The sequence below is a fragment of the Eubalaena glacialis genome, chromosome 1 (genome assembly GCF_028564815.1).
Source record: "Eubalaena glacialis isolate mEubGla1 chromosome 1, mEubGla1.1.hap2.+ XY, whole genome shotgun sequence".
Classification (NCBI taxonomy): domain Eukaryota; kingdom Metazoa; phylum Chordata; class Mammalia; order Artiodactyla; family Balaenidae; genus Eubalaena; species Eubalaena glacialis.
The window spans coordinates 8970001-9091808 of record NC_083716.1 but is presented as its reverse complement, the minus strand read 5'-3'; the positions used below and the strand labels follow the sequence as shown (position 1 = coordinate 9091808).

At 42.0% G+C, this 121808-nt stretch overlaps 4 protein-coding genes and 1 long non-coding RNA gene across 6 annotated transcripts in view; 3 read left to right on the top strand and 2 right to left on the bottom strand.

Annotated features, from left to right (window-relative positions):
• LOC133092746 (ATPase PAAT-like) overlaps positions 1-11175 on the bottom strand; it is a 15867-nt gene extending 4692 nt beyond the window's left edge. Inside the window, exons 1-5 of the mRNA XM_061192513.1 lie at positions 10887-11175; positions 9907-10110; positions 9014-9086; positions 6704-6910; positions 1-178 (exon numbers count right to left, since the gene is read on the bottom strand). The exon at positions 1-178 is cut by the window's left edge and continues 277 nt beyond it. Of these exons, the coding sequence (XP_061048496.1) occupies positions 1-178; positions 6704-6910; positions 9014-9086; positions 9907-10110; positions 10887-11050 (826 nt within the window). The 5' untranslated portion in view covers positions 11051-11175. The remainder of the gene's footprint in view (positions 179-6703; positions 6911-9013; positions 9087-9906; positions 10111-10886) is intronic.
• A 294-nt stretch (positions 11176-11469) lies between these two features.
• Positions 11470-16257, top strand: LOC133092749 (uncharacterized). Its single transcript, XR_009701129.1, has 3 exons — positions 11470-11659; positions 12222-12326; positions 15624-16257. It is a non-coding gene; the product is annotated as an uncharacterized LOC133092749 (long non-coding RNA).
• Positions 16258-23521: 7264 nt separating this feature from the next.
• Positions 23522-35033, top strand: PSTK (phosphoseryl-tRNA kinase). Its single transcript, XM_061186153.1, has 6 exons — positions 23522-23788; positions 26176-26467; positions 26714-26912; positions 30556-30631; positions 31170-31263; positions 34414-35033. The coding sequence occupies exons 1-6, from the start codon at positions 23591-23593 to the stop codon at positions 34611-34613; spliced, it is 1059 nt and encodes a 352-aa protein (XP_061042136.1). The 5' UTR covers positions 23522-23590; the 3' UTR covers positions 34614-35033.
• Positions 35034-37883: 2850 nt separating this feature from the next.
• Positions 37884-50265, bottom strand: IKZF5 (IKAROS family zinc finger 5). Of its 2 annotated transcripts, none has more exons than XM_061192489.1 (5): positions 50144-50265; positions 48480-48628; positions 41971-42150; positions 39782-39964; positions 37884-39181 (listed from the first exon to the last, which is right to left on the bottom strand). In XM_061192489.1, the coding sequence occupies exons 3-5, from the start codon at positions 42101-42103 to the stop codon at positions 38238-38240; spliced, it is 1260 nt and encodes a 419-aa protein (XP_061048472.1). In that variant the 5' UTR covers positions 42104-42150; positions 48480-48628; positions 50144-50265; the 3' UTR covers positions 37884-38237. The 2 variants fall into 2 exon arrangements, with proteins under 2 accessions (XP_061048472.1, XP_061048482.1); XM_061192499.1 differs by lacking the exon at positions 50144-50265 and adding an exon at positions 49820-49937.
• Positions 50266-50427: 162 nt separating this feature from the next.
• ACADSB (acyl-CoA dehydrogenase short/branched chain) lies at positions 50428-89741 on the top strand. The gene is made up of 11 exons (XM_061186039.1): positions 50428-50523; positions 73380-73539; positions 73754-73854; positions 76330-76536; positions 77077-77247; positions 78635-78760; positions 79958-80050; positions 83201-83290; positions 84209-84346; positions 86397-86496; positions 87226-89741. Exons 1-11 carry the CDS (start codon positions 50482-50484, stop codon positions 87294-87296), a joined length of 1299 nt encoding a protein of 432 aa, XP_061042022.1. The 5' UTR covers positions 50428-50481; the 3' UTR covers positions 87297-89741.
• The last annotated feature ends 32067 nt before the right edge of the window (positions 89742-121808 follow it).

The following is a 121808-nucleotide window of genomic DNA, read 5'->3' as shown; positions in this document are numbered from 1 at the left end:
TGTAAGCTTTTAAGTCTTCAGTCATGTTTCCAGATGTCAATCCAGTTCTGGAAGGGAAAGGTGTGGAGGATGACTTGTCGAAGGCTCCTGAAGCAGATGATGATTGCAGTCTGGTCATGTGCTTGTATCCAGTGCTCCCCAAAACTGACTGAAGCTGCTCTCCAATGGGAATACAATTCTAAGCAAGGTAAATAAGAAAATGTTATTATTAACATGAATGATAATGACAGGTAACCTCTGGAGTAACTCAGAGTCAGGCAATGTGCCTTCTTTCATCTGATCCTCAAAGCTTTCACATGGAGTAGGCTATAGCTGCTATCCCAATATTAAGTTAGGAGACCAAGACTAAAGTTAACTTGGCCAAGGTAACACAACTGGTCAGTGGCAGAAGCAGGACAGGAACCCAGGCCACCGAACTCCAGAGTCAGGACTTCTCATCATTTCACTCGTTTTGCTAAGGAAAATATTCAAATAAACACAAGCATACTTAGTAAAATTGTACGGGCATATTTTAATGTTTCCACTACAAAGGCCTCCTTAATATATGGTAATAAAATGTAGTATTCTCAGCTGAGTCACAGTAATTGATAACTTTCATAGAATTAAAAATCATCTGCCCATCGTCACATATGGTAAGCTAACCTAAGGATATGCAACTTATTTTCATTGGAAGATAGACCAGATAGTTACATACTTAAAGTATGATGTTATATGAGTACTTCTGTGACATTTTCAATGACTAAAACGAGCTACCTTTTGGCTAAGTCTGCCTTAATAATTTGGAGGGTAATGATTATGTTTTGTGGCCTCAACTCAACTGGCTATGCTATATTATTTCCTGAGAAGACTCAGGCTCACCTTTGAGAGCAGGTTACACTGTCTCCTATCCTTGGCCATGTTCTTGCTATGCTCTTCAATTTTTCCACAAGAGAAAAGCAAAACTACCTCTAGCCTATCTAACTGTTAAGTTATACACCTCCATCCTAAATTCTAAACACAGAACTCTACCAGGGATTCTTACAGGGAATATCATCTCATACTTAGTATCAGTATCTAGTGAGAGAGACTGAGAAAAATATTACACAAGATTAGGTGAAGACACTCAGTCCGTTCATTTTCTGGATATTCTAAAAAATGATTCTTGGATTAAGCCAGCCCCAAACTCATTCATTCAACAAATATTTACCAGAAATCTGTTCTATGTTAGGTACTGTCTCAGGCACCGGTAATAAGCCAGTGAACAAAACAAATGAAAATCGCCGATCTGTGGACACTACAATCTAGGGAGCAGGGAGAGACAAACAACAAAGAAAAAAAGAAAGAAAGACAATACATCCTGTGAATAGAGACGGTGATAAATACCTTAGGGAAAATATAGCAGGAAAGGGGAATGACGGGAGCAGGGACGTTGGTAGGGTGGGAACAACAAAGTCCCCACGGAACTTCTACTGAACTGCCTGTTGGAGAAACTCTCTTTATAAAGAAATCTTACCTTCTTCTATTGAATGCAAGTTTTGAAAAAATCTTAAATTATTGCTAAAAATGAGGATTATATACAATTGTATTTACAAAATTTAAAAATTAGACAACTCTCCTTAGGTGAAAAGGAGCTTTACTCAGTCATAAAGGAAAAACTCAATTATTTTTGGTAGTGGCAAAATTTTGGTACTGCAAAAAAACTTCATGATAGAAAATTGAAAATTCTACAAAATAGCAATCACATAAATAGTGGAATCAATGTCAAAATTGTACATGACAATTAATTTGGCAGAAATTTTAATTAGAAAAATCCAAATGCAATTAAGACATTTGCTATATGAGTTTTTCTATTTTGATATACAGTAATATTTTGATTATTATAAGAAATTCACTGATTATAAAAATTAGTCATATTTTTCTCAGATAAAAGCTCTTAAGGTGATTATTTTTCACTTTGAATTAAATGTTAAGAAATTCACAGGTTAATCTATATGGCAGTGCAGTAAATGACCCAACCTTAGTTGCTGATGACTATTCTTCTACTTCCTTTATTTGACTTTATTCAATTCTTAATTTTCTTGAGCTGTCATATGTTGCCTTGCAAGGCACCTCAAACCCTTTTAAAAGTAGGCAGAAGAATATGTATAAAATAATTCATATGTACTTACTGTTTAGGGTCCATGTCATATTTTATGTGAAAAAAAAAGAAATTACAGAGCAGCCTAAAAAAACATGAAAGCATTTATGTAGAATTGTGTCCACATACTTGTACATGTGTATACTTAATTTCATATATGTACACATATACCCCCAGATTTTTGAAAAATTGTTTATCTCTGAACATCTTGTAGGATTTCTGAAGAGACTGTCTTTAACTTTTTTAATTATAAAGAATTTGAACAAGTATCACCTTGAAAATGCAAGAAAAAAGATCTTTGTATTTTTTTAAGATGAAAAAGGTAAACAGTGAAAACCCTGAATAACTGGATATATTTTCTTTGAGAAAATGGGGCACAGCTTTCCCTTAGATAACATTAAATGACAACTATATGCCAGACACTTTGATTCAGAATTCCTACTCAATTATTCTAAATTGCTAAAGCAAAAACAAATCAAAGTCAGCACATGTGAATTTCAAATACAAGGAAATAAGAAATCACTTTAAGAAACTTTCCAGAAAACAAGGAACCACAAGGCAAAGGTGCAGCAGGGAGTCTAGAAAGCTGTTCCCCAGGTCCTTTCTTTCCTCATCAGGACAGGCCCTGCCCCAATTAACATATGAAGGTTCCAAACAGTGTGTGTTTACACCCCTTCCATAGAAGGAGAGGCTCTGATCATGACACATTCCTACTTTATATATATATATATTTTTAAAAATTATTTATTTATTTTATTTTTGGCTGTGTTGGATCTTCGTTTCTGTGCGAGGGCTCTCCCTAGTTGCGGCGAGCAGGGGCCACTCTTCATCACGGTGCGCGGGCCTCTCACTATTGCGGCCTCTCTTGTTGCGGAGCACAGGCTCCAGACGCGCAGGCTCAGTAGTTGTGGCACCCGGGCTCAGTTGCTCCGCGGCATGTGGGATCCTCCCAGACCAGGGCTCGAACCCGTGTCCCCTGCATTGGCAGGCAGATTCTCAACCACTGCACCACCAGGGAAGCCCCCCTACTTTATTCTTAACAGATAGTAACAGAGCTTATATGACACTTTCCAGGAAGACATTCCATGGATTCCTTGTTTGTGGACAAAAGCAATCCTAGAGAACCAGTATATCCTGTGAGAATCATTCATAAATATAGCCTCCCCACGAGAAAGAAGACTTTTATTAGCATGTTTAAAAGACGATTTAACAGGATCACCTTCTTTCTTCCCCAGGGGGTTTCCCAAATGTCCCCATAGATAATGATTTAGCACGTGTGTTGGGGGGTTGCAACACACATGCTGTTGGTTGGAGGACTTGTGTTTCTACATGACGGAAAATGCGACAAGGACACACACCAAGCTTGGGAACAGGATAAGAGTTGGGAGAGCACGCTTACAATACACCTTATGCACTTGTGAATGGACGGAAATTACACAGCAAAGAAAATGTATTGTTTGGGGAATTAAACAAAAAACCCTAAAAACATGGGCAAAAAACCCCACAAACTACTATTCATGTCATTTCTTTTCCAAAGTCAAGGTTTTAAAACATAAAAATCAGTCCATGAACTGATTTTACTTAATTCATTAACCCTCTCTAATGTTTCCAAAATTTTCCACACACAAAAAATTTCTTCTGTTTTTAAATGTTTAATCTCTATGGCCACTGGATCCTTCCCCTCAAACATCTGTTCTTAAAATATGCTATGCATAAGACTCATCTGGCATTGCCTGTATAAAACAGGTGAGTCCTGGATCACATCCTCAGTGTTTCAGGTCACTGGTGAGGGCCAGCATTCTGCACTTCATAAACATTCCAAGGGATTCTGATACTGGCAGGTTCCTTATCTCTATCATTCTTGAAACAACCCACTTTACCCTGGCTACCTCCACATTCTAACTACCCATTTACTATCTAATCCCTCAAAATCTGGTTTCCATCTCATCACTATTCAAACTGACCCCCTGAAGATCTCCAAGGAGTACTTAGTTGATAATCCAAAGGGCATATATATTATATAAAATTTACTCAGAGCCATGAACTAGACAGACAGGTCCTCTTTGCACAAAGCTTATATTTTAATGAGATATACAGAACAACACATAAACAAAAACAGGCAAGAAAGCGCTGATGAAAATATACAGATTTGGAGGAAAAGGCTAATATTTTAATCAGGGTGGTTAGGGAAGGTGTCATTCAAGATGGAACGTTTAAGATGAGGTTGAAATAACAAGAAAAAGGCAGACTTGCTAAGATCAGGAAGAGAGGATTCTGGCCAAAGAGAACAGTTAAGAGGGCAAAGGTCCTGAGGTGGGAGCACGTCTGGATATTTGTGGAATACCCACATCAGAATGTCTAGAGCAAGGCATCTAAGGAGATGCAGCAGGAGATGAGGTTGAGGAGGGCCCAGATCTTAGACGAGAGCATAAGGAATCTGGATTAGTTCTGAGTGTCAAGGGAAGCAGTCAGGGGGCTTTACACAGGGGAAGTCGAGTCTGCTTTACCCTTTGAGATCATTCTGGCTGCACTGTGGAGAGGGAGCACTGGAGCAGGAGGGCCAGTTAGGAACCTCCTGAGGTATGGAGGTGAGATAATAGTGCCAGCGGAAGAAGAGTATGGACCCTGTACACTTTAAAGCTCTCCTTTCCATGCTTTCCAAGATCATCATCAACTCTCCTGTTCTCCTATGTCTGCCTGCTGATCCAACGATACTCGTCCTAAATTAATATTGGCAAATCTCAAAAAAGTTATATACGTTTTTAAATTCATATTATTGGTTTTAAACTTTCATCCTGTGATCTTACCAGTATTATCGTTTAGATTGTAAACACGAAGAAATTTATCCTCAAAAAGAGGAAGCAATGCCAAATAACACAGAACTAATAGCTTTGAATTCAGGTCTCGTGACATCAGAGCTCCTGCAACTCTAAGCACTGCTGTGTCCTGCTCTTGTGGTTCCTTTTTCCTCTCCCCGTATTCTTAGCAAACGCACCTACTCTCCCAGGGTCTTCCTTCCTGGCTCCGGTCTCTCCCCTCACCCCCTTCCCCATCATCTACTAGGCATGCTCCTCCCAAACCTCCCTCCACTCCCCCAGCCCCACCTGTGCTTCCGAAGCCTCACATCATCACCCCAGGGCATGTGTTATTCACATCTAAAACTCAACACTCCCAAATTAAACTCCTTTCCCCCAAGTCGCTTCCCTCCTTGGGTTCCATGTATATTATGGTATCACCATTTTCAAAACTTTAGTTTCACGTTTGATTCTGTTTTTCTCCCACAGAACCCATATTAAGTTAGTTGTCAAGTCCCAATGGCCCCACTGTTGTAGCCTCTCACAATCCAGCATCAGGTTACTCCTTCCAAGTTTAGACTCTCATTAACTCTCCTCTGGATGAGGGAAATAACAGAGCTGCTTTCCTTCTTGTAGCCTCACTTTCTGCCGACACATCTTTCCTACTGACTCATCTTACACATAATAGCGGATTACATTTATTAAAACAGAGCTAAAAAACACCCACAAACTTTATAACATCATTCAAAATCCTCTAAGATCCAGCCCCAGTCTACCGGAAACTTCTCTTGTCACTTCTTCACTCCAGAGAAAGGAACTTCTATTCATTTCCTAGCTACATCCTATTCCTTCTAGCACTGAAGATTTAATCCATATTGTTCTCTACCTCTCAAATTGCATCCCTCCAAATTTACTTGCCTAATCCCACCCTTCCTCTTTAAAGGCCTAGATAAAACGCTACTTCGTTTAATAAGCCTTTCTTAGCATTCCTCATCATTCCCCACTTAGATACCCTGACTCCCCTAATAAGACTATAAATAAAGATCCTTAAAGACAGGCTGATCTTTGAATCTTCGAAAGTAACCAAAACAGTGTCTTATTCTTCGAGAAGGAGCTTAATAAATGCTTGCTGAATGAATGAGCAAGAGAATTCATAGAAAACTGTGAAGTCTGTACCAAAAACATTTTTTTTGCAAGATGCTATTTTTACGTAAGTCACTAAAGGTAACAGTCAAATCAGTAATAAAAGTTGAGGGACTTCCCTAGTGGTGCAGTGGTTAAGAATCCGCCTGCCAATGCCGGGGACACAGGTTCGAGCCCTGGTCCGGGAAGATCCCACATGCCACGGAGCAACTAAGCCCGTGCGCCACAACTACTGAGCCTACGCTCTACAGCCCACAAACCACAACTACTGAGCCCGCATGCCACAACTACTGAAGCCCCCATGCCTAGAGCCCACACTCCACAACAAGAGAGGCCACCACAATGAGAGGCCGAGCACCGCCATGAAGAGCAGCCCCCGCTCACCGCAACTAGAGAAAGACCACACACAGCAACGAAGACCCAACACAGCCAAAAATAAATAAATAAATAAATTAATTAAATAACTTATTAAAAAATAATAAAAAATTGAAAAACTAAAAAAAAAAAAAAGAATTCCGAACCAAAATAAATTGTTAAAAAAAAATAATAAAAGTTGAAAGGAAAAAATTTATGTCACCACATGTCTTTGTACGAATCCATTATTTAAAGAATTTTAATGGTATTTGGAAAGAAATCCATTTCTACTCACCTGCTGCTGGAATCTAACCATATTCATCAGTTGCTGAGCTCCAGGTGATAACTTTGACCCCAAGGACTCCATGATGGTTTGGACCCTTTCCAGGTCTATCCTTGATCCTAGAGCAGGACAGCCTGCTGAAGAATTTGCTGAAACTGGCCTCACATGTACCACAACTTTACTGATGAACACACACTGCTTTTCACCAAAGGAGAGCAGCTATTATAAAACAAAAGTTCAGCAAAATTAATAATGATAATAAAAACAATCATTATTTAAGGTCACTTCTTGTTAATACTGAAGTAAGACTGAAGCATTCAAGAATCTGAAAATTAACTTCAAGTACATTTTTAAGTTTTCTCTAGTCATAGTCAGAAAAAGGCTAAAAAGTACTACATGAATTTAAAAAGTTTTACTGCAACTAAAAAATTAAGTGTAAATAATGTTTTACTTAATAGTTTAAGGAATTAAGGATAAACTATACCAATCTGAAACCTTAACATACTGAAACTTGCTATAATATTATTTAATACAAAATAAGACTCTCTAGAAACCCATGCAAAATGTTAGCTGAAATACTAAATATAAGTCAGTATTTTAGAATTTAGAATGAATTCTAAAGGAATTCTAAGAGAATGTCCAGATGACTTAAGAGAGCGCAATAGTTTACATATAGAAAAGATGAGTTCACGATGATTTTCTAACTTGTGAAAAGAGTAAATATAGGTCAAGCTTTGACCCTAGCTCTTCTGGCTTCTACCCCGGAAGCTTTTCCAATGCTTTATGCTTCTTCATGTTGTCCATGCTTCTAAACCAAAAGACATTTCATGTGTGGTGTAGGACAACAAAGTAGCAAAGTGGAACGAAAACAGCATTTAGAATCAGAGAGACCTGAGTTCAGTGATGGCTCTGCCTGGGTGACCATGGGCAAATGCCAAACTTGAGTCAGGAGTAAAATGAGTTCACATGGTTGTTATGAGGATTATGTGTTAAAATTTCCAGTGTATATCATTGAGTAAGTGCTCAGTAACTATTACTTTTAACTTACATATACTATTGGCCCAGAAGAAGCCTTCATACAAACCCAAGGATTTCCCTAAATGAAACACTCTTTCACTCCCTGGTACTTCCACAGCACAGTTTCAAACACCAATCACCTTCACAGACACAACAAACCCATATATCACACAAAGACACAGGCGAATACAGACCCATGATCTAAAAACTCAGTGTGGCACCAAAGATGTGACTGTCATCAACAAGTAAGTAAATACCTCATGAAATGTAAACACCTACATTCCAACCTCCATATTATCCCTGTTCTGCTTTTTAACCCCCAAGCCCTTCTCACTAGCAAATGTAGTACCTATTTTACACACTGAGTCAACCTATTATATGTCTTGCCCACTATAATATTAGCAATGTGAGGGCTCCATTCCAATTTATTTCATAACTGGCAATTCCTAAATGCCAAGTACAGTATCTGGCATCAATAGGCACTCCAACATTTGTTGGATGAATGAATCACCTTATTTAAATGACTTTAGAAGCTATTAGTATATACACCTAAAACAACATCTTGGGATAATCAGTTCTGTGCTCTTCTGTAAGTAATAATCAGCATAGAATTTTAGAGATAAAAATAATTAATCCAAGATCTATTTTCCTTAGTCCCCTGATATTACCCATGAAGTAGGTCCAAACGGGTGAAGAAACTTGCCCAAGGTTATTCTGCTAGTCAGCAAGAGAGCTCACTTAATAGTCAGGGCTTACGATTTCCAGCTCCGTACCCTTTCCCTAGATCTGATGACATCAGTAAAGTTCACCTTAACAATATTTTTCATGCTGAAGACAGCAGTCCAAATCCCTTTAACTTTGTGGTGCCCTTGTCCGAAACTTCTCATTATATTCTATCTTTCTCCATATTTTGGGACCAAAACGGCTTGTGCTTTTTTTTGGCACCTAAGTTTTATATAAAGATAAAAAATCTTTTAAACTTACGTATTATTGTAAATAAACTATACCTCAATTTAAAAAAACTTTTTTCATCACAGTTTTTCAAGGCTTAGAAGTAAAATACCACTGTATTATCAATAGTACATGTAATGACATTGCTATAAATAATAAATGTTCAAATTTTAAAAGAAAGAGGTTGACAATTTTTTAGAAAAGAATTTCTTTTTATATGTTTACTAAGTATTTCTGAACTAAAACCAGGGACCAAGTTGGACTAACTACATTACCAAACCTACAGATAATAAGTACATATAGTAGAAAAACAACTGTAGTTTTCAAATTAGTTAAAATTTAGCAATGACTTACCTTTATTTTACAAGTATGTGTGGAAGACTCCAATTTTAGATATTTTTTGTACAAAATAATCTTTTCATGTTCACTAAGAATAAAAAAGATTTAATTTATAAAAAATTTCACACATTATCACTTTTAACAGTTACATTTAAAATTAAAAGTTTCCAGGACAATATTTAAATCCTTGGATTCAGTTTTCCTGGTGAGGCATAAACAGCTGGGACTTCCTACTGAAGTGCACTGGTTACAAAGAAGTGCACTGCCACTTACTAGCTGTATAAGAAAATGAAATTAGATATCAAATGTATACTCATGCAGCACAGAGCACACTGTAAAGCCCAATAACATACCCATTATATCCAACATGCACGGTATATAAAACACTTCGTATTATGATTCATATTAAGGAGAGATTAGGTCAGAATCTTTGTAAGAAATCAGAAAAAAAAATCAAGAAGTATAAAAATGGGTTAAGTATGCTGGTATGGCACAGTGTTGGGCTCACACACTATGTGTAAAGAGTTTCTTACAGGAAAATGTTCAAAGTTCCAGACTGATAGACAACTTAATTTTTGGAAAATAGATCGTTGTGAGTTAAAGAAAACAGACAAGAAACACCTACCAGAACGTCATCTGATCATAGTCTTTCACTAACTAGCTATGATCTTTTACCAACTTCTCTCTCTTCCACTAGCTCTCAATTTCCACGTTTATAAAAACAACTAGGCGGATCTAGACTGTCTTTAAGATCCCTAAAGGTCTAAACTTCTATGTCTGCTGGTATGTTTTTATCTTCTCTCCCCTAGTATCTGGCACCAATGTCAGAGAATCAATAAATATCGCAAAAGCTCAAGAAAATAAAACACTACTTCAGAAGAACACTTCCACACGCATACGTCACAAACCTGTTATCCAGAACATTACAAACATTCTTGCCCCTACTGGTTCCACAGTACTCCTCTCCTGAGTATACTTCCATATTTCTTGCTGAACTTAAAATGCCAATAGAAACGATTTCTTCACCTCCAGGAGGGTCACATCTCAGGTAAAGGAAGCAGGGGTTTTCATCTTGGCTGTTCACGTTCCTTTGCAAAATCACCAGATCCTGGCTGAAAAGAAAATGAAGAATATTATACAGTTCTCTGAACACTGTCACTAACCCACTTAATGGGCCACAGGGTTTGACATGTTATCCTATTCATTTACATTTGCATTTGGAGTCCAAGCGCCTTGCAAAGCACTGACGAAATGCTCAATACAGAATTCATAAGGAAATGATGCTTTAGACGTGAGGGCTCTCCACTCTCTTTTCCCTTGACTTCTGTAATACATTTTAAGCGACTTCCTATAATTGCCTGTCCAGTTAATGAACTATATGTACTGGGCAGCTAGTGTAAATTAAAAAACAGTTCAGAAGTGGGGATGGGGCGGGGTGCAGAATGGAATAAAGGACCAAAGTGTGCTATTTTCAAAACTAAGCTGATGAAGATTTTCGACATCTGGATTTTGTTTTTAATGCCTATTTTGGCCGACAGGAGGTTGTTTCGGGATAGAAAGGCGGTTCTGATCCCGACAGGGGGCCTCAGGAGCCGACGTGACGGACACAAGGGGGAAGGGGGTGAAATGCCGAGTCTTCAGGTCACCTGCCCCCCGTCCCCTGCGCCCGACGCTCACGCCGGAGTCGCCTCCTCTTTCCCGCGGGCCCGCCCCCACCCTCCCGCCACCCGGGACCTGCCCCCTCGCCCTCGCCGCCCGCACAGACCCGTCACCGGCTCGGCTCCGGGCCCAGACCCTCTCCCCTCACGGCCCCCGCCTCCCCCCCCCGGCTCCCCCAGGGGCGTGGCTGGCACCGAGCACAACCCCAGTCCCCGCCGGCCCGGCGCACCCGGTGGCAGGCGGCGCCAGCAGCTCCTCCCAGTCGGCGTCCCGGGCGCCGAGACCAGACCGGGTGAGATGGAGACTCTGGGCCAGGGCTCCGCACGCGGCATCCCAGGAAGAGGCCAGCGTCGGGCGGCGGGTCAGTGGCGGCTGTACGGTCTCGGTCTCCATCTGGCCACCTACACACCAGGCCAGCTCCGGAACCTCTCTTACAGCTCTTTAATTTCCGCCAGACTGAGGGACTGTAAAGGAACAGAGCAACTTCCACCTCCTCCGGCTGCAAACCCCAGAGCCGCCGCTCCTCGCCGGTGTCGGAAGAGACCAGCTACTGTAAACACGCATGCGCGCGCCGGCCGGTTTGGGAGGAGGGTTCAAAATCTGCGCGGGGGCCGAGGGAGAGCTGGAGTCCGGCGCATGCGCACTGACAGCCTGGTCCAGCTGCTGGGCTGTGCGCAGGCGCGGCGCGGTGGGGTGCGCACTGGAACCACGTGGTGGTTTGACGTTGGCCCCAGAGATGTCGTGTGGAAGCCGGTGGCTGGACTGACCCGCAGGATTGGTCCGATGAGGAGAGTACGTCGTGAGGTAGGTGTGGTGTCGTGGCTCTCGAGACCTGAAGGACCTCGTCCCGACCCTCGCTGTCTGTGGCGCGGACGCCGAGCCTTTCCGTGGACTGCGGTGGGGTGCGGCGGGCTGGGGTCGCGGCGGCCGGGCGGTGGAGTCGGCTTTTCAGCAAGTCCTCAGCCCGCTCCGCACACGCTCTCTTTCCTCCGAGGGTGTCAGGTGGGTGCCGGTCGTTCGGCTTTAGCTGAGGAGGAGGTTGGGACGGTGTCGCCCTTGGTGTGGGGCCGGGGCGGGTGGCGTGTGAGGAAGGTCTGTGGCCGTGGGGCTTCGCCCTGTCAGGTGGCGCGGGCCGCCCTCGTGTCCCCCGGGCCGGGTGGAAGGTGGAGAAAGGCCTGGGCCCGAAGGGGGTGGGGTGTGCCCTCCCGGCCCCGGGAAGAGCGAGCAGGACGGCGGCCTCGGGTCTGCGGTGGAGCAGAATGCGAGCTGGACCTGAAGGACCCTGAAGCTTTGGGTCCGGAGAAGTGGGAGCGGGTGGCTCTTTCCCGATGCCCCCGGCATAGGAAGGTAGATGGTCCCTCCCCACCACCGCTCTCTGTCCCCTTCCTGAAGAGGCCTGTGCAGATGAGTTTTCCACCTTTTGAAAGAAAAAAGGGAGCTAGAATATAGAAAAGTGGGATGTCAGAGTTCCAAAGGCCTTGAGTGTAAAGGGCCTAATTTGCAAAGGTGTTTTAATACTCCAGACGCATTCTCGGTTGTCTACATCAGTATTTTTGTCTTATAGTTCCTGCTTCCTGTATATTAACCTTAATTCACAGTACCAGCTTTGGACAGCCCAAAGAAAATAGGCTCTTCTTCAGAAACACCCATCTCTACTTTAAGGAGCCAGGTCAGTACTGTCAAGTGGACTTTGACTTTCTTGAATAAGGCTGAATGACCAAGAGTCAGGAAATTAGACTCCTATGGTCTCCCCTTTTTTTTTCGCACAGCCAGTAAATCACCAAATCTTGGTTTTCTTAGAGGAAACCTATTCTATCTTTCTTCATCTCTGCTTCTTCTGTTTTCAAGCACTAGCTTTCATTTGAACAGTTCTAGGAGCTTCTTTACTGTCATTAGCCTTCGTTCTCAACCACTTCCACTCCATCCTCTGCACTGCCCTCTGGTGTTTGTTGCTCTTGACCGAGTACAGCCTTTGTACTTTGACTCCCGCCTGCCTCCCTGCCCTCCCATCTCCCCCACCTTTGCGCAGGCTTTTCCCTCTGGAATGCCTGTTCTTTTGGAACAGGGAAAATCCTGTTCATCGTTCAAAATGAAGCAGATCTCCACTCTGCTATAGAATTAAACTCATTCCTCTGTACGACTCGTATACTTTTAATTTATGTCAAAGAAAAACCCAAACTGGACAGTAAAAGCAGATTTTATTCAGAACTATATAGTAGGGGAAAAGACCTCAGTGTAGGACCAGGCTCAATTCTGAATACAGCATGGACAAGTGAGAATTTAAAGCCAAGGAGCAGGGTAGGGGGGTCAGTGGATAGAAAATTATTAATGAGAAACCTCAAGGGTCTAGATGATTGTGCCTGAACCTACCTAACAGAATTCTTGCTGGTGAGAGGCCAGGGTTATTAGACATCACCCAGGGGATGATGGAAGATGAGGAACCTGATTAGCTATCAAGGGTGGTCAGATATGGAGGATGGGGGATCTTGCTAAATTGACTTAGCAGTGTTCTGCTAAAACTAGATTTTACAAGGAAATGCCCAGATGAGCCTAGGAGAAGGTTCAGGAGCCTGAATAAAGTTTGGCCAAGCAAGAATCTTTGTCAGGTACTATGATTCTCTTATGGTTTCAGACTTTATCAGTTTACATATTTGTGTTCCCTACTATGTAGGCTTGCTGAGATTAGTAATTATTTTGTGCCTGGTAAAGGTGTTGAGTACAGGTTTGTTGTATGGAATTGATAGATTGGTGAGAGTTGGCTGTCAGCCTTATCACAAAATAAGAGATGCAGAAAAAGGCAAAAATAGTAAATTCAAGCTTATGCTTTTTTCTTCAAAGCAGGGTGGTGGTTGTTCAGAACTGACCTCACTCTTAATATGATAAATTACTCTCGTCATGAATTGCAACTGATTTTTTTGCCCTATTTTTCCCGTTGAAATAAATCATAAAATATATGTTGGAAACTTACCACCAATATCACTAGGATGTACTATGCAATTCTTTCACTCACTTATTTTAAAGTTTATTACAGCTTAATGTGTAAGAACTCAATATGCTCTTTAGAGCCATATTTCCAGTCTGTTTTCAGAATATGAACCAATGCATATTTGAAAGGTACATTTTAGAAAGAAGTGACTTGTGGTATTAATTTTCTTGGGCCCATTCATTTAGTAATATGACAATTGAGGTGTTGACCATCTTAATTTTAAGTAGAATGAGTTCTTACTGTATTTGCCCTGCCTTTTACCCAGGAGTATACTTCCCAGCGAGGTGGTTATAGGAACTTAACTTTCCTCCCAGCTGGTACCACTTGAGTTGTGCCTCTTCTCCTCCCTTCCCGTTCTTTCTGGTCCCTGCAGGCCCCATGGTTGCCTGGAGTTCCTTCTTCTCACCCTGGCTCAGTGCTGGACTTGCAATTAAGTTAGAAGCGGGAAAGAAAGAGTAACCTTCCTACCCCTTTTTCCCCAACTTCATTTATAGCTGCTCGCCACCGCCACGTCATTTATAACCTCTGTTCTGGTTAGTCCAACATTACTGGACTGTATACAGTTTTCAATACAGCCTGGCTTCAGCCTTTCTGAAGACATGTAGAAATTATGGGGAAGCTCTTGATGTGTAGCTGAATCTGCCTACATCCATGATTATCACCTGTGTGACCCCTTCTTATCCTAAAGCTGTTTTTGCAGTAAAGGGTTAACTTGTTAAGCGTGGGATGTTCAAAACTTGCCCACATTCCAAAGAAAGACCTGGTTCCTGACCAACTCCTGTCTTATCCTCTAAGCTGCTGGAATATCTGCTTAATAAAATTGTCTTTTTAACTGTGGGCCTCAGCCCCACCAGCTAGGTTACGCTAACAGTGTGATGTGTGGTGAGGGCTATACTCTTTTTTTTTTTTTTAATATAAATTTATTTACTTATTTTTGGCTGCTTTGGGTCTTTGTTGCTGGGCACGGGCTTTCTTTAGTTGCGGCGAGTGGGGGCTACTCTTCGTTGTGGCATGTGGGCTTCTCATTGCAGTGGCTTCTCTTGTTGCGGAGCACGGGCTCTAGGGCACATGGGCTTCAGTAGTTGTGGCACGTGGGCTCAGTAGTTGTGGCTCGCAGACCCTAGAGTGCAGGCTCAGTAGTTGTGGCGCATGGGCTTAGTTGCTCCGCAGCATGTGGCAACTTCCCAGACCTGGGCTCGAACCCGTGTCCCCTGCATGGGCAGGTGGATTCTTAGCCACTGTGCCACCAGGGAAGCCCCCAGGGCTATACTCTTTTAGTTTGGCCTCTGAAGAGGCTGAAGACTAAGAAACTAATGTCAGCACGTTGGTGCTCCATGCCTACCTGATTGACCCCCAATAAAAACCTTGAACACCAAGACTCAGGTGAGCTTCCTTGGTTGGCAATACTCTGCACATGCTGTCACACATCATTGCTGGATGCTTGCACCTGGTTTCTCTTGGACTCTGCTCCATGTGCCTTTGCTTTGCTAATTTTAGTCTGTATCCTTTCCTGTTTAAGAATCTGTTATAAGGCACAAACAGCAACAAGACTTGAAGAATTGTGCATTCTTCCATTAGTAACAGCAGTTAATTCTAAGTGGGGGAAGTAGTAGAGTTTTATTAGGAGATAGTGTGTGCAGCTTTAAAAAAGAACCCTGCACTACTGTTACATGCTTTTCTTGCTTCCCTGTCTCTGCCCACTGTCACTACCCTAGAGTCTTAGTAAAGAGAAGAATTAAAATTGGGGAAAAGATTTCTTTAAAGATACAAATATAGGTATTGGGGGTAAGGTAGGTAGTAATCACATAACCATGTTTTACTGCTAACTGTACATGCCTTATAACAGATTCTTAAACACTCTGGGTTTCAGAACCTCTTTATACCCTTAAACTGTTGAAAACTGCAAAGAGCTTTTGTTTATGTGGGTTTTATCTTCTACATTAAAAAAACTTAACAACCTTATTCTGCTTGGATCTACAGTAATATACACTAATGTGAACGAATCCAGTAAAAAGAGTGGCTTGAAAAGTAACCAGCATGAATAACATGGTATCATCTACGGAAAAATCCACTCCAGCTTCAGAATACCTGGCTTAAAAAGAACTTTCATAATGGACCCATTTCATGGGATTGTTTTATCCTGCATTCTTGGGGTCTTAGACTGCTTACCTAGAGTTTTAAGATCTATGTGAACTAACTTTTCTTTTGGTAAGTTAATAATGAAACAAAATAGTATCCAAGCTAAGTCAACTATTGGATGTGTTTTATTATTTTTTGTTATGTTTTTGTGACACTTGTACATGGTGAAGAAGTAACTGAGCAAAAATTCTACATAGTATGTTCACAACTCATTTTGAATATTGTGTGTTTTTTATAAAAATTACCTGTCTTTATGTATAATTGTAGAATTTTGAGGTATGTTTATTAAAGTCCTTCCAGGGATATGTTGTGCTATTAGATTGCAGGTTAAGGGGAAGCTATAGAATCCTTTTTACCAGTTTTACCTTTGACAGTTGTGCTTTTATATACAACATAATGTGAACAGCCAATGTAAATTTTTAAAATTTGTAGTTATATTTATCTCTGTGCTGTGCACATTTTATTTTTCTCACTTTCTCTCCTCAAATAAATTATGAGCGTTTTTTAACACCAGACGATGTCTTTATTTATGTGTGAATCCCCAGCATTTAAGGCAGTATTTGGTACACAAATATCAAGTGAACATTGAATGGTTAACTTTCGCAGTGTTAAAATACGAGGCTCATTTATTAGGCTTTCGAGGGGGTTGATTGTTTTAAACATCTTTATAATAATTTTAAACATATGACACCATGATGGAAGTAAGGAAACAGTGAAAATCTCTGTTGGAAATCTCTAGGAATTGCTTTCTTCTGAGAAAATTGTTTTGGAAGCTTAAGAAACCAAGGAATTGACATCTGTTTCATCTGTGAGCCAGAGGTTGGTAGCATTCAGATTCTTCTTAGCAGAACTGCTTCTTGTACCTTTGATCTTTCCTCAGACACTTTGGTGGTTCTTAGGGTTAGTGAGATTGATGATTATTCTGGGTCTAAGTACCCACTTTCAGCATATTAGGTCATTTACTTTGCTTTCATCCTAACAATACCAGGAGCAAAGTGGTCTTTGGGAAATCAGAAAAACACTAGATACTGTAAAATTAGTTCAAGATTTGGTAACATTTGAGTATCTGGCTCACACTTTAGGCTATCTTTATTAGGTTTTTTTAAAGAAGCTAAGAAGGAAGTTAAGACTGGTGACATGATTCAGCTGGAAATGACATTGATGGTGATTATAGAAAAGGAGCGAATAAGCTTATAATTTTTACTTTGGCATAAAAACTTTAGAGGAGGAGTTGTTGAAATGGGTATGAGCAATACCTCATTGGAGAGTAAAGTAAGGAAGTTCATTTTCACGGACCTATAAGTGGGTGGCAGCCAAGGAGACCAGCATTTACTAAGTGTCTACTAGGCCACAAAGTAAACATGTATTAGTTAATCTTCTCAGCAACTACAAGTGAGATTTTGGAGAGGTTGTGAACAATGCCATGCTATCAGAGTCATTTTGAGGTTAAGGTAAAGCAGTTCAGGGTCTTTTTAAAAGTAAAAATCTGTTTGTGACTAGAAAGGGGTTCCAGAAGGCTTAGCTCTAGGGATCAGTAAAGAAAAGAGAAGATGGACAAAAGTGGTGAAGGATGAGGTCTTATGGCTCTTGCTATGTTTAAATAAACCTGGGCTTTGGCAGTTAGACTGTTAGCAATTTCTGTTAGTGATTAAAGAACTTGAGTGCTGAGTTGGTAGAAAACAGTGTTAAAAGTAACCAGAGGAGAAAATCTGCTTCTGAAGATACTGGGGATGTCAGAAGGTGGAATCTCAGATTTTCTAAGTCCCCTTAAGAGGACTTCATTCATTATACAGATTGGAAACTTAAACCCAGAGTTGTCACACATTGCTTTTTCTGCTCACTTGCTCTCAGATGAATACAATTCCCCTTAAGGTCAACTAACATGTTTGGAACAGGCAGCTGGATCACAGTGAATTGAAAGCTCTCATGAGAAGAACAGAATGAACACCCCCAACATGGGAGGATTTAGCTAAAGCTAAAATTAGAACTGGGTGCTGGGTACCTCCTACAGCCCATGTGGTAGTCTAGGTGAGGCAAGAGTCCCATGCAATGCCTGTGGCTGTGAGTGGCAGAACTGATAGAACACAACCAGCAAAGTAAGGTCAGTCAGCAGTCTCACCCCAAGTTCAAAGCAGAGTGACTGCTCCAGCATGAAGGATTACTGACCAACCTCCATTCTCTTCTGAGTGTCAGAAGGAACAGAATGATGACAACTAACGCTGCCCATGTGACGTAACCAATCTAATAGTGATTTAAATCAAGTTTAACAATAAATCCTAAACAGGAGTGATCTTTGTGCCTTCAGGTTATGTGTTAATATGTGAGGGAAAATGGGTCACAAATGTCTCTTGAGGATGGCTCACTTGACTATATAAATTCTGGCGGAAAGGCAGAAACTCTGAGTTAGATATATGTGAGTTATCACTTGCTTTCTCTGATAAGGAGATACTACATTCTTAAGATCATTCTCAAGAAGAGAATGATTTTGTGGCACACCTGTACACTCTCAGAGGTGTGTAGTATTTCCTCCACTGAAGTACAGCCAAGAGTAGCTCCCTTCCCTAGGGTGAAGTGGTCAGCCCTGGGGCTGAGGGAAGAAGGGAGTGTGTGGAGCAGGACATAGTTCACATACCCAAGTGGTCTGGGCCCCATTATTTGACCCAAAAATTCACCCACCTGGACTCTCAAATATTCTGTCTCTGGTACTAAATGCAATGTTACCATGTTGGCACCCTGCTAATTTAAGAGACCACATATTCAGTAAGTATCTCATCACATTATTGTCCTTTTCTAGGTCTCAGGTGAGAGTGAGGTCTGTGAAGAAAGCTTTACAAATTCAGGGTTGTACTCTAATTATGGCTGTATGCCAACATCACATGCTTATTTTTGAACCTGTCCTTGAAGAGCATGTCTTTTTAGATAGTGGACACCTAAACTTGAAGTCATAATAGTTCGTTTTGATGTTCTGAAATATAAAACAATTTTTATAAAAATTTTAAAAAATCATTTTGTTCCAAACAGGTTGTTAAAAAAGATAACTGGTCCAAAATAACTGGTGAATTCTACCAAACATTCAAAGAGGAAATTATATCGGTTCTTTTCAATCTCTTTGAGAAGATAGAAACAGAGGGAATACTTCCTAACTCATTCTATGAGACCAGCATTACCCTAATACCAAAACCAGACATTACAAGATATTACAAGAAAAGAACACCAAAGACCAGTATCTCTCATGAATACATATGCAAAAATCCTCAACCAAATATTAGCAAATTAAATCCAGTGATGTATAGAAAGGATTAGACACCATGACCAAGTGGGGTTTATTCTAGGCATGCAAAGCTGGCTCAACATTTGAAAATTGAGTAATGTAATATATCAACAGGTTAAAGAAGAAAAGTCATAATCATATCAATAGATGCAGAAAAAGCATTTGACAAAATCCAACATTTTCATCATGATAAAAAAAAAACTCTCAGCAAACTAGGAATAGAGGGGAGCTACAACTTGATAAAGAACATCTACAGGGACTTCCCTGGTGGAGCAGTGGTTAAGAATCCACCTGCCAATGCAGGGGACATGGGTTCGAGCCCTGGTCCAGGAAGATCCCACATTCCACAGAGCAACTAAGCCCGTGGGCCACAACTACTGAGCCCGCGTGCCACAACTACTGAAGCCCGTGTGCCTAGAGCCTGTGCTCTGTAACAAGAGAAGCCACCACAGTGAGAAGCCCGTGCACCGCAACGAGGAGTAGCCCCCGCTCGCTGCAACTAAAGAAAGCCCATGTGCAGCAATGAAGACCCAACACAGCCAAAAATAAATAAATAAATTTTTAAAAAAAGAACATCTACAAAAAAACCTACAGCTAACATCATACTTAATGGTGAGAAACTAGATGCTTTCCCACAAAGATCAGGAACAAAGCAAGAATGTCTCACCACTCCTATTCAACATCATACTGGAAGCTCTAGCTAATGTAATAAGAAAAAGGAAATGAAAAGTATACAGATTGAGAAGGAAGAAAGAAAACTGTCTTTGATGACCTGTCTATGTAGAAAATCCCAAAGAATCAACCAAAAACTCCTGGAACTAATAAGTGATTATGGAAAGGTTGCAGGACACAAGATTAACATACAAAAGTCAACTGCTTTCTTAACACTAGCAACGAACAAGTGGAATTTCAAATTTAAAACAATATGATTTACATTACACCCTAAAAATGAAATACTTGGTATGAACCTAACAACATTTGTGCAAGGTCTATGTGAGGAAAACTACAAAACTCTGATGACAGAAATCAAAGAAGGATTAAACGAAAGGAGATATTCCATGTTCATGGATAGAAAGCCTTAATGTTGTCAAGATGTCAGTTCTTCCCAATTTGATCTATAGATTCAACACAATCTCAATCAAAAGTCCAGTAAGTTCTTTTGTGGATATCAACAAAATTATTTTAAAGTTTATATGGAGAGGCAAACTTAGAATAGCCAACACAGTATTGAAGGAGAAGAACAAAGTCAGAGGACTGACAGTACCCGACTTAACTGTACTGCTATAGTAATCAAGACAGTGTGGTATTGGCAAAAAGAATAGACAGATCAGTGGGCAGAATACAGAGCCCAGAAATAGACTCACACAAGTATAGTCAATTGATCTTTGACAAAGAAGCAAAGACAATGCAATGGAGGAAAAAAAGTCTTCAACGAAATGGAGGTGGAACAAACAGATAACCACATGTAAAAAAAAAAAAAAATGTGATACAGGATTTTTATCTTTCACAAAAATTAATTCAAATGTAATCATAGACCTAAATGCTAAATGCAAAACTATAAAACTTATAGAAGATAACATAGGAAAAAGATCTAGATGACTTTGGGTTTGGTGATGACATTTTAGATACAACTTTAAAGACACGATCCATGAAAGAAGTAATTGGTAAGCTGGAATTCATTAAAATGAAAAACTTCCACTCTGCCAAAGATAGTGTCAAGAGAACAAGAAGACAAGCCACAGACTGGGAGAAAATATTTGCAAAAGACATATAAAGGACTGTTATCCGAAAGATACAAACAGCACTTACAACTCAACAGTAAGAAAATGAACAACCCAGTTTAAAAATGGGTAAAAGATCTGAACAAAAACCTCACCAGAGAAGATAGTCATCCCTCAGTATCCGCTGGAGATTGATTCCAGGACCCCCATGCATATGTGCTTGTTAGCAGCATAGAGTTAACTTCTTCCACCTGGTGGGGATTTCAGTATCTGCAAAAGAGCTCAAAGGACTTGGCTCAGAATATTATCTATAACCCTTGAGGAGGAACTAAAGGTCCTTGACTTTGTTTAATGACTAAACTATTATTATTTTGTCTTGCTTGACTGTTTTCCTTTCTTTCTGCATTTTCTCACTTCTCTGATTAAATTTACTGTTTGGAACCTGGGGAAGGCCTAAGAGGCTAAAGTTTTTCTACAGACAAGAGGCAGGTGGAGGACATGGTGGGGGGGGAGGGGTCTGTTCTGGGAAGGCCCCATAGGGTCCTGTTTGGTTACACTACCCACCTATTAGAATATTTTAAACCCTGACAACACCAAGTGCTGACAAAGATATGAAGCAACAAGAACTCTCATTCATTGTGGTGGGAATGCAAAATGATACAGCCACTTTGGAAGACAGTCCGTCACTTTCTTACAAAACTAACATACTCTTACCACAAGATCCAGTAATCACGCTCCTTGGTATTTACCCAAATACCATAAGTTGAAAATTTACGTCCATTTATGTCCATAAACACACAGATGTTTATAGTAGCTTTATTCACAATTGCCAAAACTTGAAAGCAACCAAGATAACCTTTGTAGGTGAATGGATAAACTGTGATTCATCTGGACGGTAGAATATCATTCAGTGCTTAAAAAGATACAAGCAATCAAGCCATGAAAGACGTGAAAGAAGCAAATATGAAAAGGCTGTATGATTCCAACTATATAACCTTCTGGAAAAGGCAAAACTATGGAGGCAGCAAAAAGATAAGCAGCTGCTAGGGTAGGGAGAGATGAATAGGTAGAGCACAGAGGATTTTTAGGGCAGTGAACCTATTCTGTATGACACTATAATAATGGATACATATTATCATACATTTGCCAAAACTCAATGGAATGTATAACACCAAGAGTAAACCCTGTGTAAACTGTGGACTTTGGGCGATAGTGATGTGTAGGTTCATCGATTGTAACAAATGTACCACACTGGATGTTGATAGCCAGAGAGACTGGGGGTGGGGGGAGGTATATGTGAACTCTCTGTACTTTCTGCTCAATTTTGCTATGAACCTAAAACTGCTCTTTAAAAAGTCTATCTTAAAATAAGTAAACAAACAATAACCATGTTTAAATGAGAAAAAAAAAAGGCTGCCTAGGAAAAGGGGAGGAAATGAGTGTGAGTGTGGATAAGTGATGAAAAATAATAAATTAAGGAGAGGGATCTTGCACTGGGCCTATGACAATAATGTCATGAAATGAAAGGTATGTTTAATTCAATGCTCACCTTCAATCCAAGAGAAAGAAAATGAGATAATGTATGTGTACATGCTCTGTAATCACAAATATATCAGATTTAGCACTGGGTTATTGATTATATTTTGTCCCAGTATACACTGATTTTCACTCACTTGTTCACATTTTAAACATAACTTCATATGACTAAGAAGTAATCTCCTAAAATAAGGTGAAAGCTAGAAAATGAATTCAATTTTTCTACACCACATCCCCACAGAGGGAATTTGTTTTATACTTCTTCACAGCTTAGCTTTTTTTTTTTTAAGGAATTCCTTTTATTTTTATTATTTATTATTTATTCATTTATTTTTGGCTGTGTTGGGTCTTCGTTTCTATGCAAGGGCTTTCTCTAGTTGCGGCAAGCAGGGGCCACTCTTCATCGCGGTGCGCGGGTTTCTCACTATCGCAGCCTCTCCTTGCGGAGCACAAGCTCCAGACGCGCAGGCTCAGTAGTTGTGGCTCACGGGCCCAGTTGCTCCGCGGCATGTAGGGATCTTCCCAGACCAGGGCGCGAACCCGTGTCCCCTGCATTGGCAGGCAGATTCTCAACCACTGCGCCACAAGGGAAACCCTACCATTTCTTTTTTAACACTAAAATACCTAGTGTGCCCTGCATGAATGCACTGGACTTGAAGTCTGGGGATGTTCCTTTCCTGCCTTTATTTCCTCACACTTGCTGCCGACTGGCGGCGTTAGGGTGCAATGACTACTATTTACTCTGCCCTTGCACCTATCACATCTGTGAGGGGCAGCGGAGCACAGTCGTCGGACTCAGATTCGACTCCTATTTTTTGATTTCCAGTAATTGACCTTCCAAAGACTGCTGAAGGAAAAGACTCGAAGTCTCTTCTGCGATTTTCCTGGGCAAGGGACTTCATCGTAAAAACCAACAAACAAAAACCCGAGGCGCAGATCCTAATGGTTTGCAAGTTTCCGGAAGGAAGGATGATTCTAAGTGAAGATTGTCTAACTTTCTGACCCTTTAGGAAACGTCCAGGTTTTACGAAACGCATCCCCGTGGACTTCCCAGACTAGAGGACTCGCCTCACAGAAAGCTCAGTACCAGGGGTTCAGGGGACCAAGGGGACGACCTCGGATACAACCGCGACCACGCATGGTGTTTGGAGCCGAAGGCTCGCCCATTCCTCCATTGCGCCAATAGGCGGCGCAATAGGGCGGTGGGAGACTGTGCATGCGCAGTTGGCGGACATTTCCGCAAACAACGCTGGCAGCCACCTCGGGTCTCTCGCGACAGCATGAAGGCAGGTGAGGACGCCAGAGGAGCGCGCAGCGAGAAGCCGAAGAAGCTAGGTCTCTGCGTCCTCTGTGGACTGCCCGCAGCAGGAAAGTCGACCTTCGCGCGTGCCCTCAGCCACAGTCTACGGCAGGAGAGGAGCTGGGCCGTGGGCGTCGTCGCCTATGATGACGTCATGCCAGACGCGTTCCTAGAGGAGGTGAGCGCTCGCCCATTGGTCAGTACGGAGGGGGCGGGGCCTAGACTGCTGTCGCGGAGGGAAATCTACAAACTCCACGATTCTTGTACTGGGTAATACCTGGTGTGGGAGGTGGGTCCCTGATAGAAGAGAGACTGGAGTTCGAGGAAAGGGGAGCTGGTTTAACACAATGAGTTGAGTAGAAATAGAAAACGATGCAAACAGCCACCAGCATAAGGTTAGGGTCTGAAGTCAGCGTGCAAGGTGGAAGTCCCCCATAATCAAGTATCCTCCTGAAAATCCTTTGGGAAGGTTGTTCTGAAAAGGACAGAATCTCTCAAAAATTCCAACAGCCAATTTAACATTCAGCCAGGCGAATCCAGGTATTGTGGGGCTTTAGGTTATGCGGTTTGGGGAAACCCTCTTAAAGAAAAAGGATACGAAATTATAAGTGACAGGGTACTTATTAGGGCCCCTCCTGTGACAATAGATTCTGTACAAATGAAGGACTTGGCCTCTGAAGCTGGATCGTCATTCAACTGAGGGTAAACCTGCTTCTGCCAGAATAGGAAAAGATGGCTGTTTCTTAGTTGACCACCAGATGAAGTAATAGGCTTGTATTTAGGGGTCAACTTGGGTTCCCAGTACATACTTCTCTTTAAGCCCTCAGATCACCCTCAGCGCTGTGAGATGCATCCCCTTGAGAAGCATGTGAAAACTGAGACTTCCGCGGGGAGGAGTAGAGTCACGTCACCCATCTCATGCTCACTCTAGAGAAAATACTTTTTGATTAACATATTCTGAAATTTTTAAAGTTATTTTTGTCATTTAGTGCCGAATGTGGATGAATTCACATAAATAAAATGCAAATATGGTGTGATTCCACTCTGTAAGTATATATGCAAAAATACAGTACATTTGGCACATGGAAGAATTTTGAACTTCTCCACCAAAGCTATATACTTCCCCATTCTTGGTTAACTGTGAGGTAAATACAGTATTAGGCCCCTGGTAGCACCGGATTTACTTAAGTAATAGTATTTTTACCACTATGGAGAAAGCTGGAAGTTGTTGATAGGGATTGTGGTATCTGCTGGGGTTTTGCCTCACTTTTCTTATTATATTTTTTCCACTCTCCCCCTACAGACCAAGGCCATGGGGCTCATCCAGTCACCACGAGTAGGATATCTCACCTTTTAGGAAGTGATCGTGTTTCTGTTTCCTTTTGAGTGGGTGTTGCTGATGTATTTGTTTTATGTGCCATAATCTCAGTGACGTGGTAGAGCATGGACAGACAGGAGAGGGATCCTGATCTCCTGTCCTTGTGTTTTCCCTCCAGCCTTGACCTCATAACTATGTCAGTGTTCACCAGAGCCTTTGAGCAGCGCAAGACTGCTTATATTTTCAAGCTATTTATTCTCTTCTCCTCAATCTGCTTCCTCTATCTTTCCCTATTCCATTCCAATCCTGTTGTTAGCCTGAGGTCTTTTCATCTGGACCCAGGGACCTTTCAGCTGATCCTCTTTCTATCTACAACTTTTCTTATTTCAAGGGCAAATGAGCATTGCTATATCTTAGCCAAACTATTTTATTTTGGCAGGATATTGTTTTTCTTTTATTTTTGGCTGCGTTGGGTCTTCGTTGCTGCACGCGGGCTTTCTCTAGTTGCCGCGAGCGGGGGCTACTCTTCGTTGCGGTGCGGGAGCTTCTTATTGCGGTGGCTTCTCTTGTTGCGGAGCACAGACTCTAGGCACGTGGGCTTCAGTAGTTGTGGCTCACGGGCCCTAGAGCGCAGGCTCTGTAGTTATGGCACACGGGCTTAGTTGCTCCGCAACATGTGGGATCTTCCTGGACTAGGGATCGAACACGTGTCCCTTGCATTGGCGGGCAGATTCTTAACCACTGTGCCACCAGGGAAGTCCCAGGGTATTGATTTTGGTTCCTCCTTTCTCCTGGATGGTAACAGCTTTTCATTCTTTCATTTATTCACTTATTCAGTCATTTCATATACATTTCTGGAGCATCTATTAGGTGTCTGACCCTCTGCTGAAGCCTGGGTATACAGTAGACTATTGATCTAGCAGGGACATAGAGATACCTAAACAATGTAAACCCTGTTAGAGTGGAGACCCAATATACACAGAACAGGGCGTCATGATAGGCAAGGGACGATCTGAGCTGCCTTCCGCATGGTTGAGTCTGAGACGAGTTCACAGAGAACTAACATCACTGAGTAGTTTTTCAGGCAGAGGAACAGCGTATATGAAGACATGAGGATGAGAAAGCAAGTTGTGTCTAGAGAACTCCAGATGGTTCAGAAATTATCATATGGAGCAGGGGGTTGTTGAGGCATGACCACCCTACTGGCCAAAGCCTAATATAAATTGCAATTCTATGGTATTTTGCAGCCATCCCAGTGGAAATCGCTTCGCCAGGAACTGTTGAAGTACCTTGAATACTTCTTTCTGGCTGTCATTAACGGGTGTCAGATGTCTGCCCCACCCAGCAGGACTGAAGCCATGTGGGAGGATTTTCTAACCTGCTTGAAGGATCAAGATCTGATATCTTCTTCAGCACTTGAGGCCCAGTCTCACTATCTCTTAACGAAGACTGCTGTTTCCAGACCTCTGCTTTTGATTTTAGATGACAACTTTTATTATCAAAGTATGAGATATCAAGTCTATCAGCTGGCTCGGAAATGTAATTAACACATTTTTTTTCTTACACTCAGAGACATTTATTCGCATATCAAAATCACTACTGTCTTTAGTGAGAGCTTGATTGGATTAGGAGGTTTATATGGATTTACTTAATTTTCAAAGCTACATGTTCACTATTGCAAATGGTCTTTCCTGCTGCAGGTGGGATAACGTGTCTAAGTACGTATATTTCACATTTTGGAAAAATAGTACCCTAGTAATTTTGTGGTTTTTGAATGGTTTTCAGATTCATTAGGCTTTTGCCAGCTCTTTTTAGAGTGTTCTCTCGAGACCTGTCTACAGAGGAATGGCCAGAGACCACTTCCAGTGCCTGCCGAGACCATCCACCTGATGGGAAGCAAGATAGAAAAGCCCAACCCTGAGAAAAATGCTTGGGAACACAACAGCCTCACGATTCAGAGCCCAGCATGTGCTTCAGAGGCCAGGTAGCCTGCTCAAAGGTGTCCTTCACTAGCTGCTTTGCTGAGCCAGGCCCTGTGCTGAATGCTTTCCCTGTATCCACCTGGTTGCTCTTCACAGAAGCCTTGGAGAGGGACATTATTTCCCCTTTCTTTAGAAGAGGAAACTGAGTGAGGAAGTTTAGTTTGCCCAGAGTCACTGAGATTGTTACAGCTGAGACGTGAACCGAGGTGTGTTTGCAAATGTGTACTCTTGTTAAAATTATACTGTTTCCCAGAGGTCAGGGCAGGGAGTTCAGAGTAGGGCACACCTCTGATACTCTTGCTGAAGTAGCGTGGTCTAAACAGATTGCCCAGTGGTTTTCTTATAGAGAGAAAAGGAGTGGAACTGGTACTAAATCCTAATTTGCCTTAACCCTCACTCCAGTTACTCTGCTTGTGTAGATGTGATGCCTGTGGCTATGGTGGCTAATGCATTTCATTCCTAAAATAGGTCTTGAGAATTCTAGAGTTCTGGAGAGTTCTAGTTCAGCACATTTCTGATGGAAGTTTCACTGATGATAGAAATGTTCTCTATCTGCCCTGCCCAGTATGTATGGTAGCTGCTAGCCACATGCGACTGACCATTGAACACTTGAAGTATAGCCAGTGCAACTTACTACCTGAATTTTAAATGTTATTTTAATCACTTTAAACTTAACTGCATGTGGCCCGCGGCTGCTGCATGGGACAGCGCAGTTCGAGAGATATATTGCCCACAGTTCCTTAGTTCCTGCCTGACTGTTGTCCAGAGGGGATCAGCAGTTTTTAAAAGGCTAATTTTTTAAACTCATTCCTCAAAATGTTTTGTTCCCAGGATACAGTTTCCATGGATTTTGTAATACTCTAACATTCTAAGAAAAAAAGAAAAAATTCGATTTAAGTAACTGTTGTTTATAGGGTTAATGAAATAAGCTATGGCTGAGATTTCTAATTTTAACTTCTCATAATATCTTGAAACTTTGAGAAGGTGAGCATGTAGCCAATTGATGGCTACTCTTTCTGGAATACTGAAAATGTTTTCCTTCGCAAGTAAATGGCTGGTTGAGGCATTAAGATACCCCATTTTACCCCATGAGAGCAGCCTAAGGTTAGCATCACTGCTCTGGGGGCCAGTTCTTGCTAGAAGCAAGGAGGAGTGTGAGCTTTGCCAGTGTCAGTACCAACCCTGAACATAATCTGCAGTTTTGTCTTGGGTCTTAAGTATATGGTCCAAAATAGTCATAGCATGGCTATGACTGAAGTCTGAAGTCTGGTGGCCCTGTATTGGAAGTTGAAAGATGATGTGACAAATATACCTTTCCCAGGCTTCTGTGAAATACTACTACTGCTGCTGCTACTACTACTACTATTACTACTACTACTACACTACTATCACCACTACTATTACTGTTACCACTACCACTACTATTACCGCTACTAATGCTACTACTAGTACTACTATTAGCAGCAACAGCTAATGAGCAGATACTATGTCCTGGGCAAGTTCTGAACACTTTATATGTGTAATCTGACTCAGTCCTCACAACAGCCCTTTGAGGGCAGATACAATGATCCCCCTTTCATGATGGGACAACTGAGGCCCAGGTAAGTAAAGTAACATATCCAGATAGTAAATAGCAGAGCCAAGATTTGGACCCATTGCAGTCTCACTCATTCCAGAACCCGGGCTCTTTTCTTTGTGAGAAGGATCACGTTGAGGTGAAGGTTTAATTCAGTGACTTCACTGGCTTACGTTTTTTCAGTGCTACTCCTTGTATCTGAGTAAAATTTAAACTCCTTACCATAACTTGCACACTCTAACCCTGATTTTTTTTTTTTTAACGTTCTATTCTCTTTTTTTTTTTTTTTTGGCTGTGTTGGGTATTCGTTTCTGTGAGAGGGCTTTCTCTAGTTGCGGCGAGCGGGGGCCACTCTTCATCGCGGTGCGCAGGCCTCTCACTGTCGCGGCCTCTCTTGTTGCGGAGCACAAGCTCCAGACGCGCAGGCTCAGTAGTTGTGGCTCACGGGCCCAGTTGCTCCGCGGCATGTGGGATCTTCCCAGACCAGGGCTCGAACCCGTGTCCCCTGCGTTGGCAGGCAGATTCTCAACCACTGCGCCACCAGGGAAGCCCTAACGTTCTATTCTTTTACTAAAAATATGTCCATTCAAGGAAGATGTTTTGTTTTTCTAGTTTGGTGACTCATAGGGGGAAAAGTTTAGGTCAGCAAAAACAGAGAGAGTGGAACGCTGGGGGGAAAAGAATCTTGTTTTTTAAGATGAGACTATTCTGGAAAACTTAAATTAGAGCGTTACTTTGACATGTAACTCTCTCATGATTGCATTAAAAGTTTTCACTTCGTATAATTAAAAATCTCATCAGACGAAAATCTGCCTGTCGTGCACATGATGTTTGAGTGACAGACTTCATAATTTATATTCTCAGAGACGTGACAGTCAGTACTTTTCTTTTCCTTTTTTTGGAATTTTAAATCTGATCCCTAAATTTCTTTGTTTTTAATTTTTATTGGAGTATAGTTGCTTTACAATGTTGTGTTAGTTTCAGGTGACAGCAAAGTGAGTCAGTTATACCTATACCTATATCCACTCTTTTTTAGATTCTTTTCCGACATGGGCTATTACAGAGTATTGAGTAGAGTTCCCTGTGCTCTACAGTAGGTCCTTGTTAGTTACCTGTTTTATATATGGTAGTGTGTACATGTCATTTCCAACCTCCCAATTTATCCTCCCCGCCCCCCAGCTCTAATCCTGATTAACTCCCCAGCCTCATAGCCCACGACTCTCTCCTTGCTCCTTTTCAACCAAACTGGCCTTTTCTGTCCCATGAACACGAGAAGCTTGTTCTTGTCTCGGGGCCATAGTGCTTGCCGTCCCCTCTACCATTCCCACGTATGTAAGCTTCACTGGCTTCCCTGACCATCCTACCCAGCGTGAAGGATGTTAAATAGGCTAGCCAGTCACTCTCTTATGATCACTTTGTTCATTATCTTCACTCACTTATCCACTTGTCACTGTCTGAAACTATTATTTTTTGCTTATTTATTTATTCTCTGTCTCTCTCCATTATGTTATCAGGCTTAGAGAGGGTAGGGATCTTGCTACACCCCCAGCTTAGCACATAGTTTCACATACATAGTTGTACAACATTTTTCATATATGAAGATGCTCAATAAACATTTGTTAAATGAATAAATGAATTCTACTGCAACCCTCGATGACCTCTTGTCCTGTGGGGAACTTTGCAAATTCACATCCAGTAAATGAGCAGAAGCCAGAAAATAAAGACTAAGCCTCCTTCTTTAGGGAATATAAAGTTCTAGGAGCCTAAAGTTCAGCAGTTAATGAGGGAAAAGAGAGAATGTCTTTTAAAACCTTATTGATATGAGTCTTAGGAAATTAATATTTTTTACATGAGGGGATTTGGGGGGCTTATCGCTTGTTTTGAGCTTCTACATTTTAATTTTGCAAGTAGAAGGTAGCTCCCAAATCACTTTGCTTTTCCCCTTTTGTTCAGGAGTTTGGATATACCACTTTCATTCCTCTAGAATTCAGCTTAGTACCCATAAACACAAGTTCTTTAAAAACAGGTGTTTGGTATAAGGATTTATTTTATCCTACCTTGTCTTATAGACTGAAATTGACTGATTTACTGCTTACGGCTTTGGAAAATCCAATAAAATACGTGGAGGAGAATGTGGAACAAAAGGTAAGTCTTCCAGTTTAGATTTAGTATAAATGAGAAGGAACTTTTTGTAGGAAGATCTTTTTGACCCGAGTGTAAAATATGAGTAACATGTGAAAGACAGTTTGTCCCTGCCTTGGCATCTTACCAGCATTCAGCTCCTGACACCTGGATGCAGTGGTACTCTGGAGGGAGCTCGCACTGCCTGGTCAAAGACGACTGTTAAATTTTCAGAAACGTTGGAGCCTGTTGACATTATGTTGGTAGCTCGAAGTGGGCGTGGATGGGAATATTTACACCGTAGAAATAGACAAAATACTATGGATAGGTTTGTGTTTTTCTCTTTGAGAGCCCATTCTTAGACATTTACCAGCATACTGCCTACGTGGAACCCAGTTTACAACTGGATGTATTTCGTTTAGACCCTCTCCTAGGGAAGAATAACTGGAACAGAAAAGTCATGTTTCCTTTTCTTTGTCTCTTCACCTATGCATCCCCTACACTTTAGTTACTTCTTTTGTAAAACTAGATAACTGTTCCAATAACAATGTCTATTACCTAGGAAACAGACAGAATTATTTGTTCAACTAACATTCTTCATCAAGCTGATCAGACCCTCCGAAGAATTGTCTCTCAGACAATGAAGGAAGCGAAAGGTGTGTTGAGTAGTTAAGATTCTATTTAGTTGAGACTATTCTTTCCTGCTACTCTTGTTCCCTGGACGTGGGTAGTTTATTTGCTTTCATTCATAAAGTTTACATCATGTTTTCAGTTTAAATATGCAGCTTGGTTATATTAAGCTAAAACTTCTACCTCTGGAACCAGGCATTCATCCATCCAATAGGTTTTTGTTGAGTGGCTACTCTGTACTAGGCTTTATTTTGGATACTGGGGAGTTGTGAGGGAGCAGAACATCATAGTGAGGAGACAGACAAAAAATAAATAAATATATGAATATATGCCGGTGCTCTGAAGAAAAGTAAAGTAGGGTAAGGCAAGGTAGTGATGGGAGGATTTATTTTTAAAAGGGTAATCAGGGGCTTCCCTGGTGGCGCAGTGGTTGAGAGTCTGCCTGCCAATGCAGGGGACACGGGTTCGAGCCCTGGTCTGGGAAGATCCCACATGCCGCAGAGCAGCTGGGCCCATGAGCCACAGTTACTGAGCCTGCGCGTCTGGAGCCTGTGCTCCGCAACAAGTGAAGCCGCGGTGGTGAGAGGCCTGCGCACCGCGATGAAGAGTGGCCCCCACTTGCCACAACTAGAGAAAAGCCCTCACACAGAAACGAGGACCCAACACAACCATAAATAAAGAAATAAAATTAAATTAAAAGGGTAATCAGGAAGGCTTCTCAGAGGAAATGGCATTGAAGCAAAGATGTGAATGAAAGGAAACAGCAGGCCATGCTGATGCTTGCAGGATCATTTCAGGCAATGGACACATCACGTGCAAAAGTCCACAGGTAAAGTTGGTATGTTCTAGAACAGAAAAGAAGCCATTGAGTCTGGGGTGAAGTAAGGGATGGGGAGAGGTAGTCAGGGGCCAGGTGTAAAATCAGCATGGAGTTTGAACAGGCTTAGTGCATTGTCAGTCTGAACTTAGATGAAATATGTGATAATTATAGTTTTATAAAATAATTCCTTCAGGTTTTAAATATTGAACTCTTTGCTATATTTAAAATTTGATTTAAAAAATAACAGCAGCTTAACATTTCTTGAACTCCTTTTATATGCTAAGTGCCTTATAAATATTGTTTCTAGTCTTTAGAATCCTATCAGGTAAGTGTAATTTTACAAATGGGGAAATGGAAGGTCTGAGAGGATAAGTAACTTGCCCAAGGCTGAACTTAACGCCTGTTAAATATTGTACCTGCGCAACCTGATGCTGGGCTAAGTCTGATTCTAGTTTATGCTTTCTGCTATGTTCCCCCACATCACCAACATTTAGTATTGATACCTTTACAAAAACTTAGAACATTGGAAAAAGAAACAATATACTAACCATATTGTTTTTCAGACTTTTTTGAACCATGATCCGTAAGCAGGTTTTAATACTGTAACCTAGTGTGTAGCCCAGTACACAGACACACTCCTGCATAGAAACAAGTTTCACAAAACCCTCACATGTTTAATGAACTGTGTTCTATTTGATTCCATCTTAGAAAAACACTGGTTGCAACTTGCAACCCATTTATGCGTTGTAATCCAAAGTTTGAAAAAGAGAGCCGGAACAAAAATGGCATCAGATCAGAATGAAAACAAAAATAGTTGTAGGAGTTCTTTCAACTATTTGCCTGTCCATAAAATGAAGGGAAGGGGGAATAGGGTTATGCCCAAATTACTCTTGACTCTTTTCCTACCCATTAATTTTGTGTGTGTGTGAAGGAGGTGGTACTAGCTTCTAGAACTGTGCTTAAATAAAATTTAAAAATTCAGTTCTCCTTCCATCAAGGAAGTGAAGGGACAACCCACAGAATGGGAGAAAATATTTGCAAATCACATCTCATAAGGGACTTATAGCCGAAATACATAAAGGACTCTCACAACTCAACAATAAAGACAAATAACCCAATTTTTTAAATGGGCAAAGAATCTGAATAGAAATTTCTTCAGGGAGGATATACAAATGACCAGTAACCACATGAAAACATCATTAGTCATCAGGGAAATGCTAATCAAAACCACAATGAGATACCACTGCACACCCACTAGGACAGCTAGAATCCAAAAGTCCAAGTGTTTGTTAGGATGTGGAGAACTCAGAACCCACATACACCACTGGTGGGAATGTAAAGTGGTGCAGCTGCTTTGGAAAACAGCCTAGCGGTTCCTCAGACAATTGAATGTAATTACCACGGGACCTAGAAATGAAAACATATGTTCCTATAAAAATTTGTACACAAGTGCTTATAGCAGCATTATTCCTAATAGCCAAAAGGTAGAAGCAACCCAAACGTCCATCAGCTGACAAACAAAATGTGGTCTATCCATACAATGGATTATTCAGCCATAAAAAGGAATGAAGTACTACAACATGGATGAACCTTAAAAACATTATGCAAAGTGCAAGAAGCCAGTCACAAAAGGCCACACATTATGAGTCCAGTCATGTGAAATGTCCACAATGGGGAAATCTAGAGACCCCAAGTAGATTAACGGTTGCTTAGGGATTGAGGGCAGAGAGAGGGGGAATGGAGTTGAGAGGGCGATAGCTGAAGAGTACAGATGATAAAAATGTTCAAAGATTGTGGTGATAGTTGCTTATATCTGTGAATATACTAAAACCACTAAATTGTAGTTTAAGTGGGTAAACCGTATGTTATGTGACTTATATCTCTGTAAAGCTGTTCAACAAAAAAATCAGTTCTCAGTCACACTACCCACATGGCTAGTGGCTGGTGGACTGAATAGGGCAGATATAGAATATTTCCATCATTGTAGAAAATTATATTGGACAACTGTTCTAGGTATTGTCTATCATCAATCAGAGCTTCAAAGCCAAGTTGTCATTTTCTAGCTCTGCTTTTTTGCCTTACTACCTGTTAATTCAATAAGACTAAGTCAACTTATTTTGTCAACAAAAAGTCCCTTTCAGGTTTATCTTTTCTGCTCGTGCATGTCATAGCAAGTTATTTAAATGATCTGCCTGTATCACATTAAAGTGACCTTTGTCTATATATTACACCAATTCAATTATGATTTATAGAAGAATCTGAATGGTTTGTCTGAAGTAATCAAATTAATTTCCTGCTGTCATCAGTCCAGCTTGATTTAATTTACACAAATAATTTGAGAATATCTTTATTTTAGGTGAACAGGTATTTCCGTACAACTTGAAACTTCTAGCCGAAGAACTTAACAAGCTCAAAGCAGAGTTTTTGGAAGACCTAAGACAAGGAAACAAAAAATACCTGTGCTTTCAACAAACCATGGACTTATCAGATGTTATTTCTTTTTTTCATTATGAGAAAGATAACATTGTACGGAAGTATTTTTCAAAGCAGCATTAAAACTTGATTTCCAATCAAACCCATTTTGGTTACGATTCTGCAAACTAATTTAAACAATTCTGTATTACTGGATGTTTTCTAGGCCAATGATGTGAATTGCCAAAGGGGGGAAAAAAAAATCAGTCCATTCTAAAAGATCCATTTGTCATAACAGAAACTACCTCAGTCAGTCACTTGTCAGATGTGACATGGATAATTAAGCATCAGAGGAAACCTTCCTCATTTATGTGCCAGAACAGTTGGGGGGGGCAGGGGTCACACCTTAAATAAAGAGAAGAAATTAGGAAGGAGACAAGATGCTCATTATGGAACTGTTTTTGCTTTTAACTCATGCAACATCTCATGGGTAAGGCACTCTACAAATCCAAACCAAGGTAGCCATAAAATCTTCAAAAAAAAAAACAAAATTAACATTTTACACACCGGAAAATTATTTAAAAAACTAATTGGATCCTAGTTTTCAAAAAAGAAAAATCGAGATCATTAGAAAGCGTTATTTTTTATTCATATATTACAAAAGCAAAGCTTCATTCACAATATGAACTACATACTAGATAGAGTTATTTCAGCATTAAACTGCTTTCTGGAATCCCTAAACAATAGTGTGTTTTGCAACCATACTCAAGTTTTATGTTTTACATACAAAATACGTTCTTGACATCAAAGTACATATTAACAAAACCAAGTTCTAGAAACCATATACCCTCTAAGACTACTTAATGAGAAGTCCTTAGCAGGGAATTTTTTAAAAAATAATACATCCATTTGATAAATATTTTTGTAGAACTTAAATGAGGTTTATCTCTGAACATTTTTTTAGTAATATTCCCTTTGTCAAACAGTTCTGCAGATGAATGGCAAACACTTATTTCTAAAATGAAATAGCACTGGAAAATATCCAGTGAAATTTTTTCAAAGTAAAAGTCTAGCCTTTACTTGAATTTCAAGAAGTTGTAGCTACATACTATATTCATAAAATCTGAAATAAAATTACTCCCTGTTAATCTCTTCACAGTTTCTTAAAAAAATATTAGTGGAGATAAAGTATCTACCAGCTTTAAAAATCTAAACTTATGTTCACTGAACAAAAATAAATTTAGTTTCAGAACATTGCCTGTTAACAGCAAAGTATTATAAATAGTGCATGTTAAACTTTTCTGAACTCATTTCTATAAAATATTTGATTAAAAATAAAATGGGAGAAACATATTCAATACTTAATAGAAGATACTAACATCTTTCCAATACAGAATTTAACTCACAAAAAATTTAAATAAAATCCTAAATATTTTAAAAAATACAATACTAAAAAAGTGTCTAAGGTAGATTTGCTTCAAAAACTTTAGTGCATTTAGAATTAACTACAGCTTTCAAGCATCGATACCTTTGGAATACAACTGTGCTCTTTAAGTCCTAGGAATTTTAAAATTATACATTCTAGTTTGCAATTGTGAAAAAAAATCTGTTTGAACTAAAATGTACTTTCAAAACATCTCTCCTTAGTTGTCAGAAAAAAATGTATTTGTCACTATTTGGCCCAGAATATACAGTTAATAAACTGATTTTAACATGAGAGTTCTTCCTTTTTGTTTAATGAAAACTTTCATTTTCTATTTTGTGGTATTGCTTTTATATGAAGAATAAAATAGAAGAAAAAAATAACCACAAAAGCTTCCAAACGACAGCAACTTGTTTCTGACAATATATACATACGAGGGCCAAGTTACACATTTGGAAATGGCTGCACTGAAGCTGATCTGAGCAGCGAGCGCTCCAAGCAACAGAGCAGAGCAGGCTGCAGACTTTAGATTCACAAGCCTCAGACTGACAAGATTTGTTTGCAGAAACTCCCTGATGCAGCTTTTTCAACAATGCGATGGAGATTAGTTTAGATTGGATATTAAACCACAGAACTCATTTTAATGGCTTTCTAGCATTTGGAAGGGAGGGCAGAAGATGCATTAACTTGGCACTTGGGGGTTTTTGTGGACTTATACCATCAACATTACCCTTTCACTTACTATTAAGTGTAGAAGTCCTTCTTAGTTAATGCTTAATAGTTAGAACACTTGCTTAAACGGCCAATTAGTAACTTTCAAGATTTGAACCAAATTAAAAATAAAAATTTTGCAAAGTACACAGAAACCAACAGTTAGTAACAATATATTTTATTGTTTGACAAAGCTGTCCTCAGAGTCCGCTAGTTATTACACAAAAACAGCCTCCTAATCAAAATTACTTACTGTGGATTTATATAGCAAGTTTTATTTTTGTAAACAAATATCATGTTTAAATGCATTTTTTATCCATTTCCACACTTTTTTTATCCTCTTCTACTAATGATGATTCAATTCACAGTTTTATATAGTTTTCTTGCTGTACATTAAAGACTGGTAAAACTGCAAATAAGCATTACAACTTGAATTCACAGAAAATATCTTAAATGGCCAATTCTGAAGAGGAGTCCAGAATTCGTTTTGGACATATGTTCTCATTTTTGTAAATATCACTTCACCATCACATTTTCCCATGTGTTTCTATACCTACCTTTTCTTGAAAATTATGGGCAATAAATGGACAGAAGGCAGGAAAAGGAAACTTCAGATTTTGGGGGGAAGGACCGCATTTCCTAGGAATAAGATGGATGACTTCCACTGTACCTCTTTGGTCATCAAAGGAATAGAAGGAATAACAGATTCTCAGTATAGTTACCAACCTCACGTGTAACATCAGAATGAAGATTTAAATGAACAGTTCAGATTAAAAGGAAAAAAGGCATCTTCATAGATAATCCTCTGATATTTCTAGTGTTCTCATGTATTTACCTGTAGTTTTTAAAATAAATTACAAGTATAATAGAAAGAATCCAATGGAAAATTGCTGTGTGTTTAAACTACAAGTTGAATAGGCAGGTATTTTAAATATTAAACTCCATTTTCAATTTAAAGTCTTAAGTTTCATTTCTTTTCAGAACTTTTACCTCGTATTTTTATAACTTTAATTTTAAAAGAATTAAATGTTTTATATTTTCCCTTATGGAAAAAAGAAAGATTTACTACACTGAAATTGCTTTACTATTATCAGTTGAAATTAAACTACTGATTCAACTAAGCTATGTTAACTAAGTAGTTTTTATTTAAGGGCAATTTTAAACGCAATTCCTCCACTAAACATTGAAATAAGTTGTAACAGATTTTGTAAGAGAAAGTAATTTACCATTTTGAAATTATGGCAGAAATAACATCTAGCTGCAGTGTAGATGTTGAAATACCAAGGGTATCTATCAGCCTTGAAGTTTTTATGGATCATAAATGTGAGAAATTTAAATGACCACTTGCAAGATTATCATTGCACTCAAATGTCTAAATGAAAGGAAAAAACAGACACCAACGTGTCCAACTGTTCTAATACATAAATGACCCTGACAAGGTTTTTATGGGGAAAAAAAAAAAAGAAAAAAGAAATTTTGTTTCCACTGTCAAATTTATACTCTGTATGTATAGACTTTAAATTAGCAAACACCTTAATAGGGACGACACCCCCACCCCTCCCCTGCAGAAAACAACAGTAAACTACAAAACACAAAAAGGCAAACCAAGTAAAGCATAACGTGATTGTTTTCCATCAGTGTTGGTTATGTTGCCCTCTTGCAAAATGACAGGCAAAATCATACTTGTTTTTACATTTGCATCCACATATGTTACACTGAAAAGGATTTTCATACCCATGACATCCCATATGAATAGTGTAAAGGATATTGTCGGCAAAGTACATGTCACAGTGCTGGCAGTGGTGTAGAAGCTGAGGGTCCTGGACCGGCAGGGTCGGAGCTGGAGTGCTTGGCTGACTGTTCCCCATGCTGGGAGTACTCGTGTGAGCACTTGGTTCGCTGCTCGGACCTGCCACCGGACTATAGTTCCTCTGACTATGTGATGGCCGAGCTTCAGGGCTAGTGGGAGAGGAGCTCTGAGGAATACTGGCTGACACGGCAGAAACTACTGCTTGAGCAGAGGGCTGCTGCATCATGAAAGGCTTCTCATCAGGGCAGGGAACCACATCAGGGGATGCGGGGTTTTGGTTTTCAGGCGGCAAACTGGACAACTGTCCTGCTAGAGTTGACAGCTGGTTTAAAGGGTTGTCAACCATGAGTTCTTGGGGGTCCCTTGGCAGGCCACCAGCTGGTGTGGTTTTTGCCATACTTTCATAGGAGTCAGGCTGGATATTCGGGATCTCATGGGTAAAGTCATTAAGGTAGTCTGGCTTCTGAACCACCATGGAAGGTGGGCTTAAGTTGATTAGTGCTCGTCTGCTATAGCCCAGATTGCTTGTTTTCTTCTGTAAAACCCCCCACATTTTCTTGCTGCTTAAGGAAGACCTAGTACCTTTCATTGGTACCATTTTATGCTTGCGCCTTCGATGATGGGACAGGTTACTTCGATCACTGCAGCGGAAGGAACACAATTCACATTTATATGGTTTTTCTCCTGTATGGGAACGCATATGGGCTTCCAGATGACGCTCATAAGCAGATGCAAATGGACATAAGTGACATCTATGAGGTTTCTCACCTGTTTAAAAAGAAAAATGGGGGAGAAACTGCAAGAGTAGCTCATTTATGAAAAGTTTCGTATTTTGTCCATTCATTATTTAGAAATTGATCAAAAAACAAAATGCTTCTCAGAATAACACATTTGCAAAAAAATTATTAAAATTAAGAAACCTGCATATAACAACCTTTATACTATACTGACTAGTGGAATGAATCCCTTTCACAGAAGAGATGGCTAAGGTGACATCTGAGGGTTAGCAGTGTAGCCTGCAACCGTACAGAAACCTTTTCCCTGGTCTGCAAAGGAAACGTACTTAGTAAGGATAAAGATAAAAACATTTTATCACTTCATGCTGTCTTCAGCATTAACCTACCCAACCTGAGAAGCAGACAGATGCTGAGATTATTTAGATTAAGAAGGAAGATGGCTAAGGAAGGGGAAGCTGTACAAGGGGCCTCACTTCCTTGTATGCTGTATGCTATTGCTGTGTAAAAATGGAGTCACTTCTCCATTTATTCAAACCTTGCATCCACCTTCATTTTCAAACTATCACAACTATTTATATGATAGATCAACCTGCCCGTAAAGAAATGCCCTCTCCAGCCACTTCTCCGTTACCTGTGTGGATTCTAATGTGTTCAATGAGCCGTGCGGTGCCTTTGCTGGCATAGTTGCAGTACCGACACTTGAGCTTCCCATCAAAGGTCCTTTCAAACCCGTCTACTAACATTCCTGAGTTTTCATCCAGGGAAACTTCAACAGATGGGTGATCAAGTCCATTTTGATCACCATCTGTTCCAGCTATAAACAAAGTATAGCAAAAGAAATTATGCGTCTCAGAATCAACCCAATTTAGCAATTTAGTGTTGAGTGGTAGAAAATCTTTCATAAATTGACAGTTTGCTTAGCACAAAAGTTAAATTCACAAAAATCACAGTCTTTCTGAACTGAGGTTAACTTTATACAAAAGCAGTATTCTATTAGGGGGATTTCAAATTACTAACACATAAATTATATCAGTCCTCAACATACTTTTGAGGAAGGTATCAGGGTATGGTATTTATTTGACAGGTAAGGAGACAGAGGGGGGGTAAACAGTGATGGCAGTTACACATGTTTAAGAGTCTAGCCACTTCTACAAATACAATGGGCAGTCATGATGATCTCCCAAAATCCTAACCTATTTAATCTAAAACAATTAATGTTGAGTTTTGCAGTTCCACTCAGCTTACACTTATGTTCTAGATTCTGGGTTGCATTTAGGATCTTAAAATTCTAATTAAGCACATATAGGGAAATATTGTATCTGATACCTCTGAATGTTATGAACTGTAAGAATTTCAGAGTTAGAGATGTTTGGCTGTTTGCTTTTAACCTAATCAAACTACTTCTCTGTATAGATAAAGAAACTGAAGGGGCAAGTGTTCATCATCTGGAAAACCAACGGGCGGGGGACCACAACCCTGCCCTCTCGGGTCTCAGTCCAGGAACCGTCCACTGAAGCATTAAGAGGGAAATGTTGACTCCTACAGCTTCACGGGAAAAGCACTTCTGCTCCATCTGCAGGAGGCAGCAGTGCAGGTGCAGACAATTCAAGCCCTTTGCTCTACTGTTTCCTCTATCCTTCACTAGGAGAAGTGACTTTGCTGGTTGGTGCAAGTCCAACATCCAACAGGCCCACTGCATTGGAGGGACAGCAAGGCTCAGTGTCCCCCCTTCTCCCATTGCTTTCCCAAGCCAGTAACTCCCGAAACAGAATGTGTATACGAAATCACTTGGGGATCGTATTAAAATACAGCTTCTGATTCAGTAGATTTGGGGTGGCACCTGACGTTTTGCACCTCTCACAAGCTCCCAGGTGATGCCTGGTCTCTGCTGTTGCTGGTCCCTGGATTACAAGGCCCTAGACCACCTAGGTCAAGGGTTGGCAAATTTTTCCTATAAAGGTCAGACAGCAAATACTTTAGGCTTTGTGGGCCACATGGTCTCTATCCCAGCTACTCAACTCTGCTGTCGTAACTCAAAAACAGCTATAGAAAACAGGTAAACAAGCAAGCATGGTTATGTTTCAATAAGACTTTATTTATGGATGCTAAAGTTGGAATTTCATATAATTTTCACGTCATGACATTATTTTTCTTTTGTTTCCCTCCCACCCCAACCATTTAAAAATGTAGAAACCACTCTTAGCTTGCAGGTCATGTAAAAACAGCAGTCCAGATGGGGCCCACTGCCTGTGGTTTGCTACCTCCTGAGCTAAGTTCAGAAATAGACTCCAGTCTTCGTGTGGTAAGCAAACCAGACAGTCTATCTGTAGGTCAGGTAGAACAGGCTCAAGTAGGTCACTGCTTTCTCTACTCTGGTTTCTCCTCCTAGGTGGGTATACATGGTTGGCCTTCTCTTTATTTTAAGAGAAGAAACAGAAACCCCTATTTTGTCTCAGGTCTAACCCAGATTTCCTAATGGCCAAACCCCTTGTGTAATGAAGCTGGACCCCCTTTTGGTTCCTTGTGTCTGCTGTTAGCTAATAGAACCGGGAGAATGGGAAGGGAATTTAGAACCCCTAACCTTCCCACAAGACCATAATGCATCTCTGGGCCACGGTAAGCCCTGCTGGAGCTTTACTTTCCCTCAGCAAAAACTTGACATGTTTAAAGAAGGGAAAAAAAATTGCCCATATCTTTCTAGGAAAAACGGAATGATTCACATTAGTGAACAGTAGTGGGCTTCATACTACGGGTAATGACACACTAACACTAATATATTTATAAAAAGTGAATTATTTAGTAGTATTAAGATGAGTCTACCTCCCTGAAGAGCCTCTGCTTCCTTGTCCCCACTAACTGATCCAGAAATCATGTTGACATGATGGGTCTGCTGAGTCAGGTATTCCTGGAAATCTTTCACGAAGTCCAAAGGCTCTGGTTTCTTTTCACCCATCTTTGTTTTTGATTTTTTTTTTTTTTTTAGTTTACAGTTCGTTATACCTACAGGGGGAAAAAATGAAATAATTTTACATTATTTAGGGAGATACAGTACGTATTAAAACAACAACAGTGACAGAGATTATTATGTGCCAGGCACTTCAAAGCAACAGAGAACATAATCCCCGCCTTTAAATATCTTATAATCTTCCTGATGAACTACAGAAACACAAAATGGTGAACAATTAATATATTTAATATTTAAATAAACTAGGATTCAAACGTAGCTTTTAGAGGATAGAGAGAAATTACAAAGAGAGGAAAAAAGAGAAAATAAATTCAGAGGAAAGAAACAGGCATATCAGCAGGGATTATCAATGAATGAGACAGTAGAGAAACCAAGTGGCTCAATCGGGGCTGTTGCAGAGAATTTGTGGATGATGGACATGGAGCATACCTGCGTGTCCAATCCAGTCGCTACTGGCCACATGTAGCTACTGAGGGCTTAAATGTCGCTAATACAAATGACTTTAGTTTCTTATTTTATTAATTTAAAAGTGAAATAGCTACATGTGGCTAGTGACTATCATATCAGACAGCAAGGGCTCTTAAAACATAAGGTTCCCATGAATGAGTACTCTAGAAGTAGGTGATCTACAACAAGGGGTGGCAAGCTTTCTGTAAAAGACCAGACAGTAAATATTTTAGCCTTTGCAGGTCATGCGGTCTCCGCTGCAACCACTCAGCTGTCATTATAGTTAAAAGCAGCCATAGACAATATGTAAAGGAATAAGTGTGACCGTGTTCCAATAAAGCTTTACAAAAACAGGAACAGAGCCAGGTTTGGCCTATGGGCTACAGTTTCCTGACCCCTGCCCTAGAAATCCAAATCACCACCTCTACCACCACCCATCATCCTACTCATTCTAAGAAAAAAAAAAAAACTTTAAAGAAAAGAAAAAAATCCCTGATGCTGATGTACAGAGAATAAGCCTCATGTCAGATTTTGTAGTCATAAACTAAACTGGTCCTCACATAGGTTTATAGCCCAAATTCGCAAATCAAATAACCAAAAAGTTTTCTAGTAAGAACAAGATGAGGAAGTCTAGCACCTAGGAGACAACAGGTCTTTTTCTTCCAATAAAAATATATTTATGTAAATGTATATGGTCTTCTTAAACATGCCATATGCTAAAAATTTCTTTCCCTAAACCCAACTATTTAATGAGTAATTTACTATCTAAAAAAGTTCTCATCTTTAATAACCAGTAGTAGGCATTTAAAGCTAAAGATCAGTCACTTCTCTGTATATATGCTTAACTTTTTCTCAAAGCATAACATACACACAGAAAAGCACATCAATCCTAAAGGTAGAGCTCAGTGAATCATCACAAAATGAACACATCCCTAAAATCAGCACCAATGTCAAGAAACAGAAGGCTACCAGCATCCCAGGAGCCCCCCCGTGCACCCTTCCAGTACTAATCCCCCCCCCCACACCGTGCACCAGCAAGGGCTCCACAACCCTGACTTCTGAAATTGCTGGGCCACCAGGTATGCATATATTCAGTTTCAGATAATGCCACATAGTTTTTCAAAGTGACTGTACCATTTACTCTCCCACCAGTGGGGGACAAGAGTTTTGTTGCTACACGTCCTCACCAACACTCAGGTATTTTTTGCCTTTTTCATTTTAGCCACCCTGGTGGGTGTACAGTGGTATCGCACTGGTTTTAATTTGTATGGCTTGACAATTAATTAAGCTGTGTACTTCAATTACCCACTTAGATAACCTCTATTTCATACCCAGTGAAGTATCTGTTCCCGTTCATTTTTCTATCAGGTTGTCCATCTTTTTCTAAGTAATATGTAAGAGTTCGTCAAATATTCTGGATATGGGTTCTTTATTAGATATGTATATGTTAAGTACTTCTCCCACTCTGTGGTTGCCTCCTTTTCATTTTCTTAATGGTAACTTTTGATGAACAGACGTTCTTAATATAGTCCAATTTACCCATTCCCCCCCGCCCCGCCCTTTACAGTTAGTTGTTGGTGTCCTTGCCTATATTTTACATGAAGATGTTCTCCTGTATTTTCTTCTAAAAATTTTATTATTTTTTTACCTTTCATATTTTTATCTGGAATTGAGCTTTGTGTATGGTGAAGTAAGAATCAAAATATACTTTTTTCCCCAAGGAGACATCCAACTGTCCTAAAAACATGCATTTAATAGACCAGCCTTTCTCCACTAGACTCTTTTATCACCTTTCTAAATCAGGTGATTATATATGTGATTCTACTTCTGGATTCTCTATTCTGTTCCACTGGTCTATTTTTGTCTATCCTCACACTAACACCACACAGTCTTAATAATAAAAATCTTAATATCTCAGTAATTTAAGTCCACCAGTTGTTTTTCTTCTTCAAGAATATTTGGACTACTCTGGGTCCTTTTCAGCCTAAGTTTTTCAGTGGCAAGAAATGTGGGGTTGTGGAAATGAGATAAAAGCACATTTTCTAATTAACAAAAGCTTGATCAACATTTTAAGAACTAAGACTTCTATTTTAATTGACTTAACTAGAAATCTACTGGAAACAGACTACCTTGACTGTGTTGCTACTATAGATCATTGAACTGTATAACAATTAGTTCCTTATTAGGAACTAATAAGGAACACGGGACTAGTTTTGGTTTCCCTTGTTTACCAGCCCCAGACTAATATATTTTACTTTTGTATTTCTTGTCTCCTTACATTTAATTTGTTCTTTACTCTGAACACATTTAGCCAAATAAGAACCTGCAGGTGACCAAATTCTCACTTTTCTTGATGCAACATGTATGAATAGTTCCTTTCCTCCCTTCTTAGAAGATGCCTAGGGGCTTATTATTATTACTATCTCTTTTCACTGTTTTCTAGAAAGCTGAAGCTACCGAAAATCTGTCCTCTGGATCAACAGAATATTATGGTATTAGGTCAAACTTACTAGCTTAAAGACTCTGAACAGGGTCTTCTCTAGCCTTAGTTTCCTACTTTGTAAAATGAGATAATAATACCAATTTGCAGTGCTGTTTTAAGTTTCACAGATAAGTGTAAAGTATCTCGCAAGATGTGTAGTTTATGGCATGTTCTCAGACGACAGTAGCTATTTCTGCAGCCAAAAATGGTTATACCTTGGATTATGAAATTCCTCACTGTCCCAGATTCCAAGTGTCTTATGTTACCATTGTATATACCTCTTCTTTAGTTACAATGAAACAAACACGGTCCACCTTAATTTCAATTATTCATATATCCCAGTTTGCAATTTCCCAAATCAATTTACAATTTCCCAAACTCATCTCTTCTTATTTTACTCTTTTAGGCCACCTCTTTAAATCACTTGCTTTAGTCTGGCTCTGCTTTCTCAATCTTCAGGATTACTGCTGGTTTCTGAACAAGTTTGTTTCAGTTGCTTTTTTCCCATCTTACCTTGTTGACTTGAACTGCTCCTCTGTTTCCTAATCACTGATTAGTATTTGTTTTATGACTATACTTGATTCTGCTGATTATGTGTCCTTTAAAATTTGCCCTCTGGTTAGGGGGAAAAAAAGTGGGCCAGTCGGTTCCAATGAAAAAGATTATCAAGAATAAGATTAAAAAATAATCTATAATAAGATTATATCTCAATAAAACTGAAAAAGAAAACCCACACCTCAAAACATACAGGGATGGGGAGCAATGTAAAAGTATACATAAAAAGGTAAGAAATATAGCAGATAAAGATGGAGAATGAGTTTCGAAAAGACAGAGAAAATAAAGAAGAGAAATGCTTTTTAAAAAAATGATCAAGAAATTTCCAGAATTAAAGATTCCTTTCAATTCAATCTGAAAGGGTTCACAGAGTGCAAAAAGGAATAAATAACAATAAATAACACTTAGACACATTATTGTGAAATTTTAAAATCTCAAGGACGAAGAGAATAATATGAAACTTTCTAGTGAAGAAGAACAGCCCACCCACATAGGAAAAACAATCAGATATTGAGTATCAATGGCAACACTGGGCGCAAGGAAACAACACAGCAATTATTTACTCCAACTTAGAATGTTTTCACTTCCTCAAGCTGCTAAAGGCTAGCTTCCAAAAATCTACATCACAATTAATGGAGAAAATTTAGATGCATTCCCTTTAGAATCAAGGCAAGCATGCTTGCATCACTACAATTATTCTACACGGTACTACAGCAGGTAAAGACCCCACAATATAAAAAGGAAAAAAGTAATAAAAGGTGTAAGGACAGGGAGATACCTCTCCCCCCGCCCCCCCAAAAAAGAAAAGAATAAGATCTGGGAAGTTGTTTTTTAAATTGTAAAAGCTGTAAGGCCCTATAGATTGTCTGTGTTCTAATTATAAAAGCTGTAACTTAGAAAGAAATCCTGGTATTTCATTGCAACTTTGCATCACCTCTTGCCAATCAGTTCACATGAAAACTGATGTTGCCATTGGAAAATATCTGAACATACTTTGATAGGCTTCAATAAGCAAGATAAATCTTACCAAATCCTGATTAGAAGGCATAACACTGCTAAGGTACATGTGATAATGCAGAAAAAAAAGGCACAGGACTGCCATTAAGCAAGAAGAAAATGATACTTTTACACATGCATCTCAAGTTTTAAGAACTCAAATAAGCCTAATCACAGAGAACGACTGGCATATTTTGAGTCTTGGCTATTATCACATTGTCACATCATAAGTTTCACTGTGTTCCCCGCCAAAAATTGTACGCCGATTTTCAATCAAAATGCAGGATGGACTTAAAAAAACAACAACAATAAAGGATGCCAATGAAAAAAGGGAAGATAACGTTGTAAACTTGAGAGAAACTCTATTCTTAAGAATTTTAAATATACTGATACGGTTTATAGTTGTAGACATTCTGCAATGATTTAAAATTTGTCTTTCCATCCCTGAGCATTTTTGTGCCCACGTGACCTACATCTCCTCCCCGCCATGCAGCAGTACAGGCCCTTGCAGAGCTCTAGCCTGCAGAACAGATGAGTAGGCATGAAAGATGCCTAAATCCAGATGGACTCTACGGTTCAAACCCCAGCTTTCTCCATCTCAAGTCAGTATTTCTAAGCACAATAAATAGAAAAAGAATAATTCTGAAACTACAGAAGACTTCTTGATATCAAAAAAAAAAAAAAAAAAGTTTTGTATCCAAACCATCTTCCTGTCTTTAATAAAGTAATCATCAGTCTTAGGACCAAATGTTTAATCTAAGAACTCCATAAATTAACTGGTATCTAGAGATGCATCTAAGACAGTGATAAATTTTAAAACCTTTGTGACTGTAACATAAAAATCTACGTTAGGAATCAGCAAACTATAATGCTCTCATTCCCATACTTTATGATTATCATTTCTTATGATACAGCAAAATTTCTGAGTCCTCCCTGTGATCCCTCTGATTAAAGTTAAGTTGGTATGGTATTCCATGGGGTATAGATACATGTCTATAAAGAAACTGGCTAGAATGCACCTAAATTATTTTTATGCCAACAGCTCTCCCAAACTATCCATTCAAAACTCACAAATAAGGTTCTTAGAAAACAACCAGAGACTACCCATGCTAGTGAAGGAAAGAAGCATTTGAGAAATAAGCTTTGATATCCCCAAAGAACACAAAAACTTCTTTATCTTTAAGCAGGTAACTTAAGCTATTCTTGACCTTCCTTGGGTTCTGATATTCAAGTCCTCTGATCTTCAGTCTCACAAAAGGGAAGTTGTCCATCAATACACACACAACCAACCCCTCTTAACCAGGAGCAAACAATGTAAAACAGAGGCATCATGATGCAAATTAGAAGACAACCACAACTATGAAATAGAGGTGATGTAAGAACCCGAAAGGGCTCTTTAACCTACCCTCCTCCCAAACTCCAGATTTTGAGAACAACATGATTAGGCAACAGTAGGATCTAGTTTATTCATCTACCATTTCTGGTAGGGTTATTAAACATAAGGTAACTAACAACTAACTTCCTTATACAGTAACTTAATTTGGGGTTTAGGCAGGCCTATACACATTAAGTGACTGCAGTTCTATTGAATGTGTTTACTTTTATAGCTTAATAATTATGGTCACTGAAAGATTTACTCTGCCACAGAATACATATCAATGCAGAAGTCTAACAAATGAGGTTTCGTTTGTACAGAGAATAACATGGACTTCAAAAAGAATTAGAACACATTTCCTCTGATTACATAACCATCAAAAAAACAATTCTCTGAAGGCAAAAAGGGACATTATGAGGTGCTGAGAAATCAGAAAACATAATATAAAAGTAAAAACTTAAATAAATACAAGCTGGGAAAAATAAAAAAGAGGCGTTACACCATCTAACCTTTTCACCCCAAATCAGTTCCTCCTTTTTCTTGCCACTCCAACATGGATGAAATGTAGAGTAATCGAAATTTACTCTGGAGATACACCAAAGGACTCCAAAAGGCCATGGAGGGAATTTCAACTAAAATTGAAAAGCCATACAGAGGTCTGCAAAGAAAAATACATCACAAATCAAAACCTTTTGTGACAAAAAATTAGGATCTACGGGTTTAATAAGCTAATAAAATAACTTGTGCCAATTTTACCACTACCAGAAAAGAAAACTAAGCTAACAGATAAACAACAAAGCAGCAGGTTCACTTCAGCAAAAGCTCCAAATAATCACCAAAGAGTAACATGCATCAGTGCGACTATCGTTTTTTTTCCACTGGTGGATTTCATTTTTTGGCAAAAAATGTCACTGTCCTTCCAAATTAAGTTATTAACTTCATTTGTTCGTAGTACACTTCTAAAAGGCTCAGGGGCTCAGGCTGAGTACTGCTGAACAGCTACAATTGCATAAAAACAAGGTACTAGCCTAGCCCCACAGGGCAACATTTGTGATTAAAGGTTTAAAAAAGAAAACCCACCAGGCCGCCCCATAACAGCACATCTGATTCCCATCTTTATTATCCTCTCTATCGCAACTCAAAACACTTAGGGTTTTCTTGGGAAACACTTGGGACCCCTGGGGGCAAAAAACACAAAACGTCTCAATTCGCTGTAACGAACTCCCAAACTTGTATTAACCTGTAGCTGTGTTGAATGCACAACATAAATCAAAATTAAACGGGATTTGTAAAACTGTTAGTCCAGACGTTTAAAAAGTTGTTCTAAGGAAGTTGTGTTTCTTCCAAACTGAAGTTCTGTAGAGCTCACAATTTAAAACGGCTTTACTTCTTCTTCCACTTGTCACTCCTCTTCGGGCCTAAACAGCACACTAAGGGGACACTAAATGGGCCACGTGGTTAGTGGCAGCTGGAACCGGTTTAACTTCTATTTAGATTCAATTTACCGAGCACTTACTAGATGCATGGCTTGACTACTCGCACGCCGGACAGTTTATTAAAAGACTTAAATCCTGCACGAACCTGAACAGTTCTTCGCTGCAAAATCCTCCCCAAACCTCACATCTCCCCAGAATTAGAGTGCACAAGCAGTAGAAACGGATCTAGGAAGGACCGTCAGATAAAAGGAGGCTTTAGAAAGTCCTCCCAACGAGCAGCCCGGAACTGGCGTCGGGGCGGCATCCTCACCAGGATTCGGAACACCTAGGAGACCCGCACCTCGGCTGATCCCCTGGCCCCGGGACCCGGTGAACACGCAAACCTCGGGGCGGCCCCCCCCCACCACGACCACCTGTCAGAGCGAGAGGCAGCTCCCTATCCAGGAGCCGCCAAGCCCCTGCTAGACGGCGACGCCACCGCAGGGACCATTCGCTTCCTCGGGGCTCCCGCGGCCAGACACCGCACCCTCCGCGCTCGGGCCAGGAAGGTCCTGGAGCGTGACCCCCGCAGACCAACCGACCACGCCCGCCCCTTCGCTGAGGCTGAGTTCAGGGCGGAGTCAGCCCGTCGCGAACACCCTGCTCTCTCCTCGCGCCGCTCCTTCTTAACCGCTCTCCTCCTTAACCGCTCTCCTCAGCCGTGTCACCGCCGTCCGAGCCGGTAACCAGCTACTTACCTCCTGACAGCCGCACCGAGTAACCCCTACCGCCTTGTTCAACGTCGCTGCTGTCGCTGTCGCCGTCGCCTCCGCCGTCTTCGTCACCGCCGCCATGTTTGTTGTGTCTCCTGTTCCCTTCCCGCCCCACGGCCTTTCCTAACTCTCGCGTGAGCAGGGCGAAAGCGGAGAGGAAGCTGTTTGTCTGTCTCGGCCTTCCGTAAGGGCTAGGGGGCGGGACAAGGGAGTGTGTGTGGGCGGGGCTCTGGCTCCACCCGCCCTCAGTCATTGGTGTGCGGCCCGGAGGCCGGCCAGAGCCGCTTCCCGGGATCCTTGACGGCGCTTGTCCTGGGGTGCAGATGGAGGGAGCCACGGTTCGGCTGCTGCGCGGCGGCGCGCTGGTGAGTGCGCTCGCAGCGGGCGTCTTGGGGGCCCCGGATGACCTTGGCCCCGGCAGCGGGGTCTTCCCCTGATGGGACTGGGGCGCTCGTTCCACGTCCCGGGCCCGCGGTTCCCTTCCTCCGCCGGGTCTCTCTCAGACCCCTCACCGCGGGCCGGCCACGACCCCGACCTCTCTCCAGGCCTCTAGCCGAGCCGGCCTTAGTTTCTGTAAGGAGGACTGGGAGTGGCAGCTGGTGAGAAGGGGGCTAGAGGCTGGTCTAGAAGCTTCTTTGACGGAGCAATCACCTTGCATGGAGTCGGAGAGACACAGATGCAAGATATCTTTTGCAGGCCATTGGGTCCTGAAAGCTACCGAGTCTTGAATTTTTCGAGGCATTTTGTAGAGATGTCATTTCTCTGATGTCGCTTTTCCCCAATGATTACATTTCACCGCCCAACCCTTCCCCAAAAAGATTGTTGAAATATGAGCACAGTCTCATTCTGTGCAGTGTTCGCTCGTCCTCCTTTCCTCCGCCCCGCTCCGAAGTTAGGAAGGGACCTCGGACTTGGTCGGAGTTACCGGCTAGAAAGACAATTTCTTCTGCCCCTCATCTCACAGCTGGGACATTACATCTTGCATGGTTAGGCTCACCGTAGCACTGGGGAACCCTTTCCTGTCTCACTTCTTAGAACTTGAACTGAAACCTGCCTCCTGGGAATATCCAGTTGTACCTAATTCTGCTCTCCGGACCTGCAAAAACTGTTGATTCTTGCACAGCTCTTGGCGTCGGGTTCTCATTACACTGAACATTCAGCCCTTCATCTTATGGCATGCTTTCCAGAACCGTCACACATTTGAATACATTCCCCTTTATCGGTACACTTTATGGGAATTTTCCCACTGCTGGTTGTTTGCTTTTTATATTTATTTGCATTTCTCTTTGATAAGTTAAAGGCTCTTTGCTGTTTTAGTCTGATGCCCAGCGGCAAGGTTCTTTTTGTTTCATTAGAGATAATTAATTTAGAGATAATGTTGTTTGACTCTTTTACAGGCTGGGGTATTAAGGAAATTAGTAAAATCATATTAGTATATTGTTGGAACCAAATACGTTTCTATGATTACTGTTTAATACTATTTTATAACTGTTGTGTAATAGTTTAGCAAAGAACGTTCCCCGTATTTCACAATTTGAGCCCTTCTTGTTCTAGAGCCAGCATTTATTGACCACATACTGTGTGGCAGGCATGTGCTTGGTGCCCCACCTGTATCATCTCATTTAATTCTCACAACCATTCTAAAAAGTGGTTTAATCTTTCAGACGCAGAGGCTCACGCTGAAAAAGATTAAGTGACTTGCCCAAAGTCACTCAACTAGAAAGTGTTAAAGCTGGTGTTCTAACTCTGGTCTGTTTCTAAATTTCACATTCATGCACTCCTGCCTCCCCTTCCTCAGAGATATCAAAGACCTGTTGTTTGGAATTTTTGGTTTTATTGTGGCTTTCAGTCTTGCTTAGCTTTTAGAGCTTTTTTGCATAAGTTAGCAAATGTGATTGATGGCATGTTGCCTGTAGCATAGTGGTTTAGAACATGAGTTCTGCAGGCTAATTGCTCAGGTGTGAACCCAGGCTGTCACTTCCTACTAGTATAATCATGGGCAGCTTACTTAACCACTTTGGGTCTTAGTTTCTTGATCTGTAAAATGGGGAGAATAATAGTACATATACCATGGGGTCGTTGTGAGGATTAAATTAATTCATATGTAGGTATGAATTAAAATAGTGCCTAGCATAGAGTCAGCTGTCATTAAACGTTAGCTTATTATTGCCATGCATGAGGTATTGCCAGTGCTAAATAAATAGCTTGGACAGGTATGCTTACAGGAGGTGGGGCTTAAACTGAGCGTCAAAAGAAGGGATGTCTTAGGTTTAGGTAAAGCCGCAGAGGAATGAAGATTCCAGGCTAAGGGTTGTATAAGCAAAGGTGTAGAGGTAGGAGTATACTCTGCTTGTTTGAGGAATAATTATGCCAGGATAGCTGATGTGATACGTTTGCAGAGGATTGGAATGAATTCAGCTGGCAAGACCCTATCATGTTCAGGGGTTAGGTCCGTACTTGTTCTTATAACACTGCGTGTAGCCCAAACAGGGTTGCCCTCAGTCACGCATAACAGACCTTTTGTTTACTAAAACACAATCATTTATAATGTTATTACTCATCAGTACAGAAATGACAGTGTTTCTTTATAATTTGTTTACCATCCTTCTTTCTCTCTGGTGCCAGGAAGACTAACCATAAAGATCTTATCTGGCAGCTGTAAGATTCTCTCTCCTTTCTCTCAGGATCCTCGAATACTAACCCTATCTTGGGATCCATTTGTCTTGATTCCTTTTTTCCTAAGTGCTAGACCAGGGTTTCTCAATTTTGGCACTATTGACATTTGAGGCCAAATAATTCTCAGTTGTGGGAGGCTGTCCTGTGCATTGTAGGATGTTTAGCACCCCGGAGTTGTGACAACCAAAGGCAAAATTGCCCCTGATTTAGTACCGCTGGTGTAGACCTGTACTATTGTGTGCTCCAGAAGGGTGGGAAGAAGGGACCATTCTCCTTACAACCTGGTAAAAAACTCTCAACCTATTTGCTGTACGCAGTTTGTTGACTATACGAATTGATCTTCAAGATTCCAACAGGAGCGGTTGAGATTCTGAGGCGCTGTTTGCCAAAGAGTTTTACAAGCTAAATGGTCAGTAGCTTGCAGGAGGAACTCAAAAGCACAGATACCACTTAGACCCATTTCAAAAGTTCACCTGTGGTGTAATGAGGCCCTCAGCTAGGGCGATACCACTGACGGTTAGTGAGGGAGATACATTAATAAAGAAAGACTTGAGAAGAGTTGATAATTACCTTGAGATGGAGGAATTAGATGGACTCCACATTTTCTAAATGGAGTGGCTAAGTGATGGGCAAAGATTGGGATGTCTGGAGGAAACGTAGTTTAGGGGGAACAGAAGGAAAATTAATTAATTCTCTTTTAGACTTTAAAAAGTGTCAGTAACATGTACCCCTGGAGAGTTTTGGAAGCTGGGCAGGAGGAGGATCTGGAGACCACCAGAAAAATAAGAGCTAGAGAAGTAGGAGACAGGCAAAGCCACAGATGAGTGATGGGGCATCTGAGGGAATGAAAGCACAAGAGGGTACAAGTCTGAGCCTTTGGAGTACATTACAGACCATTCTGGGTAAATGTTGAAGAAAGGCAAAGCAAAAGGAGAATAAATGTAGGATATCAGAGGAGGCTTTGTGACAAACATGCTTTATTCAGAATTGGAGCAAAAGAAGGAGAGGGATATTTCAGTCCTTTCTTAAGAGCAAAAGTACAAGCAGAGTTTGTGCCATGTAAAGGAAACAACCCAAGGAAAGCAGAGACAAGTGTTTTTTGAGAAGTTCAAAGTACAGCCCCCTAACCCAGGGTCACTTTATGGAGATACGGATTGAAAACTGAGGCAGCGTGTGAACTTGGTCCGTTGAGGCGTGAAGAACAGCTTGAGGTTCTAGGGCTCCCTTGACTCAGTTTGGTATTCACCTGGGGGCACTGGAATACGCCACACCTGGTCTGGAACTCAGGTGTCCTTACTTCTATCTTAACTATTCTTTCTGCTACCAGCCTGCTTTCCCTGAAAAGGAGGGTGGGTCAAAGAAATTCCCAGTACCTGGTAAGGTATTGGACCCAAGTTAATTGCACAATTTTAAAAAAGTTCATTAATAATCCCATCTTTTAAGATTCTTTTGGAAATGAAGGGAAGTTAGTCTCTGGTTTCGTTTTTGTACACTGGTAGTTTGGGAAAGAGAACTTGCTGACTTGGCTAAGGTCACACGGAAGGCAAACAGGTCTCCTTTATGCTGGTTCCTGGCACTGTGCCCTGTCTTGGTTTATTTAGCCCACTCCTGAGGCAGTCTACTATTCTTCTAGAAGGTGGTGATATTGTTAGGAACTACTAGTGGCTGGAATGAGGAGCCTGAGACTAATGGAAGGGAAAGGTTACCTGTTTAGTAGTTTTCGAGAACACCTGAGAACAGAAGCTACTGTTTCGGGAGAAACGAAGCAGGGATTAGAGAGATTCTGGTGCCAAAGTTTTGGCTCGGGCATATGAAAACAGAAACGATCAACCTTTTTTTTGGGGGGGGGGTGTGGGCTGCGTTGGGTCTTCGTTGCTACACGCGGGCTTTCTCTAGTTGCAGCGAGCGGGGGCTACTCTTGGTTGCGGTGCACGATCTTTTTGCGGTGGCTTCTCTTGTTGCGGAGCACGGGCTCTAGGCACGCGGGCTTCAGTAGTTGTGGCTCGCGGGCTGTAGAGCACAGGCTCAGTAGTTGTGGTGCACAGGCTTAGTTGCTCCACGTCATATGGGATCTTCCTGGACCAGGGCTTGAACCCATGTCCCCTGCATTGGCAGGCGGATTCTCAACCACTGCGCCACCAGGGAAGTCCCAGGATCAACTTTTAAAATCTAAAGTCAGGTATGCAGTACTTAAGTCAGATCTTAAAATGGACATCCCAGTTTAGTCAGAATTCAGTAAAGTTTTGCTTAGTAGAAGACTGGGAGTCCCTGAACTATTAGGGCATAGAGAAATAAGCATTGTGTAATTTCCTGAACAAAAGAACATATAAACCCTGAAGGATAAAACAGCATTAATAAGTATAGGGGAGGAAAACTGTTCCCCTTTTCCCTTCTAGGTTCTTTAGCTGGTCTAATAATTAAATTGGCCTGACAGATTAACAGGAGAAAAACAAATTTTGTACTTAAAGGAGCCCATAAAAAATAGAGACTCAAAGAAGTGACCAAAACCTGCAGCTTTTATGCTCTTTAGACAAAGAAACAGTACATTTGTGAAGAATTGACAAGAAAAAGAGGTTTGGGCTTGGGGTAGCTAATTAGTGAAGAAGTAACAAGCTTTGTTTATACAGCCTTCTCTGCCCTCAATTCCCTGTCTCTGGTGATGAGGATGCCTTCTACCCTCCTGGTACAGGGAGAGTACCTTTCACAGGGGAGATTATTTCCTGTTTTCAGGGGGGACAGAGGAGGTCAGTATCCTTCTTGCACTGCTATTTCTTAAGTATCTTTAATTCAAAACGATCAGTGTGGGGACTTCCCTGGTGGCACAGTGTTTAAGAATCCGCCTGCCAATGCAGGGGACTCGGGTTCGAGCCCTGGTCCAGGAAGATCCCACGTGCCACGGAGCAACTAAGCCCGTGCGCCACAACTACTGAGCCTGCGCTCTGGAGCCCACGCGCCACAGCTACCAAAGCCTGCGTGCCTAGAGCCCGTGCTCTGCAACAAGAGAAACCACCACAATGAGAAGCCCTCACACTGCAATGAAGAGTAGCCCCCGCTCGCTGCAACTAGAGAGAAAGCCTGCTCACAGCAACGAAGACCCAACGCAGCCAAAAATAAATAATTAATTAATTTAAAAAAATGATCAGTGTGCCAAAGTGGCATATTTAGGGGTGGCATATTCTGCTCCCCCTTATAGGCAAATCCTCATCACACCTCCTCCTCCTCCTCATTCTTTGCTATAAGGGAAATTTGCCTCGGCATGACTCTGCCTACCTCAGCACCTAAGGCAGTAGGAGAAAGTGTGCCAGTGTAGTTCTGACATCTACTGATTACACAATAAGCCATAGCTGTCAAATCTAAATTCTGTATTAAATATTGGCCTATTGCAGAACTGTTTATATGCAGTGTTAACCCTTACATCCACAGAGCATAAAAACATCAGAAAATCACTGTTCTCATTTTGCTTAGGTTAATTACCCTAAAGCGGTAACAAGCAATGAGCATAATTAAGCACATTGGTGTTTAATCTCGTTTTTATTATATAAAAACTTGGCATGAAGGACCTTCTTTCTACTACTACTTCCTTTTTGGAATACCTCCTAAATATATGTCTTTTAAACAACCAGTACACAGTATTTGGCATAAGAAATAAAATGTTCAAGTATTCATTAATTCTTCTAAATCATTGATATAATTCTCATAAGCCATACCAATTCCTATCATTTTAAAGCTACAACATTTGGTTTCTCTAATTTTAAAGGAATTTAATTTACTTTTTTGGGTGTGGGGGAGGAGTGATACAATTCTTTAAAACTATTTATTTTCAGTAGATAATTGTAGAATCTCATGCAGTTATAAGAACTAATACAAAGAGATCCTGCACACCCTTTATCCAATTTGCCCCAAAGGTAACATCGTACAAAACTATAGTACAGTATCACCACCAGGAAATTGACATTGATGCAAACCATCAATCTTTTTCAGGTATCTCCAGTTTTACACATAAATTTATACACTTAGTTCTGTGCAGTTTTATCACATGTATGCACCACCACAGTCAAACTACAGGACAGTTCCGTCAGCACAAGGAGCCCTTGTTTCACCCTTTTATAACTACACAACAGCCCTACTCCGCCACCCCACCTGTTTCTAACCCTTGATAACCACTGATCTATTCCCCACCTGTATAATGGTATCATTTCAAGATTATTAGGTAAATGGAATCATGTATTTGTAACCTTTTGGAATTGGCTTTTTACATTCAACATAATTATTATGACATTCAAACAAGTTGTTGCCTGAATCATACTTGGTTCCTTTTTATTGCTAAGTAGTATTCCATTGTAAAGGAGGGGAAAACTTCTTCTACTCTCTTGGGTTTAGTGTGTGGAGCCTGCAAATTAAACTGACAAGACAGATTAACCCGAGGAAAAGGTTTACTTGATATGCATAGGGAAGCCAACAAAAAAAGTAGCTTCATTAAATAAAGTTAAAGGTTTATATACTTAGTAGGGAAATGGGAGGGGGGAGAAATTGATTCTATGGGAAAAACAAATAGGGTTCTTTAGGAAAGACCAAACAGATTTTTGAACAGATAGGAGGTAAGAAAGTTGATAACAGTGTTTAAGTATGACTGGTCTTTTCCATAAAACCCCCCAAGAGGGGATTTACAGTAGCCTCATTTCCCAGTCGTTGCTCCTTTTAGTCAGATAAGAAGACTTTTTTCTGCATCTGTTGAATCTCAGATGTCTTCGGCTTGGAATAATCTTTATTGGAATCTAAGGTTCCATGTGGGTCCCCATACCATGATAGGGACATGCCATGGTTGCTTAACCATTCACCTATTGAAAGACATCCAGATTGTTTCCAGTTTTTGACTATTGTGAATAAAGCTGCTATGAACATTTGTGTGCAGGTTTTTATTTGAACTTAAGCTTTCATTTCTCTAGGATAATACCCAAGAGTACAATTACTGGGTCATATGATAACTGCATTTTTTTTTTTTAATATAAATTTATTTATTTATTTATTTATTTATTTATTGGCTGTGTTGGGTCTTCGTTTCTGTGCGAGGGCTTTCTCTAGTTGCAGCCAGCGGGGGTCACTCTTCATCGTGGTGCGCGGGCCTCTCACTATCACGGCCTCTCTCGTTGCGGAACAGAGGCTCCAGACGCGCAGGCTCAGTAGTTGTGGCTCACGGGCCCAGTTGCTCCGCGGCATGTGGAATCTTCCCAGACCAGGGCTCGAACCCGTGTCCCCTGCATTGGCAGGCAGATTCTCAACCACTGCGCCACCAGGGAAGCCCTAATAACTGCATTTTTATAGGAAACCACGAAACTGTTTTCCAACATGACCCCCTACCATTTTACATTCCTATCAGCAGTGTATGAGAGATCCAGTTTCTCCTTATCCTTGCCGGCAGTTGGCATTGTCAGTAATTTTTTTATTTTAGCCATTCTGATAGGTGTGTAATTATATCTCACTGTGTTAATTTAATTTTAAAATATTCTTTAGTTTCCAGCAACTTGGAGAATGGTTATTTGAGCTAAAAGATCCTTCTTTGAGTATCTTACTGTTAAAACAACAAAATTCAGCTGAATAAATTTTAAAGATTTTATTGGCTTTATTCAACAGTTCATGAATTGGGTTCATTCCATCTAGTAAACAGAAGGAAGCTCCAAAGAGCTATACAAAATAAAAGACTTATAGGCAGGAGGGGTTGGGACTAGGAAGTTGCTAGCAGAGAGATGATTGCGGCAAAGTCACCTTCCTTTAGGGGACGGCAGGGTCTGTCAAGCAGATGACCTCACTAGTGCTGACCAGGTAATTCCAGATTGACTGGTCTAAGAGTCCACTCCTGGGAGGAGTTGAAACTAATTAATTTAGGTATTAAGTCTGGTTTGGTGATGTGGGCTTAGCACAAGTGATTTCATTTGGGGCCTGTTGTCTTTTTTTTTTTTTAACATTTCACATTTAATTATAACGTAATATTATTTTACCTTTTCTTGATCTGTAAAGTTGCTTCATTGTAAGAGGACATTAAAAATACCATCAAAATGTGCTTGCCGAGAGTGAGCACTCTAATTATCTAGCCCTGGAATCATCATATGAGCTTTTTGGACTTCTTAAGTCAAAAAGGACTTAGAAGAAAAATTTTGTTCATGCATCTGTTATCTTTAGCCTATAGAAAAACTCAGATTAAATGTAAAAATAGAATGCATAAAATTCTAAAAATAAACATGGGTAAATCCCTTTATTAGAGTAAGGAAGGTCATCCTAATTAAAAGCTGGAGGCCATCAATCAAAGAAAGGTTAGTAATTTTGACAACATAAACATCAAAACCTTTTGCATGACAAAACAAACTATACACAAAATCAAAAGACAAATGACAAAGTGGTTGAAAAAAAATTGCAACTCCTCTGTCAACTTAAAGAAAAATGCACGACATGAGAGTTGTGAGTTCAGGGACTTAACTGAGGACTAAACCTGGGAGATAGCCTCTCAGTAAGTAGCTCAAAACAAACTGCTCCAAAAAGGTAGGGGAGGAGCCAGCATATATACGAAGGTTTCAGCTGGGAAAGACATGCAGTCAAGCATACATCTTGATAAAAGACTAATACTAATCACAAGGAACAAATATCTCAAGTTAATGATTTTAGTGCTTTTTTTTATGCACAGGAAGAATCTGGGGTCATTGAAATTCTTCCTGAGATATTATATCCACCTAGGGACCCTTTTGTAGAAAGCACAGAGTGCTTCATTGAGCCTGCAGGTTTAAAAAAAAGTCTGAATTACGTTTAGGGTGCACTCTTGGTGGGAGACTACAGTGGGGTGCGACTTCACCCTCGTATAACTGGATGATGAGGGAAGTTCTTTGCGTTTTGCTCACACCTGTCACCAAAGAGCTCATTTCCTTAGTTTATATTGAGCTCCTAGAAATCAATAGGAAAAAAAAAGAAAAACGGAATAGGAAAATGAGCACAGGACATGAATAAACAAAAACAGAATTAGAAATGGTTCTTAAATGTATGAAAAAGGGTGCAAACTTGTAAATGAAAGACAGCTATAAGAACTCTTTGTGATACAATTTTTTTTACCTATGAGATGGATGCAGAAATCAAAAAATTGGCCTACAAGCTGTTTTGGCAAGATTCTATGGAAACAGGCACCATTATATATTTGCTAGTGGGCGTGAGAATGGTTTAACTGCTACGAAGGACAATTAGAGAAAATTTGTCAGTATTTTGAATTTATTTTTAACATTGATAGAGATTTCCCTCTTCTAGCTTGTGCTACAGATGTGAAATAATGTACGTCAAAAGTTATTCATTGCAGCATTTTTTTAAGAAACTTTTTACTTTGCAGTATGTAATTAGATTCATAAGAAGTTGCATAAATACAAATAGTAGAGAGAGGTCCCCCGTATCCGTCACTCAGATTCTCCCATGGTTGTATCTCAGTAGTACAGTTATTGAAACCAGGAAATTGATATTATTGTAATGCCAAGGAAATGATAGCCCACCAAAGTGGTATGAAAATTACTCTAAACCTAAAACATTTGACCATTCAGCAGCCACAAGAAAGAAACATTATCTAAATTTAAACAAAGCCTCCTGAAAGTACATCTGTAGATATAAAGAAATTGTCTTTTCTCCTATAAATCCATTTATTGTCAGTCATTTCCTACCCCCCCACCCAACCTCTACCATTAGAACCTAAGGCAGTAGAGAAGTTTTCTTCCCAAGAAATGTGTACATATAGTTCTATGGTATTTTATCACCTGTAGATTTGTGTAACCAAGTCCACAATCAAGATACAGATTGACATTCACAACAAAGAGCTCCCTTGTTACAGCATTACTTATAATAACAAAGGGAATTGTGTTACATGTTAGAAACATCTCCAGAATATATTGCTACATGGGAAAATAAATAAATAAATAAAAGGACCAGAATATGGTACGTAGTATGCTCTCTTAGAAGGACCAGGAGGAAAATAAGCAACTATATTTCTACTTGCTTCTGCCTGTATATGAAGAATACCAGAAGGATACATAAGAATCTCCCCTATCCCCTATGGAGGATGTTGAAAGTGGGCTGGATGGGAAATAGGACAACAGCTTTTTTGAACATAGTTACCTGTTCAAACCAAAAAGTTTTAAGTAAGACAACTGGGGGCATGGTGGAGGGGGAGCAGGGAAGGCGCAGTCGTGGATCATTTACCTTGGACAACAAGCGAACAATTTGGCTTTTGAAAGTTATAAGGGGTTGACATGAGTCAAGCATGTAAACACAGATTCCAGCTCATGCTACATATGAGAGTCACATGTCAACTGAAAAAATGCACAACCTAAAAGATGAGAATTCTGTTTTATTCAGCGGACATTCTGAGGACTTCAAGCTGGGGAGACAGCCTCTCATCACTCTGAGGGACTGCTCCAAAGAGGTAAGGGACGAGCCAAGATATATAGGGATTTTTGCAACAAAGACCGGGTGGTAGGAACATCAAAGGATTGCTGATAATTAAAACCAGACATCTCAAGTTAATGAATTTATCACTTTTCTATGTATGGAAAGATGCAAGAGTTTTGGGCACACTGAAATCATTCCTTTGATATGCGCCTCAGCTATCTGGGGCCAGTATCCTGTGTGCTCTCTCCTCCTGAGTTTCCTCAGGGCTCACCAATGGAGTGGCTGTAATGTGATGGCTTGATGGCTGCAACATCCTTTGTTTACTGATTTGGCAGGCAACATTTTTTTTTTTCACTCACACACCTCAGGGAGCATTTTAGAAATGCAGAAGCCCAGGCTTCATCCTGAGTCTGTTAAATCAGAGTCTGAATTGGTGGGGCTGAAATCTTTTACTCTAAGCTCCCCCAGGTGATCTGGGTATGTAGCCAAGAGTGGCAACCCCTCATTTAAATCTCAGGGGGACTTGTTTCAAAGACACTAATAGAGTCATTGGTAAAAGTTCCCAGGATAAACTAGTTTCTTTAGTTTAATTATGTATAACTATATTTTGCAGTTACATTCTTAAGAAGTCCATAAAATTGTCCTGTAGTGTGATGCTGAACATATTATTTAAGACCTCCATCTAACATTTTTAAAAACAAGCCTACTTTGAAAGCCCAAAGAATACGTGGTTCAGGTATTTATTCATTTTAAAACATCTTAACATCAAAATTTTTATTATTAAATATTTCTAATAACACAGGTAAGTGTGGGAAATAATATAACTGGCACCCATTTCCACACAACCTGCTTTTGCTGTCTTTTTTTTTTTTTTTTAAGAAATAAAACAATTCTGACATAAACCCTGCACTTCCACCCTCTCCACAGAAGTAACTTGTAACCGGGGCCCAGCAGTGAGGCCAGTTTTGGATCACAGGACCGGAGATCAGACAAAAGGTAGCTGATCTCACTCAGTTTATTGCACACAATTAGCACACAACACGGGTTAGTCAAAGTAGGGAAACTAGACAAGGGGATAACAAGCCCTCCCAGGAGAAGTCCGGAAAGGAGGTGTCTCAGCATGAGTGGCAGTCCTGGTCCAGCAACGGGTGTGGAGACAAGCATGGAGGCAAAGTCGCCGTCTGCTCCAGCAGGGCCTTCAGGCAGCGTCCATCTGCAACAGCCCAGCAGCGTGGAGTCGGGTCCTCCAACCGAGAGCCTTCAAGTCATCTCAGTGTTCTTTCTAAGGAGTCGGCCAGTAGGTGTCATGGTCACGGTGCCCAAGGGGTCTTGTCTCCAGCAGTTGCTCCTTCTGTTTCAGTGATGTCTTTCCTCAGGCTTTACCAGACAAATTCCTTAACACTTAATTTATCACACTGAGACGTTGGGACTCCACATTTTCTGCCGTGACTCCACCTTGACTTACTGAACATACCTCAACTCCTGTGAGGTTCACACAAGGTGAGTGGGAATCCTAACACAAGGGAAATCACAACATAATGACACTCCTGAGGCTGATGTGTATGCTTCCTGTTTATGTTTTTAGACTACATCTGTGTGTATCAGAATATATACTAACATTTGCTGTGTTTTTAAAGTGTACATAAATGCTGTCTCCCTGAATAAATCCTTTTGCAAATTACCTTTTGTGCTTAATATATTTTCAAGACTTATCCATGTTGATATATGTAGCTCCCTAGTTCACTTCAACTGCTGTAAAATATACTGTTAAATCAATATACCACAACTTGTGCATTCCTTTGTTGATAGATAATTAGATTCTTAATTTTTCACCATTTCAGATGTCATTTCATTCTTTGCATGTTTATAATTGTGCATATGAATTCAAATGGAATTGCTGGGCCTCAGGGCATGTATGTCTTTATCTTTACTATCACTTAGGACAGTAATTACATCAGTTTTTACACTAACCCATAAAGTATAAGGGTCCGTCCATTCCCTTCCACCCACTACAACAGCTTGTTTTAAAAAAAAAACAAAAACTAGTTCATGACCCTTGTAAAAGATGGTAAAGAAGACTTTATTCAGGAAGGGACTACTGCATTGGGGTTTTGCAGTAGGGATGTGAGATCAAGCTCAACTCCAAATGCAAGGACAAGTGGATATTTATAGCCAAGAAGCAGGGTGGGGGTCAGTGGGTGGAAAATTAAAAGAGAAAACAGCAGAAATAAGGGGGATTCTTGCTAGACCCACGCTCTACAGGATCTTGCCAAAGGTGGACCAAAGTGATGAGATACCAAGGATAGGGGATTTTCATTAATCTGTCCCAGCAGGATTCTTACTAAAACTGGATAGAGCGGCACTTGAACTCACCCCAAGGTTGGGACCTAGTCAGAAAGAGGAGCTTGACTCCTTTGGTTAAGGAGAGTGTTCGTCAAACTTCCCCAACACTTCAGGGTCAAATGGGGGGCAGGGGAGAAGCTAGAGGAGGCTGAGGAACGTGGGGCAGGAACGAATGGGAAGAGAATGAGGAGAGCTGAGTGTCCTGGGAGTCGGAGAGATGGAGCATCTGAAAGGAGGGGGCGCTCAGCTGAACTGAGTCAGCTGCAGTGAATAAATTGAACTCCGAAAAGCATGGAGATGTTTGATCTTGAAGGGAGGAGATTCTGTTGATTGGTGGGGGGCAGAGCCATGTTGGGGTGGGCTGAGGAGTGAAGTAGAGACAGCTAGTAGAGCAACTCTTCAGCAATGTGTGGCTGTGAAGGAAGGAAGGAGAGGCTGGTCACCGGAGGCAGATGCCAGGCTTAAGGATGGCTCACATGGTCAGAATTAGAGCAGGTAGAAATGGAAAAAACATGGAAGACGAGAGTATGGCTGAGCATCCTGTAGAGGTTGGAGGGGTGGAATCCAGAGAAGAGGTAGAGGGACTGGCCTTTCTTAGGAGGGAAGAGAAAAAATAGGTGCAGGTGCAGGACAATGTATGGGGTTGGTGGTGAAAAGTTGAGGCGGTTCCCATTTGTTGGCATTTATTTTCTCTAGTAGAGGTTATAAGCTGCCAGTGAGGGGTGAAGCCTTGAGTGCTGTGAGATAATCATTTCAGAGAATGAGAAAGAGACCAGGTTGAGGTTGGTGACTAAAGCTGTAAGTGTGTGTGTGTCTGTGTCTGTCTTCTGGATGCAGGCTCGGAAAAGGTAATCATTGGACCCATTCTTGGTTAGAGTTTTGATTGTACTTCCAGTGAAATAGGGGAAGGAGTTGATTACAAAGTGGGCAACATGAGGGAATTTGGGGAGTGCTGGAACTATTCTGTGAGGAATTGTGTTTGGATACACAACTCTGAATTTGTCAAAACCCATGAAACCATACACCACAAAGGTGAATGTTATTTTATATATAAAAATAAAATCGAACCAGCGTGTAGAGGGAAGATGGAATTAAGGCTGTGGGAAATGAATCTAACTGTATTACAAGTTCTGATGTTGTGATTTATAATAATGTTAAAAAACAAAATTCAACCAAGTAAATTTGAAGGTCTAACTGGCTTTATTCAATGGTTATGAATTGGGTGGCATCCCATCTAGTAAATAGAAAGTCATTCTTAAGAGCTGTTCAAAATGGAAGGATTTTATATAAACAGGAGGGTTGGGCAAAAGAAAAGAAAGGGCTATTTGGGGTCAGGACATCTGGGAGAAGGCGTGCACCCAGGTGTTTTTTTTCTTTTATCACGTACATTGCTGCTGCTTCCTCTTGGTGAGGGGGATGGAGAGGGCCCAAGTGACAGACAGTGTCATTGGTACTGACCAGAAAATTCCAGATTGGTTGATTAAGATTATACTTCCGGGGAAGGTCAAAACTGCAGTTAGGTCACATATTAAATCTAGGTTTGATATCATGCACTTTAGCACAAGTGATGCCATTTTGGACCTGTGGTTTTTCTCTGTAACAATAAATGTATGTTTTGGTCTTTCTCCACGGTTCCTGGCTCACAGCTCCCAGAACTTTGGGATTTCTTAGGTAACAAGAACAATGGGAGCATCTTTTGTTATAATATTTGGTCTCTTGTCCTCAGTTCCTGAAATCACTTCAGAGCCATAAAGGTTAAATGGGTGTCTTGTTATTCAAAACAAGCTCCTTTCAACCACTCCTGAGTTTATGTTAATGAGGCGACTTGGGAAACACCCAAGAATGGGGGCTGGTTGCCAGGGGAATGAACCACAGGCTTGGAGAGGTGGAACTTTCAGTCCCACTCAACCTCTTGGGAGGGAAGAGGGGCTAGAGGTTGAATCAGGGGTCACGTGAAACCCCCATAGAAATCCAAAAGGACAGGGTTCTGAGTTTCCCAGTTGGTGAGTACACTGAGGTGCTGTGAGTTTGGTTCTCTTGGAAAGAGCATGGAAGCTCTGATACCTGTCCCCATATCTTGCCCTATACATCTCTTTATCCTGTTACCCGAAAAACTGTGTTCACCTCTTGGTGGGTGTCGAGCCAGAAGACACAATTGTGGACTGTATGGGAAGATGCAAGAGTCTGGGCTCACTGAAATCATTCCTTTGATATGCACCTCAGCTAGCTGGGACCAGTATCCTGTATTTTCACATCCTGAGTCTCCTCAGGGCTCACCGTAGGGAGTGGCTGCAGTCTGATGGCTGCTAGGTGGCAGGTATTCTTTTTTCCTGAGTTCCCTCAGGGCTCACCAGCTCACTTTGGAGGGCTGCAAGCGCTGATGACTGACATCCTTTGTTTACTGATATGGCAGGAAATATTACACTTCTCACAACCAAGCCAAAGATCAGGAGAAGGAAGGATTTATTATTTGCTGCTAAGTAAGGAGATCTTTCCCAACAGCAAAATTGGGGAAGTTTTACGCTAGGGGTACCTGCATATTCATGAGGGGGCTTGAGCAGAGGAGAATTAGCATAGAATTGGGGCAAAGGTTGATAGAGTCCAAGCTTTAGTTGACTGAAGGGTCAGAAAAGGTCAACATCATCCTCTTCTTGGATGGGGCCCTTAGTTCCTGCAGAACTCAAAAGATATGTGTCAGTTTGTAATGTATATCCCTTGAAGAGGACCTTGGGACTATTTTATCAGTGATCTATGGATTCTTGACTTCTTTTCCTTTTTTCCTGCATTCACTCACTTTCCTTAAGATCATTAGTTACTGAGACATGTTTTAGTGCAAGCATTGTGGGCAAGCTTAGATCACAAAATGGCTTAGGCCGAAAGTGGCTTCTCATGTCAAGAAAGCCATGCCTGGTTCTCTCTCTGGGGACCCCCTACTCTACCTGCTTACAACCTGGCTGTTCCTGAGTAGTATCCTTTTATAATAAACCAGTAATCCCATAAGTAAAATGCTCTTCTAAGTTCTCCAGAGCTGCTTTAGCAAATCAAATGAACCCAAGGAGGGGGACTGGGGACTTCCCATGTATAGCTAGTGGATCTGAAGCCCAGGTGACAACCTGGGCTTGCAGTTGGTGTGTGGGGATGTGGAGTGTGGGCCGTCGTGGGGCTGAGCCCTTAACCAACCTGTCTGATCTGACACTGTGGTCTCCAGGTGTCACCCAACTCAGGGGCATAGAGTTTGCCTTACAGATTGCAGTGAATTCCTCGCTTTCTGAGGTTCCCAAAATACCTTGAGATTTTTGCACCTGTGAGGAGGTGGCCTTCCTAATTTCCCTGATAAAGCTGCTGGGAACCTAAGAGTTTCCAGTCTCTGGAGGGATCAGACAGAAAGAAAAAGTGTGTGTTTCAATTCTGCTTACAAATGTATAATTTACCAAATTGCTGTAAGTCATAATGAGCTTAAGGGCAAGGTTTCCTTATATCTGGAAAAATACAGATTAAAAGCCAGTAGTATTTCAGACAAAACCAAAAAATTATAACCATATTCAGTTTACTCAAGTTTATGTAACTAATCCTTTTTTGCTAACAGTTTTATGAAATCAGAGTTTCCATTAGACTTTTTGAATATCTTACCCAGTTCAGCAGTATGATTTAAAAGTTATCAAAAACCTGTACTTGTCAAAAAGTGCTTTCTATGAATCTTCTTGAAGATGAAGCAGTTTTGCAAAGCATCAGTTTAAGTGTCTTTGAATGATAAGGGACTTAAAAAGGCAAGGTTAAAGATCTGATTACAATGTTTTTGACAAGCTTAACCAAGTTGCTGTGACATACGACATTTTAAGATAACAACTAGAATTATAGTACTATACCAGGACATATCCAAATTTCAGAAATTTTATATAATTTTTAGAATGTCTGTATTAATAGCATTTATCCATACAGTATATTCTAAATAGTTTTATCACTCATGTGATAATGCTCTCCATGTAATTTAGCATACCAAATGATACTATTAAATAGTTCTCTCTGAAATGCCTCAAGGCCCCTCTGAAACGTCCCAAAGTTAGCTGGAGGGCAAAGGAACTTTAAGTAGATATTTGAGAAGTTTGTGAAAGATATCAAAAAGTTTCAAAACTCTAGGTAACCAAAGTGACAAAAGATTTCAAAAGCAAATACAGATCACTTAAAGGCAAAGAAACTCACACAATCTGTTATCAAAAGCAGCTATCCAAGAAAACTTTATTCTCTTAACAGGCAGAGAAAACCAAGTCCAGTCTTTACTTACTGCTCCTGGAGCTTATAAACTCATCCAGGTGCACATTTCCATTTCCACTGACCGAAAGTGAAAATTGGCAGCTGGCCAAGCAGGTGGGGGGCGGGGGGGAGGCAGGGAGAATCCCTGGAATAAATAGTTCCTTCCAGCAGCTGCTGGAACTTACTTGAGAATCCCCTCTCAGGGCTGGCTAGCCAGGAGCAGCAGGTTCACGGAGGTCAACCCTGCAAGTCACTGCAGCTGGCAGCTCCAACTCAGGATTGCCAGAAGCAAGCAACTAGACGCCCCAAGAGCGCAGCCCCACGTTGGGTGCTAAAATCTGTTACTGAACTCGGGTTCGGCTGCCCGCCACTTAAAAGCCAATAATTGAGAGGCAAGTGTCAGAAGAAAGGAAAGATGCTTTAATCAGAAAAGCTGGAAATCTGGGGAAAAGGTGGGCTCATATCTCGAGACCAGCTCTGAAGATTCTGCTCAGCCATGACAGTTTTTAAAGGGAAAAAAGGGGGAAGAATCTCAGTGAATCATTGAGGCAGGAGGTTGGATTCTGCATCGTTCTCCATTGTATGCAGGCTGTCTGGTTCTCTTCACATGTTATCTTGCCCAGTGATCTGCCTGCACAATTGCTATGGGGGATGTTGGGGGTAGAGAGCTAGTTATTCTTTCTAGGAAAAGAATCAACAGGTTAGGCAAGGCATGGTGTGCGTTCAGGAGAGCATAAGCCAGGAGTTTGGTTAAATTGCCTAGTGCTCTCATTCCTGTATTTAGGTTTTTGAAGGTTAGAGGGGGACAGGAATGGGGCAAAAGAGCTGCTTTCACAGGTAGATAGCGTCAGAATTGAGTTGAATAGTAGGACACTCAGCTGGCCCTGGAAAACCGCTTGTTGGTGTGGGGAAGCTTCTCGAATGTTGGAATTGGTCCCAGAATCATTACAAGTGAATCACACAACCACACTGAGATACAGGGGTGGGGAAGAAAGAACTTTCAGGAACAGTGTTTTGACTGGGAACCATGAGGCTAAAGGCAGAACTGGACACAAGCACTCTGATTAATTTGATTCTCACAGTGGTGTGTAGCAGTTCTGAGACGATTTTATGTGTGGACTAGGTTTGAATAAGCAAATTCATCCTAGATCATGAGTCATAGCCAGGTTTCTCACTGTCAGAAGTTACCATAAGAAAATCTGGCTAGAATGAACCCTGTGAACTCTGGTACTAGAATGGAATCAAAATATGAAAAAAAGAATACACATTCATGCACACATGCAGTGAGGAGAGCCAGGAGGACACATGTGGTGGGAACCAATGACTATCGGGGTTTAAGGTTAAGCCCTCTTGTTATATCAGAACTTGTCCTTTGGAAAAGCCGAGGTGGGTCTTCGCAGTTGATCGCAGCACCTCTCCTGTGTCTTCTTTTTACCACTCAGACATGTGAAAGCTTCTTGACTTGAAGCACTTTAAGGATGTTTCGAACAGTACTTTGTCAGCTGGAACGTAATGGAGAAGGATTGTGATTCACTCAATGAGTTTAGCAAAAGTTTCACCAGGACGCTCAGCAGTCAGGTGTTCTTAACCTTTTTTTGTGCCATCTGGAAAGTAGACAGCAGTGTAGTCGAGTTTATAGACCTTTTCTCAAAATGTTTTAAAATGCATAAAGTTAAATATATAGGATCACAAAGGAAATCAGTTACAATAAAAGTGATAAAAATATTTTACATTGCGATATAGGACTATGTGCTTCTTAAATAAGACCTGACAGCAGTTTGAATAACTACTATAATTTTGAAGTAGTGATGAGCACCAACAATATTTCAACTGTTATTTGATATAAAAATATCTGTAATTTCTTTTGGTGACAGTCACAGATAACTCAGTACTACTGTGACTTTTTGCCGACATTCATAATCAAAGGGAATGCTACATTTCAGTTAGAGGTTCGTGAAATAAAATATAGTTTTTCCCCCATCCAAGTTCGTGGACTTTGTTGTCCTGCCTTTAGGAGTCTGCAGACCCCAGATTTGATCATCAGGACTTCTAAGTGCAACAGAACTCTAGGCAGTTGAGTAGGAAACAGATCAGACTCAAGCTTCGAAAAGTATTTGGCAAGGCATGAATAACCATTATTCCATTCAAGTAGCAATTGCTGCTCTCTACAAAAAAATGTGATGATGTGGTACAATGGCTTATAACTGTGGAAAATCATTTTGATGGAGTGGGCACCAAATCTGCAGAGGCTGAGGTCAACACTGAAGGGCAGGGGACAGTTGAAAATCATCGTGGAAACCTCGGGCTGAGCGCTTAAAGGCAAGGCAAGGAAACATCTCCTTTAAACTGTCATGTTAAAAGGAAATTTTTTTTCTGCCAAAAAGGATAGGTGTTCTCTTTCAACGCTTCGGTTAAAAATGGATTCCATTCACTTAGCATATATAGCCACTGTATTTTATGATAAGTATCTTCAATAATCTCCCCCTACACTTGTATACCACTTTTTAAAGTACATTTGCTTCTCTTATCTTATGTCTAAAGTAATTGCTATGTGTTGAACAGTCATCTACTTTGTCAGTAGCAATATTGAGACTAAGGGGGTCACAGTTGTGTCAGCAGGGAAAAATGGGTGTAGTGAGACCCCCTGGCTCGTTTCTCAGTGCTGGGCATTCTGCTAAAGATAAACTTCGGTAGAAAGGGGATATATTGACAAAGAGACACAACGAATTCTGTAGTGAGTTTAGTGAAGTAAATCTCCCCTAGAAATAAGAAATGTGTGCAATGTATTGCAGCTTTTGAAATGTAATAGGCAAGTTTCATGAGCATTTTGTGGAGAAGATGGCCTGGCCCATTCTTTCATTCATTTGGATACGTATTGAGGGCCCCATCCAGCCATTGAGCAAAATCGCACCCACACTTAGTTGCATCCGTTCTCGCATTCTTCTTCTCTCTTTGTGCTTGCTGCTACTGATCACTCTCTCCTTCTGCTACTTGGCACCACTCCCCTGCACGCCCCCTCGCCTAGGCCCCTTCACACTTGCATTTCTTACCTCGCTTCTCCTTACCCTGCTTTTTCATTCATGTCATCTGTTTCATCAGGAAGAGGACAGTATCTCATGTCTCCCCCTTCCTTTTTTTTTTTAATATTTATTTATTTATTTTGGTTGCACAGGGTCTTAGTTGCGGCAGGTGGGCTCCTTAGTTGTGGCAGGCATGTGGGATCTAGTTCCCTGATCAGGGATCGAACCCAGGCCCCTGGCATTTAGAGCTCGGAGTCTCATCCACTGCATCTCCAGGGAAGTCCCCCCCCCCTTCCTTTTAACTAGTCCAAAGTTTTCGTGTCCCAGCTCTGTCTTTTAATGAGAAAAAAATGTTCCATGCAACTTTGCCCTGAATTATCTGTCTCCTTATTCTCAAAACAAAATTAGCTAGAAAAATTGAGACAGACACTTTTTTTTTCTGACTGGCCAGTGTTCCTTTTTCCCAGGTGAATCCAAAGCAGGATATATCTAAGACACAGACCTGCAAAGATTGACCTATATGTAGGAGAGATTAACAATGGTTTCAAATATGGTGACTCTTGCTTCTTTTTTTCTCTTTTTATCAATAAGCTTTTCAGTGTACACTCAAAACTATTGAGAAAATATATTGCAGCATATTACTACATTTGCTTTTTAATCTGCAAAGCTTGGCTTTGTTTCTTGCCTGTTCCATGAACTGTGTCTTGTCCTAACTAGATCCTAAGCTTCTCAGAAGCTGGTGAACTTCGTCCCTACATGTGCTCTTAGGCATTTGACAGATGCTCAGTGTATTCTGGGGGTTTTTTGGTGAATAAAAGGAAAACACTAGTTTTTTAAACAGCTTTATTGATATATAATTTACAGAGCAATATAATTCACTATTTTTAAGAGTATAATACCATGGTTTTCAGTAAATATACAGAGCTGTGCAACCATCACCACAATCCAGTTTTGGAACATTTCCATCACCCCAAAAAGATCATTGTGCCCTTTTGCAGTCCCTCGTCATTCTTACCCTGAGCCCCAGGCAACCACCACTCTACTTTGTGTCTCTATGGATTTGCCTGTTCTGGAAATTTCTTATAAATAGACTCATATAATATATGATCTTTTGTGGCTGGTTTCTTTCACTTGGCATGTTTTTGTTTTGTTTTATGTTCAGGGAAAGACTAATTCCTCACTTGTTTCCCCTGTACTAGAATTCTACAGAATAATATTGGGAAGGTATAACAAGCATTCGAAATTGGATGGTCTCTTTTTTCAACAAAATTGTAGCAAATCCTTTGCTGACTTGAAGGATTTGGGGCCCTGCAACAGGGGGACACACTAATGGCAGGAAGAGCTAGCCTTGCAGTTTAACTAAGTTACAACCATGACTCCTCCTGTTATGACCAGCACTACGATATTCTTAGGGATCAGAATAGAATTAGTCATTACCGTTTGCTGAGCTCTTACTGTACGGTGGGTACCACACTAAACCCTTGTTGTGGATTGCTTCATTAATCCTTACAAAACTTTCCAAAAGGTTATTATCCACGTTTTACAGGGAAGGAAACTAAGACTGAGAGATTTTAACTGAGAGTTTAAAAACCACTTGCCCAAGATCACATAGTTAGTAAATATCAGACTGAAACTAGTTCTTTCAGGCTCCAGAGCCCATTTTCTTCTTAACCCGTATGCTCTCTTACTAATGAGAAGCTGAAAAAACAAAACTGGCCATGGAAACCAAACAAGCACAGCTGCTTGCAGCCAGGCAGCGTGGGCTGGGGCGCTCTGCTCCCTCAGTTGCTCCTGTGCCCTCACTCATTCCTGCCCCACGAGAGAATTCTCTTCACAGTGGCCAGTCAGTACTCTTAGAAGTCCGGTTTCCTTATCCAAGAAGTTAGAGAAATGTGACATTTTAAGAATGAGTTCCACCTCGAAAGTTCTGTTTCCTTGAAGGTAGAAGTTAATTATCTGGGAAATGTGTTTATTCAGAACAGCTCATTGCCGGCCGGATAAAGGAGATATATGTTAACAAACCAATTTGCGATTTTGGTTACAAGATGGTGAATCTTAATGTGCCAGGTTAATCTCCCTTATTATTATGATTTTTTATAAATTTATTTTATTTATTTATATTTGGCTGCGTTGGGTCCTTGCTGCAGTGTGCGGGCTTCTCATTGCGGTGGCTTCTCTTGTTGCAGAGCATGAGCTCTAGGGCGTGCGGTCTTCAGTAGTTGTGGCTCACGGGAAGAGCACAGGCTCAGTAGTTGTGGCGCACAGGCTCAGTAGTTGTGGCGCACGGGCTCAGTCGCTCCACGCCCTGTGGGATCTTCCCAGACCAGGGCTCGAACCCATGTCCCCTGCATTGCAGGCGGATTCTTAACCACTGCGCCACCAGGGAAGTCCCAATATCCCTTATTTTGCTGAAAGAAGTTATAAGAATGGGTTATAAAGTTATTCCCAAAGAAACTGATGTTCCAGTACTTTTCTTCCCTTTTGTGTGTGTGTTTCTTATTCAATGGGGACTGTTCCTACAGCTAAGAAGAAACTTCCCAATTTGCCTGTCTTCCTGGAAAAATCCTCCTCATGTCCTAAAATCTTCCCAGTCAGAAGCTGGACTCAAAACAACAAATAAGGGCCTACCCTATGCCCCTCTGCAAACATTTACAGATGAGGAGATGATGATAAAGAGCACAGGTGAGTGAGCTTCTCAGTTTCCCCACAGTATTCCTCTGGTCGTGACTTAGGCCTACAATGTGAGATCACGTGACATGTGACATGATTGGCAGAGGTGTTCATCTAAGTTTGTGAATGGAATTTTTGACGTTAATTTAAAAAAATTTTTTTGAAAAAAGTGATACATGTCATATTAATAAAATAAAGTCTTACCAGTATTTTTTTTCTCCTACAGTTAAAAAATTTGCCCAGGAACAAATTGCTCCTTTGGTTTCAAAAATGGATGAAAATTCAAAAATGGAAAAATCAGTAATACGAGGATTATTTCAACAAGGGGTATATAATTAATGATTCTTCCAATTTCAAACTTTCATAAATACCTTCCAGTGTTAAAATGTATGCATACTTTTAAATTTAGGAATTGTAATGATAGTATAATTTCCTAATCAGAATTATCTGAGATCTCTTTTAGATTGAGATCCTAGTTAAAAATTTTTAATTGAATTAACATTTTAAATTAGAAATACTGTGCTTTTTAAGTAAAAGGCTAGAAGCAAGAGCGATTTCTTTAGACCAGTGGTATTCAACCGGGGGCTATTTTTGTCCCCCAAAGGACATTTGGCAATGTCTGGAGACACTGGTTTTCACAACTGGGTGTGCTGCTGGCATGTAGTGAGATAGAGGCTGGAGATGCTGCTAAATATCCCACAGTGCACAGGACAGCCTGCCAAGACCGAATTATCCAGCTTAATAATGCCAAGGTTAAGAAACCCTACTTTAAACTTCATACCAGAACATCTACCTGAATCCCTATGTATGTGGAAAACTTAAAAGCAAGAGGTGGTATCTGAATTCCACATTAACCAGGGCAGCCAATTTCTAAGGGAGAGGTTGTCAGCATGGGAGCCCCAAGGAGAACATTTCAAAACCACTGCACTCTTCATCTCTCCCTTCTCTATAGGTGTGAAGATTTTGTATTTGGAATACCAAGGCTATCCCAGAACTAATAGCTCCTACTCAGAGCCATTGGCTTAAATCTTGTCCTGTTATCCTGTTTGAAAATTAGCCTTTTCCACGTAACTGTTTTATTTCTGTTTTTAATTAATTAATTATTTATTTATTTATTTTTGGCTGCGTCTTCATTGCTGCGTGCCGGCTTTCTCTAGTTGCGGTGAGCGGGGGCTACTCTTCGTTGCGGTGCGCAGGCGTCTCATTGTGGTGGCTTCTCTTGCTGTGGAGCACGGGCTTCAGTAATTGTGGCACATGGGCTCAGTAGTTGTGGCTCACGGGCTCTGGAGCACAGCCTCAGTAGTTGTGGCACACGGGCTTAGTTGCTCCGTGGCATGTGGGATCTTCCCGGACCAGGGCTCGAACCCGTCCCCTGCATTGGCAGGCAGATTCTTAACCACTGCACCACCAGGGAAGCCCCCCTGTTTTATTTCTTACTGTTTAAAAGATACCAGCTTTTTTTTTTTAATACCATGTATTGTAGTGATTTTTCCACCTTTCTTTTAGCAATGAAACTTGGGAAAATGGAATCTTATTTGGAGCCACAGTGGGTCAAACAGCATCTGTGAGTCCACTTCTCAGCCAGATTTCATCTTCGTTGTTTGCAGAACCTCTAGGCTTTTCTGAGAGGTCTTGAGCAACACTCTCCCGAGGGGTAGTTCTTGCAGGCAGGGTCACACGCAGCGACGAGTTGCCTGCCACCTCCACAGCTGCTCTTGCCTGGATGTCGTACCCCCTGGAGGGTCTGCGTTGCACATCCTGCACCAGCTATTCTCGGCCTCATGTGACTCCTGGCTTCTGTTGTCCCACTTCTACAGAGGTCACCTGCCATAATAACTGACAAATATTTCCATTGTAGGGGAAATTGGTGACCTTTTTAGAGAAGCAGTGTCTCTGACAGCTGTTAAAGATATGATAGTCCGATATTCTCATGCTGGCCCCAGTCTTCAGGCACACCCCAATCCTTGAATTCTTCCTCATAGAACATCATTTCTGGTTCTCTCAGCCTTTCTATCCTCCCCCATGTGGTTCTAACTTCATATCAGCTAAGTTTCCCATCAGCTTAGAATATAGCAGCCACACCTGGAGAGGATAGAAAGAAGCATTGCCCTTTTACCTGTTCACAGCTTTGGGTCTTGAATTACGTGTGCACACATTCTCTTTCTGAAATGAGGACACTTAAAAACGGAGTGTTATGGACGTTTCACGTTCCAGACTTAGGACTGGTTACTGAACAGTCAGGCAGTTACTGGAAAGCCTTGCCCAGTATTTGGCCATGTTTACCAGGCACCTAGGCCTTGTCTAGTGTGGTTCTAGGAAACACCACCACATGTGGTCTGCTAACCATCTGGACTTGCTAAAATGGCCCAAAAGGAATGGTCATTCAATTATTATCTCGGCTGAAAGAGTCAAGGTGGGGGGGGCTGACTCGAAGAGATGACGCTAAATGAAACTAGATATTCCACTGCTTTCTTCAGTTTCCTAATTATATATTTTCTCACTATTCCATTCCAGTATCCTTCAAAACATTTTACCTCTCTTATTTTTGTTTTTTAGATCCCAAAAGGAAACAAATGATAGTTCTAGCATGTAATTTTATCCTTTGCAAATATATTTAGTTTCTGTTATAGATTTTTTTGTTACTTAGAGTGAAAGAGCCATACCAAATTAAAGTAAAATATACATACAGAATTTTAAAATTAAGCTGATGTGGTTACAAATTATTTTTGAACTTGTTCTTGCAAGGAATTGTCCCATATAAAAATAGCTTTCTTAATTTATGTTTCCTTATTTTTCCTTTAGTTGATGGGTATTGAAATTGACACAAAATATGGAGGAACAGGAGCTTCATTTTTTTCCTCTATCCTAGTGATAGAGGAATTAGCCAAAGTTGATGCATCTGTGGCTCTGGTATGTGACATCCAGAACACAGTAATTAACAGGCTAATTGGAAAATACGGAACAGAAGAACAGAAGGCTATCTATTTGCCCAAGCTAGCTACAGAACAAGTGAGTTGAGATGAGTTATTGAAATGGATCTGATCTTTTCTAAATATAGGATATTTTCAGGAGAAAAGCAGCCGCAGTGTTGGCTTTTCTATTCAGGACCACAACACAGCACCATTAATAACTCAAGCAATGCTCAATAAATTAATGCTACTAGAAAAATACACTCTGCCTCTCATTTGCCACTTGGAAATTTAGGGAATTATCATTGGACAATAAAATTATTTCTTTTTTGGTCCCAATTATATTGTCTAATACCTTTGTTGGTAGTTTCATTTACATTGAGATGTCTTTCTCCTGTAATTATGAAAACCAATTTAATTAAACTTAACATTGAATATGTGTGCTTAGGTCTTTAAATCTGCCTTAGACAAATAGTGGGGTATAGTTTGGAAAATAATACTGTCAGAATACCATACGTATAGGCTTTTAGAAGTAGCTGCAAGTTTGATTTTCAAATGTTTATTTTGCTATAAGTGGATATTTGTTATGCAAAGTATAAATATAGGTATTAATTTGGCATTTTTTTCTTTGCATGTGTAGATGGGAAGTTTCTGCCTTTCAGAGGCTGGAGCAGGTAGCGATTCATTTGCTTTGAAGACCAAAGCTGATAAAAAGGGAAATTATTATGTCATCAACGGGTCAAAGATGTGGATTAGCAATGCCAAGGATGCCGGGCTCTTCGTGGTGATGGCAAATGTAGACCTTACTCTTGTAAGTTTGAAAACAAAGCTGCTCCCCATTTCCGTCCTAATCTTTTCTCTTCATTTCTTTTTCCTACTTCCATTTCCATTTTAGGACTTAGTCTTAAATTCTTCATTCTCCTCAGTACTGAAAAGGTTAAACAACTGACATCTTTTCATCCTCTGATTTACTAATATCATAAAATAAATATTACAATTAACATTAATAAACATTAGCTACATGGAGGACCATTTAATTAATCTCCTAATCTGTTATATAGGAGGCTAATCTTAAATTTTGTAGAATTTCAGACTTTCTATTTAATAATGAAGAACTTAAGTACCTATTTAATAGTACATTTATTTTTAAGAATGTTTTATTCAGTTGGAAAATAGACATATAGCAAAATGATAAAGATATCTTGTGTTTTTTGTCTAGTGTAGCATTTAATTGAATTAAATTTTAAAACTAAAATATGTAATAAAATTAAATTTAAAATGTGGAATTCATCATGTAATACTTTAGTGTCACTTAATTTTTTTTTTTATTTTTTTTTATTTTTGGCTGTGTTGGGTGTTCGTTTCTGTGCGAGGGCTTTCTCCAGTTGCGGCGAGTGGGGGCCACTCTTCATCGCGGTGCGCGGGCCTCTCACTGTCGCGGCCTCTCCCGTTGCGGAGCACAAGCTCCAGACGCGCAGGCTCAGTAGCTGTGGCTCATGGGCTTAGTTGCTCCACGGCATGTGGGATCTTCCCAGACCAGGGCTCGAACCCGTGTCCCCTGCATTGGCAGGCAGATTCTTAACCATTGCGCCACCAGGGAAGCCCCCACTTAATAATTTTAATAGCCACAATGGTTTCTGAAAGAGTAAAATAAATATTAAGGTTCTTGATTTTGAACCTAATGCCCTCCCATCCTTCTTGTTTCATAATACACATGTTGCAATTCTGAGTCCATTAGTATTTACTCCTAAAGTCTGTTTTGTTTTGTTTTTTGTTTTTTTTGTTGCACTGGGTCTTTGTCGCTGCACGCGGGCTTTCTCTAGTTGCAGCAAGCGGGGGCTACTCTTTGTTGTGGTGAGTGGGCTTCTCATTGCGGTGGCTTCTCTTGTTGTGGAGCATGGGCTCTAGGCGCGCGGGCTTCAGTAGTTGCAGCACGCGGGCTCAGTAGTTGCAGCTTACGGGCTCTAGAGCGCGGGCTCGGTAGTTGTGGTGTATGGGCTTAGTTGCTCTGCGACATGTGGGATCTTCCCAGACCAGGGCTCGAACCCATGTCCCCTGCATTGACAGGCGGATTCTTAAGCACTGGACCACCAGGGAAGTCCCTAAGGTTTGTTTTTCGTTTTCTGTTTACTTTGAACTCTGGAAACAAGGGATCTTATCAGTCAAAGTGTTTATAGCATTTTAAATCTTCATTTCAGGGGTATAAAGGAATTACCTGCTTCTTGGTAGATCGTGATACTGAGGGCCTTCATATAGGGAAACCAGAGAACAAAATGGGAATCAGAGCTTCTTCTACCTGCCCGTTAACGTTTGAAAATGTCAAGGTGGGTATCCTAGATGTGGAATGGCTTTGCCTGGAAGTATAGCTGTGTGAGAAAGGCGTCGCGCTGTTAGGCATGCATAGGAGAGTACTTTGTAAAACTCTTGAACGATGATCTTAGGTTAGGTTATGACCTAAATGTACTTCCCACGAGAGTTTAGGCCAGAGGTGGAAACCTGTCTGCCCAGCAGCTGGCCTCAAGAGCCAGCCCGAGGATTAATCTCATTTATACTTCATTAACCTGGTACTTGCGCATCACACATAGCTTCTGAGGAGTGTGGTGTCGGCCCAGCAAGGCCACAAGGTGGGGGTGTTGCTCAGTGAGAGTGGGAAACAGCCAGGCAGCGCCCACAGCTTAGAGTTGAGTCTTAAAAAAAACGAGGAAGAGATAACTAGAATGCTGTGCTTTAGAACTTTACATAGGTCGGACAGGATGTGATGGATTTTCTACCACTCATTAGAATGTGACCTTTTTGCTCACTGGTGATTGTGTGTGTGCCCATGGGGTGTCCTTATGGATGTCATGTGAGCCTCACTACTGCACCCCAACTGTCTTTCTTCTCCTAATTTCCCTTTTCTTTCTCCATTCTGCCCACTCTCTCTCCTAACTGCCCATATTAAGAAGCTAAGTGTATTTTCTAAAATTACCTAGTCTAGATCTTTTTTCAAGTAAACAGTGGAATAGTTTTATGTATTTCTTCTCTCCTCCTTTCTGTTTGGTACACATGCCTGTGTACACACACATACACACACACACACACACAAACACGGCCCTCAGTTGATTTTTGTTGTGATAATAGTCTCAACAGAAGAAAGGTTTACTACCCTTATATGTTTTCTGTTATTCCTAATATTTTATCTTACATTGTAGCATACAGATAAGAGTTCGGGGAAAATTGTTACTCATTTATGTTATTGATTAATTGTATGAGATTTCATTTTTCTAGACTCACTGAATGTCTGTGCTGGGCTCTGGAGGATGCAATAGTGAACAGCATGGACTTGAGTCCTTTCCTTCTGAGAGCATGTGGGAAACAGTTTAGAGGGAGACAGAGACATAGCAGATAATTTCCTTGGAGTTTAATAAGTAGCATGCTAGAGAATTATCACAGAAATTGGGAGTATATGTGCATTAAAAAAAATTACCAAAATTAATTATGTTAAATTAAATTGAGAAATAACTGCACGTTTTTCTTTTCAGGTTCCAGAAGCCAATATCCTGGGACAAATTGGACGTGGCTATAAGTACGCCATCGGGGGTCTTAATGAAAGTAGAATAGGAATTGCTGCACAGGTGAGTCAAATTTTATCCCTTTAACTTGACTCTTCCACACAGTCAATTAAAATGTAAAAAGAAAAAATGCAGTAAAACCAATGAGTATTTGGAAGCTTGTGAACACAAGATGGCACCCTTCCCTTCCATGAGGTAAAAGAATAGCTTCTGGCTGTGATTTCTTTAAAATTCCACTTTGGTCAATTATATAATGTCCTGAGAACCAAACAATGGCTTAGTGGTAACAGTTTTTCTGCTTTGAGAGCATTAAAGTATTATCTAATACCTGGATCGATAACTTCTTAAGTACGTTATAGATTAAATGTGGTATTTTTTTAAATCAGCTTTTCAAAGTATGTGATTCATTCTGAAATTTTTAAAATTAAGAATAAGTAACATTCTATTGTGTAGTAAGAGTCTCTATAGATAATAAAAGATTTGTTGCTTAGTGTTTTGCATGTGAAAATCAGACAATTTTTTTGATATGGCACTTAAAATGGCAACAATTAAACAGATACGTATGATGAAAACTATTCAATTTTTTACCAAATTTGCCCTTATAGCATATGAAATTTTTCTATTAGGTGATATCAGTTATTTTCTAGAATCACAAAATGAATAAAGTCTTTGGTTTTATTATGAATTATTTCATTTTTGTAATGTATTTATTTTTAATCAATGAGTATCCAAAATTCAAAAACTTACAGCTTTTAGATTTTGAAGATGTTGCATATATTAGCTCTTTGAAGTATTTAAATTGTAATTGTACTCTAGTTTTTTTTTTTTTTTTTTTGCTGCTGTTAATTTGCTAACAAAGTATTCTCAGATCAAAACTTAACCCATGTTTCCCACAAAACTAGATAATAGGTCAGTAAAGAGATCTGGCTCGTCTGTTCTTTTTAAAGTTTTTCTGTGATTCAACTTCATCAGATATGACATTAAAAACTACAACACTGGATTTCCTTGTTCCCAGACCTGTAAATAATTTAGATGTCTGGCAGTAAATGCACAGCCTGGGCTTTAGTCTAATTACTCCAAGTTATCTTATAACCTAATTAAAAGTTAAGGTCAGAAAAAAAGAGAAAAAGGTAAGGTCTGATAGTTATTATTTCTTGGTTAATACTGTGGATGCTTTTTGGAGAAAGAGGCACATGTAACAGTGAACTGGAGGCATCCAATCTCAAGACTCTGTAGTTGTAAAGAATTTAGTTTTTCAGTATTTATAGTGAAAACATTTTACACTGTTTTGGAAAAGGCTGTTTTGACTGACAACTGATAATTACAATTTTTGTGTCAATATACCATATCGTTGGCATATTGTAAACTTTAGTTATAAGGGTTTAATGACATCATCTTCTCTCATAGCCAAAAGTGCAGTGAGTCGCTGTCTCACTTTAATTTACTTTTGGGGTTTTGTTTTGGTTTGGTTTGGGTTTTGTCCTTTAATTTTTAGTGTAATATTCCAGTCTCCAGAAAGTTCAAAATAAAAGGCTAAAGGAAAATTTGAATGAACACTAATGAAATATTGATAAGTTTGTGGGCATTTCCCCCAAAAGCTTTCACTATTGATTTTTCTTTTCCTTTTTCTAAAACCCACATGGTTTGACATAATTAGATAGTGATTTTTTTTATTAGTTATCTATTTTATACATATTAGTATATACATGTCAATTCCAATCTCCCAATTCATCCCACCACCACCCTCCCCTTTCCACCCTTGGTGTCCTTACGTTTGTTCTCTACATCTGTGTCTCTGTTTCTGCCTTGCAAACCAGTTCATCGGTACCATTTTTCTAGATTCCACATATATGTGTTAATATACAATATTTGTTTTTCTCTTTCTGACTTACTTCACTCTGTATGACAGTCTCTAGGGCCATCCACCTCTCTACAATTGACCCAATTTCGTTCCTTTTTATGGCTGAGTAATATTCCATTGTATATATGTACCACATCTTCTTTATCCATTTGTCTGTCGATGGGCATTTAGGTTGCTTCCATGACCTGGCTATTGTAAATAGTGCTGCAATGAACATGGGGTGCATGTGTCTTTTTGAATTATGGTTTTCTCTGGGTATGTGCCCAGTAGTGGGATTGCTGGGTCATACGGTAATTCTACTTTTAGTTTTCTAAGGAACCTCCATACTGTTCTCCATAGTGGCTGTATCAATTTACATTCCCACCAACAGTGCAAGAGGGTTCCCTTTTCTCCACACCCTCTCCAGCATTTGTTGTTTGTAGATTTTCTGATGATGCCCATTCTAAGCGGTGTGAGGTGATATCTCATTGTAGTTTTGATTTGCATTAGTGATGTTGAGCAGCTTTTCATGTGCCTCTTGGCCATCTGTAATTAGATAGTGATTTAATGGCTACCTAATGTTAGAATTTAGAAACAATTTCTAAGCTTGAGTCGTTCAATTGTTACGGAGATTAGTTTGCAATGAGACAGTCCAGCTAAAACTGTCACCACATCCTGATAAGTTCTTGAAATGTATAAACTGATGTTTTTACCAGCTCCTCTGTGCAGTTGTCCTCAACTCTGGCTGTGCATTAAAACATTAAAGAGTTTTTAGAATGCTGGTGTTTAGGCCACACTCAGCACCACCCACGCACCCACCCCCACCCCCATTATTGAGCTCCCCGAGGTGATTCTCATGTGCTGCCAGGGTTGAGAAACGCTGCTCTCTTACGTTCTGATGCTCTACCCACCAAAGCTCTTGTTAATCCTGATCATATACAAAAGAAGACCAGAAGTGACCTTGCACACTTGACTTCTAGAAGGACTAGAGGCAGCTACTGTACAGTCTTTGAGGCCAGTCTTTGAGCAGAATTTCTGAGGCTCACTTTGTGCCTGGAGACTCAAGCTTAAGGGAGAAGAATCCCAAAAAGTAACCTTGGGTGCATGAGCACAGCCACACCAGGAGATTTAGCTCCTGGAATCAAATGTGCTCTTCTTCACAGGAAATTACTCAAATTTTCTCCCAATTTCTAGAACTTAAGTTCTATAAATGCAGTGGATGAAGGTCATTAACGTTAGACCTCACCGTCTCGGTATCTCTAGTCCTTTCCCTACCCCAACTTTTCAATTGGCCTGTAAAAGCATTCATAACTTGAATAATTAAGAGCATAAACTTATAAAAAATAAGAAATTCTGATTTTTTTTTTTAACAGATGCTGGGACTGGCTCAAGGATGTTTTGACTACACTATTCCATATATTAAAGAAAGGGAGCAATTTGGCAAAAGAATATTTGATTTTCAGGTACATAATTATTACCATCTTTCTACAGTGCTGTGCTCTCCCTCTCCCCATTAATGAAGAGCTTCGTTACAAAGCTGTAAGGGAATCCCCTCGGAGATTTTAATGGGAGAGGAAGGAATAGATCTTGGTGCATATACCTGTGACTGCCTTGACCTTCTCCAGGGGCAGAGCAGTAGTCCTTGAGGCCTGGCTATGGCATGATGCAGGATCCCTTGGTGAGCACTTGGGAGCTGCCTCCTCACTGCTTCAGAGTTCCAGGGCATGGGGTCTGTAGTCAGACTTCCTGGGTTCAAATCCTTGTTCTTTGTCTTACTAGCTTTAGTCCTTGAGCAAGTTACCTCACCTCTCCAAACCTCAACTGCCTCATCTGTAAAATAAAGATAACACTCTGTACCGTCTAGGGTGATTCAGAATCAGGTAAATGTTTTAAGTGTTTGACACATTATTAAAAATAAGTCAAATTTTTAAACCTAATTTTGTGATCATTTATTTTTTAAATCTTGGCAGTTGTTAACAATTACCTGAACTTTGAAATTTTTTAAAGAAGCAATACACGTGGTGGTTTATTTTATTATTTATTTATTTATTCATTCATTCACTCATTTATTGTGGCTGTGCTGGGTCTTTGTTGCGGCGTGCCGACTCAGAAGTTGCGGCATGTGGGATCTTAGTTCCCCGACCAGGGATCGAACCCGGGCCCCCTGCATTGGGAGCGCAGAGTCTTAACCGCTGGACCGCCAGGGAGGTCCCTGTAGTGGTTTATTTTAGATTTCAGATCTTAAACTATTTTTGCAAAATGAATGTGAATTTTTGGACGGGTATATTTTGAATCTGTCAGTGTTCCACATCCAGGCAGGACTTTGACAATGAGCTGCTTTCGGAAATCACAGTTCTCTACCTTGGGCCTGAATGTTACAGGGGCTCCAACACCAAGTTGCGCACGTGGCCACCCAGCTAGAAGCTGCAAGATTACTCACATACAACGCTGCAAGGCTTTTAGAAGCTGGAAGGCCATTCATTAAAGAATCATCTATGGCCAAGTACTATGCATCAGAGGTAAAAAAAAAAAGAAAAAAAGTATTTATTTTTTTAAAGATATTTACTTATTAACCTCTTCATTTAGAAATGTTGGTTACGCATTTGTTTTTCAAGTAAAATAACATGAACTTTCTAGTTCCTAAACCAGAAATGCAAAAAAGTAAAGCTGCCATAAGGAGGTGCTTTGATTCTGTGAGGCCTCCATGTTTTCATAGGCTCTTAGGTGGAAACCCAGTCACCCAGTTCAGGTAGAAGGCCCACCGAAAATCCCTGGATGAGCCTCAGCTGAACGATGGTTGGGACGAAGTGAATGCCCTGGAGCTAATGTGAAATAAAAATGCCCAAGAAGGGACTGTGCATGTGTTGATGCTTCCTGCTCATGCATATGCATCCTACATGTAACACACTGGACTCTGGTGGAAACTTAGCCTCGTCACTGGGCTGCTCTCTCCCAGCTTCGGCAGTATGTCTTAGTCATTCCCTGGCTTCAAATATTTATTTAACCTCTTCAGCCCCCAGATTTAATCTTCTGCCTCAGCCTCCCTTCTGAGTTCCAGACTAATAGATCCCGCTTCCGCTTTACCTCCCCACCTTCCCCCGACCCCAGTCGCAAACCTGAGTCCTCTTGACACCCTCCTTTCCCTCATCCCCCAGTTGAATCCATCCTCAGTTTTGAGGATTCAACCCCCTAAACATTTCTTGAATTTGTTTTTCTCTCCCTTCGTACTGCCACCTGTCTAGTCCAAGCTGTGCCGTTTCTTTACCAAACCACTGGAGTCACCTTCTAACCTCTCGTTTTCCCCTGTTGCTTTCTCCCATCCAGTGTCCCTTTTCAAGGTGTCCAGGAGGCCATGCCACTCTCCAGCTTTAAACCCTTCAGTGTCTCCTCACAACAAATGGGACCTTTTTATTTGTTTCCTATTGCTACTTTTAACAAATTACCAAAAATTTAGTGGCCTAAGACAGTACAATTCTATTATCTCACAGCTCTGGAGGTGAGACGTCTGAAATGAGTCTCACTGGGATAAAATTAACGTGTCAGCAAAGCTGCCTTTCTGGAGGCTCCAGGGGAGAATCCATTTCCTTTTCTTTTCCAGCTTCTAGAGCCAACTCTGTTTCTTGGACTCATAGCCCCTCCCTCCGTCTTCAGAGCCAACAGTGTAGCATGTTCAGATCTGACTGCTCTCTGTTTCCCTGGGCACATCGTCTTCTCTGCCTCCCTCTTTCCTTTATAAGGACCCTTGGGATTACATGAGACCCACCCAGATAGTCTGGGATCATCACCCCATCTCAAGGTTCTTAACTTAATCACACCTGCAAGTCTCTATGCCATGTAGGTGATGAACATTTACACTTTCTGGGGATTCTCCTGTGGACTTTGGGGACCAGTACGTTATACAAACTGCTCACCATCATGTACGGCCCGCCTGCCCCCCATTCCCTTTTTACAGGTCATCCCGATCCCAGCCCATTGGTCCTCAGGCCCTTGAGGCTGACGAACCCATTTTCCCCTTGGAGCCTTGCCACGTGTCATTCCTCAGCTTGAAATGTCCCCTAACTCATCCTTTAGTTCTCAGCGAGGCTGTGATTTCCTCACCTATCCCCCATCTAAGTCATGGCAGCTTCCCTAACAGGCTCTTCTCTTGCCCCATACAGTTTTTCAGTTTCGGTGATTGCAATTCAGTGTCTGTCTCTCTGAATGACCAGCAGGACCAAAAGGGCAGTGAGTGACTGGCCACGCCTCACCATTGTGGCTGACAGAGTGGGTGACATAAGAAGGCCCTTGATTAACATTTGCTGAGTAAATGATACCTGTCGACAAGTATGAGTCTAAACAAATACCCTAATTTTCTTAAGAAAATAAGAATCTTGTGAATTAATAGGATATTTTACATAAATGGTATGTATAGAGAATGGGACTAAGGAGAAATGCTAATTTATAAAATGACTTCAATCCTTCCAACTGCCAATAACAGTGAATCCATGTTACTAAGAATATTCTACAAGAATGTTTGTAAGGCATAAGTTATGTGGCTTCAACATGTGATTTACTGCTGCTTTTTGGTAGATTGCGGGCCGAATAACTGGCAAATGTATCGAGTGGATGGGGGGAGTAGGCTACACCAAAAATTACCCTGTGGAAAAATACTTCCGAGATGCGAAGATTGGTAAATAGAGTTTTTACCTTTATTTTGTTTTATTTGACTCTGTAGGTGTTTTAGGCTGTTGTATCTGTTTGATTTTTTTTATTACTGGTACATGGGCAAAGACAATTTTAATCTCTTCAGTTATTATGTTTATTGGCTCTCCTTTTCTTGTGGCTGGGTTTTTTTCCCCTACTTCTTCCTTCAAAAAAATAGATTTTTATATATATATTTTTAAAACATCAAATTACCTTTTTAAATGCCTCAAGGCCTCTGAAGGCCTTTCACTAAAACCACAACAAAATCTACTGTCTTAATTTTTATTTTACTAAAAATGTTAATATTTTCTATTAGTTTAATGCTGTTGTTTGAAGCTCAGTTCTAATTTTAGACTCTAAGTGCCTACCCAAGCCTGAGCGTTCCGCTGCGCCACTGCCAGGTGGGAAAATAGAAACAGCAGTTATGAAAGCTGCCTGTTCCTGAGGAACCATCCAGGCTTGTGTGTTGATAGTTTAGGAACAAAAAACTTCAACTGTTTAATACTGATTCTGGAAATCTGTAAACCAAATAGAAAATTGTTATCCCTTAGGCAGAATTACCTTGTCAAATAGTACCATATTCAGGGGACATTGGACAGTGTTCCTGGTAAAGTTTTACAGTAAATGCAGAGGTAATGTTTGCAGAGCTGTTTCTTGTATAGACTCTTAACCATGGCTCCACTCCTAATTGTTCCTTTTCTCCCCTTTGTTTAAGGTACAATATATGAAGGAACTTCAAATATCCAGCTGAACACCATTGCAAAGCGCATAGATTCAGAATACTGACAGCCACGGGAGGGGGACCCCTCCCTGGTGTCACTGGTGTAAAATTTTAAACTATTGTGCCTTGTTGGGGGCTGCATTGAATGATTTTATTTAGGCCCTTCACCTTGGATCTGGAGGTAGACCTTTCCTGTCTCCTCTTTCCAATCTGCTTAACTTAGGCGCAGAAAATCATTTTTAAATTTTGGGAAGAAATGCATCCATATTTTCTCCAAAACTATTTTTAAAACTCTATATGCATTATTTTAGCTTCAGGGTATACAGAATTTCACTCTATTAGAATTTGGAAAAATAAAGACAATATAAGTATTTCTTGCAGACATGGGTATTTTATATCCCTGTCATTGTGCATCAGTCAGAGAGATGTTTGTGATAGTTGGCAATTCTATAGAAGAAATAGATTCGATTCTAAGTTGCTAAACTAGGTAGCAACTGATAAAAATTTATTTAGAAAAATCTAAAAGTTTTAGTTCTGAATATCTGAAAATGAGTGGAAAATGAGGGTATAACTCTGTAGTTTATATAGTCGAAGAAAGCATTTCAACAAAGGAAAGCAATATAATTTGTTACTATAATTGACCAGTATGAAAGGTGCATTTCATTATGGTTTCAGTAGATCATTTTAAAAACAAGTCTCTACGTTAGTTTTCAAGTATGAAGTTTAAATGATTTGGTTTAATAATTAGAATATACTCACTATTGTAATATTCATTTTTTTCTGTCTTTAAATTGAATACTGTTTTCTCAAACTTAATTATTGAGCTTTATCATGAATAGTAATTCAGAAATTATATTTTGGTTCAGTGATTCTCAAGAGGAGATGTCTTGTCCCCATAAAGAAGTGTATTAAAATCTTGTAAGGAATGAGGGATAGAAGGGAGCTGTAGAGTTCGAAAAGCATATTTGGTAATATAAAAAATGACATTTCTGGGAAGGCAAAAATAAATCTGTTGTTTTACAGTCAAATTATGGAAAGGCAAAGCTCAACATAATATACGGCTGGCGATGCCATTTCTTCAGTATCAGGGATTCTCAATCAGAAGAGACCTTGTACGGTACAGGTCCTCAGTCCCCTCAGGAGGGAGGACGGTGAAGGGTGAGTGTTTTACATTTTCTGGAAGGGGGCGCGGGTTAGAGAAGTTGGAAAATGTTTCAAGGCTCATACAGTTGCTTAAAGTAATCACTGCTGTCAAAAGGGAAGCACTTTAGTACTTTAATGAAAGGATAATGTTTATTAAGAAAACTTGACATTTTCAAAGTAATTTTGCTTTGCGCATTCATGTTCATTGAATTGGGTTAATTTCTATAATGGATACCATAGTTAAATATTCAGAATTGTGTAGATACAATTGAGATAGGAATTACATTAAAATATTAGGAAGAAATACGGACAAATTTAGACCTTAGATCAAAAGAGATAAAGTCTACTTGATTTTCAGATAGGGCTGATGGAAGCCAGTCGTTCAGTGTTTTAGAACAAAAAGACAGTAATCTGATAAGGAAAGTAGGGGATGGAGGAAATGCCCTAAAGGGGGGCTTGGACATCTTTAATTTCTGTGATTATGTGAGAGAGGTGGACTTTTCAGATAACGGAATAGAAGCCAACGTTAGTAAAAAGAATCCCAGCTTCCTCCTGTAGAGTTACAAACACGTGAAACTACAATAAGCCTCCTTCAGATTAGCAGCATGAGAGAGGCTCCCGTGTACATCTAGACCTTGAATTTATAGTTCATATTGATACAGTTCTAATTGTGTGTATATTTTTTGTGCAGGTTCACAAATAACAGTTGAAAATTAATTATGTATTGTAATTAATATCTGTACCTGCCTTCTTCTATTAGTGAATTGTGTTATTGTACCATTTACCAAAGAGGGTGTTGTGGGTTTTCCCCAGAGTTCTTCCATTATAGCTTTTCTTAATAACCATGACTTTGGCGGTCTTGAGTTTGTGTCTAGTGGAGGACAAGCTTGTTTACCTCCTGAAGCCTGTCATTACTGTTTGTTAATTTGAGGATAGGGCTGTCATGGGGCTCAGAAGGAAGAGACTTGAACACAAGCAACAAGTCGTATTTGTGTGGCAGAGCTGGACTCAACCCAACTGCCAAGTTAGTATTGTTAGACATTTCACTTTACAACACAAAAATGAATTGGTGTCAAAGATTTTAGAATTATGGAAAGCTAAATCTAGAAAGAGTTTAGAGAACCATCCAGCCAACTCTCTCATTTAAGAGTGAAGGATTCATATAGCCCAGAATACTTGCCCAAGGTCATCCATCCAGGGCCAAAGATAAGACAAGGATCCAAATGTACTAGGTCCCAATTCAGTGCTCTTCCTACTGTTTACTACTGTCTCTGTTCAACAGGTTTTGGATTTCATCCTTGTTATGTTTCAATACTCTATTGATTTATTTTAGGTTTAACTGATAAAGAATTAACATTTCAGAAGTGTTAAGATTGATCAGTGTCGTTACTTACATACATTAATCACCTACCAAACACACTGGCTCTCCTAGGATGTAGCTGGTATGTCAAATGTAAAGATTATTGTGTGTGATCACTTGGTTTTATGATTATGATGTGTTTTAGTAAATGCACTAGTTATATCCTTGCTGATGTATTTTTGCTGATCTTTCATAAAGTGAAACTTTTGTTGTAATGGTACGTATCAGACTGTAATCAGTGTTACAAAATCAGTATTCTATGGAGAATGAAAAAGTAAAGCACTAACTGGAGACTTTTGCTACTCTAATAAAGCAAAATTGTTTGTTATACATACAGAAGAAGTAAGAAAATAATGTAACCTTCCTGCAAGATAGACACAACACCTCTGTTTACCAAGCTGATAGCCTGACTCTCATGTAAACCAATTTTGTTTGTTTTCAGGGAAGAGGTCTTATAATTTAACGTTAAACTCTTGATGCTAAATACAATTTTGCCAGAGGGACTCCCTTTTTTTAAAAAACAAAATAAGCAGCTCTTCGATAGAGAGGTCACCTCTTTTGAGCACATTTTCACAGCATAGCTCTTCTCTAGCTGATACTTATTGCCCATGTTTATAGTAGTACTTCTGGAAATTTTATATTGTTGAACCTTTTACTCAGTAATACGCTATTGTCTAACCTCATAGGAGATTTCAGCCTATCTGTTCCCCATTATTTCCTACATTATTTTAGAAATCTAGATATTAGTCCCTGTTTTCATTTGTCATTCAGCGACCTGTGCTGAGCAGTCACTGTGACCAAGGGCCCAAGGTGCTATGGACTCCAAGCTGCCATGCTACGATGAGTAAGACCAGATTCTTATCGAAATGTATTTATGTCAGGTGTCTTTTTTTCTGTTCTCATCGGTGTATCCTCACACATAGAAAACCACCAAGGCCAACCCTATGCAAAAGTATTTCTTTAGATCTGTTAGAATGATAAAAATAGCACTAAGCTCTCTTGAGCTATTATCATGTGCCAGCCATTATTCTATGCTCTTGACACATAGTAACTCACAGCCCTATAGAGTAGGTGCTCTTGTTAGCCTATTGTAAAGGCAAGGAGACTGAGGCATGAAGAGAGAAATAAATTGCTTATTGATACATGACAGAAATGATTCAAACTTGGGCAGTCTGGCTGATGAAGGCCCTCCCAGATTCATTCCTTTGGGTCTTTAAGGTTTGTTAATTTTCAGGAGTCTTCTGGTAAAATGCCACTGCCAACTAGCCCTTTATTAGCTAATAATCCTTCAGGGATTGTTTCAGATCTTTTCAAGCAGAGAAGCTAGCTGAGAACATGGCGTGTAAAAGAAATAAATAGGTGTGGTGGGAACATCTGTGTTCTCAGAGAAAGAATGGGAGAGTAGGTGGATAGGGCAGTAGGAAGATGCAGTACAGCAGGGGTCCCCAACCCCTGGGCCATGGACCGATACCGGTCCTTGGTCTGTTAGGAACAGGGCCACACAGCAGGGGGTGAGTGGCAGGTGAGCGAGCAAAGCTTCATCTGTATTTATAGCCGCTCCCCATCGCTCACATTACCGCCTGAGCTCCACCTCCTGTCAGTATTATGGTGAGTTGTATAATTATTTCATTATATATTACAATGTAATAATAATAGAAATAAAGTGCACAATAAACGTAATGCACTCGAATCATCCCGAAACCATGCCCCCAGCCCCCGTCCATGGAAAAATTGTCTTCCACGAAACCAGTCCCTGGTGCCAAAAAGGCTGGGGACCGCTGCAGTAGAGGGATGAGAAAAGTACTGAAAAGGGAACTACGGAAATACCCCCCCACCAAAAAAAATCATCTCCATCACGGCCATCAAAAAGCCACCCTGAGGCAGGAAGAAAGACAAGCGGGATGCGGATCTGAGTGGGTGGCTGTAGGATGTTTGCTTTGCCGTCGCTCGTATGGATAGCTCACATTATAAAGGGGAAAAAACCTAACTTTACAAAACTTTTTTTTTTCAAAGAAATCATGGTAAGTGTAAAACAGAATAAGGCAGGAATATAGCCAAACATAGTAGGATTTATAGGTATAAATGAGTTAAACTCACCTGTTATAAATAAAAGATGTCAAGATGGCACAAAAGGAAAATTTAAATCCCAGCTACATAACGTTAGAAACACCTAAAAAAAAGCAGCACAAGAAAGTTGAAATAAAGAGAAGGAAAAAGACCATACAAATGCTACTAAAAGGAAAGCAGGAACAGCAATCAGAACTGAATTAGGGGCTTCCCTGGTGGCGCAGTGGTTAAGAATCCGCCTGCCAATGCAGGGAACACATTGCCACGAAGCAACTAAGCCTGTGTGCTGCAACTACTGAGCCTGCACTCTAGAGCCCATGAGCCACAACTACTGAGCCTGTGAGCCACAACTACTGAAGCCCGCATGCCTAGAGCCCGCGCTCCGCGACAAGAGAAGCCACTGCAATGAGAAGCCCGCGCACCACAACGATGAGTAGCCCCCGCTCGCCGCGACTAAAGAAAGCCAGGACGCAGCAACGAAGACCCAACGCAGTCAAAAATAAATAAATAAATAATTTGTTTTTTTAAAAAACTGAATTAAAGGCAAAAATAATTTTAAAGGACAAAAAAGGATATCTCATAATAAAACAGGAAGACTTCACCAAGAAGGTCCAATAGTCATGAAGTTTATGTCTCTAACAACGTAGTTAGGAACTATATACAACAAAACAAAAAATAAAAATACAGTGAAAACATTGACAAAGCCATAATCACAGCCTCTGACTTAGAAATCGACAAGTCAAGTAGGAAATGGTAATAACAGATAGAGAGGGATTGGGTAGCATAATTAACAAGTTTGATATATATAGAGAGAGAGAGAAAAAAAACTTTCTTTTCAAATGCAAATGAATTGTCAAATTCAGAATTTTGCCACAAAGGAAACTTCTACAAATTCCAAAAAGACAGACAGGCAACATTGACTATACACAATGAGAAGTAAATAACCAAAATCTAGGATGCAAAAAAGCTCATCATAACTTTAAATAACCTTGGTTAATTGGAAAATAAAGATATAAATTACAAATTGTCGATAAAAGTATGGGAAACTGAGCTGTTTTAGTCAGTGCTTCTGGGAGGATGGGCAAGAAGGCACGTCAGGGACTCTAAGGACAGCATAGTTTGTAGTAGTGAAAAATTAGAAATGGCTAGGTAGGAGAATATATAAATCACGGACATACACACTACGCAATCCTGTGCAGCAGTTTAAAAGAATAAGACCCATGTTCTGAGGTTAAATCATCACCAGCTTATATTGTTTAAGAAAATGACAAATCACATAAGATTTGTGGAGAACAGTACAAATCTATATATTTCTGTAAGTCCAAGCATGTATATAGATTCTTAGAATAAATGGGAAAATACAGTCGTCACAATGAGGGCTGCGCTGGGAGTGGGGGCCAAGAAGATGGCATGAGAATCGTTGGCATCATCTAGATTGTTTGAATTTTTATAATTTTATAATATTGTGCAATTGTAATAAAGTAAATATAATCTTGTGTAATTGAAAATAAAGCTGTGTATAGGGTTATGGAAATTTTTCACTCTTGCGCATCAATTCCCCTTTAAGCAATTTTTCTGCTTTTCTCAAATGGCCACAGCCACGTAGGCAGCTCCATTCGGCCACACGGGAGACAAGACTCTGACACAGAGAGGACAGAAAAGGGGTCTGACACCTAATCCCATGAAGGTTTGACCTCTGTGGGTAAATAGCACTGACCACGTTGAAAGACCCTCCCACGAAAAGCAGTGTGTGTCTTGCTTTGCTGAGCGGGGACTTCCCCGGGTTGGGTTGGGCGCACTTTTCACACTCGGGTATGAACTGGACCATCCGCACTGGCCTTGGGATTAGCATCTTGTCTTTAGTTGTAATTTGATTTTATGTGATTCAGTGTGAGGTATTCAAACATAATATTTTCTTGGACAAGAAAAAAAAATTTCAAAACATCTCAAGGACCCAGGTTTAAATTGGGCGGGCAAAACTAGGGCCTATGACCTGCAAACTAGATTTTTTTTTTTTAACATTTTAAATGGTATATAAATATATGCGTAATCTCCTTAATTTTGCCTCTTGCGCACGAGGCGTAAAGAAAAGTTTGCCAGCCCGTGATGAAAGTGGTGCCTCCTAAGTCCGCTTTTACTCAAGTTGGTCAGTCTGGGTGTCACACCAAAAACAGAAAAGACCTCCCCTAGGAACTCGGGTTACTATTATTCTCTCTGAATTTCATTTGTAGCCTATCTAGCCTGATTGGCTCCTTGCTTCAATCTACAGAAGTGCTCGGGTCTCCCCATCCTTAAAGGATAAGCTTCCGTGAGCCGCTGCTGCGTTCTCCCTGCACCAACCCCTCGTACTCATCGCCTGATCCTTTAATCCCTTTTTGCTTGGCGTTCACGTTTGTCAGTGAGTTTAAACCATGTTCTTAAAGTTATCTTTTTACCCTTAACTCGTGGCTGATTATATCCATTCCGAACATAGCTTTGGATACCCCACTTCTAAGATTCTGCTTCCTTTGCTTTTTGACAAAATGTCTACTTTTGGCTGACTCTTGGTTTCTTTTCCCATAAGTGGAAATTCTACCATTGATCAAGATTCTACCATTGCACCTCTTCTATCCTCCATACTAACGTCCTCACTGTGTTTTAGAATAACTTCTAGTCTTAAAAGTGCAGACCAGGGACCACCGGTCCCAGAACTTCCTCGTCATTAGGTATGATGTTTATTTTCAGATCTCCTCCAGAAAGATGTCCAGCCGCCTCTTGGAAGTTTATGTCTAAATTGCAGGAGGATTAAGGTAGGAGGTTGAGGTCTAGGAGACAATGTAAATAGTTACTAGTGGTATAAAGACAGGTGAAGGTCTTGGGAACAGTGAAACAGCCTTCTCCTGGGCCTTCTGCCCCCATAGCACCAGAGCTCCTTGTAAAAAGGAAGATTTCCTGATTTACCGGTCAGATCACTGGGCCTGGAATCTGCCTATGTCAGAATCCCCCAGAGCATTTTCATCACATACTAAAACTTGAGTAGTGTTCAAGGGATTCCAGCCCCAGAGTCCATGTTCCTTTTCAACTTCTGCAGCGCCCCAATATAGCAGGAACGACTAAGCAAACCCAGAACTCCCCAAACACCCCACTTGCTTAGAGGGGCAGAGTGGAAGGAGCGGGCAGGGCACCTCCCCCTCCCTTCTACCAAGTCCAGAGGTGACTCGCTCGTTGCAGGTGACCAGTCAGTCTTCTAGGGCGCTAGTGAGAAGCCTTGCTCCAGCTAGAAGCTGTGCACCTAGTTCTGTGGGACCAAAAGCAATTTTGGGCAATGTGTTCATTGCAATTCTCCCACCCCAAAATAGGAGACTCGGTGGGGCTTGCATTAATGAGACCTTACCTTTGTTAGCAAGAGTTAATGAAGAAACTACTGATGAGATAAATCACCTTAGGTTCGGTGTTTTTAAATCTAATAATTTCTCTTAGAGAGAAATGGATTTTTTCCTCTTGGAGATATAAACACAATAAAGTAATACCAGAGTTGTAAGGTTTTGCACCTTTGCAGGGTTGGGGAGTCTGGGGGGAGCACATCTGGTTGAGTGGACAGCTTCTGTGAATCCCTTGCATTATTTTGCACTCAGTCATACAACAGAAACCTATCACTGTATAATGTATGTACAGTTCCTTTGCACATTAATACTCCATCTTTTCAACCCAATTGATTTTTCCAAGTAGACAAAGGCTAAGGATATACTTATTGATTGCTGCTATACTCATTTTAAGTGTATTTTGTAATAAAGGGCATTTTTGAGACTGAAACAACACTGCACTTGTCCAATGAGCAAGAAGTCTTGGGAATTACTCAGATTGAAACGTACCAACATTAAAAGCTGGCTAGATTCATCTGTACCATTTTTCTAGGTTCCACATATATGTGCTAATGTACGGTATTTGTTTTTCTCTTTCTGACTTATTTGTAGAGCAGGAATAGAGATGCAGATGTAGAGAATGGACATGTGGACATGGGAGGGGGAGGGGGAGTGGGATGAATTGGGAGATTGGGATTGACATATATACACTACCATGTGTAAAACAGATAGCTAGTGGGAAACTGTATAGCGCAGGGAGCTCAGCTCAGTGCCCTGTGATGACCTAGATGGGTGGGATTGGGGGGGTGGTAGTGGGAGGGAGGTCCAAGAGGGAGGGGATATATGTATACATATAGCTGATTCACTTCGTTGTAAAGCAAAAACTAACACAACGTTGTAAAGCAACTATACCCCAATTAAAAAAAAATTTATACAAAAAAAAAAAACTGGCTAGATATAGAAAGGCATGGATGTTGTTTTTTCAGCATTAAAAAATGTAGTCTCTGTTCATCTACTGTCGTGTTCTAAGAAGGCATCATTTGGTGGACATTCCTGCTGTCTTGGGGTTAGCACACTTCTCACTTCAGTTGACCCTAAGTTTATACAAATGTTTACCTCATTCCAGCAGGTTTTTTGGTCTGAAATTTCTACTGGGCTTCAGCAATCCAGGGCAATCTCCAGAAGAGTAAAAATTTCAAAACAAGTTTATTTCCTCATCTCTGACTAATAATATAGATGAAGAAGAAGCTGAATCCAAATCAAATACTGTAGTGTTCACCACTGGCCCTTAGAGGAAAGAGCTTCATGTGATTATGCAAAAGTCAGAATAGTCCACAGGCATCTAAAAGGAATATCTCTTGAAAGAAAATCCTCATGCTTCCTTGGTGCCATCCAGAAGAGAGTGCTCTCAGGTAGGTGGGTTGGTTTTGAGGCTTTTCTGTAATTTCTCTCAAGACTCACTTTTCTCTTATGTTCTTCTGAAATTGTCCTATGCCCTTAACTTCTAACATTTTTCTGGCCCCTAGTTACTCTCGCATTTTTACTACCTCACTTTATGGGTTTCCCACAGTAATTTCAGCATGCCCTGTGTAAGAGGGAACATCTCCCCCACCAGCATTTCTGCAAGTGTTCTCTGAAGGTGAGGAGGCCAGGCCCTGATGTCCCTGGGCCTGGGGCTAGCCTACCACCGGAGGCCCAGCTATGGTCTTGCTGGGTTTTTAAAAATTAATTAATTAATTAAGTTTTGGCTGTACCACATGGCTTGCAGGATCTCAGTTCCCCGACCAGGGATTGAACCCTGGGCCACAGCAGTGAAAGTCCAGAATCCTAAACACTAGGCCACCAAGGAACTCCCCTAGTCTTATTGTTTTAATCAGTAATTACTTTTTTAATTAATAAAGAGGGTGAAATTAATTAATTAAAGAATACCTTCATAAAAAATGTAAATTGAAGTTAATGCAAAATTTAAAATTTAAATTCTTTTTCATCTGTTTCCAAAAGTTATTTTTCTTTTAAAGTACTCAAAATTATTATTATTTTTTTAAAATTTTTATTTATTTATATATATATATTTCTGGCTGTGTTGGGTCTTCGTTTCTGTGCGAGGGCTCTCCAGCCGCGGCAAGCGGGGGCCACTCTTTATCGCGGTGCGCGGGCCTCTCACTGTCGCGGCCTCCCTTGTTGCGGAGCACAAGCTCCAGACGCGCAGGCTCAGTCGTTGTGGCTCACGGGCCTAGCTGCTCCGCGGCATGTGGGATCTTCCCCGACCAGGGCTCAAACCCGTGTCCCCTGCATTGACAGGCAGATTCTCAACTGCTGCACCACCAGGAGAGCCCTCAAAATTATTAATATTAAAAGGCCAGGGACTTCCCTGGTGGTGCAGCGGTTGGGAATCTGCCTGCCAATGCAGGGGACTCGGGTTCAATCCCAGGTCTGGGAAGATCCCACATGCTGTGGAGCAACTAAGCCCATGTGCTGCAACTACTAAGCCCTCGCGCCACAACTACTGAGCCCACGAGCCACAACTACTGAGCCCACACGCCTAGAGCCCGTGCTCTGCAACAAGAGAAGCCACAGCAATGAGAAGCCCACGCACCGCAATGAAGAGTAGCCCCCGCTCACCGCAACTAGGGAAAGCCCATGCGCAGCAACGAAGAGCCAACACAGCCAAAAATAAAAAATAAATAAATAAATAAATTTTTACAGGCCAAATAAAATTCCAACTTATATAAATTTTGTTATTTAAATAAAACTTAATTTTTAATTTTGATTTTTGAAATTTCAATTAGTTATTAAATACTTTTTTTTTAATAAATTTATTTTATTTTTATTTATTTTTGGCTGCCATTGGGTCTTTGTTGCTGCACACGGGCTTTCTCCAGTTGAGGTGAGCGGGGGCCACTCTTCGTTGAGGTGCACAAGCCTCTCATTGCGGTGGCTTCTCTTGTTGTAGAGCACGGGCTCTAGGCACGCAGGCTTCAGTAGTTGTGGCTCGCAGGCTCTAGAGCGCAGGCTCAGTAGTTGTGGCACACGGGCCCAGTTGCACCACGGCATGTGGGATCTTCCTGGACCAGGGCTCGAACCCGTGTCCCCTGCATTGGCAGGTGGATTCCTAACCACTGCGCCACCAGGGAAGCCCTTAAATACTTTTTATAAAAAAGAAGACCATTCACAATTCTAGTATTCAGTGTCCATCAGTTAATGTAATGAATTGGTGTCACATGCCATGCATGTTACATGTAGACATACATACATAAAAGTCGTGTGAATTATTAGTATTACAAAATGTTGTCAGCCACCATGTAAAACTGTTGGAAAACTATGCCAATTCGTGGGAACTTCTGGAACTGTCCATTGGAACACAGAGAAGCCAGAAAAGGGAAGCTCTGTGCTTTGGGAAATGATCATTGGTTATGCAAGGATCTATGCCACTCTTGTTTTCCAAGAGGAAGGATTTGACAAGTTAGTGAATTTGTCTTTTCCCTAAGCAAATCCTCCTCACCTCCAAAGCAGTATCTCTCTCTGATATTGTCCTCATCAGGATTCAGGCTCCTTTTGTTTCAGGCACTTTGGGCAGAGGAGATGCGGTCCCCCATGACTTGAAAGGTGTTAGTCATGAGAGTGGATGCTTAGGGCTCAGGTCACCATGTGCCAGCATGAGCACCAGATCCCAGTGAATACAGGGACTGTTGTGTGTTTATGAAATGCAGGGCCTGGGGCAGCAGGTCCCCTTGCCCAGGTCTAAGTGCAGTACTAACATTGAGAATATCCGTACAATACTTGCGGAATACGTCATTCTGAAATGCTCCGAGACACCTTGCCGAATTCTTGGAACTGTGATGAAATAAGTTAAACTCTTTTATCTAGTTTTAAAATTGCTTCTGTTGCCACATCTTCATATAGGTTGTTAGTTCTAAGATTTGGTTCCTGACACAAGGAAAGCAGAGCTGGATACCGCCATGGCCATTCCCAGTGTATGAACTAGGCATGTGATATCTGAAGCAAAGCTTCTGCTTCTCAGCCTTGACTGGGAGGTCAGGTTCAAGACCAGAGAGAAAGTGGAGGCTCTGCCCCCTTTTCCCATCCAGCTTTATCCTAAAAGCAGCTGATAGCCTTTGGGTAGAGGTGCAGGTACTTCGAGGAAAGGAGTCCAGTGCTTTTATTCTTTTGTTTTCAGCCACGCTGCGCAGCATGCCGGATCTTAGTTCCCTGACCGGGGATCAAACCCGAGCCCCCTGCAGTAGAAGCACGGGGTCCTAACCACTGGACCGCCAGGGAATTCCCCCCCCCCCCCCAACGTTTTTATTCTTGACAAGGGAAGGATGAGATGAGACCTGGAGCCAAGAATCGTTAGGTACTGGCTTTCAGATGTGGGGTAAAAGGGAATCAAAATCTTAAGAACAAGCAAGGAGGCAAGCTCAGGAAGCTAGAAGGAGTCAGGAAATGCCCCATGATGCTGACTATGGGGGTGGGAGGGAAGAAGAAGAACATTCAAAGGGAGAGCCTCCAGCAGTCCTGGCCCTGGAGAAGAAAAATGGACTTGGGAGCACATCTGTGGGATAGGATACTCGAGGCACTGAACTGAAGGTTCGCCTGCAGCTGAGCCTGAGTTCATGGGCGCTGAGTACATTTAGACCAAAGGAGGACTCAGTTACTCCTATTAGGGAGGAAAAAAGGAGGAGAAATATGTCAAAATAAGTTTGGGGAATTAAAAGTCAGGTGGGTTGTGAGGACTTCTGAAATTAGGAGGTACACTTTTTTTTCTGGATGAGAGGAACTTTCGAGATAGCCAGGGACAGAAGGGAGAAGCAAGAAACCATGAAAAGTTTTGGTGGAATTACCTAATTGGGAGTAAGAGAGAAAGAATCTTTCCCATCTGCTATGGACTGAATGTTTGTGTTCATATATTGAAATCTTAACCCACAAAGTGGGTTAAAGTATTAGGAGGTGGGGCCTCTAGAAGGTGCTTTGAATGGGATTACTGCCCTTATGAAAGGACCCAGCTGAGACCCCTTGCCCCTCCAGCCACGTGAAGTTACAGTGAGAAGACGGCTGTCAATGAGGAAGCAGGTCCTCACCAGACACCGAATCTGATGCCGTCATAATCTTGAACTTCCGAGCCTTCAGAACTGAGAAATAAATGTTTGTTGTTTATAAGCCACCCAGTTTATCCTGAACAGACTAAGGTAACACCCGTGCCCCAGCCTCCAAAAAAGCTGAGGCCAGGTGCTGAGAAAACGTATCTGCAGGATGGATGGCCAGATAGGAAGCACTCTTTGGTTAGTGTTTTTTCTTGAGAGAGTAGCCGCTTAGTAAATGTATCTCCTTTCTTTTACTCACTGTCTTCATTCAAGTGGGGGCCAGCTGGGAGTTGCTGGGGACACTAAAACATCCTTTGGAAAGTCAACCAGATAGGGACAAGGGCATTTGCCAACACTCTTAGGGGGTTTGGAGTTTGATAAACCACTTGGATGGAGGAGGTATGAGCCTTGTCTCAGTCACCTCACAGAGCTGGGAACCCCAGAGTCCTGGGGGCCTCAGGGCTGTTTGATTCAGCAGCTCAGCAAAGTTATCAGGCCCAGGGTCTTCCCATCTCTATACTCTGCCACCCTTCCACGGACATCATCCTCAGGCAGGTAGCCAGGGTGCTGCCGCAGCTGCAGGTGTTACCCTTTAACACAATAATGTCCAGGGGAAGAAGAGCTTCTAGGAATGATGGAAGAACAGTCCTCCACAGATTTCTCTTCTTATCCTCCGGACCAATTTTGAGTCCCATACTCATTCCAAAATCATCCCTGGCAAGAAAGTAGTATTACCTTCAGGGCAAAGGAGTACCCACCCAGGAAAGGTCCACTTCCTTAGGTACATGGATACGGGAGGAGGGTAGTTACCAGAGCAGAATCTAGGTCTGCTAGGCAGGAACAGGGAGTGGATGCTGGCTGGGTGGCTCTATTTCCCGGGGCTGCCGCAACAAAACACCATAAACTGGGTGGCTTAAAACAACAGAAGTACATCCTCTCACAGTTCTGGAGGCCAGGAGTCTGGAGTCAAGGTGTCAGCAGGTCCATATCCCCTCTGGAGGCTCTAGGGAAGAACGCTTCCTTGCCTCTTTGAGCTTCTGGTTGTTGCCAGCAATCGTAGGAGCTCCTTGGCTCGTGGCCGCACAACTTCCATCCCTGCTTCCATCATCACATGGCCTTCCTTGCTCTATGCGAACGTTCCTCTTCTTTCAAAGACACCAGTCATGTTGGATTTAGGGCACACCCTAATCCCGTATGACCTCGCTTTAACTTGATTACATCTGCAAAGATCTTATTTCCAAGTAAGGTCACATTCATAGGTTCCCGGTGGACATGAATTATGGGAGATGCTATTCAACCCAGTACATATGGCAACCAGCTGCATCCCCCTCTGAGAGAAGACATGTCCTCTTTCAAGGGCTCTGTGAGGATTAATGAGTGGTTCAGAAATGACCATCGAGAGTGGATCTGTTTAACTGCAAACGGGGTCTTCAGAGTGGCATGCAGAAACCCAGTAACCAGTGGGCCTCCTCCACCAGTTCTACCTCCAAAATAATTCTTAATGTCTCTAGATCTTTCTACCTCTACTAGTACCTTAGTCCAATCTGAAGCACGATCTCTCTCTGGGTACAGTGTAGTCACCTCCTAATTGGCTTCCAGCTTCTACTTTCCCCAGTATCCAAGCCATTTTCCATAGCAGCCTGAGACAATCTTTTAAATGTAAGTTGGGTTATTATCACTCCTCTTCAATGATTTCTCTAGAACGATTCTGTCCAGTATGAGAGCCACTAGCCACATGTGGCTATTTAAATTAAAATTAAATAAAATTAAAAATTCAATTCCTCAGTTGTTTCAGGTGCTCATTAGTCATGTTTGGCTAGTGGCTACCATATTGGGCCGTGTGGATATAGGGCATTTCAGTGATTGCAGAAAGTTCTATAGGTTCCTGTGGCTCTAGAAGATGGAGCAGCTGCTTCCACAGAAGAACAAGTGGCGTCCAGGGCACCTGGCCAAGCACACTTTACTGGTCTCCAAGAACTTGTGGCTTTGAAGCAGTATGGAAAGATTAATTTGGGGAGCTATTGCTCTTTTTTTTTGCCATTTTCTCCTTTCTCTTCTCCCCATTTATGCAGGTTCTATGTTCTGTACCTCCCACAAGGCTGGGAGCAGCACTTTCCCGACTTTTGTCCCTGTTTTCAATGGACAAAAGGGGTTTGAAGGAAAGGAGAAACCTAAATCCAATGTGGAAAATAAGTCTTGAAGGGAATTGCCCCAAATGAATCTGCCCCAAATTAAAGAGGGGTTTCTTCAGATTGGAAGAGGAAAGAGAGGCCTTCCATGCCCCACCTGTGGCCTAGACTAGTACCCTGGAAATGTGTGCCAGAGGGAAAGGTATTCGGGACACTAAGAGGCTGGATGTTGGGCAGAGCCCTCTGGCCTCACAAAAGATGCTGAACCACAAGCAGGTTCCAGACGTGGCAGAGGAGCCAACTGGAAGGAAGGGCCCGGGACCAGGAGAAGAGACATCTCTCGTGGAGGCAGGTGGTATGGCAGAGGACGGAGGCACTTTGACCCTGTGTGAGACCCCAGAACCCAGACAGAGCTCCTGAGAAAGGAGCCCTGAACAAAGCTGGATACCCATCAATTTGTTGGGATGGGGCTCAGAGCCGACATCACACTGATTGATGGTATAGAGGGTGTAGGATGTGATTTTTCCCTTTTCCAGAACTGGAGCTAGAGTCCAGAGGTGCTCAAGGATCAGGGACCATACGTCTCCGTCTCCCCAGACAGTCCCAGGTCATGTCTGCTGTCTCAGAATGATTATTAATAGTGCCATCCTTCATTTTCAAAAGAGCCTTCCAATTTGGGCAATAAATTATAAGGTCACCATACCTAAGTACCTCATATTCTGAGTTCAGAAAACCCCCAGGGGTGGGACCCACCACCTTCCCCCGGGGCCTCAGAGAGGCACCAGTTCAGTAAACCACCTTCAAAATGAGGGGAGGCGACCCACCAGAGTGGAGGAAGGGGTGCTTTACCACCCCAAATCCAAGGTTGAGGATCCTACAAGGAAGGCAGCCTGGCATTTTGTTCCCAGTTGGACACCTTACTTAGCCAGTGGATTGTTAATTTGCCCCATAAAAGCAGGAGAAAAGAGACCCAGGAAACCATGGCACAACGGGGGAACCCCCAAGAGAGGGTCAGGACCACCCCGTCTTGAGTTCTTGGTTCCAAAAAGTTAAGGAAGATGGATCCCGCTTGGGCCCATAGGCCTGAGATCTGGCACGGGAGGTAGATGAGATTGTGTTATACCATCTTTCTATAGACTCTTTCCCCTTGAGGACAAAGAGGTATGCACGGAGGAGGAAATGCAAAGAGCCAGCAGTAAAATGCAGCCACTCTTGCAAGAGACCCCCAAGGCCCAGGAAGCAAGTCCCCTTGACAGCCAGCCCTCATTCATAGCATGCACATAGAGAAGGAGCACAGAGTCAAGGAGGGGAGAGACAGCACCTGCCCAGGCCTCCCCCTCCTTCAGCCCCAACTCATGACCACCCCCAGCACCAGAGGGAAAAAGGAAAAAGTCAAGAGAGACCCTGCACTCTCCCTCGTACACGCATACACACACACACACACACACACACACATGCCACAAACTGTTAGAGACACGAGACAGGCAGGACCATTGCTGAGATTCGGGACACACGAGCCTCAAAATGGACATGAGACTGCAGTTTTTAAATGAACAAGGCTAAGTCTTAAGAACAAACCGAGGCTGTTCGATGAACCAAAAGTGACTGAATTTGTCACGTTGAACTGAGATCTACTACTGCCAAGGGAGCAGGAGAGAAGGCTTGGGTAGAGGGTAATTGGGGATGATTATTAGAAAACATCCCCGAACGTTGAGTCTCAGTGCGCTGTTTCCTTCTTGCTCACCTGAGTCGGTGGACCAAGATCCACACCCATCACCTGTCACTGGGCCACCTCCTGGCAGCTTCAGCTGCCTGTGATCCTTGGGTACCCGGCTCTGTCCTCTCTCTGCTCTGGGGACTACATATGTCTTTTCAAAGGAAGCTCCCCCCCCCCCAAAACAAACTAGCTGCTTCAACAAGATAACTTGAAAGGTTTTCTGAGAAATCTTGTAGTGGTAAATGTTGAGCTGTTTGGGACCCTAGGGCTTTGTCAGCTTACCCCCTTATTTATGTCCAGGGAACCTGAGTCTGGAAAGGCCAAAGCCCCTGTTCTCATGACCAAGAGGTTGGGCTTTGATATCAGACTGCAAGGTACGGATGTCTGGTCCCCAATGTCTTAATTATACAGACTGAGGTAGCTTACTTGACCTCTCTAAGGTTTTATTTTATTTTCTTTTTTTTTTTTTTAATATTTATTTATTTGGTTGTTCCAGGTCTTAGTTGCAGCAGGCAGGCTCCTTAGTTGCAGCATGCATGTGGGATCTAGTTCCCTGGCCAGGGATTGAACCCGGGCCCCCTGCATTGGGAGCGCAGAGTCTTAACCACTGTGCCACCAGGGAAGTCCCTAAGGTTTTATTTTCTTGACTGTAAAATGGAAATGATAATACCAATGCCCCCCTCGGACGCTTGCTGTGAGGAATGAGATATACAATGCGTGTGAACCCCAGCCAAGTACCTGGCAGATAGTAAGCCATCCAACAAACCTTAGCTCTTATTACCAGCTGGGACCACAAGCTGGTCTCCTGGCTCCTCATTCAATACCCTTGTCTCATAAAGTCAAATCAACTGCTAAGGAGCAGGTCAGAAAGTAAAGTTGAAAAACTTCTGAAGTCCCACTTTTTCTCAAATTATAGCAACTCCTTTAGCCAAGAGTGGAATACCCTGACCCGCTTGGTTAGAGGTTAGCCATCAAGGCCACTGCCGCATCTGGCTGTGCAGCCAGCAGAAAATGCGCAGGCCGTTCAAGCTCTTCGGCTTCCCACTCCAAGATGATCTGCATGACATTTGGGTCAATCAATTTAGAGATAATGATTCTTGCCGCAGAGCTGCGCATGTCCAATCACAAGAAATAGGGGTCCTCAATTGATTTTTGTGGACTGGTTTCATTTTCTCAGAAAGCTTTTCAGGTCAAACATTGGCCAGAGCTAGGGTGCTGATAGGAGGTGGCATATTTCCATCTGCTTTTGCCCAGAAATGTCTGGCTATCATTGTGCTCTGTTGAATAAAATTGAAATCATCAAGCCCTTTGAGGCATTGCAAGCAGGACTTTTAATCCAGGGGGATGGGGGAGGGACACAGAGCATCTGCCTGGAGGAGATACACACACACACATACATGTGTGGGATTTTTTTTCTTTTCCAGAATAAATTTCTCACAGCAACACAGTGAGATTCAAGAACCTGGAGGGGGTGCTCTTTTCCTGTAATGTGTTTCCACCTCCACGTGTGGACTTCATTTATAGCATCTTTAAAATTAAAGTATAAGGAAGCCTAAATGATAGTTAAAGGGGTAAATAAAATGGCTTTATTTCTCTCCTAAACTGGTTGATTTATGCCTTGTTGTGTTTTTTTTGAGAACACAAAACTATTAATTTATGTGTGCAGAGAACAGTGAATGAATCCTAAAGAGCCCTGCAGACTTTAAAGACCTGAATCATATGTTGAGCTCGTTTAAAACTTGCATAGGAAATTAAGGGAGAATAAAGCCCTTTAATTTGAAAAGTGCATCTATAGTTGCCGTCCCTAGGATATCTGCAGGGTCATTATTCAGAAAGATTAAGGAGGACTTTATTTTTTTATATGCACTATGTATTTCCCAGTTCCAGCTCACCATGGTGCATTTCAACTTATAAAGAGAAGGAGATAACATGGGGGGAGGGGAGCTTTTTATTCACTTTCCACTTAATTTCCTTGCCGCGGCGCCAGTCCCAGCTTAATGAATGTAATTGCTACCTTTGATGAAAATACTATTATCAAGATCACACATTACATTGGAAAACAGTTTTTCTTTAAACACAGCTACTGCAGTCTCTAATTATGCATGTAACAAGTGTCTCCCGAACAAAAGAGCATGTTGTCTACAATTGCTAGGAATTGGAGCAAGGCAAATTCGAACAAAGGACAGATTAGATTTGCTCCCCGCTCCACAAAGCCCATCCCTCTGATTAATTTCCTGCAAAAACTAAAACAATTCTCTTAAAAGGCGCTCACCCCCTTCTCCAGAATGATCCATATGCCATTTGGGTCTTTCTATAGGGTGATAATGGCCCCTGATTTGAACTCGTGTTAGAAAATAAGAAAGGGCTTTTATGAACTTCCTCTTTCTAATGTAAATGAGCGACACAGGATCTTGAGGGATAATGAGCCCCCCAAAAAGTGACTTTTCAGTGGCTATAAAAGAGCTCACTGGTAGGGGAAAGTCTGCATTGAGCATGTTCAACCCAATTATTTTATTAGTTTCAAGAAATGAGACATCTTTGAGAAAATACTTCCCATGCCTGAAACTGAGAGACACCAGCTTTTTCGGGGTTGAATTCCTAAAAGACGGAGAGTTTCTTGACTTACACACAGAATTTTCAAAATGGATTCATGAGTAAACATAAAGTACACTTGTTAGTTTCAGTATGGCACTTTGCTATTGATTTTGGAGGCTGCATTTGGCAAGTTTTCTTCCCTTATCAAATGTGGGACAGGAGCTAGATTATCCTATAACAAGTCAATTCTACACCCCCCAGCATTATTCAAACCCAGAAGAAAAAAGCCAAGTAAGTTTCCAACACAGTATTAGTTATGAGTATGAGGTCTAGAGTCAGACTGCCTGGATTCAAATCTCAACTCGCAATTTATCATCTGTATTATCTGGAAAAAAAAAACAGCGTTCTACATCTCTATTTTCTTAACTGTAAAATGGGGGTAGCACTTAAAGGGTAGTGAGAATTAAGTAAGATAATACGTGTGAAATGTTTACATCAATACCTGGCACATAGTAAGCACTCAACACATTTTACTTATTACTATTATTATTTATTATTTGACTTGGAAGACCACAGGTGTTTAATGAAATGGATGTCCCTAAATATCGCTCACCACTTCCTTGGGTCCTGCAGCCTGGTGCCCCCAGGGAAAATGGCAGGAAATTGGCATCTCAGATTGAATCCTATGCCCTGTCCAGGGATGAGAAGGCTACCTGAAACCAAATTAAGGAGGGTATGGTTAAATCTGGAGCTCTTTTTGATAGAGTCGGCTGGTCCTTTTCAGAGGCTCATGTACCTTACCAGGATGAGTCCCAGATATGGTCCAGGAGGAACCAGCAGAGACCAGGAAGATGAAGCATGTTGCCTCCACTACTCTTTGTGGAGAAGGATCTGGATACATAAAATGAGGAGCACCACACATGGGTCCTTGTTATCCTGGGATTCAGTACCTGAGTGCCCCAGTCATGTAGCTTCCTTAGGGCAGTTAGAGACATCACAACACGGTGTTCACTAAAAAACTGACCATCTATAAATGTGGTGCCCACCCAACGCCCCCTTCTGCTAAACTCTGGTGCCCATCTTTGCCCACCTACGCAAAACCCAAATAAATTGATTGCAAAGTATAAATTGATTGCAAGGTGAAAATGAGAATTGTGCCAAAGTTACAGGATTTCATGAAGTGAAAACGATGCTGAAGAAGCATTCAAATTCTATGCAAAACCACTGATAAATGAGGATCTGGCCATTCTTGATTTGAAGAAAAAAAAGGGCAAAGGTGATGCCACAGCAGACACTCAAAAGGGAACGATTTGAGTGCCATGGATTAACGAACACCTCTGTGAAAATGCATGAAGCCTTTGGATAATTTTGCAAAGATGACACCTGGTAAGACCATGCTGTGAAAATCAAGCACAAAGAATGGCTACAGAGTGAGCCATGACACAATTTTTTTGCTGAAAAATTTATACCCCCAAATCAACATTTGATTCATTCTTTGCTCAAAGATTATGGATGGAATTATAGCCGTAGCTTAAAACACAAGATAAATTAATTTTAATAAATTGTAATACAATTTATAAGTTTTAAGACAAAGTTAAGATTTAAGACAAATTCCACATCAAGTCTTTTTAGTTTTCACCATTTACTAAGAAAGGAGATCCCTGTTTAACACAGATCCATTTAAAGTGGGCCTTTTCCAGCACCAATTTTCCTAGGATGAACGGACTTTGTATACCCCAGGTGAAGTCTCAGGATCCCCAGGACAAAAGGTGTACATTCTTTATGTTAGGGGTTCAGAGCTGCAGAGATGCATTACTTACATACCTTTGCCCAGAGTGAGTGAGGGGGAAACACACACACACACACACACACACACACACACACACACAGAGGAGTCATTTCCCCGGAGCTTTCACCCCCAGGTTCCAGGTGGAGCCAGCCACTCCAGGTCGCTGTTATCTAGGAAGGGAGGGCTTTCCCAGTATGGGTGCCTTCCCCATGGCAAAGGACCATTGGTTGTTGGAAAGAAATGGTCCCAGGAGGACTGGACTCAAGCTCAAAGTACTGGGGCTCCAGGACTGGGACACAAGAGGGATTGAATGGCAGACAAGGAGACAGCCCCTGGTTTGGCCTCAGGCACGTCCCAGAATCTGAGAACGAAGCTCTGCACGTCTCAGACAGCATTCTGGCCCTACCCTCATCCACCACCCCATGAGCAAGGAGAGGGGCCACCTCGGGTCTGAGAGCCAGCACAGAGTCCAGAAATGCCCGCTAGCTACAACAGGAATTCTGTTCTCTTATAAGAGCCTTTTGGCCCTGGAAGCAGCCCGCCTGCCTCTTGGTCCAGGCCACAGCCCTGAGAGGGAGGCCCCATGGGCAGAGAAGCAGAAGTGGAGGTGCTGGGACTGCCCCAAGGGCACCCGGTCACTGCTGGGACCCCAGGCAGTCTGAGTGCTGGGGGAGGGCTCCCTCCAAGGTCCGCACATCCATCACTCGTCCCCTCCTCCTGCCGCCTGCATCTCTGGAAATTGGCTGGAGCGATCACCCTGAGGATCCTCAACAGGGGGACAGCATTAAAGACAAGTGAGCTTTGAGGCAGCATCTCTGTCTGTTGATGGCGGCGCAAATAACCGGCCATTTCCTGGTCCACTGGTTAGCGGAATTAGCATCCTGTGCGCGGGACAGCCTCCATCTGCCTCCGCGCTCTTCATTACTGGCGGCAAGGTGGAATCGGCAGCTAACCTTTGAGTCCATGAAGGGTAATGCCCCCCACTCCTGAGAGGACACTCTCACCTAGGACGGCCCCGTCACGGGACCCTGGAACATCCTTGCCAGGCCATCCGGACCACATCCGCGTCTGGTAGAGCTGGCGTTTACGGAGGGCTTGGGGTTAAGGTGGACCCCAAGGGGAGCTCTGGGTTTGGAGTCGGGAGGCCTGGCCTCTCTCTGGCCTCATCAGTGACTCAGGGGTTGTCCAGGCAGGTCCTAAAGGTCTTCTAAGCCCCAGCTCCTGGGCTGCCCTCCCAGGAAGGCTTTTCCATCCCTGTCCTCACTTTCTCCAAAGTCTGGGGGAAGCAGCCACTCCCCCACCCCCAAGATCCGTGATGGCTCCCCCCAACCCCCGCAGCTAACTGGATCCTCTGGCCCTGCCAGGCTGCAGTCCCAAGTCTGCTCAGCCTCTCCCCTTTCCTCAGCAGGAGTAACTGGCCGTGGCTTCATCCCTGTGTTTGCTTGTGGCTGCAGCATCACACGCTGGATTGGAGGGCAGGGACCCCGGGGGAAGGAAGAGAGACAGTTTGGGAGAGGGGTCCTTCCTGCGCCCCTGTAACAGGGTCCCTGAGAGGCCTTGGCCATCTGCCAGGAGCCACCTCCTAGGTCAGCTGTGGCCATATCCTCTAAGGTGGCTGGTGCTTGTGGACGGCTGCTAAGCTGAGCTGCCTGGGGCTTACGGCCTAGGAGGGCTGAGGTCTGTGAATAAGGGATTGGACCACTGCAGGAATGCCCCAAACAATTGGTTGCAAGGTGTCATTTATAACTTTCGCTGAGTATAATTTCTGTTGTTGATGGCACAGGAAGGCTCCGTGTAGGACTGGAAGGCCAGGGTACTGGGGTCCAGCAGCGCTGGACTGGACCAGGCTGTGGAATGTGATCTTTGGCAAGGTTTTCCCCTCTCTGGGACTCAGTTTATTCATCAGTTAAATGGGCGGTTGGACCAGATAGTGGCTAAGAGAGACCTTCCAGCCTTGACCTGGAGGACTCCAGAAACTCTGGCGGCACTGGAAAAATTGCCAACTCAGGGGCCTTCCAGCTTCGTTTTGTGAAGTGTTAAGTTTTGGGCAGAGGAAGCTGGACCATGAGATTCAAATGCCCTGACTCAAGCTTCTCCTCTGGAATGGGCTCAGGGCATGACTGCATAACCAGAGACAGGGAAATGCCATCTGGCTTCCAAGAAGTGCTCTGTCCACCCTGTAGGGACCCCGAAGCCTCCCTCGATCTGGCTTGCTCCCCACAGAGAGGAGAGGAGGGGCTGGGGCCAGTCATGAAGTGGGGTGGCCTCATCTGTGTGATCAGCTTCATTCACTCGCCCATCCATTATGGCTGCATTCACACGTCACATGCTTAGTGAGCTCCTATTGATCCCTCAAGACCCCACTCTGTTGTTGGTCTGCCCTTCCCCTTCCCCTTCTCTTCCTGTCCCTGTAACACCATCATCACACAATCCTACCTCTATGCTGGCACGTGGAAGACTTCATCAATGGGCACTGATTCCATAGGCCCCTGCAGGGCGGGCCCTCTGTTCCCTAGTACATGGCACAGAAGATTCTTAACCAAAGTTTGCTGAATGAATGAATGAAGTGAAATGAGCAGGTGTGTTGATGAGGACGTTCCAGGATGAGGGACAGTGTGGGCAAAGACCAGAGGTGGGAAACAGCCCAGTGTTCAGGGAATAATCAGTATGGACAAGTTTGGGGGAGGGGAGAACCCATGCCCCCTCTTTCTTACTCCTCTCACTGGTACTTGGGTATTTGTCTTAATATTCGTTTTACGCACTGGACTGTGAATCCCATGTGCCAATCTGACTGTTTTCACAGGGCTTTGCCCAAGACTGAGCACATAATAGTCACTTATATAGCTGCTCATTAAATGCATTAATTAGATAAAACGGGAGGTCTAAGTGGACAGTCCAGTGCTTGTATGGCAGGTCCACGAGCACCAGAGACCCAGACCCATTACAGGATTGCCATACAAAATGCAGGATGTCCAGTTAAATTTGAATTTCAGGTGAACAATAAGTAATTCTAAAATTATAAGTATGTCCCCAATTTTGCATGAAACATACTAAACCAATCGTTCATTTTTATCTGAAATTCAAATTAAACTGGTGGTTTCCTTATTTGCTTTTTTTTGGTTTTGGTTTTTTGTATCTCATTTTGTTAGTTTGGTTTTTGTTTGTTTTTGCTAATCTGGCAACCTACCCTTCCCTCTTTCCACTTTGCCATACTTATCCCTGGCTTGTATCCTCATGATGGCTTCAGAGTCACAAGATGGGTGCTGGGGCTCCAGCCTTCATGTTTGTGATTTAGGAAAACAGAAGGATAAAGCATGGAGGGACAAAGGACACCTGTCTCCCATTTGAGTCAGCTTCTTTTAAAGAGATTTCCTAACTTGAATTATGGGCTGGTTAATACATGAGTAAAAAAGAAGCAAACATGGCAAAATGTTAACAACTATTAAATCTGGGTGATGGGTGTATATGGGTGTCCATTACCCTGGTCTACCTTTTTTTCATGCCTGAAGATTTTTCTTAATAAAAAGTTTGTTTCTTTTAAAGGAGAGACTTCCTATAATCCTTGCCCAATAACTTTTGCTTTCTTCGCATTGGCCAGCCCTTGCAGAAAGGAAATCTGGGAAATGTAGTCTTTGAACTGGGTGTACTGATACCTGGATATAATCCAGGTTATATCAATAAGGAATAAGGGGAGAAGGGATGTCAGGTAGGAACTTGTAGCCTCTTCCCAGGGCACGATTCCTCAGCTTTCTCTGCACAGCACACAGAGAAGCAGGGACTGCAGTGCCCAAATCTATGCTTTGGCTTCCTGTTGAAACCAGCCTCTCTGGGTCTCACTCAACCTCCTGATGGGACTTTCCCCCCTTGGAATGGTGACTGAGTCACAGCAACCCCTCACCCAAGGGCAGGTATGGAGAGGAGCCCTGCTGAAGACCAGACCTGTGCATTCTGCAGCTTATCCCCCTGAGTGGTCTTTGCCAGGGTGCTGAACCCCAGGGACCCCTGAGGCTGCCTCTCTAAAGAACATGCAGCCGAGCTCCTTCCCTCCCTCACTGGGAGGCGCTTACATTTCCCAAGGTAATGAGCCCACAGAGCGTGTATCCATCCCTTGTGGAAGGAAAATGCTTGAGGAGAAAGCCACATTCTGAGCTGTTGCCCCAGGTAAGACAGCTGGGCAGTCCCCAGCTGTCAACTAACCAGGAACTAACAATACCAGGGGTGCTGCTCAGGGTATATCACAAGCCCTCGAAGCCATGGATAAACACATGCTGTGCCGCCCTCTGCATGCTTGGAGCATAGTAGGCCTGCTGTGAAGATTTGGGGTGGGGAGGGGAGGCACTCTGGTCCATCAACTAATGAATGAACTGTGATCTATCCATGCAATGGAAGATTACCCAGCCATAAAAAGGAATGACTTACTGACCCATGCTACTACATGGGTGAACCTTGGAAACATTGTGCTGAGTGGAAGAAGCCAGTCCCAAAGGACCACACACTGTTTGATTCCATTTACATAAATATTCCAAATGGACAAATCTACAGAGACAAAACGTAGGTTTGTGGTTGCCTAGGCCTGGAAGATTGAGGGGAAATAAGTGACTGCTAATGAGTTTGGGGTTTCTTCTGGGGTGATAAAAATGTTCTAAAATTGTAGTGATATGTGCTCGTATCTACAGATGTATTAAACCCCACTGAATTGTTAAGTTTAAATGGGTGAATTGTATATGTGAATAATCTCTCAATAAAGCTGTTTTTTAAAAACAACTCTCTGAAAACAGGAGATACTTTTGTCAACGGCAACACTATCACAGTAAGTTGACTCTGGCTCGGACTCAGCGCATGGCGGACGCCCAGGAAGCCAGCCTGGAAGATTCCGGGCGTGGACTGGAATTCCAGAAGCTGAGTCCAGCTGGCACGGGGTGGGGAGGAGTCCTGTCCGGCTCCCCCAGGTGGTGACCGCCTCGAGTGAATGCGCCTCCGCTTACGTATATTGATCGTTTACCTCCCTCTGTTCCCAGCGCTAGATCTATGAGCGAGAGGAAAGGAGAAAAGAATAAGGGTTTAAACTCTTATCACTAAAGTGAGTCTCCCTCTACATTAAAAAACTGTCCAGACCCTGTGGCAGGAATGGGCTCTGTTCTGGGGGCATAAATTTGTGTGTGTGGAAAAAAGACTTATTGGTGAATTTAGCAGTATTTTTCGTTGAACTGGCAGTTGTTAACCATTACACCAGTATTTATTTGATTCTTAAAGAGTACAAAACCATGGACCACAAATAAAGAAGATGGAGTAATAGTTTGTGGCTGGGCCACTAGCTTTAAACTTGAAATGAAGTGTCCAGTTTTGAGTTACTGTGTCCAACCACCATTTGTACAGTTTGAAAAGTGGGCGCATTTTTCCAGGCTGTCAGTGAGACTGCAGTTCATTCCCATGAATGATATCGCTGAAGGAGCAGTTGTTCTGCTATGAGCACTTCACTCATGACCAGAATATATTAAATGTATTAATCTGGGCCTCCCGGCGTAATTTAGGAAGGGCCTCTATTTGACACATCCCTGTACATCCTTGTTTTATTGCTTGCTCCTGCAGGTAACAATGTCTCAAAGGTCTCACTCCTGAATGAAGTTAAAATTGCATGTCACCCAATAGCATATGCAGTCTTGTGGCTTATTTTGCCGTCAAAATTACCACCCTGCAACAACATGAGACGTTAATGGGGGACGCGGCGTGATTTACCTCGACGGCTCTGGGCCCCGTGGCCAGGGAGGACTTTCCACGTCCAAGTGGCCACACGTCTGAGAAGCTGTGGCACCTCGGCCCTTCAGCTCTGCCTTTAGTACCCAAACCATGCCACCCAACACAGCAGGCCTCTCCTGAGACGAAAATAAGTGGTGTGTGAGACTGCCAAGTAATTGTTAAGCTTAAGTCCCTAGAAAAAAAAAAAAGTCTATTTCAAGCAGATTAGTCCTCCAGCGACAGAGAGGACTCAGCCCATTTCCCAGTGAGGCCGGTGACTGTGGTCTGTTAAGAGCCTGTCCAAGACTTTACGTGGAAATATCTAATTTTAAGCCTAAGAGGAGCAGCCTTGACTTACAATTTGAGCCCATATTTTTCTGCCCTGTAAAGCCAGCATCTTTGGAATGTTTGTTATCTCTGGTAACAATAGAAGGCCACAAAGCCGGGGTGTGCCCTTTAATGAAATTATGGATTGCCCATATGGGAAGAATGTCAGATGTAGTTTAAAACCATCTGGGAGCCTGGACCAGTGGCTGGGCTGCATTTGAACTCCCATGGGTCCTAGGTGCTTTTGCCTTTGTGTGCCCCTTCCACGATTAAAAAAAATTAATTAAAAAATACATAATTAGGACTTCCCTGGTGGCGCAGTGGTTGAGAATCTGCCTGCCAATGCAGGGGACACGGGTTCGAGCCCTGGTCTGGGAAGATCCCACATGCCGCGGAGCAACTGGGCCCGTGAGCCACAACTACTGAGCCTGCGCGTCTGGAGCCTGTGCTCCGCAACAAGAGAGGCCGCGATAGTGAGAGGCCCGCGCACCGCGATGAAGAGTGGCCCCCGCTCGCCGCAACTAGAGAAAGCCCTCGCACAGAAACGAAGACCCAACACAGCCAAAAATAAATAAGTAAATTAAAAAAAAATAAAAAATAAAAATACTTTTAAACTATATAATATGTGTATAAATATATATTATGTATTTTATATTGTACTTTATGACTGCGTTGGTATGATAACAAATAAAAGTTGGGCTAGATTCATGATTATATAGTCTTTACTGTTATATTCATTTTTTTGCTTCTGATTTTAGAAGAAATGAAAATTAAAACACTGCTTTGGGCCCTAGGCACTGGGTATGTCAGCCCTGACCTGGGTTGCAGGATCCAAGCTTCAAATCTTTCTCCAGGGGCTTCTTGCCTTTAAGGACAGGGCAGCCTGGCCAAGGCAGCTCATTGGAGGAGCTTAGGTGAGAGGCATCCTGCTTCCCCCAGCCTGGTCCAAGTTGCTCCCCATGCTTCCCTATGGCTCCCCACCCCTTGGCAAGGTCAGATACACTCTCCTTAAATGGCTGTCTCCACCTCCCATTTATTTGTTTTTATTTTAAACAAGTAGGCCAGGGCCACTGCTGTGGATTTTCCGGTGCATTTGAGAGCTGGGGACCGTTCGTGAGTGCAGGAGCGGAGCGCTCCCCCTGCGGGCGTGGTTGGCTGTGATGATGGGAAAGGGCATTAATGATGGGCTATGATGGCTGACCCCTGACCTCATCGGCCGCAGCCCCTCTCCCCAGCCAAGTTTCTGCAGTCTGGTCAGCTGCGAGTGGTTTAAAAGGTAGCCGTTGTCCCTGGTCAACCAGCCTACCATTAATAATGTTTTCATCCGTGACAGTGACAAACCCGCGGTACTTGAGGAGAGTTTATTAAAGTCATTCTATAAATAAGAATTAAAACTTTAAAAAAATGGGTTGACACAGATAAACAGACAGATGAATAAAGTGATTGGGCAAAACAATAAATATAAGAATGGACAAGATGCTTGAAGAGCCTTGCCTGGAAAGGAAGGCCTGGCCCACTCTCTCTCCAGCCTCCCCACAAGTTTACATTTCATGAAGCTGCTTCAGAACTTGTAGGTTTTGTGAATCTAGGCCCTGGCTAATGTTTTGTCATTTAATGCCTGTTCTCTCAGCTGAAAAAAGGAATTGCAGCCACTTCTCTATGTCAAGAGCTGGTAAAACTTAAATGTCTCATCTGTCCTTGGCTTGCATGCAGATGGCCTGACCCAAGAGCTAGGCTCCAGGCCTGCGGGCAAGTGACAGTTGGTCCTGGCTTGCCGGCCCAGCCCTTGTCTGGGGACTGACTGAGCAAAGTGGCCAGGGAGGCTTTGAGCTGGAAGCATGTCTTCCTGCAGCCTGGTCCCAGCTCAGAGGGCAGGTTTCCCCCCTACAGCCTGCGTGTCTTTGGGGTGTCGGCACAGACCACTCTACTCCATTCCTCAGCCACGTGGCTTGTTCTGTGCAGGGCTTTTTAACAATCATGATGATTTTAATGACATACTTAAACAACTGTTTCAATTCTCTTTTGCATGTGTTGGCTCATTGGACCCTCACGAGAAGCCCAAGAAAGGCTCAGGGCAAGTTTGATAATTTCCATTTGGAAGATGTTCTGGGCACAGAGAGGCTAGGCTGGCCTGAGGTCACTCAGGACATAGGAGCAGAGCCAGGTCACTCTCCACTAACTGTGGGGAGAAGAAGTGGAGGAAGGCAGTGGGTAGGAAGCCCAGGCCCTGCTGGGAAGTGGGACTTGGCCGGCATTCCACCTGCCAGGCATGCCTGTTAATTAGCGTAGACGTGGACTCATCCTGGCCTCAGTGATAACCAGGGAGCATCACGGTGGCCCTGCAGGGCTGTCAGGCCCCAGAGAACCTTCTGAATCATCACATTATTAGGATTTGGGTCTAGCTGGTGCTTTATTCCACATAAGGGGATGTCACTGTGTCCCCTCTTTCAGAACAATTAGACTGAAGCACCCGTGGTAGTTAATTCTCAGTTAAGGAGAATCATCAGTAAATCAGAATGCCCCGAAGCGGAGGCAAGTGATAGACAAGAGGATGATTTCCCTGAAATGTTCTGCCCCCTGTTGCTTCTCGTGTTGGGTCGGCCCATGACCCAGGCTCAAGCTGGGGGGTTTCAGGGGTCCCCCAGAGACTGGGAGCTGCACACAACTCCCACCCAGAGCCACAGGCGCCTGCTAGGTGTCTGGCCAGGACCTTCGTGCTCTCTTTGTGAGCCTCAGTTTCCCCCCTGTGCAGTGGGATTGATACCCAATCCTGTCTCTGAGGCTCAAACAGCTCTGAAAAGGCCTCATAAATTAGGGTCAAGGTCCAGCCAAGCCTGGGAGCTGTAGCATGATGTTAAACTGGCCCTGTTTCCTGAGAGTCTGAATGGCCCAGAGCACCAGCATTCACCTGGACTTGCCCATTTTTTGCACCCAATTTAATAACAAACTTGGGGGCCCCAGGAACACTGGCCTGGAAAGGCCCTGACCACTGAGGCAGGAGGAAAGAAAGGACATGGCGTTTCCCCTCCCCTCTTTGAATGACCCAACCCCCAGAGGACTCTGCCCCCTCATCTCACCCACCATGATAAGCAGCACAGGTGTCACCGCCCAAGAGCTCAATTCTAGGAAGGAATCGGTCTCTCCAGCCCAGGGCACCCGTGTGTGAGGCACAGGGAAGGCAAGGCAAGTGGGGGTGTGCGTTCGGGGGGCTTGCCAGGAGGTGGGCAGGCCTCATTCCAGACCTCCAGGCAGCCCCTATGCAGAGGAGCGGGTCGCTTTGGATGCCACTCACCACCAGCCCTGGGAGCGATTCCTGGCCAAGAAACACGCAGGTTTTGTGAGTCGGTGAAGGAAACTGGAAGCACAGACATACCTGTGCCCCGGCAGCAGAGCCTCCCGGCGGCCTCTCCTGCCTCCTGCTCCCTCCCTCACCCCAATCATCCTCGCTCACGCTTTCTTCACCACCTGAAATGATGTAGTTTTCCCTTGTTGACTGTCTGCCTCTCCCCCTAAGAGTGTAAGTGCGTGGAGCACGAGAGACAGAGAGCCCTCCCGCTCAGTAACTCTGGACGAAGGAGTGAGTGGACGAGTAATGAATGTGAGGGATGCTCATGACCCAGAACGATCTTCCACAGGTGGTAAGGAGGGGACCCGGAAGCAGGATGAAACCTCAGCCGGAAAGTGAAGCCCCTCCCTGAGCGAGCAGACATGCCCCCCCATTCTTCCCAATTCAGCTCATTGGGCTGGTTTCCAGGACTCTCTAGAGAGCTTTCTGGAAGTTTCCAGAGCAGAAGTGAGGAAGATTCCTGGCCTCCTCTCTCTGATCCCAAGCTTGAAGTCTAGGGGCACAGAGACCAAGCAGACACCACTGTCAACAAAGTGGGTTCTGATGGTGGCTGTGCCTGAGGGAGGGCCCCAGGGATGGTGGCAGGAGAGATGCATGCAGATTGGCATCTTGGGTGGACTTCACTGATTTTTCCCAGTGTTAAAATGAAAGCCCAAAAGGCATGTGGTTGGGCTTCTTTCAAAAACCGTCAACCGTGTTTCAACCTGTAATTGCACCATAACTGGCGATGCCCCACAGCCTCTAAGCTTCTGACACTCTGTCCCTGTGACTCACCATGGCTGCCCTCTCGGAGCTAGAACTCACCATGGTTTCACCCACATCATAGGGATAAATGTGCTCCTTTCACTTCTTCCCAGCATCTGATTCCCTTGGTGACATTTTAATCAGTTCGAACTGGAGAAAAGTCTCCCTTAATCACCCTCTGAAAATCTTTAATTGTTAAAATTCTTTTTTTTTTTCTGCTTAAAGTTTCATTATTTTTAAACAATCCAATTTTACGGGCACTGCATCCTTAATGTGACCTAATTATAGGGGATGTTTTGGTAAAGAAGCAGTGGGCCGCTTCATTCAGGAACTTTCGCCTTCCCACGGAAGGGGCTGCCATAAGGATTTCCAGGGATTCTTACATCATTACACACCATAATTACACGTATTTTTACTGGGGGCTGTGAAAATGCTGTGTTTCTAATAATTAAATTAAGCGCAACCAGAACTGCACCGAGAAGATACAAACCTTACATAAAAGCAACAAAATTGGCTTCAACGTACATCTTCAGAGCTGCCTTTATTAGGCCCCAGCCAACGCCCTCTTTTCACTGTCTTCCAAGAAGCAGCAGGGAAATTCACCTACTTGTCTCCAAATAGGTGGGTTGGGGTCAGGAAACCTACATTTGAGTCCTGGCTCTGCTTCTTTGCCAGAAGTGTGATCTTGGATGAGCCATTTTTCTCCCGAGCTTTGGTTTCCTAATCTGTAAAATGGGGATGATAATAACAGTACGAGTCTCCCAGGTTAGCTGTGAGGATCAAGTGAGGTGATGGAAGTAAACCTGATTTATACAAATTAGCCAGATACGCTGCTTGGAGCCCCAGCTTCCCATGAGGACGAATTGGAGGAAGTGAAGGCCTGGTGTCCCCTGGCCAAGCCAAGGTCCTCCACCTCAGGCCTTTGTCTGCCCTCCGCTTGGACACCCCAACACGCCCCCTACCTTGTCAGGAGGCCCACTGTTCCAGGGCCCCAAGGTCAAACGTCCTAACATCTCTACTTCTACTCCGTGTTTTCATTCTCCTTGCTGATGACTGGAGACCTGTGAAATGAGTATTTCAGAAAAGCCCAATGCACGGGGCATGGAGCCACCGCCTGCGCAGTCAGGCTTCTTTGCTTTTACTTAAAATCTGATCACATGATGGGTGACTCCCTGAAATCAACCACGAATGTTTTTGGTGAAACCTTTTATAAAATAATCACAGAATAAGGCTTCAATACATATTTCTTAAATGAACAGATGGACCAGAGCCATTAAAAAAAAAAACAGCTTGAGGGTATAAACAGAGATTTGGTTGGAACATCTTAAACTGCTAATGCTACGAATGTCTTCTTACTGCTTAAATCTGAGCCTGGCCTCTATTTGAGCAAGAAGGCAGGTGCTCAGGTTCCCCGTCGCAAGCCATCCAATACCCAAGTGTGGACTCCGGTCTGCAGCCTTGTTCTCAACGTGCTATGGAATCCTTGGCCCGTGTGGATTTATCGGTGGCCTTGGACATCATAGACCCCTTTGGGGTTTAAATATACATGTGCGTATTTACAGGGCCATTGTCCTTAAAGGAAGGGGGAACTGCAGATAGACCGTGGGCATCTTCACCATCACAGGGTGCCCACTCACCTGCCACCTCGAGTTGCTCTGGGGCTGTGGTCCCCTCGCCATCATTTGCAGATTCTACATACCTTTACCTTCCCCCTGCTGTGCGTGCCACTTGATTACTCTTTGACGTGAATAATGATAACCTTTGTTTGGAGAATGACACGACTTACTGGCGACCACTTCAGGTACAACTCCACGGGCCTGAGGGCCACCAGAGACAGCAAGGGAACATCTCTGATGGTCTCAGTCAGACCATCGTCAGACTGGACGCTGGGTAGCAGGCAGTTTACAGCAAGGCTGTTGTGGAAATACAACCGTAGCCTAATGAAAGAAACCTAGAAGCTGAAAGCAAGAAGTTACTTCTCCCAGCAGAAAGGGAGATTGCCAGCAGGAAGGACTCTGTAGGGTGGGCGTTTCTGCTGAGGGGCTGTGCTGCCCCGGCTGCTTCCCTTGGCCGGTGGGTGCCATCATCAGGCCTCTTCGCTCCAGAAGCTTCCGCATCCCCAGTGCTGGATTGGGTTGCCGTCTCCCTCAAGACAAAAGGTGCTATGGCAACTGTTGCGATTAATCATTCCTGACATCTAAAGGGTTTGCTGCTGAGGTCATTTGGCAGTTGGCAAAGCACATAGGTCCCAGGGACAGCCCTGCTCCTTCCTACCTGGGGAGACTGGGAGCATCACTGGCCTCTTAGAACCTCAGTGTCATTATCTCTAAAATGGGACCAGAGATAATGAGTATCATAGTAGTGATATTTTTAAATTAATTAATTAATTAATTTTATTTTTGGCTGCGTTGCGTCTTCGTTGCTGCGCGCAGCCTTTCTCTAATTGCGACGAGCAGGGGCTACTCTTCATTGCAGTGCGTGGGCTTCTCATCACGGTGGCTTCTCTTGTTGCGGAGCACAGGCTCTAGGTGCGTGGGCTTCAGTAGTTGCGGCACGTGGGCTCAGTAGTTGCGGCGCACGGGCTTAGTTGCTCCGCAACATGTGGGATCTTCCCGGCCCAAGGCTCGAACCTATGTCCCCTGCATTGGCAGGTGGATTCTTAACCACTGCATCACCAGGGAAGCCCCATAGTAGTAATTTTGTCATAGGGTCATCATAAAGATTAAAAGGGATCATCCACGTAAATTACCCAGCAAATACAGTGTTCAGTATAGTTTGTTGTTTCTGTTCTGAAGTACTTTCACTGGTGTTAATCATCTTTTATCCTCATGGTAACGTTGTGAGTTTGTGATTATTATGACAATTTTACTGATGAGGAATTTCGGGTTCCAAGAAGTCCCTTGACTTACCTGTGGTCACTGAGCCATCGGGGGTGAGGCTGGCAATGGCCCCAGTGTTCCCTGCACAGCAGACACTTTGGCCCTCCAACGTGCATCAGAAGTTCATTTTCCTCAGCAAGCCATTCCCAGAACCAAACAAACCACTCAGCAGGATCATTTAGATCAGTGCTGTCAATATTTTGGACACTGTCACGTAATTAAAATTAAATCAAGTTAAACATTTAGTTCCCAGTTGTACCAGTTACTGTGGCTGGTGGCTGCAGTATTGGACAGTACCGTGTTTCCATTACCTCAGAAAGCTCTATTGGACCATGCTGAGCCCTGCCCTCAGCTTTGCCTTTCTTCCATGTGCAAAAACTTTC

What these genes read in the sequence shown, in the direction of transcription:
- PSTK (XM_061186153.1), top strand. Translation starts at nt 23,591, where the DNA reads ATGAAGGCAGGTGAGGACGCCAGAGGAGCGCGCAGCGAGAAGCCGAAG. An exon ending in CAGACGCGTTCCTAGAGGAG is followed by an intron (nt 23,789 to 26,175) that starts GTGAGCGCTCGC and finishes GGTATTTTGCAG; the next exon opens with CCATCCCAGTGGAAATCGCT. An exon ending in GACAATGAAGGAAGCGAAAG is followed by an intron (nt 31,264 to 34,413) that starts GTGTGTTGAGTA and finishes TCTTTATTTTAG; the next exon opens with GTGAACAGGTATTTCCGTAC.
- IKZF5 (XM_061192489.1), bottom strand. Translation starts at nt 42,103, where the DNA reads ATGGGTGAAAAGAAACCAGAGCCTTTGGACTTCGTGAAAGATTTCCAG. An exon ending in AGCAGAGGCTCTTCAGGGAG is followed by an intron (nt 39,965 to 41,970) that starts GTAGACTCATCT and finishes CTTTGTTTATAG; the next exon opens with CTGGAACAGATGGTGATCAA. An exon ending in ACACATTAGAATCCACACAG is followed by an intron (nt 39,182 to 39,781) that starts GTAACGGAGAAG and finishes CTTTTTAAACAG; the next exon opens with GTGAGAAACCTCATAGATGT.
- ACADSB (XM_061186039.1), top strand. Translation starts at nt 50,482, where the DNA reads ATGGAGGGAGCCACGGTTCGGCTGCTGCGCGGCGGCGCGCTG. An exon ending in GAGGATTATTTCAACAAGGG is followed by an intron (nt 73,855 to 76,329) that starts GTATATAATTAA and finishes TTTTTCCTTTAG; the next exon opens with TTGATGGGTATTGAAATTGA. An exon ending in CCAAGCTAGCTACAGAACAA is followed by an intron (nt 76,537 to 77,076) that starts GTGAGTTGAGAT and finishes TTGCATGTGTAG; the next exon opens with ATGGGAAGTTTCTGCCTTTC.